Source organism: Desmodus rotundus, chromosome 6, assembly GCF_022682495.2.
Source record: "Desmodus rotundus isolate HL8 chromosome 6, HLdesRot8A.1, whole genome shotgun sequence".
Taxonomy (NCBI): domain Eukaryota; kingdom Metazoa; phylum Chordata; class Mammalia; order Chiroptera; family Phyllostomidae; genus Desmodus; species Desmodus rotundus.
This window is the reverse complement of record NC_071392.1, coordinates 97,746,227-97,885,124: the sequence shown is the minus strand read 5'-3', so window position 1 is coordinate 97,885,124 and position 138,898 is coordinate 97,746,227. Positions and strand designations below refer to the sequence as shown.

The window sequence follows — 138,898 nt, the reverse complement described above, 5'->3', positions numbered from 1 at the left end:
CCCCAGAGCCAGCAGCGGGGGGAAGGGCAGCGGCAGCCAATGGCCTAAGTTGCTGAAGCCAAGAAAACGCACTTCCCATGAAATCCCTGAGTAATTAGCTCATTTCTCTAAATGCTTCAGAGAGCACCGGCGGGCCTTAGAAATAGATACCTGTTCAATCCTAGCGGTGCTTTCTGTTGTTTTCAGCTGTAAGGGGAAAAAATGATACCGTCAGAAATCTCCGTCTTGGCACTAATTTCCTCTCCTTCGGCTCCTTTCTTCAGCAGGTTTTTTCACGTGGGGAACTCAGTAGCATGAGACTTCTACCAGCTCCCCGACTCCAGTGGAAAACCAGCCTCTCGTTCCCAGTAGTCTCCCTGCCCACGTCCACCACCCAAAAAAGAAGGAAGCAAACTTCAGCCAACAAACTGCCAACATACACCAACCTCTGCACCAATCGCTAGGGCCAGCAGGTTCGCTCAGGCCGGGGTAAAATCCTGCCTCGGAGCTGGGGCACCAGCCACACCCAAGCCACGTGGCCCGTGAAAGAGGGCGAGGAGTTCCCGCGCAACAAGATCGGGGCTGCTTCCGACATTAGGCAGCAGAATCAGCCACTCTGCAACCCTGCCCCCAGTCCTTCCAACACGGCCCTGCGACAGGCTCGCCTTTGGGGCTTCTGCTTCCCTTAAAATACGCCTGGTAATTTTTAGGTAAACCCTCATTAACATTCCTTTTAAACTACTGAAATGACCTTAAAGGTTCTGTGCAAGAGCACAAATGTACATGCCAGAAAAGATACTTCGTTTTGAATTCAGTGGCTCTGCAAGTTGGGTGGTCTTTGTCTCCAGCACTCAAGGGCTTGCTTAGGCCAGTTTGCCAAGTGCCTTGGTTCTCCTCCCCGGTCTTGCTGGTCCCTGGCCTCACGATACCAAGGAACAGCCTTGGTTGTTCTGGGCCCCGGTGGTTCTCGGAACTAATCAAATGGCAGTGTGTTACAGACCAGACAAAAATAGAAGTAAATGATATCTCGACTTTTAAAACTCTAGTAACCCCTCATCCTCGCTCAGCCTGCACATTCCCAGCACACGGACCCCCCAGCTCGGCCCCCTCTTCAGCAACCTAAACCCCGGGCACCCTCCACACCCCACTAGGTATTAGGTAGGTTGCCAGGTGAGACAGAGGACGGCCAGTTCAATGTGAACATCAGACAAACAACCTACACTTTTTCAGTATAAGTATATCCCAATTACCGAATGGGATGTATTTATAATAAACAGTCATTCGTCATTTATTTCGTCCTACAACCCTGCATAGGGAACAGGCAAGATGATTTAAATGAGAAGCGTTGTCATTTGTTAAATCTGGAAGCCCTATCCCCGGAGCCATTTCATTGCCTGGGCTTCTTTCTCTCTCCTGCTCCTAGGTCTTTGTGGGAGCCCCAAGCTACACACACAGCAGGTCATCTGAGTTAAATCCCAGGGGAGGCCACTGTGTTAACTAGCTTTTTCCTTCCAGAAGGCTCCATGGCTTCTTGTGCCAGGTGGCCCTCCTTCCCCCAAACTCCACGTTGCAAAGGCTGGGCAGCCTTGCTAAGTCCAACAAAACCCTCCCTGTCTGGTTTCCCCCCCAAGCAAAGGACCCTTCTCACCTCATGTTGGTACCACTCAGAGGAACTTCAAAGAACAAAGAGCCTCTGTAGCGTTTTCCCTACGGAGAGACCCGCTGCCCAGGGCCAACACTCCACTCCGGGAGGGCCTGTGAGTGCTGGGCTGTGAGGTCGGGACCACAGCACCCAGGGATGGTCACGGCAGGGAAGCGAAGTGATGCTGACGGCGTGCGTCCTCTGCCCTGCGCCCAAGTGTTTGAAATGTACTGATTCACTTAATTTCATGCTTACTGCATTCCTGTCACACCCTTGGAAGTAGAACCTGTTCGCTACCCCCCTCTTACCAGTAAGGAAACTGAAGCACCAAGTGGGTAAGGACCATGCCAGAGACAGGGGCCACTCTCTTAATGACCCAAGTTCTGAGAACCAACCACCGAGTGGCTGAACACGGTCCACTGTTCCAGGAAACGTATGTCATCCTCAGTAAGGGGCTTGCGCTCCCGGACCCGGCGACGGGGCGTTCAGGCCTTGAGCCCGCCGCCCGCTGACACGGCGTCATCCGGCATCATCGGAGACATCGCCCCGAATGGCCGGCCGCGCGCCCCAGGAGCGGGCTCTGCCATTCGCTCACGTTGCACGCACCTCTGCATCCACGGCGTCCTTTGCTCCTTTCATTTTACTTCCTCCTCAGAACCACCCAGAAACCATTCTCATTCCACCCACGCTCAGACCGAGGCTCAGAGAGGCCAGTCCCTTAGCCAGGGCCACACAGCCGGATGGTGCAAAGCCGAGAGGAGCCCCCAGCCCAGATGGAGCCAAACGCCGGAGCTGTTTCCCCAGCAACCCAAGATTGCGACTCGGAAGTCAGGCTGAAGGAAAGACCGCTCAGTCATTTCACAGTAAAAAACAAAGTGTTAAAGGGTTTGGAAGTTTAAACCGTTCCCGAAAGAAAAAAAAACAGCATTTCTTGCAAAAAGAACATTACCAGACCTCTTGGTCTAGAATGTGTGCTGAATGCGCAAGAGCGGTTTGGATAAAACGGCATCTTTCATCTTTCAGTGCAGGCACCCCAACTTCGGAGAAGAGAAAGACCGCAGTCTGTCTGGCTTTGCGTTTCTATGACTGGACGACGAGTAGCTGCTCGGTACGCAAATCGAATTAAATGGGACAGGAAGTGACGGCAGCTGCCTGGGAAAAAGACCCGAGGTCGGGCTGTCCTACCCAGTGACATGGTCACACGAACCATTGGCCATTAGAAGAGCCGGCAAAGTCCTGTCTCTAGTGGCTTGATCGGTTCAAAAGCTGCTCTGAGCGGGCCACACCCCTCTTTGCGCCCTGTACCTGGTGTGCGGGAGGCAGTTACACCCCACACGGGCGCAGACCCCGCTGGGGCAGGCGTGTCCTTTAGGAGCGGAGACACTGGACCTGAAACTCACTGTCCCTTTGTCCTTGGGAACCTGCAGCCTCTCCCGCTTGTCAAGGGCCCACAGACGACCACCCAAAGCAACACTTACCGACTGACAGAGATCATGGCACCCTGGGACCCACTTGTAGTCATCTATGGGGCTCTCGGGGTCCCTGGGCTTTCATTTGTCAAGTCCCTTCATGCTTCACTAAAATTCTTTCTTTATTAGAGACTAGGGGTTCCTCTCCTGGGTTTACCCGCAAACCAAACCTGCTGAGTCGAGGGGTACAGGCACGAGGGGAGACAAGAGACGGAACTGGCCCTGGCAGGTGTGGCTCAGTAGTCCTGTAAAGCAAAAGGTCGCCAGCTCCATTCCCAGTTGGGACACATGGCTGGGTTGGGGGCTCAGTCCCCAGTCGGGGAGTGTGCAAGAGGCAACCGATGTTTCTCCCCCTCTCTCTGTCCCTCCCTTCCCCTCTTAAAAAAAAAAAAAGCCGCAAAGTGGGGACAGGAGACTGGGTTTCGGCCCTGCATCAGGCAGGACCAGGCTGCATGACCTCGGGCAGGTGCGTGACTCATGCAGTAACCCCCTCGGTGTCCCTTTACATCCGAAAACAAAACGGACGGACAAAATGCTCTGTGTACCCGGACAGGAAGTGGCAGGCGGGTGGGACCAACAAAGGCTGTGTGTAAAGAGCATTTCTATGTGTAATTATCGGCATGGTGCACAATGGGAGGTGAAAGTCCTCCTGCTTATTAACACATGACTCCTTCTGGAGGGAGGGAGTAAGACACCAAATCCACCTCGAAAACCAAAGGGCACTCTCAAGCCGGCTGAGTTTCCCCGGGGCGCCACGTCTCCCTGAAATCCTGGGGGTGACTTGGGACTGTGAATGACTGACCCCTTCTCGTTCTCAGTTAAGAACAGACTTTTGGCTACAGGGTCCCCTCCTGCAGGAAGCCTGCGGGGACTGCACCAGGCGCTGACATCTGACTCCGCAGGCTGCCTTTAGCATTATGACATGCAGCTCTCTGTCCTTTCATGGAGTAAACAATAGATACAAGCGGTATAGTGTGCAGCCCAGACACGGGCTTTGCAGGCCGACAGACCTGGGTTTTCAGTCACCTGTAGCTGTGTGACCTCAGGTGAAGTGAGTCCAAATGTCCTTTTCTGAGAAATGGCAAAGAAAGGACTACAACCCATAGAAGCATTTCATGATATCAGGTTTTTTTAATGTGTAAATATATACCTTAAAAAGTTGGGAATCTGTCTGTTTAAAAAAAATGCTTCTGTAATATTTTCCATATTGAGTACGTATTACTTTAGGGAAAACACAGCTGTAATCGGCTAAATCACTAAAACGTGTATGTGTTCCTACAGAAAGACCTAGAAGAATGCACACTGAACAGTTCAGGGCGGTCAGGTCTTCAGGGTGGGGAGGGTGGAGAGGGAGGAGGTCAGAGAACGTGCACTTTTTGCTTTTTGTACATCTGAGTAATACTTGCATATTCTGACAAGCATAGATACGTTATTGCTCTTTAATTCCACAAGGATGAAGGGAACTATAAAAGAAACCGTGATTAGCCTCTCTGCGGCCAGGGGCACGGCAACTAAGGGCATTCTCCCTGCAACACTCGGCCTTAGCAGGACTCTGAGTCGGAGCGTGGCCGTGAGTCACAATCACAGGAAGGTTTTGCAAACAGTATGTAAAAAAGGCAGCTCGGTTAAGGCAGCTCGGTTAAGACTTGCAGGAGCAGGAATGATTCACCCAAGACAAGGGCGGGGGGAGGGAGGGAAGAGCAGGGACCCTCGCGGGTCATTTTGTAAACGATTTCCCCACATCGCCCACGTCCGGGAAGTGTGGGCAAATCTTCACTTTCTGACCCGACAAGCTGCCAGGCTCCTGCACTCTGACACAGGGAGGCTGCCCTTGCGAGGACTGGCTTCCCGCTGCGTGCAGGCGTGCGTGGGAAAACTACATGGAGCACAATGTGGTAGGGATAATGGAAGAGCCCAGGAGGGGACGGTCTGGAAGTGTCTGCCCAGAGGGTTAGATTTATATCCATGTCCATCCATCTAAACCTTCTCCGCAGGATTTCCAATAAAATCCCATTACACCAGAGCACACCTGCGGCTTCCAGCCCTTCCTCAGACCTTGAACCTGACGGCGTCACTCTTCTCCCTGCGGGAAACCCACTACTAGCTCAAGCACAGCCCACGGAAGCGAGCCGAAGACGGCCCATGTCTCCCTGAAGCCAGGACTTCTTGGGGCATTTCGGACATCGGACGGGTTAAAGAAATGTTAAGAATCCCCCCTGTTTACGCCCGAGTGTGACCTTTTATTGTAAGAGTGAAATATAGCTGCGCTGTCTCCCGGGGAGAACTGGCCCTTCTCCACGGAACACTAAGCACCACTGATTTTTAACTCAGTACCTGGGCACACCGATCGCTCCCTTGGGGAAGAACTGGCCATTCTCCCAGAGGGAACGGTTGGACAATCGAGTCACAAAGGCCCTGGGCACGTAGCCACTTTTGTCTAAAACACATTTAAGCAGAGCCCCCAAAGTGAGACTTTGGGATCCCACCGGAGGGAAGGACTCCTCGCTCAGAACTGTTCCCAGCGAACCCCCATACAGCTGCCTCCGGGATCCCCCAATGTCTGTGTCCGGGTGTTGGCGGTTTCCCATCTGGTGATGTATGCTCTTGATTCTTGCTTTCTCTTTGCTCTTGCTTAATAAATTGCTTAGCTCTTCACCTTTGACTTGGGGTTTTCATTGTCTGCGAATCCGAACCTCCAGATGAGGTGGCCGCGATCTCGGACGTGCCCCTTAACGGCACAACGTCACGCCTGCCTTTCCTGAATTTCAGGTGTTTCTGTTTCGCCTTCATGGGGAATTACCAGATGGGTCTACAACTTGTCCTAAAGCTGACTCCACATCTCAAAGGCCACACCTTTAGAAAGGTGCATAGTTATTTTAGATGGAAAGTGGAAATCCCTTCCTGAAAGGCAAAAACACAGCCACTTGCTGCATGAGCCACGGTGTGCTGGGTTCTGCGGCAGAAACAACCAACCCCAAATTCTCAGCGGCATCACACCTCAGAAATTCACTCCATCACGGACCAGAGTCCCCCCACGTCCAGGGCAGCGGCCGCCCCCGCAGACCCTGACCTCGGGCTGCCCCACCTGGTGCCGGCCACCCCACTGCGTGACTCTACAACCACTGACCAGTGAGAGCTTCCACCTCTGAGCGACAACCAGGACACCTGCTCACATTTCACTGGCCAAAGCAAGTCATGGGACCGTGCTTAACGTCACCAGGACAGAGGCTTGCTGTCCTCCTGTGGGTGCAGAAGTGGAGGAGAAGCAGACATCGCTGAGTAGTGCCCGTGCCCACCCACATGCATCAGGAGAGGGGAGCCAACCCAAACCCACACACAGTCAGAACGAGCGCTGTTCCTGAACTCCAGCTGCACTCCGGCCCACCCAGGGGGACAACCGCAGAGAGGGCAGTGCCAAAGAACAAGTACCGGCCAAAACAGCAGAGGGCCTTCCCCCACCCTTTCTGACCTCCGTCTCCCACTCTACAGAAGAAAAGCCCACCTCTGCCCATCCCCACCCTGAATTTCCGGTGCAGCGCATGCTCACACCCAGACACTACCAGGGGGTGAGGAAGGGGGGGTGCACACCAAAGGACCGCCTTAAACAGGGGGGCGACTGTTGAGGAAAAGGGCCAACCGTAAAGTCTGGGGACACATCTTTCCCCAAGTCCAGTGGCTTCCATTTCTCTGCTTTCATCGAATATTACAGTCGGGCCTAATTGAGCTGCCGACTCCCAGATCTCTGAAAATCAATCTTCCCACAAATCGCCGTGGGATTTTTGGCGTGTGCCTCGGAGGACTTTAAATAATTGAGTGGCATTGCTGTAGCAGGCCTGTTTCATTTCTATCAATTTGCTCCTGTGTTGTCGCGGTTCCTCAGAACTTACATCTAGAAAAAATTTAAAATGAGAGCAGAATTAACGCTGACCCATGTATCATTATGGTAATAAGTCATTTCCTCCTTTCAAACAGCCTTTTCTAAAAAAGCCTGTTCATCTTATTAAGAGATGCAGTCCAATAAAATGTTACTGCTTATGCGTGATAATTATTTCCTCTTTTTTAGAATCAATTTACATTATGTAGACATATTATATTAACACTAATTAAATTGCAACTTCAGTCTAGAAAAAAAAATGTAAGCCCTAAAAGCCTTAGGATACCAGAAAACCACATTTTTGCATATATGCATATATGCAAAACATATATATGTGTTTGCTTGCAGAGAACATGATAAAAACAATCAATAAAAGCTTCTGCAGCATAACAACATTTTATTAGAATAACAGTCTGCGTGGGAATAAAAAAGAAATTGTAAGTTCAAGGACAAAAAAGGGAACCATGTAAAATTTTATATTACTTTTCCATCCATTTTTAAATAAATAGTGGTAGGTATCAAATCATTATGGTGTTTATATTCCACTGGATACAATCTTTTAAACATGTGACTTTTTTTACTTTAAACATCAATATTTATGATATGCCAGAAGTAATCATCTTTGCAGCTATTAAAACTGACACAGAAAATTTTCAAATATCAACTTCAAAACGTGTGAGGGAATTCATAGGTTTTGAAAATACTTCTAGGGTGGTGTGCAAGCAACCATCTATGGAAACTCCTGGCCGGTACCCTTCCCTTGGCGCCCAGCCCCCACCACCGAGGGGCGGACGTGCCTGGGTTCCAACAGCTCCTCGGCTGCTGCATTGTTCGAGCTCCTCACAGGGGCCCTGTCTCTCCAACACCCTGCTCCTTCCGGGCTGGGCTCCACGTGTGCCCCGCTCCCCACATGCTAGCACGACACTATCATGGGCCTCTGAGACACTGGGTGCCCCAGATCCAGGCTGGAAGTGCATCCCCTTTGGGGCACAGGAGCCCAGCCTCATCTGCAACCCCCACAAGCATGTGGGGCTTCTCGTGGGACTGGACGCAGGCTCCTCTCTACCAGTGCGTTATCTTCTCCTGGTTTTCATCTGCTGCTGCTCCGCAGCTCGCCCTCAAAACCTGCCTTAGACAACAAACGTTTATCGCTGACGCAGTTCTTGAGGGTCAGGAATCTGGCGGGAGATTTAGCCGATGGTTGTGGCTCAGGTCTCCCGAGAGACTGAGGTCGGCCAGGCCTGCACTCTGAGGACCTGGCGTGGGTGGAGAACCTGCCTCCAGGCTCACTCTCACGCCTGCGGGCAGGAGGCTTCAGGCCCTCCCCACATGCACCTCCCCCAAGGCTGCCCACCAGGTGACTTGCTCCCCCAGAGTACGGGAGGGATCCACAGCAAGAGCCAGCGGCATTTATCACCTAATCCTAGAAGTGGCATGCCCTCCCCTGTCATGTTCTGTTGGTCACACAGACCAACTCTAAGATAACAGGGCGGCGGGGGGGGGGGGGGGGGGTCACACAAGCACATGGATGCCAGGAGCGGGTAGGATCGGAGCTGGGCTACCGTACCTGGTTACTTACCTGCACTCTCCACCTCGTGAGCCCCTGGCGGGCAGAGCTGGGCCTGTCCACCCCTGTGCCCCCGTACCTGATACGCAGGCTTATTCTCTGAGTCAACAATACGCATTTAAGATACGAGAGCACATACCATCCTATTAATCTCCATAGTCGCCTGCGTGCCTGTTTATGCCTCCAACAAGGGGGAGAGCGGCAGAGAGTCAAGGAGGCAACAGCCAGAGACAAATAAAAACAGACAAGAGAGAGCAGAACACTTTCTCCAAAGGAGACGTTCTGAGCAGCTGCCTACAGTGCAGGGACCCCCGTCCTTGGGAGGGACACGGGGTTACCGGTGCGGCCAGAAGAGGAGTTCAGCCCTGGGAAGTCTCCACCCTGCTGGGGCCAGGAAGGGTCCTCTCTGAAGGTGAACCCACATGGAGCAGCATCCGCATTATTACCAATAACACCGTGGGCTGGAAAATGGGGGTACTGATGGCCTAACTTCACAAGGCTGCCGTGAGGCCCGGCTGAGATAAGTGTGGTAACTGGCTCAGCACAGAGTCTGGCAGCCGGGACATCAATAAGCAGTGGCTGCTTTCATCGGGTGGCTATGACTTCCTCGTCACAGCCAGCTACAAACCCCCACGGCCGCGGAGCGGGGCAACGTTCTCTTCCCCAAGGAATTCTGCTAATTCCTTCAGATAAATGAAAAAAGGGGAAAAAGTGAAAAAAGCCACTAGAACTGGCTGGCTATGGGGAAAAATGAGATTATTTTCTAATTAAGTGGCTGCAGAGAGAGATTGCCTCTGAAACCTGCTGCTTACTTAGCCAGTGCTAGTCTTCAGCAAAACACAGCTGCCCAGAAAAATAATTAAAACACTGAAGCGTTGCACAAGAAAGTCATCCCATCCACACACGTGCAAGGCTTTGGGGGGAAGGCATTCCCACCAGAACTGAAGAGAACGGTATCATCTCTGTCAGGACCCAGGCACACCCAATGGGGCCATTTGACAAGGCATTAGTACAAGACCCGCATGCGAAGTTTCGGGGAACGGCAAGGGGTAGGGAAGTACCCCAGCTCTAGAGAGGGCACACAGGTACCCTGGTTAGGCCAGAAGGAACGTGGAGAAAGAACAGTTGTCAAAATCGGAAGGAGAGCTGCATGTGGAGACGGTGGCCCAGTGCCTGGTGGGGGCCACACTGTTAGTCAAGGCACGCGGCCATCCCACCTGAACCTGCAGGGAATGAGCCAGAGTAAGAACAGACACCCTGACCCCCACCCCTCGCCCTCACCCCCTCCAGTCTCTCTGCGTGGGACTTTGGACTGAGAAGGTGACTGCGATGCGGAAATGTTGAAACTAGACAGTGCTTTCTCACGCGTGGCCCCTCAGTTGGCACCTTGGCGTGCTGCCTGCAGTCAGGTCTGGGCAACCGTGTCCTGAACAGAAGAACCTTTCGCGAAGGCGGCCCTTAGGCACTCACAGCCACAGCTGATTGGACCACTGGCAAGCATCCTCCACAAGGACAGCCAATCCATAAGCTGGCTGGCGGCCCACACCACAGTCTGACACTAGTGGGCCAGCCAAAGACCCCGCTCAAGAATAGTAATTGGGAAATAGCGGTGAATGCAGCGATTAATAGACACATTAATAAGCCAGGTGCCTGTGTAAAAGAACTCCCTCTCGCATCTCAGTTTCTTCTACATTCTTCAAAGGGCTTCTATTCTCAAGGACCCTTGAGGAGGACTATTCTGCATCGGCTTTGCTCACGTGTATTTCGGGAAACCTGCTCTTTGTCTTTTTCCAGAGATGCCACATGAAAACAATACCAGAGTCTGCGATCAGATACATTTGAGGCAGACATCATATTACACCTTCCCCAGACCTACCCCGCCCAGCATGAGCCACTAGCCACATGTGGCAAGTTAATCAAAATGAAAGTAAACCTACACTTCCGTTGCTTGGTCTCACTGGCCTCACTTGAGGTGATCAGTGGCTATACACGGCTGGTGGCGTCCACACTGGAGCGTGAAGGGAACGTGTCAGTCATCGCTGAACGGAACCTGCCGGGCAGAGCTGCTCTCCCTGACTAACGCACAAGGCACGACGCCACGTGGGAGTCTCTGAAAAGCCCAGACGGAAATACTGCGCTGGGATATTTGAGCGTCCCCCGTGCTCCTTAGGTCCTAGCACCCTGTGACATGATACGAGTTCACACCTCAGCAACCGTATTTTTGCAGGACGTGACTTCTAGAAGGAAACTTGGCCAGCTGTTTCTCCACACCTGGCCCATCTGGTCCCAGTAAAGCCCTTCTTTCTATTTAGCTGACTTCCTATTTGCTTATTTCCTCTGCCTGTCAACTCGGCCATTTGATGAATGGAATTGAAATACCAAGAAATAAGAAATAATGTAAGAGAAAATGCACAAAGATAACATTGGTGAGAGTTGTTATATTTGGGGGGATGAGAGAGGGGACGACTGACCTACCTAAAGTGGAGAAAGGAGTGAGAAAGTCAATTCGCATATATCCACCAAGTGGAATATTACCCTCCCCTTAACCATAATGGTTCTAAAGTATGCCATAAACAGGAAACGTCTAGGACCTCATGTAAGTGAAAAACGAGGACGCCAGACAGCCCATGGGTTACGATTCCGACTGTGTAAAAGTAATCTGTTTGGAAGAGAATATTCCCAAGCGCAATCATATTTGTGTTTCAGTGGTGGGATTGGGGGTATTTTTCTGCTTTCCTTTATTTCTCAAATATCTTGTAAAAGCACCTCGTACTTTCAGAGCAACGACATAAAATACTGATGGAAAAGCAGCCACGGTACGTTGCGGGGGGAGGGTTGCTGATGATTCATTTTGGACCCTGGATCTGCTGACATTGTGCCTTTTCTGATGAAGCAGCTAGGGTAGTGTGAGCACGCTGAGAGAATCCAAGGCGGAGGTCTCCCCTGCCGCCCCCGTGGCACTGAGCAACGCCCTCTCATCCGTGGTTCGGCAGAAAGGCGGCAAGGCACCTTTGGCTCCTGGCCTCCCTGCCCGCTGTCTCCCCCTGTCCTGCCTTTCTCTGTGTGAAAGCGGCTCCCAACGCGACGGACCCTCTCCCTGAGCTGGGACCCAAACCTCAACTGCCGCTCAAATCCCATCCCTGATGCCTCCTCACTGGAGACAGCGTTCCCTCCCAGCCAACTAGAGAAAATCTCACAGCAGGTGCCCAAACACCTAGGCCTATTTCTGGCAAATGGTGAATAATAATTTAATAATAATTTCCTTTCCCCCCATCCCTCCTTTTTTTAATTAACAGATAATTAAACAGAAAATAATTTCTTTGTAAATGCCAACCTGCAAATATAATTTTTTAATGATTTTTTTGTCCAATTCTTTCCTACTTTGCCTCTGGAACGCCAGCAGTTCATTTTCCCTAACCATGCCCCCACCCCCGCCCCCACTCCTCAATTTCTGTGACTGGGTCGCAAAGAGGCCAGCACCAGGCTGCACCGATCCAACAGTCTTTAAGCAAAACGCAAAAGTTAAACCAGAACCCTGCTGGATAACTCAGCTGTTTCTGTAGTTGAATGGAAGCAGCTTTTACTAAATTATGCAGCCAGTGTTCCTTTTATCTCCTCAATGAGAACGTGGTCCATAAATTGCTATGCGGATTAACTCGATCAGTTAATGTCGACAATCTGTAACCTCGAGGAGGCAATTCAGCGCGTCACGGAGAGTAGCCTGAGCACTCGGCTTCGGAGGGGGCAGCGGTTTGCTGTTTGTGGCCTGACATTCCGTGCGTCAGGGAACACTGTGTGGGGGGCGTCTGTACCTGCTCAGCCCTTCAGAGGCTTTGCCTGCCTAGGGCCGCTCCCAGTGTCCCCCTGTGCAGAGCTCCAGGCTTGTCCCCTACCCACCGGAGCGTCCTGTGTCCTGGGGGAAAATAACAATACTTCAAAGAGCTCCCCGGTGACACCCACCAGGGTGACGGCAAAGGCTCGGGGAGGGAGTGTGATGCCCGGGCCTTTTGGTGGCAGGTTGTTTTCCAGAAAGGCTGGACTTTGAACTTCCCATGTGAAGGGCTGGGCCCGGCGATCTGACCTGTGAGGAAAATTTCTCCAAGGCCAGTAGTGAAGAGTCACCACCAGTGCATTTGACAACCCTTTCTTTTGGGCCTACTATGTGCTGAGGGCAGCGCAGATGCAGGAATGGTAAGACCCGGTGCAGCCTGTCCCCAGAGGGCTCACAGTCCCCAAGGCGCAGGGAGTGGCACTAGGGAGGCCCCTGTTGGTGTCTGCGCTTAGAAGCCCCACAATTCAATGAGAGAAAGCCGTGAGGGAACTTAAAGATTCCAGGGGCGACCAGTGGCCAGGCACCTGCACCTACTCGCCCTGTGGCCCCAGGAAAGCCCCACGCCTCTCTGTCTCTCAGTTCCCTCGCCTGGTAAGTGGGGGTAATGGAGTGCCCACCTCGTGAGGAGTAAGTGATTTGAGGTTTTCAACGTGTTTGACCTGGTCTCTGGCTCAGGTTTAATTTCCTCATTCGACTTAGTGACCTGGAGATCCACCGAGCTGGCTGCAGGCTTCCGATTGTATGACAAGTCTGGGAGTTGGAGGGGTGGAGAGCGAACTGCCGACGTTCCTGGAGAAAGGTGCAGAGAAATTGCTTCCCCCAAAAAATGAGTCAGAATATTTGTGCAGACTGGCCTTTGTGAAGAAATCATTTTTCTTTTACTTAATCAATATTTGAGGCACATTATGCTATAGAAATGAAGATGTATCATAGAATTGATAGTTTAATTTAAAAAATAATGCACAGATATTAAATGCAACTATTTCCATAGTATCTAAGAAAAAGATCTTTTCCATTACGGCACCTCCCACTTCTAGGAATTCTCACAGGACAATACCAAATTGTTATATTTATATCAAAATGCAAATAAGGCACTTGGGAGAAGCAGCTGTTGGGGAGAAAGTCCTCTGCTTTGCCTTTCCCGGGTCTCCCACACTTCTCCTTAACAGTTGTCACATCGTTGCACTGCACGGCTATGGGTTGGATTGTCAGCGTTACCATCCTTGGCCCCAATGGGCTGTAAGTTCCATGACAGCAGGGACAGTGTCTGTCTTTTTCACTTTCACATCTCTTTCCTGACACAAGGATTGCCGCACAGTGGGCACTCGGTGGGTGTTTCTTGGATGGATGGATGGATGGATGGATGGATGGATGGATGGAAGGAAGAAAATATGAACAGAGGACTTCCAGTCAAGATGGAGGCATAGGTTGACACGCTTCACCTCCTGCACAACCACAGAAAGAATTATAACTACACCTCAAAACCAGTAACACCCAGAATTGTTAGAAAACTGAACTGTATGGAAGTGTGACAACCAAGGATTTAAAGAAGCCGCATTCATCCAGACAGGCAGGGGGTGCGGAGATGTGGAAACAGGTGGAGGGGCGAGGAGATGCGGTGTGGTGCAGAGAGGAGGTGGCAGCAGTGGAATGGGCAGTCCCACACTCACTGCCCCTGTGGTGGGTAAAAATTGGGAGGGACACCTTGGGAGCAAGTGACCCCAGCCCCAGGCCAGACCACACAGCTCAGGGTTCCAGCACCAAAAAGATAAGTCCCCATAACTCTGGCTGTAAAAACCAATGGGGGTTGGGGAAGCAGAAGAAACGGCCGGGTTTTAAGCAGAGGAAACTCTGCTTAAAGGGCCTGTACAGTCTTAGAGCATCCGCAAACCGACCCACTCGGATTCAGCACCGGGGCAAGAACTAGAAGAGCACCAGTCACATACAGGATGTGGGTGAAGTGACTGGCACTTCAGGGCGAGTGCCAGGCAAACCTCCAGAAGCCACGCAGCGGCACTGTCCCTTCTCCAAGCCCTCCCCCCACACAGAACCCCACCCTAGCGATCACCTAGGACTCCACCCCACAGCATTTACAGGTGCCTTTTCTACACAAGCCACATTACTAAGACAAGGAGTCAAAGCAGCTCTACCTAACATACAGAAACAAACACAGGGAGGCCGCCAAATTGAAGAGACAAAGAAATATGGCCCAAATGAAAGAACAGAACAAAACCCCAGGAAAAGAGCTAAACAAAACAAGATAGCCAACCTATCAGATGCAGAGTTCAAAACACTGGTGATCGGGATGCTCAGAGAACTCACTGAGCATGGCTACAATATAAGGGAAGACCTGGAGTTTGCGCTGAGTGAAATAAAGAAAAATCCACAGGGAACCAACAGTGAAGGGAAGGAAACTGGGGTTCAAATCAACAATTTGGAACATAGGGAAGGAATAAGCATTCAACCAGAACCACAAGAAGAAACAAGAATTCAAAAAAAAATGAGGACAGTATTTAAAAGCTAAGAAATTTCATTGAAATAATAAGGCAGTTTAAAAATAAATTGGTAAAAATAACTATATCATTAAATAGAGAATTATTCAACCGAGAGTCAAGTGAATATTATTTGTTTATTACTTAGTAAGTTTATTTGTAAACCTTATGTTAAAAGATAACTTCCTTTTAGTATGTTCTATATTAATAAAATTGAACAAAATTTTTTTTAAAAGTGGGTAGTATAAGAAGCCTCTGGGACATCTCCAAATGTACCAACATCTGAATCACAGGGGTGCCAGAACGAGAAGAAGAAGAGCAAGAAATTGAAAATTTATTTGAAAAAATAATGAAAGAAAACTTTCCTAATTTGGCAAAGAAAATAGACACACAAGTCCAGAAATTACAGAGAGTCCCAAACAAGTTGGACCCAAAAAGGACCACACCAAAATACATCATAATTAAAATGCCAAAGGTTAAATATAAAGAGAGAATCTTAAAAGCAGCAAGAGAAAAGCAGAGAGCTACCTACAAAGGAGTTCCCATAAGACTGTCAGGTGATTTCTCAAAAGAAACTTTGCAGGCAACAAGGGGCTGGAAAGAAGTATTCAAAGTGATGAAAAGCAAGGACCTACAACCTAGATTACTGTATCCAGCAAAGCTATCATTTAGAATGGAAGGGCAGATAAAGTGCTTCCCAGACAAGGTGAAGTTAAAAGAGTTCATCATCACCAAGCTATTATTACATGAAATGTTAAAGGGACTTATTTAAGAAAAAGAAGAAGATCAAAACTATGAACATTAAAATGGCAACAAATTCACAACTATCAACAACTGAATCTAAAAAAACAAACTAAGCAAACAAGCAGAACAGGAATAGAATCATAGATATGGGGATCATTTGAAGGGTTGTCAGCTGGGAGGGGCAGGGGGAGAAAAGGGGAAATGGTGCAGGGAGTAAGAAGCATAAATGGTAGGTAGAAAATAGATGGGGGGAGGGTAAGAAGAGTATAGGAAATGGAGAAGCCAAAGAACTTACATGTATGACCCATGGACATGAACTAAGTTGGGGGGGGATTGCTGGAGGGAAGGTGAGTACCGGGTGGAGAAGGGGAAAGGGGGGGAAATTGGGACAACTGTAATAGCAAAATCAATAAAATATATTTTAAAAATAAACTACATTTAAAAAAAGAAATGAAAATATGAACACATCTCAGGAGCAGAGTTTGGGTCCCTGAATGTCACGTACCTCAGCAGCTCAAAGGCCTCAGCAGTTGAGGCAGGGCCTGTGTTGATCACCCATGAAGTGGCTCCTGAGAAGTAACTCCAAAGTTTCTGGCTGATTTATAATTTGTCCCACTTACACAAGGTGAAGATTGTCCTTATAAGCACACTGCCACCCTCACTTATCCTCGAAGGTGCTTCCTCAGAAGGGAACAGGAGGAGTGACATCACAGCAAAAGGCCTCAGAACGAAGGGTCCACGCAGGCCCTCCTGTTTCTGTGATGCAGCAGGGACCTGTGGTCCCCACTGAACACCCACGTGCTTCTCCAAGTTTCCCAGTCCCCTGCGGCCGGCTGGGGCCATGGGACTAGTCCTGGCCAGCGGCCTGTGCGCGGAAGTGGCATGTGACACTCCCAAACAACAGCATGGACAGTGGGTGTGCAAGCCTCCAGAGGAAGCAGCCACAGCACGGTGGAGCCTCTCTTGGCCCGAGTCACTCGTGGTCGTGAGAAGCAGAGGCTCCCCTTCAACCTGTTGGACGTGTGCACCCGACAGAACACAACTGTTATGAGATTAAGGCATCGAAATTCTGCAGCTGCTTGCTTCCTTGGCGTAGCCTGGCCCAACCTGACTGGTGTGTGCCCCAGAGTGGGGTCAGCTCCGCGAGGGGTCAGCTCCGCAAGGGGTCATGCCACCGTCGTTCCCACGCTCTAAGACATGAAGAAAGTCGAGAACCATTGACATGCTGGGAATAGCTCTGCTGAGCATCTTAGGATTTAGGAAAGGTTCCTGTTTTGTAATTATGAAATACGTTTTACATGCAGAAACTTGAATAACAGATAATGTACCAACCACACAAATTCGGAAAATTTGGTATTCTGCCATATTAGCTGCAACTTTTTCGTGCATAAAACATTACAGCTGTAGGCAACACCCCACCCCGTTCCCAGCCCACTAGCCATGTGTCCATCACCTGTGAGGAAACTTTGGACTGTTTTTAAACACAGCGACCTGACACCTGAGCTTCCTGTTCTAGTCAAACACGAGAGAACATTTCGCTCTCACGTTTCTCGTTCACAACAGTGGGGTTTGTGGCGTTAACTGCCCTTCCTCTTTCTGCCACTGGTTTTTGTCTTTCCCATGCCTCGCAGAACTCTCAAGATCAGGAGTATGTGACCTCTTTATTTATAAACCTTGACTGATCTCTTAAATCAAAGGTATGTTATTTAATTTCAAAATTCTTTGAGGGGAAAAATAGCAGTTGCTGTATTTGCGTTGGTGATAGGTTTTCAAGACACATCTATCTGACTCATAAATCAACCCGTTCGTGTTCTTGTCCCCACCTGGCCTTCTGCTAGCTGGGCAAATGTGACCAACTGTCCTCATTTTTCCGTGCTTCAGCTCCTTGTATGTCACTCCAGGCCCAGGCACGAAGTTAATGGCACGCTCGAGAGAGACCATCGAAGAGCAGAGCGCGTCGCCTTGCATGGCATGGCAGAGGCACCGACAAGGAGTGGAGGAAAACGCCCCAGAGCTGGGGAAGGGGGCAGAACTGCCAACCCAAAACAGGCCCCTTTGGGATGTTGGTCCACTCCTTATTGAAACATGCGAGAATTTTTTTTTGGTCTTTTGCTTTTTTCAGATTTTTGCTGGAACAGGGAAATAAGCTACCAGGGGGCTCTGCGTGCCTTCTTTCCTGGTGTAAAATTGGTAAACTGTTTCTGGAGAGATAAGGGGAAGGAGCCAGGCAGACTCTGCAGGTCACCGAGAGGCAATTTTGACTCTGGACACCGCTGGGGCTGGTGGGAGGCCCCGGAGGCCAAGTCGGGGCGGATCCTGAAGAGCTTGCCAGTTCAACTTTCCCAGCGTGCAGCTAGGTGCTTCTGGACTCCATCTGAAATGAGGCTTCACTGGAACGGGGTGAGCAACCCACAAAGCACGAAGAAAATTTGGGGAGGAATGCTTCCTCCATCAGAAATGCTGCTGACCTCGAGAAAGGAAAGGCCAAGGAGTTTGTACTCCGTATTATGTGACAGTCTCTAGAAACAGCAGTGCAGAAAACACACCTAAGTCAACGGGTTTTCTAAGTGACGCCGTGAAACCTCTCTACCCTCAGAATCTCATTCCCCAAGAAGGGTTCTCTTTCTGAATTTTAAAACGCACTTGTCTGGCAGGACTGGTGCCCCCTCCCTGACGCACTCTAAGGAACAGCACAGAACTGGGTGGAGATGTTGAGCCCAAAGCAGCCCCCACACCTGCCTCCCCTCACCTCTCCCACACGTGAAGCGGAAGGTACATGTTTCCACATCAAACGTCAGGCCGTCTCGTGGGGGCTGCCTGCTCTGCAGCTCGGCAGAACCTCAGAGGAAAGGCCAAGCACAGGAGAAGCTTCCATTCCATGCAGCGAAGGACAGTTCAGGTTCGAGTGCGGGGAGCATCCTGCTTGGACGTCTTACTGACAGACGGGGGAGTGTGCGGGGTTAGGGTGTCCTACAGAGTGACCTCTACAACAGGCCCATGATGCGTGGCGCATTTTCTTCTGACCCCATCGTAAGGAAAAGCTCAGCAGAAAGCAGAGGCACAAGGAGCCTTTTTCAGAGAGATGAAGGTCTAGAAATCCACCCAGACAACCCTCAACCTGGAAGCTGCCCCTAAACCTCGCCACGTTCCGCCAAGACAACATGGAGCTCTCTGCCCTTGGAAATTAGAGTTTGTCTTTGGCATTTGGTGGCTCCATGGACTTCGAAGTGACGGCACTTGCACCTTGGCCTGGTCATTCCGTCCACCTGTTCCCAGCCCCTTCTCTCCTTCTCCACTCCGCTTGGTGGCCTGGGACTGTCTCATCCAAGCCCCCTTTGGTGTGGCCAATAGGAGGCACCAACCAACAGGAGAGCAAGAGGCAGGGAGGAGGAGAGACTGGGCAGGGCCCATCTGCCCCACACACTCCCAAGAGGAGTCAGCTCAGGCCGGTTTTGAACTGAGGCTGCCTGACCCCAACCAATTTGCTGAGCCTGTTTTCATTCCCAGCAGTCTGGTTTGGACTTGGGACTGAGAAATATGGTCCCTGGTGTACGCACATCAAGTTCAAGCCTTCCCTGAAGAACACTCACATTTTTCTTACCTAGAAATGGAATCTAGTGGGCTGGTTGCCTGAGAGACAAAATGCCCCGCTCTGTACTATTGAAATGTTAAGAGGGTTTGGAGGTTTTTCTGCAAAGAGTGGATCTGTGCTGCACGAGTTCCCCAGGCCTCCCCATTTCACAGGTTAGGAAGTTCCCTCTCATTAGAAAGCTCTTTAGAGCATGAAAAGGATGTATTTTATTTATACGGATTTCTTTCTGTGCTTTCTACCAAATTCCAAATTAGTTCCAGCTCCGGGTTTAATAGATCAGATCAGCAAGGTCACCACGACATCATTTTTTATATTAAACTTGACCAGCTCTGTGCAAGGAACACTCGATTTCTCGTCTCTCACTGCCGCCCCTCCCCTGTGGTAAGTACAGTCATTCTCAGTGAAGAAACGGGGGCTCAGAAAGACGTGACGGCACTTTGGGGAGCTGGAATGTCCGCCGAGTCTTTATGGCCCCGGAGCCTGGACTCTGTCCACTGCAGCACGCAGCCTCCCACCGTGGACCCTGCAGTCGGCTGAGGATTCGGCTTGCCGATGTCCACCATCTAAGGGTGACCTCACTTCCCTGCCCCTAATTGCTCAGATTACAGGGGTCCAGAGCAAGCTTCATGCCTCCCCGCCTGGGTCTGTGGAGAAAAATGCCGTTGTTTTCTGTCTGTTCTTATTTATCTGTTACTCTTAGAAAATCTCGTTTTTGACAGGCATTTTTCTTGTATTTACTTGGTTCAGGTCTTTCTCCCTCTAGCGGGGGTGTCCAACCCTTCGGCATCTCTGGGCCACACTGGAAGAAGAAGAGTTGTCTTGGGCTACACATTAAATACGTTGTGAAATGTAATCACAAAAAAAAAAATCTCATAATGTTTTAAGTAAATTTACATTTTTGTGTTGGGCCGCATCCGTAGCCATCCTGGGCCGTGGGCTGGACACCCCTGCAAATGTCACCTCCCTCAGGGGAGTATTCTGTCTTTCTCGGTCCCAGTGGCGTCCTCAGCACCTACAACAGCGTCCGGTGCATGGAAGACGCCCAGTCAATCTTTGTTGGATGAATGAGTGGATGAATGAATGAATGAACAAATGAATGAATGAACGAATGAAGGAACGAACAACTAGATGAATGATGCAGAAGCTAACTCCCAGCAGGTGTTCCAGGCGAGGGGTGATGCTCTGCACAAATGGTAGGTATTACCACGCGTTGCGTGGTATTCGGATGGGTCCACATTGTTTCCCTGGGGGCCACAGAGACCCGAAGAAGCCACTGTTCTGAAATAAGATTACAGAGGAAATTAGTCACTGACCTCAGAAGTATTCATGCTCTGTGTAGTAATTCCGTGGGGAAAGGAAAGGCATGGAAAGATGTTAGTCTTATCGTCAACACCTCTTTTTTCTTTTAAGTTTTTAAAAATCCTTGCTCCTCTGTGCTCGTCTCGCCATGTTCTCCATCAGGCTGAGAGCTCCCCAAGGGAAGGGGCTAGGGCGGGAGGGGCTTCAGGACAGGGCTGAGGGTCTGGCGAGGAGCGTGTTTCCCTAGGTTCTGTGACCTATTCCAGCAAATTACCAAAGCCCAGTGGGGTGGGAGCCATGGGGACCCTCCTGAGAGGCAGTTGGTCAGACATACAGGGACAACCTGGGACTCGTGATTGGCGTCTGAAGTGGAGTCAGTCCTGTGCGACTGAGCCCTTACCTTGTGGGGTCTGACGCTAACCCCGGGTGTCCGAACTGAATCGATCTGTGGGGCACCCAGCTGGTATTGGAGGATCGGTCAGTGTGGGGGAAAACCCTACACATCGGCCGCAGGAGTGCTCCGCGGGGGAAGCAGAGGAGAAGCACACGAGTCTCTTCTTTCACGCTATCCCAGGACGGCTGAAGCAGGGGCCCTGGGCCAGGGGCCCCACTGTCTGTGTTCTAACAAGCCCAGCGAGCAACTCTGCTCCAAGTTCAAGTTCGAGACCACTGCCTGACTTCCCTGGGGACTCCCTGAAATGCCCGGCCCTCTTCCATCTAGGGGAGTCTCCATGCCTTCCTCTCAGCAGAGCCATCCCATCAGGGTCCGCAGCTCCAATTCCCAACAGACAGCCCCCCGGGCTCACCTGCCGAGCTCTCGGCAGTGTGCTGAGATGATTATTCCTGAACTTAGACAACATACCTGGCCTCACTGGGACACCACGTGGCCCAGCAAGCCCACTCCGGGGTGCACATCTGATGGAACTGGAACCAGTGTCTCAAGGGGAGGGCTGCTCCCCCGTGTTCGTGGCAGCACTAATTCACAGCCACGATATGGAGACACCTGGAATGTCCTTCACCAGATGATTGGGTAATGGAGTACTGCTCCACCATAAGAACCGATGAAATCCTGCCACGTGCGACAACATGGATAAAACTTGAAGGCGTTACACTAAGTGGGATAAGTCAGACAATTATGGTAGGAGCATCACTTATATATGGCATCTGAAAAATGCTGAACTTGTGAAAACAGAGCGTAGCACAGTGGTTACCAGGGGCTGGGTGTGGGGGACAGGGAGATGCCGCTCAAGGGCACAGACCGACAACTGGTCGACGAGTAAGTGCCGGAGTGCTGATGCGCAGCGCAGCGGTCACAGCCCACAACAGTGCTATCAGCTTCAAAGTCGCTAACAGGCAATCTTAACTGTCCTCTACACAAAGAAAGAAATGGTAAGTATGTGACACGATACGGCTGTTAGCTGATGCTACTGTGTAATCATATTACAATACACAAATGCATCCAACCAGCACCTACACACCTAAACTTACACAATGCCACGTGTCCATTATCTCTCTCTTTTTTTTAAAGGAGCTGCCCCCTGCCCCCACCTAGCTAATCCTGACGTACGGAGTCCCCATCCACATTCAGACAAGAGATGTTCTGAAAACTGGTGCCTCCTCTCCCCGCCCCCGTGCATTTGCTGAAATGAGCGCAGCGTGTGGAAGGGAAGAACGTAGCAGGCATTTGTGAGCACAGATGAGCAGGGCCTTCTAGACACCGAAGGCAGCTCCAGCGGCCTACGGGAGGCAACCAATCAATGCTTCGCTCTCGTGCCCAGGTCTTTCTGTCTCCCTTCCTCTGTCTCTAAAGGCAATGAAAAAATGTCCTCGGGCACACACAAAAAAAGAAAGGACTGAGGGCAGAGGACACCCAGCTGAGCTCCACTGTGTAAAACGTGTACAACTACATCCTTTCTGTCTCATAAAACGTCCACCAGTGAGTAACTCAGAGAAAAATTCCCCTGGAAGAATCACTCCTACCACCCTTAGGCTTCTTATTTTCTCTCCCAGCCTCACAAATCTGAGGGAACTACATCTGTTTCATCATGTCAGGCGTTCAGAACCAAGATTGGTTTTAATGGCTCTTTAAAAATCTCGCAAACAGTGCAGGCAACACGACTAGGAGACCTTGAAAATCTGAAGTGTGAAAGATGAGTCTAGCTCCATCGCGCTGCCGCTCACGGAGCCCCTCTCAGGGACACTGATTCCGAACACGCATGTCCTCGGCCCACTCAATGCGCACTGATTGCTCCCCGCTGAAGTTATGAAAACAAGTTGACATGCAGAAGCCAACTTTCTGCTGGTGCCCAGGCTCACTGCAGCGAGGAACAGCATGAGGACTTTGTACACGATTGAAGCTTAAAGATTCTAGTTTAAAACAGGACCAGAGACCACCTTGAACAAAGAAACCCATAGATACACGCTGAAACCCACCCCACACCACAAGAGGGAAGCCCAGGCGAGCGAGTGCCCACTGAGAGCAGTTGCAATGAGCCTTTCTCTACGCTCACAATCAATTGGTATTTATGAATTCAGTCCAACTTGCCTGGGCCGAGATTGCTGCAAGCAGCAAACCAAGATTCGTTCCTATTCCACAGGGTTTACGGCATTCTTTGGGAACCGGTGACCCCGGCAGCCCCATCTGGAACTCACAAACTTTGGTTCAGCTAGTACAGGGGTCGGTTTGTTGTTTTTTTTATTCATTGTCCACCTTTAAAAATCGGGAGAGTTTACATTCTTTAAATACAGAGAGCCAGCTTGGGTCAGTTAGCACTTCTGCGTAAAACCCTCTGTGGTCTCAGGATGCTGGGGTTTGGCAATCTGGGCTGGACTCAGTCAGACGGCTCTGGCGTTCTGGATGGGCTCGGCTGACCTTGGCTGGGTTTGATCATGTGTTCACAATCAGCCGCTGGATTAGGTGGGGGCTGGTGGTCTCAGAGGGCCTTGGCTGGGAGGCCTCCCTCTGCTCCCCAGGCCTCCTCCCCCCGCAGGCTAGTTCTAAGAAAAAGAGCAGAATGTACAAGGCCCCTCGAGGCCTGGGCTCAAAAGACACAGCATCGCTTGCACTGCATGCTGCGGCCAAAGCAAGTCCCAGGCCAGCCCAGACTCAAGGGGTAGAAAACAGACTCCACCTCTGTATGGGAGGGGGAAGCCCTGTGGCCAGGTGGCCACTGTGCACAGAGCTGATCTTAAGAAATCAGTAGACGTGACCCCCTCTGGGACACAATGTGCCAGAGCCTAGGGGCGGCTGCCTGCCCAAGATGGACACGGCACTGCCCTTCTGCACGAGCTCTGCCCTTGCTGGTAACTCACACCACCGGGCACCGGGTTTATCATTCCTGATCCCAGAAAAAGCTGCACCCCACAGATCCCAAAGACCATGAACACAACCGCCGCACAGTGCCCCAGATGCGCAGTGCCCCGGACACGCCTCTCGCTTCACGGGAAACACCGCCATCCTCTGTACCCTGTTTCCTTCCCCCCAATGAAGAGCCCATTGTCTGCTCGAAAAATCAATAGAGGAGCGTGTGAAGAGGGGGAAGGGGGTTTATTATCCAGCACTGGAGCCGGACCCGCCTGGGTTCTCTTCCTGCTCCACCACCCCGTCCACTTCATCTCTCTGCGCCTCGGTTTCTCCTCTGTAAAACTGTACCTGTTGCGTTCGCACACTTCTCTTTGAAGATACTGTTAGTTGGGCCATATGTTTTGCATGAATTTGGACCCATCTTGGTGTAACAAAAAAATTAGGCAAAAATAAAACAAAAGCAACAATAACCACTTCAAAAAGCACTCAGAGGAGTGAATGGTTACAGTTATTTCCCTGTTCCGGCTTCACAAAAAGCAATTCGTGACTCGAATGCAGAAGCGATTTGCTGAAAGGTCCAGAAACTCCATCGCCCAGGAGGCTGTCTCAGGTCGTTGCATTTGCAAATTGTAGCAAGCTTGCCCAAACCTGAGTCCCAGACGCGGCCTCACCTCTAGGTTGTCGGAGCCGTGGGAGAGCCTGCAGCGCCACCTGCTGGGCGAGGGCGCCTAGGACAGGGCTGTTTGCTGAGGGTAAAGCGGGGACTGGCCCTTCCCCGGAAGCTTGTCCCTACAAGCATCACCCGCGGCTACCCCTGTAGCCTGATCCCCTAAAGGCCGCCTCCGAGGCCCAGCTCCCGGGCCCCTGACACCCTAGGGACCCAGATCACCATCGGGCACAGTCCTCAGCCACGTGCCGGGGATGCTGACGGGAGGGGCTTCAATGGGATGGCATCTAACCTCCCACGTGCTGGCGGCCCAGGAGCCCCGGGCCACCCTCGGGTAACCTCCCTAACACCCTCACCTGCGAAATGGAAAAAATGGCAACGCCAGCCCCCTGGGGGTGTTGTCGGGTGCAAAAGTGAGGATCCACGGGGAGCACTCAGGGCCTGTCAGCAAACCCTGCAGTAAGTAGCAGCTGCCGATGTTGGGCCTGAATCTCCTCTAAACGACATAATACGATAAAGAGAATAATAAACGGCGTCCTCCTGCCCACCTAGGACCGTGGCAGCCGGTGGATTTGCATTTGTAATAAGGCTCTATTCTGAGAGCCTTACCGAGTCAAACCTGAAGCATTTCCATAAAGTCAATAACATCATTATATCCACCTTAAAGATAAGGAAATAAACTCAGAAAGATTAAGGACCGTGGCCAAGGTCAGCGAGCAAACACCCCCTGGTCACCCAAGAACCAACATCGCTTTAAAATCTCCCTGCATGGTGGCCGAAGGAGACCTGCCTCGGCGGTGCGCACACAGTGCAATATGCCGATGACGTCACAGACTGCACGCCCGAAACCTACGTGATTTCATTAGGCGATGTCATCCCAATTAATTCAATAAAAGTAAAAAATTAAAAATGTGTTAACCGATGTGTCTGCGTGTGGAAGCCTGAGAACTGGCCGGCGTGGACCTGGACGCTGAGGAGGTGGCTTCGGAGACGCCGGAGCCGAGTCCCCGCCAGGGCGTCCCGCGGGCCCCCGAAAACCCCCTTTCTGAAGGCGGATTCCACCTCCCGGCACGTCGCTCTGCCCTAGGCTCCCCGCTCAGGGCTGCCGTCACCCTGGAGTCCCCAACCCCGGGAGCTTCCCCTCTGCCTGCAGCCTCCTGCCGCTGAAAGCTCCGTGTCTGCCCCTGTGCCTCCTCGAATATGCCCTTCTGCTCACCTGACGGCGGCCCCTGCGCATCTGCCCCCCAACTCTAAGCGCGGAAGCAGGGACCATGCCGGAGATGTCCGCCTGTATAACGCAGTGTAGATGCTCAGTGAAAACTTGAGGGAAGAAAGGAAGGGAAGGAATGGGAAGACAGACACAGACTTTATGGGCGAACAATCACTAACTGTGAATATCATAACAATAATAGCCCGAGACCAGTGACCGTACAGGCCCGTCCTGAGCCAGACGCTATTCTGAGCACTTTACCCGTGTCAATACATTCAATGGGCACAAACCCCTACTGGCAAAGCCACGGCAAGAATACAGGGCAGCCACTGAAAGAGAGGTTAGGCTGCTGTACAACATGGACAGCTGTCCTTGATGGGACAGTGGGTGATAAAAGCAAATGGAGAACACATGTTATAATCCCACTTGGGGGGTTAAAGAAAAAGTCAAATAAAGCACCAACCAGATGTGATTGCTCGTACAGGGACACGTCCCGGGAAGGACACGCCTGGCACAGACGCCGCCTCCTGCTGGCAGCGCTTCCCTGGGCTCTTGCTCCGGGCTCTGGGCACAGGGAACTCTTTCTGGACACCTGTGGGACTGCCCTCTCTAAAATCAAACTGCCAGTTACTTCCAGTCCCTGACTTCGCTTCCAAGCGTCACTTAGGCTGCCCGACATCATAGGTATATGGAACTTGTTTGTTTAATGCCTGTCTCTGTAAACGTAGAGACAAACTGAAAAAGAAATCAATTTTCCCTGGTGCAAAAAGGGAAAAGACTCCCCCCCTTTCCTTTTCTTACTGCATTTCCTTTAGAAAACTTGTAAACCTTCTTAAAGGTGAGATAAGCCTTGTTAGTTTTTACAACAAAGAACTGTGCGTCTTAAGAGACTGAGAGCCACGTCTGTGAAATGTCAACCTGAAGAAAGGTGACACCCTACCCCTTGTCTAGGGGAGGGCTGCACTAGGTGAGTAGCTCTGTGTTACAATCACCTGCTCGTTGTAGAGATACGGGAAGTTTATTGTTCCTTTGGATAAAGAATTAGAAAACAGTGATGGCCGCCCCAGTTCCCAGTGCATTACCACGAACTATGTGTGACAAATGTTGCCTTCACGTCCTGACTTGAGAACTAGTTACTGTTTATCTCGAGAACATGGATGTAACTGATTTCCATCGGCTCAGCTGTATGAAAGGGTGAGATTTTGTTCTGTCCTTGCAATTTCTTTAGTGGGTTGCCTGTGATTTATGCATTGAATTCTGGCTTAATGTTTATTAATAATAAAACTGTTTTCTTTCTCTTCACCTTCTGTGGAAAAGTTTTCTTGGTTGGAAGATTTTGCTTATAATTATATTTCCCCAAACTCTCTTCCCCAGCAGTGCATAAGCTCTGTGGGGACTCTTGGTTTTCCTGGCTCACAGCTGTGTGCCTCTATCTGAGTAGGTGCTGCAAATGTGTTTATTGAATGAATAAATGACCTTACTAGATGTGTTGTTTGAATTTTGTGTTTTTTTAGTATTAATTATTATAATTTTTAAAAATCAACTGAGCTTCTAAAAACTCCATAATTGCCAACAGAACAGGCAGGCACTGGTTTGCTTTATGGATATTGATTTTTTTTCTTATCCACGTGTGAAACATGTGAATCCCCACGTTCCTCAGACGTGAATGAGCAGTCTTTAAATCTTTATTAGTAACTTCTTCAGACTATCATGAGCAACCACTTTACACATCATTAAAAAAAAATCCTTCAGGCATCACAGTCCCAGCTAATCCAGATCCTTCCAATCTAAGTGACCCACGTCCATCTCAAAGGGAGTCAAGAAGACACGGCCACATCAGCACCTTCATCTGCCAACAAGCTACCCCTTTGCTCGGGGGATGCAATGAAGGCCCACACCACTGGCCCTCTTCTCAGAATGAATGGATGAAGTTGTGCCCACCACAACTGGCTTATGGAGGGCACTGCCTGTGCCAAGCCCTGTGACAACTCCCCTAGGTTCCTGATTTCTCTTCATCATTACAGCAACCCCATGGGGTGGGTACCGTTATTGTTTCCACTGTACAAATAAAAAATCTGAGGTTCAGAGATCTTGAATGACTTGCCCAGTCACACGGTTAGTGCACAGTAAAGTGGGAACACGGCCCCAGGCAATCCGACCCCAAGGCCCCAGCTCTTGGCCCCAAGCCATAAAGTGCCATTAGTCCCAAAGCATTGGACCGGACTCCCATCTTATTTGTGGAAATCTGGGGCAGGAGGAATCAGAATTCCTCCTGATAATGTACATTTTCTGAGCTCTTGCCTTGTGCCAGGTAGCAGGCTAAGCACTCTACAGATGTTACCCAATTTAAGCCTCACACCAAAAGAAGATGTTTACCATTACTGTCCCCGTTTCAGAGATGAGGACTGTGTGTGAAGGGTAGAGAGGTGAAGTGACTTGCCAAGGTGCCACAGTTAGTAAGTGGCCAGTCAGCATCAAATTCAGGTCTGTCTGTCTCCATGGCCCTTGTTTTTAGCCATAATTCTTTCCCAAAGCGATGGAGAACACAGAAATAATGAACCAAAATCAGTCCAAGGTCAAACAGGGACAAAGTCCCCACAGGGTGGGCCAGGAGGGAAAAAAGGGTCACTCTAAAGTGAGTGGCAGCAGCTACCACCAGTGACATTGTCCATGCCAGCCTAAAGGGTGGGGGATCCCGTGTCCCGGGGAATCGAGGATCTCAGGCGTCCCTTTTGTGCTTGTCACCAGGGACCCTGACCTGTATTTCTTCTGTCTCTTCACGCCCAGCACAGCGTCAAGCGTGACGCTGGTGCTGGGTGAACAGCTGCCAAACAAATTAGCCAGTGCCCGCATCTTCTTTCCCCAGAGGCTGCAGCTTGTGCCTGTGCACTTTCCAATTCAGCAGCGGCCCGCAGGGGCGTTCACTATGTCCCACAAGGCCGTTTCTGTGGCGGTGTGGGGGAGGGAGATGGGCAGCGAAGCCTTCAGGGCACCGACCCCACACCTGTCCCACACACATGGGACGGCTTTTCATTCCTCCAGGAAGCCACATGGGCACTCACTGTTCTTCCCATGTTACAGAAAAAGAAAGCTGGGGTTCAGGGAGGTCACATGGCTAACTGGCACGAGCTCCAGAACTCCACTTGGACCTGTTCTCCTCCTGAGTCCCTGCCTCACAGAGCGAGGAGAATCAGTAGGCGCTGTGTGATGCCAGCAAACCACACACGTGCAGTTGGCACCCAGTAAGCACGTGTCGAGTGAGCCAGCAAATGAGTGGATGAGACAGCTTCAAGGAGAGGGTTGCCAACAGGATCTGTTGCTGCAAGATGTCACAGATGATGGGAGCTGGAAAAAAGGCTGGTGGATTTGACAGTTAAGTTCAAGTTAAAATAGCAAAACAGGGTGGGAGGGGAGGAAATCACCTACATATCCATTGTAATCTACAGTCGTCCACTCGGGCTACCGTAACAAAGTATCACAGATTGTGTGGCTTAAGCAACAGAAATGTGTTTTCTCACAGCTCTGGAGGCTGGAATTCTGAGGTCAGGGTCCCAGAATGGGGAGGTTCTAATGAGCGCCCTCTTCCTGGCTTGCCGACTACCCTCTCAGTACATCTTCACGTGGAGCCCTCTCTTCCGCTTTTCATAAAGGCGCTAATCCCATCATGAGGGCCCCACTCTGATGACAGAATCTAACCCAATTTCTCTCCCAAAGGTCCCACCTCCAAATACCATCAGATTGAGGGGCAGGGCTTCGACATATGGGTTTGGAAGGGGCACAAACATTCAGTCCATGGCATCCATTGCCAGGAGATTGGATTAAATAATTCACTCAATCCATCCATACAATGCTCTGCAGCTTTTAAATAATGTTCCATAATATGGTTTCAACAGGAAAGTCATTAGTGACATACGAAGTGAAAAATTCATGTTATAATGCATATATACAGCATGACTTCATTTTTATCAATACCAGGGACGTGAGGCACATTGGCAACCTCTCAGTCCCGGCAGAAAGGCTAAAATTTCCCAGACTCCTTCACAGCTAGGTTTCTGGGTATGAATTCATTTCTTCCAAATGGATGCACTGGCACGATATTTTGAAAGCAGAAATGGGGCGGAGGCATCTTCCTGCAGTTTGGGCTGTTCGCTGCTGCTGATCAAGTCTGCAGAGATGTGGGGGTTTTCTGCAGCAGAATGCAGGTGTCCGGGTGTGCCCAATCCATGACTGTGGACAGGCATCTGTGGCAGAGGTCATTCATTCCACCGAGACTCCTGCGCCCACCTTCCCAGTTGTGGCTGAGGGGGCAGCCCTTGGACTGGCCAGGGAATCTTTCCCAGGGGGCTCAGCCTAATAATACGCACTCCTCCGGCTTTCCAAAGATTTTCCAAGAGCCAATTCCCTGTACTAAATTCTCTTCTGCCTAAAATAGCAAAGATCTAGAAACATTCTGGATCCTCTAGTTTCAACAACAACAACAAAATTCTAAACAGGATCAGGTGTGAGAAGCGGATGAGACTTTGGTGAAGGCTCCCTACAGTTCCTCTCCAGCGGAATGGAGACCAAAGATTATTCATAGTTACTGAATACCGAGGCAGCCTGTAGTTCCCAAAGATGAGCATCCCTCGTGCGATCTTGCCACTTTCCATCAGGTCCGCTCAGTCTAGAAGCTAGACTGACCTCTGACTCGCTGGTAACCAACACACTGAGGCAGAATCTAGGCTGCAGAATTAATTCCAAGGCTAAATCCGAAAAGTCGCGCCTCTCCAACCCCGCCCATTCCGCCTGGGTTTTCAGCTCCGGCCCCGCCCACCCCGCGAGAGTTCTGGGCTTCCGCAGGGCCCGGGTATGTGGGCGGGGCCGGGGTCTGTGGGCGGGGCCTCGGAGGGCGGGCGCGGTCCGGCCCCGCCCTCCCTCGCTCTCACTTGCACCAGCTCCTGTGGGCCGAGCCAGCTGCGGCTCCTGGCTGCTCACTATGGCCCGCCTGCTGGTGCTGCTGGGCCCCGCGTGCAGGGTGGGCGCTCGGGTCATGCCTCGCGCCTCCTGGCTCCTGGGCGCCGCCGCCCCCTGCGCCCCGCCAACCCTCTTCCTGCCGCTGCTACGCCCCGGGCCAGACGCCCGGCTGCTGTCGTCCGCGGCCCGCGGGGACTGCGGCGGCCGCCAGGTAAGCCACCCCACCCCCATCCGCGTCCCCCAGTGCCCCGATCCCGGGTGCCAGAGCACCCCGATCCCCGGTCCACTTCTGCCAAAGAAGAGTTTTGCATGCGCAGCTGCCCGAGACTGAGCACCTCCAAGGTCCCCAGACCCCAAATCTCTACGAGCCAAGGAAGCAAACCTCCCATTTGACAGCGGGAGAAACTGAGGCTCTGGGAAGTAGTGATCTGCCCAAGGACACAGACTCCAGCGAGGGAGCCCCAAGTTGCCAAAGCGTCGGCAGTAGCCAGCAAATTTTAGGTGGGGCCTGCACATGGCATAATGTCCCCGCCTGGCCGTCCAGGTTGTTTGTTCCCTTTCGAACTCTCGTTAGAGCCTCCTCACGGGGCCAGGGAGCTCCAGTGCGCGTTGCTAACAGCTCCCAGCGCTCGCTGCCCCTCCCGTTTTATCTAACCAAAGGACAGACCTCTGGCACAACTTGTGCAGGAAACGCAGTGTTCCTTCTTGTCAGTTGCCTTCTCTGTCTAGGAAGCAAAAACTGGCTTCCATTCAGAATGTTAATACAGGCTTAACTTTCTAAAAAGTCTGTTACAGTGGTTTTTCCTTTAAGTGGGTCTCCTTAAAGAAAAAGGGTCTGATGAGAGACAGGACTAAGAAGCTGACTTGGGACACACGGAGCCTGGCCTCCCACCCCACCAGCGCCTCCCGCTTTGGACCCAGCCGTCCCTTTGCCATCAGACCCCAGCTCTCAGTAGTGGTGTGACCTCACCCCCAGTGCTGAAGGCCTCTGAGCCTTCCGAAGGCAAAAATAGCACACCCCCACAAGAGTTTAAGGCACAGTTCTCCGCACCACGCTTAGCTAGCTAGCCCTTCCTGAGCTGATGCTCGGTGGGGATTTGACCCTTGCCCTCACCATGCCTCCCGCACCAATGGAAACTTCCTTCCTTGCCTTCTGCTCCCCTCATCAGGCAGGCAGTAGATCTTGTCTCTAAATCCGGAGCCCAGTTTGGGGATCATCAGGGATCTGGCATCTCCACCCACGCCCAGCTGCTTCCTGGTAATTCCTGGTGGCTCAGCCCTCCTTCCAGAAAGACTTACTTCCCTGCCCACCAGTGCTGCCTGCGGTGGTCCCCGTCAGCCCCATGGCTGTGAATCTTCTCCTCATTCATTATCTGGAATGCTCTCCTGGCTTGTCTGTCCCAGCAGCCACATCAGCCTTGTCCCCAGTCCAGGCCCTGTCACTGGTGTGCACGTGTGCGTGCGTGGGCGAGCATGTGTTGTATGTAAACCATGGTGATGAGTGTGGTCTCAGACTCCCTGTGTTCCTGTCTCTACCTACTAGTTCTGCGGCCTTGATCAAATCCCCTCACTTCTGTGTCTCAGTTTCCTCGGCTGTAAAATGGGATATTAACTCACACATCATAGAATGTCAGTGGAAATCAAGGTACTGTACCTGGCACGTGGTACGCTCTGCCCCTCTGCCTCCCCTCGTTGGTGTTTCTCCACAGCACCTGTCATATCAGCAGCCCTGACAGTTTCCCTTTCTGTTTATTGTACCTCCCCTCCCGCTGGACCCCAGGCTGCCTGAGGGTGAGGATTTTGCTGCTTCAGTAGTTGCTGTACCTCCCACACTCAGAGCAGTGCCTGGTGCGGAGCAGACCCTCGTGAGTGAGTGAGGAACACAGCGCAGGTGTCAAGAGCAAAGGCCTGAGAACCAGACTCGGGGGGCCGGGATCCCAGCTTCCACCGGTGATCCCTGTGGGATCCTCAGAAAGTTATGCAACCTCTCTGAGCTTCCAGGAGCCTCTTCCATTAAGTGGGGATGACCACCCCCCGCAGCGCCTCTTTCGCAGGGCTGTGGCGAGGATTGTATGAATTAATATTTTCAAAGGACTCAGAACTGTTGCAAAGTAAACACAATGTAGTGTGTGTTCGTAATATTATTTATCAAATGAATGAAAACAAGCGTCACTCCTAACAATGTGAGCCACTCGTGGGCAAGATCTTTGGTTCATTCCTCAAACCTTCCTGTCCCTTCTAATACAGCCTTTCGTGCTTTTATAAATGTTGGAGGGGGCCTCTCACGTGTACACACGCACGCGCACGCACGCACAAGTATACGACAGCACTTCATCTGAGAACAGACACTGGGGATGTATAACAGCGATGCAGCCCGGGCAGGGCCTAACATCCAAGGCGGTGCTGCACGAAGAAATGAATGTCTGGAAGGTTTCCATTCCTTGCAAGTCACCCCTTCACAAATTCCCTTATTTTAGTTTCTTCCGTCTCCCCCAGGGTTAGAAAGAAGGCGGTATGGCTCACGATGCTTAAAGAGTTTTCCTTTCACCCAGCCAGATAGAAGGAAGAAAACCGTCCAAGTCAGATTCTAACTCAAGAAAGTTAAAAAGTAACCGTGGTGCTGCTAACAGGAAATTGTGCCTTGGGTCTGAATATTCCGTCCTTCCCACTGCCTTGCAACAGATGCTGGTTATTCCGTAGCTGGCAGCCTGGCTGCCTTTAATGTCTGTGGTTTGGCCAAAGGCCTTTCGCCAAACTCAAGGTTGTAAAGGAAAGGGCTCTCCTCACAGAGAGCCACACTCGGTCCTGGTGAGTGGACAGATGGGTATCGTTAGTCTGGTCGGGCTGAGCGTCCAGGGTTGGGGGTGGAAGGGGCTCCCCGCCGACACGAGCCGTTTGGCACTTGGAACTGCAGATTGTGGGTGGTTGGTCCTATCAGGGCCCACCGTCTGGCAGACCGCCCATCTGCAGTTGTTTACCAGAGGAGCAGCCATTCCGGCTGGTGGACAGTGGAGACAGTCAGGGGCTTTGGGGAAAAGGGAGTCACAGTGCTGGCCAGCCCAAAGGGGCTGTAGCTTTCCTTCTCTCCTCCAGAGTCTGGAGGCTCTGGAAGTGTCTGCCTTCAGGAATGGTTCGCTTACAGGACGTGATGGGGAATCTGATGATGAGCTCAGAGGCCACGTGGCCGAGTGGTGGCCAGCGTGGTGCCTAGCCCAGGTGCTGGGCTCCCCTCTGAGCCTCAGTGTCCTGTCTGTCCAAGAAAGAGTGACAGGGTGGCCACACAACAGGATCACAAGGACTGTTAGGAAATGAAGCCTTTAAACTGCTGAGCCCGGGGTCAGGCTCAGTGGAAGGGGCCCATCCTGAGGATGCTGGTGGTTTTCCTAAAACCTTCCCCCAAAATGCTGTGCTCGCCCTGACTAGTGTGGCTCGGTTGGTTGGAGCGTCCTACGGTTCTATTCCCGGTCAGGGCGCATGCCTAGGTTGTGGGTTCAGTCCCCGGTTGGGGTGCGTGCAAGAGACCTCCCATCGATGTTTCTCTCCCTCTCCCTCTCTCTAAAACCAATAAGCATGTCCTTGGTGTTAGAAATGCCTTGAGAGACAGAGGCGGGAGGGACCAGGTGATCTGATCCAAGTGCCTTTATTTGATGCTGCGCACACAGGCGGGCTGAGTCAGGACCGACAGTGCCCCAAGGGGACGGCAGGAATGGGGTCTTTAAAAGGAAAAACGCAGGGTTTGTGAGGGGAGAGGTTAGTCTCTCGCTCTTCTGGGTGGGTGCCCCAGGGTTCCAGGATGTGAGCCGGGACAGTGGGTGAGGTAAAGGGCCATTCCCAGGTGCAGGAGGGTCAGTCTGCCCACTGGCCATGGTGGCTGGCACCGGATGTCTGTTGTACGTGGTGGGAGAGGGTTTCGATTAGGCCACAGGCTATCAAGTGAGTCGGGAGAGCTGAGTCATGGGCAGTCCAGCAGGTTGGAAACTGGCTTGACCCCTTCACTCGGATGAGGATGAAAACAAAATGCTGTGCTTTACTGCTTGTCACAATTCTGTCTCTGGGGTTCCCTCACCCCATACTGGATTTCCCTAGCCTGCCCTCTTTTACAGTGTTCGTTTTAAGTCTGAGCACGCAGAAATCAAAGCTAGAGGCAGTGATGAAATACAGTTCACCCCCACCCGGCGGCCTTCACATCTAATTCCCAGGGACGGGAATAGCCTTTAATGAAACAAATTTCATTCCAAGGCAAAGCTTCTGGGTGTTTTGGGTTTTGTGGGGGGCAGGGGGGAGGGGTTGGTTTGGGGTTTTTTTTTTTCAGTTCCAACTGCAGTTTTGGAACAAAGGAGATGCTCTTTCAAATGGGAGGTAAAGGAAAGACTCTTTTACCTTATAAATCTGAGTTTTGTACAGACTCTTTCAGGGAGGAGGGGCAAAGGAATAGCTGTTGTGTGTGATTAAAAATTAAGGAAGACTCTAGGCAAACAGACCAGCAGCTTCTGGGCCACCTGGGGCCTTCCCCCGGAGGTCAGCCGCTTGGGGCCAGCTGGGAGGTCCCCTGTGGTCCTGGCTGGCACCCTTGTTGAATTGGGGCGGGTCGGGGGGGGGGGGTCCTCTGCTGTGTGCACTGCTGCCCTGGAGCATTTCGTTTTCATTCCAGCGGGTCCTGCCCCTACCTCGCAGGTATTCTGGGCTGTCTGTCACGCTCCGCCTTCTTGCCTTTCAAGTGTGACTCTAAAAATACAAGGAGGACGGCATCCTGGGCTTCTGCAAAGGCCATACCTAGAGCTGACCCAGATCCGACCTGCCGAGAAGAGCTCTGCGGTCTGTCTTCGGAGTTAAAGAAATCTCCTGACAAAAAAGGCACCCTCCCTATCAGGAAGGAGTGTGGGTCTTTGTCGTTGTCGTTTAATCCGGCGCTGCAGGTTTTTCTGTTTCTCCCACACATTCCAGACCCAACAGTCCTGAATAAATGCCCACACATGCCACGTCCCATGAGCTATTTCTGTACAAGTCCCAGCCAGTGTACGCGTGGCCCGGGAATCGGCCCTTCCTTTATCTGTGCAGACCCCGGGGGTGAATCTTGGTTCTGGAAGTAAATAGACTGTCGTTTCTGCTCCCTTATATTCAGCACCCACGGTGCTGGTTTTGTGGCATCTGGCGTGGTTGTGGTGGGCTCCTGCCATGGACTCGGACCACGTGTTCTCATTTTGTGACTTTGGGCCAGTGCTTCAGCCTTTCCAAGCCCATGTTGCTCCTCCCTGAAGTGGAAAGAGCAACAGTATCGACCTGCAGGCTGCCATGTGGATGCAGGCGGGCAGCGGATGGGCAGACGCCGGTGCATGCTGCCTGGCTTAGAGACAGTGCCCTGTGCAGTGTCAGTGTGGTCCCCAAGCACGTGAGCCCTAAGGTGTTAATTCCTCCTGCTACTGTAACCACTCACCTGGTGGCTTAAACCGACACACGTATTCCTTTCCAGTTCTGGAGGTCAGAAACTAAACCGCGTCTCCCGGGGTCCCAGCCAAGGTGTTGGCTGGGCTAGTTCCTCCTGGAAGCTCTAGGGCAGAATGAATCCATTTCCCATCCCTCCGGCTTCCAGAGGCTCCCGCATCCCTGGGCTCTGCCTCCAGGCCCTTTCCTCCTCCACTTCAGAGCCAACAGCGCAGCCGCCATCCTCACATCTGCTCCTCTGACCCTCCTGCCTCCCTCTCTCCACTTAGAAGGCCCCTGGTGATTCCAGGGGTCCCACTCAAGATCCTTCCACCTAATCACATCTGCAAAATCCTTTTGCCATGAAAGGTGACAGTTACAGGTTGTGCGGACTAGGACCTGGACATGTTTGGGGCCATCCTTCTGCCCACGATACCTGGGACCCAGCCTTTCATTGTACTTAGTGGCTAAGGGGGTACTAGCCTGGGCTCTCTAAGTAAAAAGAGAGGAGCTGAGTTCCCCCTGGGTGGGAAAGAGAGTAGAACACCACGTGAGTCTGAAAGCTGGTGACAACCGCCCTCATCTTGCTCCTGACCTAGAGGGTGTCCCCTTCTTTGGTTTATGCTCAGGACCCCAGCAAAACCACTACTACAACAGGCAGCGATGTGAGCAACGCACAGGAGAAAAAGCAAAGCAAGTCCCAGCAGCTGAAGAAGGTCTTTCGAGAATACGGAGCCGTCGGCGTGTCCCTGCACATTGGGATCTCATTGGTCTCCCTGGGCGTGTTCTACCTGCTGGTCTCAAGGTAAGACTATTCGTTTGGTACTGCCACAGAAGACTCCTGTGGGTAAGAACTTTCTGTCCCAGGACTTTTTCTTCATCGAGCTGCTGCCTGTATATTTTTCATGATGATGTAACTAACCCTCAGAGCCGAATCACTGTCTCTGTTCCCTCCTGGCTGTCACAGTGGTTTCTGGTTTTGTTTCTGCCTCTTTCCCCTCCAGTGGTGTGGACATGTCTGCCATCCTGCTCAAGCTTGGGCTCGAAGAGTCGCTGGTACAGTCGAAAATGGCCACGGGCACGGGCACCTTCGTGGTGGCCTACGCTATCCACAAGCTGTTCGCGCCAGTGAGGATCAGCGCGACCTTGGTGTCCGCGCCCCTGGTCGTCAGGTATTTCCGGAGAGTGGGGTTTTTTAAACCTCCGGCTGCGAAGCCTTGAGGAGCTAGTCCTTCAACGGTGGGCCTGCAAACCTGTTTCTGTTACTTTACACGTTTGGATTGGCTTTAGGGTTGTAGGGTTTTGGTGGTTTTGTTTCTCGGGGGTGGGGGGGGCGGCCAGGGCTACTTTCTGTTTTCTTGGGTGTCTTACTTTTGCCAGCAAAATTCAGGTGTTTGAATAATTGTTGGGGGTTTTTTTGCTTTATAAATTTTGTTATGCTTTAGAAATGTATCCTAGGGCTTGTGTACATGATCTAAAGTGTCAGCAACACATCACAAATGGGCTGTCATCATAAGCTGCTGTCAGCTTCCACAACGTTCCTCTGGAGGATTGTTGGAGAGGGTTCTTCTGCAAAAGCCCAGGGGTTCCTCTTAGTTCAAGTTCTTGAAGAGCAACAAAGGATTCATCAAGCTGAATTTAAAATTCCCCTTCGTGCAGTATTTGTTGTCAGGCTGCCTGCAGTTTAATGTGCAATATTCTGCAAAGCAGCTGCCAACGCTACAATTAATGAAGCAGAAGTGAAGACTGAACACTCTGTAATCAGGACCTACACGAGCATCAACACCTTCACGTTCATTGCCCGTGTCTGAGGGAAAGAACAAGTATGTCTGGTGTGTTTCCTTGGTCCCCAAGCCCCTTTGAATGGGGACATGATGGGGGCCTGCCTCAGGGGAGTTTTCTCAAATTTCTCAAATTTCAGGAAAGTAGCTCAGGGTCATTTTCTCCATTTGGGTAAAACGTGGAAACGTGCCCAATAGTAATGGCATCCCTCGTCCCCCGACACCCATGTCCGCAGAGGAACGTGGACACTGCGCATACGCAAAGCTGAGACAATCTTTGCCTAACCCTCTTCACCTCAAACTCCAGACGTGCCAGAGCTGTCGCAATGTTTACATGGTGTTGCTGCTTGTATTTTTCAGTTGAGTTCAAATTATGTGCAGTTAAAAAAAATTTTTTTGAATCACTCTCTGAAAAGGAAAGTTAGTAGCACTTGCTATAAATGGAAGACAACTGTGAAATAACAGCAGCCAGGAGGGAGGGAAGGACTTGCTTCTCCACTCCCTTCCTGTGGGGCGTGCGCCACTGCTGGGCTGTTCTCACACTGAGCGGGCTCCACGCTCCCAGAACCCTGTTTAACCAGTTCTGCCCTGCCGCTCTGCACAGGGTAGCTCCTTGTGTTCCACTTCCTGGCTCCCTTGTTTTTGTTTAAGTTTAATTACATTCGGGACAAACAAAACTGAAACTATAGACGAACTTCCCGATTTTCTGCTCTAGCGGCTGACAACCCCTAGTCAGCTGCTAGGGACCCGTGCCAGTCACTTAAGTTTCATAAAAATCATTATGGGACAAATTCCCCACTTGCAGTGTCTCCAGAGTGGATCCATGTATTCCCCCCCCCTTTTAAAGCAATTAGCTCATTGCTAAAAGGGGTTACCAACTTAAAGCTGGAACTGTCTTTCTGGGACCTAAGTTTGAGGACATCCACACAGCTGGGCGAGATGCCCGATGCCAGTACGAGGTCCTTCCTCCTGTGGACCAGCCCGGCATTTTCATCTTGGCTGGTCTTCCTTTCAACCATTGGCTTTGGGCCCCTGACCCCCTTCTACACCTGTCTCCCTGCCAAACAGATCCCTAAAATACCTATGCGGAAAAGCTGACAGGGACTCCTGCAGGCTTAAGGGCTTAAATCTTAAACTCTGACTCCGCTTGGAGTAATATGAGTGGATTGGACGGGCAAAAGCAATAAAACAAATCACCCCATCGAATAGCCATAGTATCTCTTCTACGCCGCGACTTCACTCAGCCCCTCTCCTACGGCCAGTGGCCAGGACAGCAGAGCTGGAGAGGGGGAGGAACTCAAGGAATCATTGTCAGTTAACCGGCAAGATGGGCAAACTGCTTGTATTTACACTGTTTTTATGCAACCTGGAATAAAATGGATGATCTATTTTAAAAATGTAAAGCCAGTGTTCACCTCCCATTTTTTTATCTGACAAAATGAGCAGCTTACATTCCATGAAACAAATAAACATCTTTGTGAGGTTTATGAAACTTGTTGCTCTTCGGGAAGGCCGTAACTGTTGACTACAAAGCAGCGCCGTGTGTGACTAGCTTACTGACGTTGTGCCCCTGCAATGAGCTGTGTTCCTTGTTGTGTGGGATTCCATTTGGGGAAGTGACAGAAGCTTCGCTACCATAGCCAGGGAAGTTAGTCAAGTCCTATCACCTGTAGCTGCCATGGATGCACTTGAACTGTCCTTCCTTTGGGAAGGTGGAAGCTGGGGCAGCTTCAAAACTGGGGCACCAAAGAAAGCCCCTGCGCCCCTAGCGGCTAACTGGACATTGCAGCTCCTCCCAGTTAGTTGTTTGCAAGTTGCCGTGACTACTTCAACTCTGCCACAAATGTGTGTTGCCCACTTCCTTATGTTTAGGACATTTCTGATAGTCTCTTGCATTGAATTGTCAGCCATGAAGGTATTTTTCTCTGCTAGTTCTCAGTCAGTCCAACACTTCCACCTTTTCCTTCGTCACTGTCAAGTCCACCATCTTTGGTTGCTGAGCAGATGAGGTTGGCAGCTAGAAACAGGTATGTAACTTTATACACCAGGAGGGATGCAGAACAAGAGCAAAACTGGCATCTCGTGGCATCTGCTCATTCCCAGGCCACAGGGAACAGGTGAAGGGCCACCCACGCACTCCAGACTGATGTCTATTTGTTTCATGTTTACACGCATGCTGTAGCTCTGGAATAATAGGAGTAAGCCCTCCAGGGAGCCAGGTGACCAAGGGGGCCCGGGGAAGAAGCTTCTACCACCTGTGTTGAAGGGGCTTCCACTTTTATAGGCCACAAGGAACACAGGTCATACCCAGATCCCTGGTTCGGGAAGGGATGAGGAATTCTGCCACAAGGTCATACAGCCACCGCTCCCCACTTCTGTGCCAGGTTCCCTGCTGTGCCCCATTAGCAGTAGCAACTTCCCACTGCACCAGCCTCCAACCTGCAAATCCTCCCTTGTCCTCCAAGCCTCAGATGCCACTTCGTCGGGAGACCTGTCCCAGCTCCTCATTACCCCAAGGTCAGTGGCCGTCCTCACAGACTGTATCCCCAGACTCTGCAGCGTGGGCTAGGGAGTGATGTAGGGGTGCCCGCAGGCCAGGCCAGCTCTAGGACCTCAGCCCCACGACCCCCACAGACCATCCTGCCGCCCCCACCAGGCCCAGGCGGAGGCCAGCACTGCTCAGAGGCTGCTGTGTGGACTCCTGGGATGCGCACTGCAACTGTCAAGGTAAAACAGGAAAGCTTCAGCCCTGGCTGGTGTGGCTCAGTGGATTGAGCGCCGGCCTGTGGACCTAAAGGGTTGCTGGTTCGATTCCCAGTCAGGGCACATGCCTGGGTTGTAGACCAGGTCCCCACTAGGGGGGGCCACAAGAGGCAATCACACAATGATGTCTCTCTCCCTTTCTCCTTCCCCTCTAAAAATACGTAGAATTTTTTTAAAAATGAGAGCTTCAAAGAATAACCAGTTTGTATATGTCTTAGTGTATTTACAAAAACAACATGTAAACCATCAACATTTTGTAAAAGCCCTGAACATGTAGAACTGGCTGAGACACACGTCTCATCCACGGCCTGAGCAAGTCCCACGACGGAGGCAGAGCACATGCTCCAGGGTACAGTCTCAGACAAGAGGTGAGTGGTTAAGGAGGGCTAGACAGCAGGTGTAACAGGGGTGACAGAGCTTTCCGGAAGGGACAAGGTCTATGCACATCTCTTTATTTTAATATTTAAAAGTCATATACTCATTCCGACAGCTTTCCCAGGTGTGGCCACCCAATAAATTACATGCACACTCAGGAACTTGGGAGGTTATTGCACAGCTGCTGCACTGACCGGGTCGGGACAAAGGGGCCACTCTGCCACCATCGGCTGCGGGTCGCCTGTGGCAAGGACACCTTCGTCCAAACAGGCTGCGGGGCGGCTGCCCTTGAACCTCGCCTCCTGATGATGAAACCAGTGGAGCTAGTGCAATTCTCGTGGCGACTTTCGCTTCAGTGGCACGTTTACTGAAGTGGAACTTTCTCAGTGGGGAGCATGACGTACTGCCTGCTCAGTAAAAGTAACGTATATTTATTTCCCATAGTGCTGCAGGTGGCGAGCCGGCAGTAGAGGCAGGTCAAGAGTTGTGTTTATGACCAACTACACAGCAGCCCTGGCTCACGGGGTCCTCCACCTGCAAGAGTCTTAAGATTGCTTGCCAGCTGATTCTTTGTTTCTTTGGCTACTCGGCGGTTTTGAGGATTTCGCAGTGATCCAGGGGTGCTCAAGTACTTCCTTCAGGGTCGGCCTTTGGCTGGGGTTATGCATCAACAGTCTTGAAATGAGGTCCCTGGCTCCCTCTGGTACAAAGTCAGGGAATGTGAATTCAACCTGGAGTACAGTAGTGACAGGCAGTCACAAAACGTGGTTTAGAGAGAACAATGTAAATATTCAGACCGTAGCCTAGAGGGAAGGCTGATAGGACAGAAAGGGTTCTAACACAAGTGACAGGCCCCTCCTGGCTGCGTCTTACCCGCGATATTCTTTTGTAGGTCTCCTGGTATGTGCTTGCCTCAAAGGGCGGTTTCCCAACCAAAAATTCATAGCAAAGAACTCCCAGGCTCCAGAGGTCCACCTTCTCATCGTGCATCCGGCCTTCGATCATCTCAGGGGGCAGGTAGTCCAGGGTGCCACACAGGGTGGTTCTCCTGGAAACGAGGGAGACCCGGGTTGACGCGCTTGCTTCTATGGCTGCAGCAGCTGCTAGCAGTCATGAACACCCTCACTGCCCCGGCTGAGTGCTGCTCCTAGGCCGGACCCTGGGCTATGACGTAGGTCCTGTGTAAATCTCCACTTCCCGGCAGGACACGGTCTGAGGGGGCTGTGCAACCAAGCTATACCCCAAATTGTCCAATCACTACCACGTAACAGCAGCCGTGCAAAGCTCTCTGTGAGTACAGTTTAGCGTCATATAGTTTTTACCAGGCAGATATGCTAAAAGGCTTCAGAGCCAGGTAACATTAAGACAAGAAACTGTCCCACTGCAAAAGCACTAGGTTTGGGGCTATAGGTACACGCTGCCTTCTAACATCATCGGTACTAGAGATACTAAAACTTGGGGGTGGCCTGTGAGGTATTCTCGCCAAAAATATCCTTCAAGCCCTTAGGCCCAATTTCCCGTTTTCAGCAAATGCAGAGGATGAAGGACAAAGCTAAGTGACATCACAGTCAGAAAAATCCATCTTAAACTGTGGGGCAACGGGTCTAAATTTAGACCGAAGAGACACAAATAGAATGTGTGGACCTTGGCTGGATTCTGATTTAAAAGAACGGTTATCCAAGTGTGTGGACAACTGGGAACACCTGAACATGGGCTCAGTGTTGGCTATTACCAAGGTTATCGCTTTTCTTGAGAGTGACAGTGGTTGGGGCCAGATGGGACAGTGTCCTTATTTCCAGGAGATGCACACTGAAGCGCTCCAAGGACGGGGAATCATGGTATCTGCAACTTATTTCTGAAGGTTCACCAAAAAGGCAGATGCAGCCCACGGGCAGCACGTCCACTGCTGAACGTGCAGTGGACCGCCCGCCTTTGGTGCCTCTATGAGTTTTTGAGCAAAGGCTGCAGATAAGCCAGGCGTGGCAGGCAAACGTGGGACAGAGACCAGGTAGGCTTCTGCTGCTTTCTACCAGTTCTTCGCCATCCAAGCTTATGCCGGGTCAGGCCCGCAACTGGCAGGCGCACAAGCGCTCACTCAGCCAGATGGCGACTGGGGATTAAGGCGCCAGCTCTGCACATATCCAGCCCTCTCGTCACCTCTGAGATGACGGAGACAGCACCCAGTGACCTGGCAGCTCTTCCGGTTTGCAACGTCTGGGAGACGGGGCGAAGTGACCGTCAACGTTTACATAAATGTCCTTTCCAGAGAAGGGTAGCTGTCTTTCCTACCATAGTGACAGCACTGCACAGTTAAGGTGCGGTTCTAACCCTGTGCTGTCACAAAGCCCACAATTCACTGACTGCCTCAGCAGGCGCAACAGCACCCGCCAGCAGCAGACAACCAGACTTTTTTAAAAGCAGATTCAACTCATTGCTGGAAACAATCCCACGTGGTCAGTGACAAAAACAAAGCTCACCCACCCCCTGGCAACTATTTAGCTATACGATCTTTTTCTCAACTAGCTTTAAGATTAAAAAAAAAAAACCAAACTAACTTTATTTTTTACAGTAATCTGGCTATAATTTAAGTCCTACCCCAAAGTGGACACACTCCTATCAGTAAATGGATGCTTTTAAATGCTCTACCTCACATGTGGTTTCAAAAGCTTATTTAAACACAAATTAAATTTAAAGCAGTGGACAGTATCTTAGCTCTTGGTTGCAAAGCTCACACAAGATTTAAATGTAGCTTTGGTGTTAGGAGGGGACAAGAAAGAACTGTTCTGGTGACAACAGCAGACCAAAGAGAATCTTTACCCACCACCCTGAAAGTTCCATCCAAAGGGCCAGTTTAGTTGCTGAAGTTCTGGCAGAACTGTGCTCTCCGCTCTGGGCCTTCGCAGGTGCTGCCGTGGAACTTGTCCCACCGGGCCTCACGCAGGGCGTCACGCCCCTCTGTAACCCTCCACCTCTCCTCTGCCTACACTAGTCACACCCTACCTGTCCCATTCAGCATGTCTAACACCAGGCCTAGGATGCAATAAACAGCCCAAGTGGTCGCAGAATAAAAACGTCCTTGACAGTATTTTACCACTGGGGCATAACTTACCCCGGAGCGTTCTGTCAGTAAACCTGCCCCGATACTGCACAGCCCTGCACTCGGGCGTTCGCGGTCTAGCTTGTGATCAGCCACTGGGGCTCGCAGAAACCCACCTCTACGGTTACGTACCTGGATGACGGGGCATGTACGGACCACCCAAAATCTGCAATCTTAAGTTCTCCAGTTGATCCAAGGAGCAGATTCTCTGGCTTAATGTCTCTGTGAATTACTCTCTTTGAATGGCAGTAAGACAGGGCATCTGCCAACTCTGTGATATACTATCAAAAAAAAAGTATTAAAAATCTGTGTTTTAGATTTTGTGACAATTTCAGACATCTCTTCTGAAAGAAAACCCAGCATAGATTTTTAACATGTTTTGTAGGTTTTAAAGCAAAAGCTAAAACCAAATTGATGACTCAAAAAAAAAAAAAAAAAATCAGTGGAGCCAAATTAGTGTTCAGCATGAAGTACAAGTTACTCAGTGTGAGGTTATTTATTTGCTGACACAGCAGGTATGATATTGAAAGACAAGAAAAACACTGATGGGCTGCAACTATACCCCACCTGACAATTAATGCGCCAGCAATTAAGACACTACTGAACAATCAGTACAAATTAGGGAGTCAGACATACACAATTTTTTAAAAACACAATTTCAAAAAAGTCTCTCAAGGACAGTCAATTCCCATTTTTAAAACCAAGCTCAACTGACAACAGAAGGAATTGTTTGAAGCTAAACATTTACACTAACAATATCAGAGGGGAAAAATATTCCTGAACAATAAAGAGAAACTGGAAGCAGGTATACCGGCACGTTAAAGTCCAGGTAAACTAATCATTAGCTTGAAAGTACACGAGCCAGCCGGTCCCTCAGTGAGTGTCCTTTCCATCGCGACTGGAGAGAGCCAGGCGAGCCCCGCATTTGCTTTACCACAGAGACGAGAACTGTTCTCCGTACAGTGCAAGAACACACTTAGCTCTGGCTAAAGTTCGAGAAGGCTGTTTCCAAAAGTAATTGCTAGACAGGACCGAACAGTATGCCACGCCAAAAAAGGTTTACTAAACAAATGGGCACAAACCAAATATGATTGCCAGAAAGGACGTTTTTCATTTTCTCAGCCAAAAGCCAGAGACCAAAATTTAGACCATAACAAACTGAAAGTGAAGAAGACAGAACACTCTTCTATGGCAGCAGAACGCCAGGAGGCGGCGAGTTTTCCTGCTCAGTTCAAGACAAGCAGCTCTGAGAAAGCTCTCTGGCACCACGTCCTCCCACCTCCCACAGCACACCGTGGGTCCAGGTAAAGCTCCTTACTATTTCTCTACAGTTAGTTTTATTTGAATTCATCAGAAAAGGAAAACGGGGGCGGGGGGGGGGGGGTGCGCGCACACATTCATGCTAAGTACCACGGAACCTTAAGAAGAACTAGCCTTTGATTTTCCTTCCAATACCTGTCTGCTCCCAGCACAGTGAACTCCATCTGGACTGAAGAAAACTGAGCAGCAGGAGCATTAACTGCCAACTAAATAACGAACTAATTTGGTGAGCTAACACTGTAAGAGCAAGTAAACAGACCTATTTCTACCCATAGAAGTCGTTCGAGATTAAAATGGCACATCCTTAGTGCCAAGACCAGACCAGAGTGCCACTCACCAACAGGGCTGCGATTTCAGGGCGTAACAGGAAAGCCGCCTGAATTTAATGCCACTTAAATCAAGGCCAGAAAGAAAATCAGTGTGCACAGTACCCAGAGATCTCCACCAAGGGATGGAACAAATCTAAGAAACCACCATTCGACACGCCCCTCGTCTGCCAAGTCAATAAAAAACAGCCCAAATTAAGACTCTTCAACTTCTTCAAACAAGTAATTTCATTCAAATAAAACAGAAGCACAACCCATGGGGGGAAGAAAACACGACCCCAAACAGAAACCTAACATCCTGGACTTTAAGATTTAAAACGTCTGCCCTGCCACAGCCCCAGATAAGGGAAGGGAAGGCAAGCCACAGACGGGAACACGCTTGTCACACACACACGTGGTAAAGAAGTTGTATCTAAAATGTACGAACAAGTAAAGCTCAACAATTAAGACGACCGAAGAAACAATTCAAAAATGAGCAAGCGATCTGAACCCACACCCCAGAGATGCTGGGGCGGCCAATAAGCACACGGAGGATTCTCAACATCTCATGTCATTAGAGAATTGCAAATTAAACAACGAGATACCATTATACACCCATTAGAATGGCTACAATCCAAAAAGTGACACCACCAATTGCTGGTGGGGATGAGGAACGACAGGGAGCCTCGTTCACTGGTGCGAGTACAAAGGTGGCGCAGCCACTTTAGAAGCCACCTGACCGGTGTCTTCCAGAGCTGAACGTACGCTGACTACACAAGCCCACAGTTAACCGCACCTCTAGGTATTTACCCAACAGATCTGAACACGTATGTAGCATAAAAACCCACAGGCAAACGTTGTTAGCTCTCTTCACAGTCACCAAACACCGGTCGCAACCAAGATGCCTTTCACAGGTGAAGGGGTCAACCACAGGACGTCCATACAATGAAACATTATTCATCAATAAAAAGAAATGGGCTGTATCAACCCCTGAAAAGACACAGATGAATCTCGAATGCGCGTGTACCAGTTGTTCCCCACAGGTGTGACCGGTTAACCATTCTGATACCACTATCCGTGCACACAAGCACCGAATAACCGTGTAACTGGGTGGCAGGTGGTGGAACCCAGGTTTCCCAATGTTGGAGGAGAGGTTACAGAATAGCAAGGTAATGGGCTCGTGCTTTGCTTAATACAGATACAGGTGGGTAAATGTGGGACTACTGGTAGATACATGCAAACACACAGATCAGTACGCACATGTTTGCTTTCTCTCTGTCAGCTGAGCGCCGAGAAGTAAAAACACCCGGTAGCAATGAGCACATCTAGCAGCCAGATCTTGGTTCCTAGTAATGTTTCCCATAACGGCACCAGGGCTCTCTGGAGGAATGGCGATTTTAGGGAGGGGCAGGACATAGGCAAGACAAGACTGGAGCATCTTGCAGTGTCAGGAAGCTAGAAATAAAAAGCCACCACCACACATCCACTGGGAAGGGGGGTGTCAAACAACACAGGGACCACGTGAGAGTGCTCCCAGTGGGCAAAACTGGAACTCCAGCAACAAAGTAAAACAGTGCTGGGCTGTAGCTCAAAGTGGAGAATATTGAGTCCGTATTGATTAAGTGACTGAGTAAGTACATAAGGAGAAGATCCAAAATGATTTAAGCAGGCACTCTGCCCTACCTGAGGTGGGACGTAACAACCCCGCTCCTTAAGGGCGGCTGTGCAGAATAACTTCCTCTGAAGCAGCACAGTGTGGGAGGGAGAGAGAGCAGCTCTCTACCGGGGGAAGGGTGACAACCACAACCTCGGCCAGGGAATCGAGGCCACTGCCCACCATGGCAAGGCAGTGCGTGCCCTTGACATGGGATGGGAATGCATATTATTACCTCTGTGATCTTCCTCTCAAAAGCCCCTTGACTCTAGTCTGATCATAGAGAAAACTAAAACCAAGGAAATCTGAATACAGAATGAACTCCCGTTAACAGTTATGCATCGACACTTGTTCATTAGTTATGACGAATGTACTAGACTAATGGAAGCTATTCATAGGAGATATTAAGTGTGTATTATCAGTAGAAGAAAACAGGTCTGTACTTCACAATTATTCTGTAAAACATTTTTCTTCAACAGATAATTGTTTTTAAAGGCAACTATTGGTATACATTCCCACAGAAAAACTGCTCTGAAAACAAACCAGCCCCAGCATTCTACCTGGTACCTGATTGTATCTATACATACTGTACAGTGATTGATCTTTCCCCTTCCAGCGTTCGGCCCTATTAAGCCACCACTGCAGAAAGAGCCCCCCAACTGCAGTTCGAGGTGCCCGCGTTCGGAGAAGGTGCGGAGCAGGTGCAGAGGGCTGGGACGGGTCTGGGGAGCAGACGAACACTCACCGTAGCAGTTCTCTGCTCATCGAACCTGGACAGCTTCTGAAGCTCTCTGTAGACAGCTCCCAGGGGCGCGTACTCTAGAATGAGGTAAACTCTGGTGGCATCGTGGAAATACCCATACAGCCGGAGGATATTCGGGTGCCTGCAACAAAGGATGCCCACCCTCACACCTGGCTTCAAAGCAGACCCACGACCACGGAACACGCGCTCAACACCAAACCAACCGTCACGTGAAACCAGTGCTGAAAGTTGGTTCTGCTCACAGGACCCCCACCCCCGGCCCCCAGCCTCAGAACCCGACACTACAGACCCACTCTAAGAAAAATACACATATCCACGTATCAGTTTACGTGCATCTCAAGCTCTTTGGTTTATCTAAGACCATGATTTCCTTCCTACAGGCCGTGTTTATTATGAGGGGGAAAGAGCTCAGCTCAATATTAATTGCCTTCAAATTAAAAGAAAGAGACACGGCATCCCCACAGTAGCTGGATACCAAATGCCATGGGACAGAACTTAAAATCGGTCTTCTAGAATGGCCCTCCGTGTGCGCTGCCGGGGACTCCGGGTGGCGGAGAGCACAGCCTGTCCACACCATCAGCCCGTCTCAACCCCAGCCGGTGGCTGCCAAGCCAGGAAACTGGCATGGCATAGGCCGACTTTCAGCAACTGGTTTGTTTGAAAAAACACTGAAAGAAAAAAAAAAATACCCACTGACCAAAGCCAACCTGCAGGCTCCCCATAACTTCTGCTCACAGCTCAGGCTAAGGCTAAGAGGTATCATTCCCCTCATGATGCACCAAAAGAAGAAAAAAAATCATTCATGTAAATCACTCCATTAACATAAACCTTCAAAATAGTTTTCAGGGCCACAGCAGGTTAAGTCTAGAAAAATCTTTGAAAAGTGACAAATTTCATCACTCTGCAGGACTATGAAGCAGGCCTCCTAAAAAGAAATTTATAATCATTTATCTTAATAACTTTAAGTTCTGCGCCGCACTCTTTGGAAGGTCACCTGAAGTCTCACCTGAGGTGGGACTGTATTTCTACTTCCCTTCTCAGCTGATGCTCGACTCCTGCTTTCTCCAGCTGAGCCTTGAATAAGACTTTCAGAGCCAGGATGAACTTGCTTTGCTTTTCTCTCGCCAAGTAAACATTTCCAAACTTTCCTTTCCCCAGAGGGCGACCGATTTCAAAATCTTCTAAAGCCCATTGCCTTCTAGGAAAAAATGTGATCATTTTAAAGATCAAGAACACAATCTTTTCTAACAATTAATTAGTAGACACACCCTACAAATAATTTTGTATTTATTGTATTCAGAACACACCCTCTGCCAGAACGAGCCAATGTCACCATTGATGAGTCGCCACAGATATTAAACACCCTGCTCCCCACCCGGCCAGCCACTGGCTCCGTGAGTGACGAGGAGAACTCGGGACTTCCAGTGCCGACACACTCAAGGGAGTGTCCGAAGGCACAGACCGACTACCGACACCGAAGACCACAAGGGCTAGGGTGCGTACATTTAAGGGGCGAAGGCCTCAGACTACCCGTGGGCCGCTGGCAAACCAACCACAGCCTCCTCTCCTCCAGCCCTGGAGGTGCCAACCCTCTTGGGGGTGAGACCCCCTCCTGTAGAGCAAGCGGGATGGATCCCACAGGCAGCTGGGGGAAGAACCATTAGAGTCCCAGAAAGTCTCTGCTAGGCAGCTAACGCAGAAAACGTGCAGGCCCATTCCCGGCTCCTCCGGCCACGTTCTATGGTCTAGTACTTCAGAGACTGACGGCAGGCCTTTAGGAAATACCTGGGCACACCCCGCAGCCCGGCTTTCTCACAAAAACACAATAATGCCATTAATACTGTCAAAGTTTTCATAGAATCATATAGTATGTTCACAAGGCTCTGCAACACGACCTCATTTTTAAACAAACTTGTGCTTCTGTATATGAACAGAAAAACATACAGAAACACATACAAACTGTACTGGGGGTAGACACTTCTTTTATTTTACACACTTCTGTAACAGACTCACATGAGCTTTAGTCTAAAGTTGAAGAAAAAAAACAAACTTAAGAGTCCCTAAGTAAACATCCATCGTTAAAATCCCTTCTCTGTTTTTTATACAGGTTAGAAAAAGGTTAGAAATTTATATTTTTAAAATGAAAATATAGAGTTCTTTATCTCTTAAAGAGTCCCCCAAATTAAATTTGTAATTAAATGATGTATTCTGATAGAATGACAGCACAGAACTTCAGAAATAAGAAATGCTTACTTTTTCGATTCTTCGTTTTTCAGTTTTGATGCCAGTTCCTTTTCAGAATTATTTCCTACACAGAATAATTTAAAAACCTGTTTTTAGAATAACTATACAGAGTAAGTTAAAAACCTGTGAGTACAAATGAATCACAGAATGGTCACCAAAGTATTAATGACACGTCCAGAATTATAGATCTGGGCCATTTCTAGTTCACGTTAGAGAAAAAAGACCACCGCGACCTGCCCGGCTGCCGCCCTGTGGCGCCTGCAGACTGTTCTAGAGTAAAGACGCACAGGTCGCACGCTAGGCCTGCCAATGACCTGAAGACTCGAGACTATGCAGATTCTCCTCAGAGCCCGGTTTCCAAATGGCGTTTCTATGGCAGGACTACGTCCTCCTGTCCCTGACAAGCTCCCACCTTGCCACCTCTTCCCCACCAGGTGGGCCAGCCCACTGTCCACATGCCACCTACGAACAGGACCAACAAAGTACAGCTGCACCTCAGCCGGCCACCGTCCCCCTAGCTGCATTCCTCGTGGGGGGAATATGGGGAACAGAAGCCACCAAGTTGGCAAAATGGGCGACAAACCAAGGGCAGACCAGGGCACTCCAGTCGCCGTTTCATCCGCCAGAGTCCACACAGGGCGGCTCCTCTTTTCTGGCGCCTCCGACCCTGACAGCAGCAGAGCAGTCCGCTCGGATATTCGGACGCAGGGCTCGCTGCCTCCCGTGAGACTACACCATCAACAGACCCACCGCGCCCGTGTGCGATTACTGCCCGTTCTCTGCAGCCCTTGCCTCCCCACGCCGGCTGTCTCGGAGTAAGTGAAGGCTTTGCGCCTAGCTCCTCCCTGTGAAAGGGAGTCAGCGACTCTGCCTACCTTCAGAGAGGTTGCAGGGACTGGGAGAGACAAGGCGGGTGAGGAAAGCTCTCCTCTCAGAGCCTACTGTGTGCAGAGGGTAAACGGTGACCACGAACACCCACCCTGCCCACCCAGTGCCGGCCTCGCCCGGCACCACTGCTCCAACTCAGCCCGCACGCCCACAGTGAGCTCTCACAAGGCGCGTCTGTCCTCTGTTCACAAACCTTTGAGCAGCTTCCCAGGGTGCAGGGACGAAGCCCACTGCTCACACAGTGCACCGTGACCTCGGCCTGCCTGACTCAGCCCGTCCTCCTCCCCCGGACTTCCCTCCAGGCTACTGAACCCCGGGACTTCTCGGTTCCTCAAAGGGACCATGAAGCTAGGAGCCGGGCCTGAATTCCTCGCACAGGCCTGCCCACAGGAGATACTGTGACTTCACCCTGACCTCACACTCTGTCCCCAGCCTCATATCGTGTATCATATACCGGAAGCATAAAAGCCAGGGCTCTACACAATGCAAAACAGAAGTCTATACACCTGGTTTCTTTTTCTTAAAGCAACTAGAAAGCTGACTATCCAATGAGTCTCCAAAAGCTGATTTACCGGGGGCAGCTGGCTGGGGCTGCTCAGTCTTCTGCGGATTATGCAGTGGCTTGGAGACGGGGCGAGGGGCACTGGGTGCCTGCGATTGCTTCTGCTTCAGGGTCTGAACCGGTCTGTGGCTGGAGACGAGCTTTTGTGCTTGCGGAGGAACTCGCTGGGAGGAATTTGAAGGACACAGCACCCGCTGCGCCTGGCCACTGTTTGCAGATACAGGGTGCTGCGAAGCGAACTGCTGAGGCACCGGGACACGCTTCGGGCCGTCAGCAGGCGGAACTGTAATCTGGGAGAGGAGAGAGAAGTAAAAGAAGCTTCAAGGTCTTCATAAACCAAAGCTGCATATTCAGAGAATCTGTTTTCTAGCTAACAAAATGAGGAACAGCACTGGTAACAGACGAAAGAGAAAGCTATGTTAATCGGCACTTCCAGAGGACACAGTCAGTATACCGCTGGAGGGACCACTTGAATGATACTTCCTGACCTCTCCCCACGTCCACCCTGAAAACCGTGCTCCCATAAACGAATGGTCATCAACTGAACTTGCATTTAAAGAGAAAAACACCTTCTAAGAATTCAATGACTCAGGAATTATCACTTAGCAAAAAGCTGCAATACAGAAACTTGGTATCAAAATCCCAATGGCACTAAAATTTGACAACACATGTTTAGGGGGAAAAAAAGGAAAAAATATGTCAAAATGTTCAATAGTGATTATCTTCAAGTGAAGAACTTTTAAAAAATAGTCTAAATTTTTTGTATTTGCCAGATTTTCAACAAAAAGCTCATTACTACTGATTATTTCCCAAGTACTACTTACAAAATGGATCTGAGTCAAAACAACTTTGGTAAAAAGAAAACAAACATAGGTTCTTCAAAAAGCTATTACAAAAATAGCCCTGGCTGGTGTGGCTCAGTGGATTGAATGCCGGCCTGTGAACCAAAGGGTCGCTGGTTTGATTCCCAGTCAGGGCACATGCCTGGGTTGCAGGCCAGGTCCCCAGCTGGGGGCGTGCAAGAAGCAAGCACACATTGATGTTTCTCTCCCTCTCTTTTTCTCTCCTTCCCCCTCTCTCTAAAGATAAATAAAATCTTTAAAAAATAAAAGTTTTTACCAAAATATATTATTTATGTGCCTGTAAAGAGAATATCACCAACTTAAAAAATAGTTAATTTGATTCTAAGACCCTGAGTTAATCAAACTAAAATGAGGAGGGGGAACACTTCCTCCAGCTTTATTGGGAGGAAATGTCCTAGTAAATAAGGAGGCGTTGCTGCAAAGGGAGGTCTCAGAGTCCATCACCAGCTCACTGGTCCAAGAGAGGGTTTGCAAGCTTAGAGCCAATCGCTTCTGAAATGAGCAGCGTCCACACAGAGTAGGCACTCAGGCAGTGACAAACATTTTAAATAGAACAACTTTTTAAAAATGATGTTTATCACTAAAATTGAGAATCAAATACAGTGACTCAGGCTGACCTTTTTCTAATTGCTCATTTGATACCTTCAGCCAGTAAAAGAAGGGTCAGTGTCCACTTACTTAAAGATAAAGACTTCTAAAAACAAGTCCTACCCCCGTCCAAAAGCCCAAGCAATGTGTATGCTTATGCTGCCTTCCTGGGGTTGCTGCTATCACTGGGGCTTCACTTGAGAGACGTGGCCAGCCCGCCCGGTGCCCCACAGACACGCACCAAACACTAAGAGCCGGGGTCTTTCCTGGTGAAGTCTCCCTGGACTCCAGCCTGCCAGAGTCAGAAATGAGTGCCCCTCCGTGGAAGTCCTCAGGTCCTACTGATGTACAGTGCAGCATGGAACTGGCTCACACACCTCCCCAGCACCGCTCAAAGTTCCTCACAGTCAAAGGCCATGTGCTCCCAGCCCCTGCATCTGACCCAGGACCTGGTTCCAAGTGGGGTCCCAGGAAACACTCCCTAACATGTGCTTGACGTTCCTCTGAACTTACCACTCCCCGAAGCAAGACCAGAACTAACTGTGGCAAAGATTAATTTCTGGCAAGCAAGGACAGGCCAAGTATTAGGCGTTTATTGTGAACATCATTATCCTGCCTACCATGGAACGACACAGACTTGAACAGCTCGGTGTAAGATGAAGTAGAACAAAAAAGACACAGTGAGAGAATCAACCAAGTGTTCCTGAATGCCCAGAAAAGTGATCTAAAAAGTTACAAATCTAAAGTGAAGGTGACAGCAATTCCAGATAGAAGATGGATCTCCATTTGAATTCAATAAACATGATTGAGATTACACATTATTCAGTTTACCTTAACCATCCCTGAAATGCAGTTCTCTTTAGACTTGTCCATGATGCCTGAAAAGAAAAGAAAGAGCCTTTAATTTCTGCAGCCCCACCTGCTTCACAGCACTGCTCTGCTAGCTCAGGGTCACAGCCCCAGCAGCACACAGAACTTTCCACATCTTCTCTGCCGGAAAGGAGCTATAAGGGAGCACTGTTCTCTCAAGTGACAATGTTCAGGTATGGGCCTTCTCTCCCGAAGACCAACCTCTCCGCTGGGGCATTCACTGCAACCCATGCCCACCCCTGGTGCTCCAACTCCAGTCCTGAACTGATTCCTCCCCCTGCTCCAGCATGTCCTCTCCAATGGATCACTTCCATCACTGTTCCAGCCTGCTTCCATCCCTGCTGCCTTAAAAAAAAAAAAGTCCTCTTTATACCGTAACTGACCTCAAGCCAGACCACATCACTCACCTCCCCTTTCAACGGCAAAGCTCTGGAACAGTGGTCCTCACTGGTCACCTCTACTACCCTCACCCTCCCTTGAGCCCGCACCCAGTAGTCCACCTCCTTGGTGACCCCTGGTGTCCCAATCCACAAGTCATTTCTCTTCCTCCACCCTCCTGGGGTGTTAGGCAGCAGACAAGCTCAATCACTTGCTTTCTACTCCTTTCCTCACTTAGACTCAGGCCTCCAAAATCTCAGAGTGGGGACCCTGACAACCTCTGACCTCATCTCCTCTTGTCTGTTGCACACCAGCCATAGAGGGCTCCATTCTTTCCTCAAGAGCCCCCTGCCACAGGACCTTGGTACTTCCTGTCGCCTCCACCCTGTAAAGCTCTTCCCCCAAACTGTGGCTTGCTCCTTCATTTCATTCAGCCTCTGGCCAGACATTCCAGTTTCAGACCATCTCTCCTTTATTTTTCTTCATAGCCCTTACTTAAATATCTTACATAACGCTACTTGTACTTTTTTACTGTCTGCTTTCCAAGACTCAACTCAAGATAGCCAGTTACCAGCTCAGAATCTTTAAAAAAAAAAAAAAAAAACCAAGTTCCATGAGAACAAGGGCATAGTCCCATTTTGTTCAGGTCTCCTCCAGAACATGCCTGGGCCATACTTTGCACGCCAACATTTGGGGAATAAATTAATCCATTAACAAAGCTATCATAAAAATAGTTTGTAACACTCAGTAAGTCCATTCTGGGAGTCAAGCAAACCTATCAAGTAAGTAGAACACCAACAAGAAAGCAGAGACCCTTCTGTCATTTTCTTCCCCGTGTGCTCTCTGAATTCCAGGCTCCAAAGAGAAAGCACTCTCCACCCCCAAGCTTTCACAGTTATTTCATGAATATGCAAATCACCCCACCTTGAACATAGGGCCACAGCTGAAGGGCCTCAAGTCCTCACATCAAACAGTGAGCTGGTGTAATCAGTAGACAAAAAGAGATGGAAACAAATGCTTCTGTTATGCAAACGTTAATGTCTCACTAGCTCTACCGCTTTCTCCCCTTTCACTACTAACTATAAGCAGCAGACTAACGAGATCACATAGGCCAAATGACAGTCTTCAGAAACTACAGGCATTTGCTCCAACTTCATACACTTTGCTTCCCAGGAATGTTAATAGTAAGCACAATGGAGTAAGATTCTGATCCAGAAATTCTGGAGAAAGGCCCAGGAAGACTGCTTCTCAGGTGATTCTGGTCTACAGCAGGGTTCAGGAGTCACATGACCAGATGACCTTCATAAGACCCCTGAGGTTCAAACCAGGAACCTTGCTACTCTAAACAGGAAAACTGTTAGATCTAACAGCACTGTGAGTTTACACTTTTCCTTCTTTCACGGAACCTACTAATTAATATCTACACAAAAAACGAAGGGTGGAGAGAAAACGAAATGAGTACGTTACTGAAGACAGTTTAATTCAATCAAGGAAAGTTAAGGAGGGGGAGACATTAGAAGTCAAGGGCAGAACAGGGACGGTTAGAAAGAGAGACTTCCAGGCCCAGCCCCAGAGATAACAAGTCAGATGCTGCATTTTAACAACATCCCTACAAGACTAGTATGCGCTGGGCTACATCACTAGCTCTCAATGAAACATCAGAATCACCTGGAGAGCTGTATGAAACTAGACACCTGAGTCCTATGCCCAAGCGCTTCTGATTCATTAAGGTGGGTCTCCGTGTTTAACAAACACCCCCTAGAATCCGATATGGGGCGTCTAAGATTCCAGAAGCAGTAGCCCAGGAAGGCCTCTTCCGAGAAGTAACCATTGACTCATCCACTCATCCATCTAGCGAGGACAACGGCCTTCTCTGGCTGTTCTGTCCCCCGGTAAACCACACGCATCACTGCTTTATTACTTTTGTAACGCTCATCACCACTGGAAGTTATCTTGCTAGTTCGTCGTCCGCCTCCCCACCCCCACTAGACTGTAAACGCCAGGATAGCAAACACCTTCTGTACGTTTTCTCACCCAGGTGCTCACTGAATAGGACATACCAGCCCATCCACTCCAGGGGGTTAATAAACACCAGGAGGCAGGGCGCCTCGGTACACAGGAGTAGCTGAGAAGAAGAGTGCTTGGAAAGCTAGGGCGGGGGGAGAGGGGGCAGAGAAGGGAGGGGAGACACAGAAAGAAGAGAGGACAGATAAAGGAGGGGGCACAGGCAGAGGACGGAGGGGGATGCGGGGCCAACGAAGGCCTTCTCAATCCAACTCTTCCCTCGCAAGCCCGGCGGCCCCACCGCCCGCTTTCCTCCCACCTGTCTCGCCGGCCGCCCTCGCCCTCTCGCCCCACGGAGCTGCCCCAAGGCCTAGGAACCTGCTACCTCCAGCCTCGGACCCAAGACCGCCGCGTCCTTCGGAAAGCCGAGCCGTTAGGATTCAAAGAATTAATTTAAATAGGAGTTACTCTTTCTAACCGTCAAGCTGATTGGCCTGGGCTAGAGAGGTGCTGCCTTCTCATTGGTTCACAGCCAAAGCGACGGATTAAGTCACGTCCAAGGAAAGAAGACAGGGCGCGCAGGCGCCCTTGCTCCGTAAAGACCCGGAAGTGGGGGAGCCAAGGACCCGCCAGTCACGTGGAGGTTCTAGCGCCAGCGCTGCTGTCGGGGACGTGCTATCTCTCTGTGAGATAGGAGCTCCTTGGTGTCAGGGTCGTCTCGTAGGAGATAAAGTCGGAGGAAGTGAAGGAACCTTTCAAAGGCGCCAGTAAGTAACATGGCGAGACGAGCGAGTGAGAGTGGGTCGATCGATAGCGCAGCGCTCGGCTTGGTGTCCTTTGCGCGTGCGCAGTGGCTGTGCGCCCAGAGTGATCGATCGGGCAGGATTCTCGCCTCCATTTTTCTAGAAGAGCGGGAGACCGAGAGAGCTGGACCAGCGGGTACTGGGGGTCTGGGATACGTGGAGAGCGCCTGGTGCGGTCCGGCCAGGCCTTTGGGGGACCACGGGAAGGACTGGGGTGGGGCGGGAAGGGGTGATGGTGAGCGGGAAGGCGTGCGACCTGAGTTGCCAGGCTGGGCCGGAGCCCTCGTTCCCTCACTGCATCCTTAGTTCACGTCTGTGCCGGGGTGGTAGCGGAGCGCCCGGGAAGGGGCTATCTGTGTTCTCGCTCGGTTCCTTCTTCCAGCTCCGAAGATAACCAGTTCTGGGTTGGGGTTCTTCTGTCCTCGGGCCTCGGCGTCCTCGCCTGCAATTGGGGGTGGTAATTAGGCGTTTAGTAGCCGGACGAGCTCAGCGTTTTGTGGGAGTTGAGAGGCGGGGCTCGTCCTCTCTCTCCTTTTTTGTAATCTGTCATTACACCCCCACGATGCTTCTGGCATGAGTGAAGAGACCGCATAGAATAACGGTTAAGTTCTGGGCGCTCATAGGGACGATCCTGGCGGCCACTCTCACCTTGCAAGAGTTACTCAGCTACATTTCATTGTCAGTGGATTTCTTAACGTCTTTGATCCAGTTTCGTTATCTCTGTTGAGTCCTAGTGTTGTGTACACAAGCATAGATTTTTTTGCATTTGCTTCTACGTGTACTTTGATTTTATGCAGTGAGCTAACGCTTCCTTCTAAAGAGCTTATTAGCATGGTGTCTGGCAAGTGCTTAATAAATGTTAGCTGTTATTATTAACACACATCAGTAAAGTGCAGTAAGGATTCGGGCTCTGGGGTCAGATAGCCTGAGTTAGGATCTAGGCTCTGCCATTTACAAGCTGTTTGATCCTGGGTGAGTTAACCTCTCTGGGCCTCAGATTGCCCGACTCCTAAATGGGATTAAACGAGTATTGAATGAGGTAATTCGTATCAGTTGCCTACACAGTGTGTGTCTTCTACTGTGCTGAGTGTCCAGTAATGCACGGCTAGTGTATTAAGTTAAGGAGCACTATAGGGAGTGGTTGGGAGCAGCAGTCTTTAGAGTCTGACCACCTGCTGTCTAGCCCTGGTTCATCCAGGCACTAATGGTGAGCTCTTGGGCAAGTTCTTTCCCCTCCTCATCTGTGCGCAAGGTTACGGGATCTTTATAGGTGGTGTTGAGGACTGAGATAAAACATAAACACTCAGTAATTGTTAGTCGTTCTTACCATCAGTAGCCTCAGTAATTCTCCAGAGGAAGCTGTGTAGTTGAAAGCACGGTTTTCCAAACCCTTTCCTCTAACACCCCCCCTTCCAGAATCACCCCTGTAAAGTACAGCGATACTAGTAGGTGCTGGTGTTACTGCTCACTCAGTCCTCTGCTTTCCACGTTCATCTCACCCGCACTCTCAGTCAGTTTCTTCTCTGCCACACCACCTGTCTGCGTGTGACTTATTTACTGCTGTCTCCAGGCACCTCCAGGCTTCTGACATCTACCCCTGTGTACGCATACATGCAGACACTGACTTGATCATCAAATTATCTAATGTTCTCCATTTAGAGTCCTTTTTCTTCCATAAACCAAACACTTACCATCTGCCATTTTTTGTTTCACTTTCTAAGACAGGGAGAACTTGGACCCCTGTAAATAAATGAAAGTGCTTTCCTTCAGATTTTTACTTTTTTTCACTTTTGTTACTGTTTTGGCCATATTTATTTGCCAATATTGTATTAAACAGTTTACTCTTTCCAAAGCATTTAAGTTTTCATAGCATAATAGGTTTTTTGCCCTCACATTTTGATTTACCACCTGCATATATAACTTAACAACCTCAGTTGCTTTAAAATAAGACTAAAGGGAACTGACATTAGGAAACGTCCAGCTCGGCTGGCAGAAACAGTAATGTCTAGGCATCCGACAACAGTCACTGCCTTACCTGTTGCAAACACCAGCTGATATTTATGAACAGAAGAAGTGGAAGGTTCTGCAATAGCAGGAAAGAATAAAAAACGCACGTGGGTAGTTTGATCAAATCGGCTGATGTGACCTGAGTAACTCCTGTGCGCCACCGCGCCCGGTGCTCTGTGAGCACCGTCCTGCTTCCCATAACTGACAGCTCCGGAACCCAGTCTCAGACCAGCCGCTGGGCAAAGGTAGTAGAGCTGGGGTTTGAGCCCCACGAGCCTGGCCCCATTTCTGTGTGGCTTCTGTGATTTATTCATGCCTCTCCCTTTCACTACCCACCTGTTTTCTCTTTTTGCAGCTGGCAGAGAAGCTGTTTCCCTCTTCTCCAAGATGTACAGAACCAAAGTGGGCTTGAAGGACCGGCAGCAGCTCTACAAGCTGATCATCAGCCAGCTGCTCTACGACGGCTACATCAGCATTGCTAACGGGCTCATCAATGAGATCAAGCCTCAGTCCGTGTGTGCGCCCTCGGAGCAGCTCCTGCACCTCATCAAACTAGGTAGCCTGTGGGTGTGGGCTCAGTGACCCCATGAGAGGGGTCAGATGTTCTCACATCAGAGTTTTTCCAGATTATTTCCATGTAGTTGGAGTCCCTACTGTGTGTCGAGTACAGTGTTAGGTGCTGAAGGAGTAAACACAATCCAGGTCATAAAGGCTTCGAGCTGCTTCCAGCCTCGGGATCTTAACTCGAATCGTTGGAGCATTCTGTCATTGGATCATTGACTCCCTCCACGCCTCCCGCTTACTCCAACACGCAGTCTCGTTTCTTTCATAACAGAACGCTCTGAAATTGTCTCACCTGTTCTGGATTGTTGCCCATGCAGTCCGTACCTTCCCCCAACACAACGGCACGCTCCATAAAGACCAGGACCTTTTCTTGTTCGACAGTATATCGTGGTGCTTGCCTGGCTCACAGAAAACACTCACGGAAACACACAGTGACCAGACACGCTCGTGCTCTTTGACCTGGCAGTGCCATTTGTGAGAATCTGTCATACAATGTGGTTCTGTTTTTGTTTTAAGAAGTGAAACAACTTTGTGCATGGAGAGAGGTCCAGGAGAATTTATACCACCATAATAGTCATTATCTCTGGGTGATGTAAAGTCATTTTTATTTTTTTTGTTCATCTGCCTTTCTAATTTTCCTGTGCTAATAAACACTGTTTATATGATGGGTGGAGCTGTTTTAAATTTAAAACATTTTTTAAAATTTGTGGATTTTAGAGGGAGGGAAACATCACTTTGTTGCTCCATTCATCCATGCGTTCATTGGTTGATTCCTGCACGTGCCCTGACCAAACTGCAGCCTTGGCGTATGGAGACATCGCTCCAGCCAGCCGAGCTACCTGGCCAGGGCTTAAACACATAGTGAGAAATGCAGTTTACTTAACAATATACCTGGCTTAATGAGCGTCAGAGCTGCTAGTAACAGATCTCAGCACTAAAAATAGTAAAACCTGGAATGGGAAAAAGTGGACAATTTATAGAACTGCTTTTTGGGGGTTTCTGTAGTTGTATTTTGGAGGCAGAAGTCAGCTGAGGTGACTACTTACAGAAGCCTAACCTTGTGCAACCCACACTGCTTTACAGTGTGGTCGCTGTGCCGGCACCCTGGCCAGTGTACCTGGTTTGGTAAGGTATCAGGTGTCATCTTCCTGGTTTAGATCCCAAACTTTGTCTTGGGCTTTTAAAATAACATTTTTCATGCCCTCAATTTTTATTCCTTTCAGGAATGGAAAACGATGATACAGCAGTTCAGTATGCGATTGGTCGTTCAGACACCGTCGCCCCGGGCACGGGAATTGACCTGGAGTTTGACGCAGATGTGCAGACCATGTCCCCAGAGGCTTCAGAGTATGAAACCTGCTACGTCACATCCCATAAAGGACCATGCCGAGTAGCCACCTACAGCAGAGATGGGCAGCTCATAGCTACTGGGTCTGCTGACGCCTCCATAAAGATACTCGACACAGAGAGAATGCTGGCCAAAAGTGCCATGCCAATAGAGGTAGAAGTCCCCGTTCCATACTTGCCGTGCCTTCTGTCCCTGTGGGGGAGAATGGGGGGGGGTGCAAACCAGCTCTGGCTAAGCAGGGTTGCGGAGCATGTCCTCCGAGTTGGATTTCACACTCGCGCCTCCTCTCTCGGCTGCCCAGGTTATGATGAACGAGACCGCACAGCAGAACATGGAGAACCACCCAGTGATCCGGACTCTGTACGACCACGTGGACGAAGTCACGTGTCTCGCCTTCCACCCAACAGAACAGATCCTGGCCTCTGGTTCCAGGGACTATACTCTGAAATTATTTGATTATTCCAAACCATCTGCAAAAAGAGCCTTCAAGTACATTCAGGTTAGGAACGTTTTGAAAGAAGCTTTACGTTTTTTTCTTGAAATGATCTGTTGTATGAGTATTCTCTTTCTAAAAGTAGTCTCCATAATCATCCTATAAATCGGGTCCCCAGCCCCCAGGACGAGGGCCAGTACCAGTCAGTGGCCTGTTAGGAAGCTGTGGCCTGTTAGGGACCAGGCCTCCAGGGAAGCTTACCTGAGCTCCACCTCATGTCCCCTCCTCCTGCCCCGCCCAGTTGTGGGAAACCTGTCCCTGGTACCAAAAAGGTTGGGGGTCGCTGCTGTAAAACTAGAGTGCAGCGACAAGGACGCGTGCCACAGGTGGCGTGTGCATGCGTCCGCAGGCACACGGTTCACATGCTGTCCTGCGCCCACGTCCCTGGCCAGTCGGGACTGCTGCTGGTTCAGCTCATGCAGCAGGGGGCCAGGATCTGTCTCACTCAGGGTCGCAGATCCCTGTTTAAAACGACACACAGCCAGCTTCACTAGAGTGCAACTTAGGGGAATAAAAAACTTCACTTAACACTCTCAGGTGTTTGCTGGACGTGACATCCGGCACTTTAAAGTACTTTGTTCCTTCTCATACCTGTGTCATACCTGGTCATTGTCTTACGGAGTCTGCATCAGCCAAGGTTTCCACATTCCCTCTGGAGGTAATTGGTGTGCAGTTGGTCGTTTAACAGTCGTGTGTCTGTCCTACAGGAGGCGGAGATGTTGCGCTCCATCTCTTTCCACCCTTCCGGAGACTTCATACTCGTTGGGACCCAGCATCCCACTCTTCGGCTTTACGACATCAACACGTTTCAGTGTTTCGTCTCCTGCAACCCTCAAGACCAGCACACGGACGCCATATGTTCCGTTAATTACAACCCTAGCGCCAACATGTACGTGACTGGCAGCAAGGACGGCTGCATCAAGTTGTGGGACGGCGTCTCCAATCGATGCATCACGACTTTTGAGAAAGCACACGATGGTGCTGAAGTTTGTTCTGCCATTTTTTCCAAAAACTCTAAATACATTCTTTCAAGTGGAAAAGACTCTGTAGCTAAACTTTGGGAGATATCAACAGGACGAACGCTGGTCAGATACACGGGTAGGTGAGAAATTGATATTATTCAACATTATGTAGCATTTTACATTCTCAAAAACTCATTTTAGATAAGGGAAACCAAGGCTTAAACTAGGGTTAAATAGCTCAGCCGAGGCCACAGTTAGTAAGAGGCAGAGCTGGAAATAAAGCCACAGTTTCTTCCTTTGGCTCTTTTCGATACATTATAGCTTAAGCTAGATCTGCTTCCATGCAGGTAACATTTGAAAACCTGGTCTGTCTGCAGACAGTGGCCGGCCCTTTTGTCTGCAGTCTGGGGAAAAGCCTCAGTGAGCGTGCACACCAGGGAGAGAAGGGCTGAGAGGGAAGGTCTTGGCCTGTTCCTCCGGGAGCAGAGGGAGGCCCAGAGTGTTCTGGCCCTGGATGTAAAGTGGGCCCTTCAGACAGAAAAACACGATTAGGTTCATCTGATTCTCATTAGTTCATGGAGGTCTCTGATAGGCAACAGTTTTGCCTGTGAGCACTGTATGACAAGATTTAAATTGATCCTTTCACTAGTAATCTGTTCAAGTCTAGTTTTTTTATAGAGAATGTTGTTAAAATAGTGTTTTTCGTTCCTCTATTCCTTGTAGAAGCAAAGGCTGTTGTTTGGTAGGAAACTCCAGCTAGTTTCCTCGTGTGAGAGGTTTGTGTCAGGAGATGAAGTTGCCTGGACTGTGACCCAAAAGCTCCCGAGAAAACGCTGCTGACGGGCTCTGCCTGGGTGTTAAGTGAGCGTTTTAGAGAAAAGATGGAAGCGAGCTGACAGCTGGGCCACTAGGGTGCAGCACAGCCTCCTGTGGCTTTAGCTCACTGAAACCCAGGCTGGCTTCTGCTGCCCCGCCGGCTCCCGGGGTAGATGGTGCAACTAGCCACTCCTGGGCTGAGTCATTTCTGTCATAGTTGTTGGTGGCTTTATTGAAAGCTGTATGAAGCCAGTTTAAAAAATAATTTATTATTGCTATGAAAAGGCTGTGCATGTTGCAAAAACAAGACGTAAAAGTGACCGAAGTGAAAATGGGGAAACCTCCCTGGAAGTAAAGTGCTGGGCTGAGGGGAAGGTTTACATAGCACGTACAGGAGACACAGGTCAGACATCTGGCAGCGAACAAGGAAGGTAAATGAAAGCGCAAGCACTGCGTTGTGCTCATCACACTTCGGGAATTTAGAAGGTTGGCCTTACGTAGTATTGCTAAACATTTAGGAGATCACGTTCAGAGTGTCAGTAAAATACTCATGAAAGGCAGTTTGGGGTCATATATGAAAATTTTAAATACACAGGGTGAGGCAAAAGTCGGTTTGCGGTCCATATGGAAAATAACACAGTAATTACTAAATAATACAGAAGTAAACCTTGTTTCACAGACAGCAGTAAACCTGCTTCTGTCCTCTTTTTTTTTTTTTTTTTTTTTTTTTTGGCCTGCACTCCCCACTCTTAGAAATTCAGCGTAAAAACTTGGGCGAGAGGCACACGCGCACGCACATTTAAAGATGTCCCTCCACCAGTGTCTGCGGTAGTGGGAAGTGAGAGCAATGTGAATGGCTCCAGACGCACGGAGTAGATTGCTCAGTAACAGTTGTCGAGCGTGCTCTCCCTCCTCTGATCCCCACAGCGGCCCTGGGGCTGGGTGCGGTGACGGTCCCGTGAGACAGGAGAGAAGTAAGGCCTAGGATGTAAAGTAGTCCGTTCAAGGTCACATCACTAATAAGGGGTGAATCCAGGTCAGGGGCCGAAGTTTGTATTTCTATCCATTAGGCTGTGTTGCCTCTATAGGTCCCCACTGCATGCTATTGAGTAAGAACAGCACGTGATGTATGCCCTGAGTTACATAATTTTCAAATGAATGTACAACCCAGAGATCACTGAAACTGTAGTCATCAAAGTATTGGCTATGGGTGTAAAATAATCGGGCAGTTTTTATTTATATTTTGTATAGCACTTTAAACAAGATTTTTTTTATGGCCATACAAAAGCATAAAGTTTTCTTTTGGAGAGTAGATGTTCATACACCCCAGTAATTCTATTCCTAGGAATTTAATTCTATGGAAGTAATGTGTTCTGTACAAAGAATGTTTATCACACCATTACTTACAATTGGATACAAACTAAATGCCTAGCAGGAAAAGATCTAAATAGGTAATGATGTTTCCAAACAGTGGGGTATTTGCAGCCAGTAAAAATGATGGGAAATGTACCCAACAGGAAGTTGGTTTAAGCCAGGTGTCCTCAACCTCCCGGACTGTGGACTGCTACCTGTCCAGGCCTGTTAGGAACCGGGCTGCACAGCAGGAGGTGAACTTGAATCATCTGTAAAACATCCCCCAACTCCACCCTGTCCATGGAAACATTGTTTTCCACGAAACTGGTCCCTGGTGCCAAAAGGTTCTGGACCGCTGGTTTAAAGTACGATAAAAAAGACATACATAATGAAGCACCAGCTTTGTATTGTTTTTACAAAGGTTTTTATGCCTCAAAGTGCATCCAAGTTAACGAAGTTGCCTTACGGGCGGGCCCCAGGTGATTCTGTTCTTCGTACTCCTCTAGCACTCCCCAAATCGCACAATAAGTGCGTACTGGTCAGCAGTTCTAAAACGCTGTGTCAGTGGGATCAGCGACCCAGCAAGGCAGTCTGAGTGAGGGTCTAGGTGTGGGCTTGGAAAGCCACTCTGGCTCCACGGCCCTTAACCTGTCGGTCTGTGTGCAGGCGCTGGCTTGAGCGGGCGGCAGGTGCACCGGACGCAGGCCGTCTTCAACCACACGGAGGACTACGTGCTGCTCCCTGACGAGAGGACCATCAGCCTGTGCTGCTGGGACTCGCGCACAGCCGAGCGCCGGAACCTGCTGTCCCTGGGCCACAACAACATCGTGCGCTGCATCGTGCACTCGCCCACCAACCCCGGCTTCATGACCTGCAGCGACGACTTCCGAGCCAGGTTCTGGTACCGGAGGTCCACCACGGACTAGAGCCCGGCCTCCCACGGCTCTTCCCTCCAGGACTCTGCCCCCCTCCCCTGGGTCCTGTCACCAGCCTCAGTAGCAAGTCATTGTGCCATCTGTGGCCGTCGGGCTGCCCCTCCGCAGCCTGCTTGGATTTGTACAAAAAGACCCTTTTTTACCTTGATGCGGAATCGCGGTGGAAAAAGTGGGAACCACAGATGTGTGCGGTTCTGCATTCCCTGGTTGTCACATGTGATTGTCATCGGCTGTGTAAATACAGGACTTGCCATTTCGCTGCCTCTCTTGGTCACTCGAAGAAGCATAGAGTGAGTATTAAAGTGCTCTCCAGGCCTCAGGTGGATGTCCCGAGCACTGCGCGTCGGTTCCTTGTCTGTTCCGTGCCACGCCCTCTGTGTTTCATTTCAAAGCGCCTGAGAACCAAGAGTTTTGTGCCCCATTAAAACCACTTTAGAGAATCAGTTCTGCTCTGAAATGACATCCTGATAATAAAGCTCAGCTCTGCAGCTTTACTGTTAACACGTTTCTCACGTCAGTAAAAGTAATGGCCGTTTTTCTGAAGATTCACAGGAGACATCTCTCATCACACCTCCCACATTATCTATTCACTGCGTTCAGTAAACGTATTTCTGGTAAGATTATCACCATTTGATTGGGAAACAGATTTGAAAAATCTGTCCCATCTTAACAAAATTGGGGGAGCCCACCACTGCCCTCAGGTGTTGCTTATCTTCATGAATGATCAATATTGATTGACTTTGTTCTTATGTAATTTTAAATCTTATTTTTCAGCATGAACCTTAACTCCTGGTCGTGGACGCACACCGCAACTTGTGTTTGCAGAAGATTTTGGCAATTAACCAAATTACATGAGTTTCTTTTTTCTTGAAACTTTTTAGAAGGTGCCAGTACTTCTCTGGATTCAGCTCTAGCTGGGTCAGAGAACCCTACACTCCCCTCACAAAATTAACTTCGGTTTATATTTATCCCCAAATACAAATAACTCATGAGCTGGGTAGGAATACCTAGAAATGTAATCTGGGAATATTGGATTAAAAAATATTAGATTAAAGTAATTGCTTTATGTTATGGGAATTTTAAAGTTTTCTGAAGTTTATTGCATAAAAATTCTTCCTTAGTCATCCTTAAGGATGATTTTAATTTTTTAGTCTATGAAACAATTTTAAGCATTCTTAGCATGTTAAATCCCAGCATTTTTGGTTCAGATTGACAAAGATCTTTGTCTTTTGCTGTATAGTATGTAAGTTTTATTTTGTGTCCTGATTCCCTGGTATTTGAACTAGGCCTTCTATGGGTGCTGCTTTTGTAAGAGTGGAGGAAACCACCCTGGCCAGTGTGGCTCGGTTGGTTGGAATGTAGTCCTGTAAACTGAAGGGCTGTGGGTTCGATTCCCAGTCAAGGCACATGCCTAGGCTGCGGTTCAGTCCCCGGTCAGAGAGTGTACAAGAGGCAGCTCCTCGATGTGTCTCTCACATGGATGTTCCTCTCCCCACTTCTCCCTCCCTTCCCCTCTCTCATTTAAAATCAATACGCATGTCCTCAAATGAGGATTAAAAAATAAAAGATTAAAAGAAAGCAATTGACTAGGAACAAGGGTAACCAGCTCTACCAAAAAAATTACCAAACACAGCTTACCGCTTACGCTGGCTTTTCTTCTGCTTCCAACCCCTGAAGCTGAAGGAGAGGTTTAGCTTGTCCGTGGTGTTCTGCCCGGGCACACGCACTGGCCGGCCGCCCTGCACTCATGCGAGTCCACTCGACCTCCTAACTCCTCGTGAGTTAGAATACTAACGCCTACTTTTCCGGTTGTGGAACAGTCTCGGCGATGGATGTACAGTTCCGGGACTTCTATTTATAAGATTGAAATACTTTTGTGTGTCTTCAAAATGAGCTTTTTTAACAACTTTTAAATTACATTAATGTTCAAAAACCGGGAGAAATGCCAGAAGTATTGCCCGCGCATAATTCATTGTACTGTGTAAAACGCTGACACTCGAATGGTGAATAATACCCGGTCAGGATGAGAACTCAGAACTGCTGTGTTATTTTTTAAAGCTATGTGATTTCTAAAATAAACTTTTCATACCTAATGACAATTGAAAGCTAGTTGGTTTTTTTGGAGCTTGCTTTGAGTGCTTCCATATTTGAACATAAGGTCTCCTGTGCCAGTTATGGCGGTTACTTGTCAGTGTTCTCTTTAATGCTTGGTTCTAGAAGTCAGATTTTCAGGCAGTGGTTTAATTACCTTTAGCAGTGTGTTTTTGCCCTTCTGATCGCTCCAAATTTGAACGTGTGGGTGTAATTCCATTTCTTTAGGTCACTTAGAGAAACCTTTTGCTTTAAGCTTTGCTTTCCCTTGGGGGGTGGGGGAGGGCGTGGTAAGTAGGAAGGCAGGCCTCACTTCCTCAGGGCTACAGCTTCCTTTTCTGTGATGAAAGCTTCATCAAAATCATCCCCAGAATTCACTGGAATCAGTGAAATCACTGAAGCATCTTTTTTTATAAACACACTACATAAACAGGTTGGGGAGAAGGAAGGCCTGTTTACTTCCCTCTCCCCAACCTGTTTATGTAGTGTGTTTATGAGGGAGACTTGTTTCTGAAAACAGGGCAGGCCAGGTGCTCTGAGAGCCTTCCTGCTACAAACCTGGATAGAATGTATTTTTAAGCTATAAATTACCAAGCATGCTTGTTAATCCTCCTAGCCTCATTTCCGAGCTCTGAGTCTTCATGGGGTGGGGACTTTGATCTAGGCCCAGAAGGAAAGTCCAGACCCCAGAAAGTGCCCTGTTGGGCAAAAGGGAGAGCTTGGCCCGAACCCTGCCTCGAGAAAGGGCAGCTGCCTGGCCATGCATGTGTGCCCAGCTCTGCTGGCCAGCACGGGTCTTCTCAGAGCGTCCAGCCCACAAGCAGTCTGCCGCTCTGGCAAGATGGGCAGTTCATGGCCTACGCGGCAGGAGAAACAAGCTGAGAACTGTGGGCCACTCCAGGCAGCAGGGCCCCAAACACCTGACAAGCAGCCCAGACTCCGTGGAGAGCACATCTGGACCCAGGCCACAGTCCTCCCTTAGTGGCTCCGAGGAGCACGAGTCCGTACCCCAGGACCATGCGGGCAGTGGCCACCAGGACGAGGATCGGGAGAGACCGGAAGAGCCTTAGACTCAGAAAGACACTGGGAATATCGGGTGCACAATTACAAGTATGTTTGAAGAGCGACAGGGCAGCCAAAGTGGACCTGCGGATCGAGAGACTTCGGAAGTGACCGAGGAGGTTGGAACCGCCCAAAGAGGACTTCTAGAGAACACTCAGCATTTCTAAAGCTTTCATACTCCGCGCTTTCACCCTTTCTCTGGCGTTTTTATCCTCTGCCTCCAGCTCCCTTAGCGGGTGTTTCATCTCTGCAGCCTCTTTCTGTCACCTTTTGGAGAATTTGCCCTTCACCTTCCACGCAGCCCGCAGTGACCACTTGCCTGCGACAGCACTTTCTGCCAATTGTCCTTGTTCTCCCGGCAACGTGCAGCCTTTTCCTCCAGCTCCACAACCCCTGACACCCACAGCAATGCCTTCGCTTTTTCCCAAGTCTTGCTGATTCCTTTTCCCTCTCAACCTTGGGATCGAAATTCAGGCCATTAAACTGAGTTATGACCAGTTACAGTAGCTGTAGGACCCTAGCCCCTCCCTGCTTCATCCCTGCATTAGGGGATGTAGATGAATTTGTTGGCCGTTTGTGAGATGCTACTTTTACCAAAATAACTATGGTTGAGTTATCTTCCTGAAGTTAAAATCTGCCAGATGATCAGTGGTTTCAAAGTGGCAGGGTCCGGAGTCTCCTGCCAAGCCCCATGCTTTGGACATCCTCACGCATGTTCAGCGGTGCTTGAGTCCTCACCGGTTCGAATACTACTCCTCGGGGGTTTGAGAGCTGAAGTCCTGGCGGAAACAGTGGGGAAGCGTACAAAAGCCAGTTCTGCAAACAACCTCTTCCTGCACATTGATGAGCTACCGAAGCCATCAGACTCAGCAGGTTCAGGAAAGAAAATGAATCCCACATGCCATTCTCCACGTTTGTCAAGAGGGGAAATAATTACGGCATTAGAGTGTCCGTGATGCTCTTGGTTCTCTTGAACTCAAGCCATTTCGATCTTGGGTTAGCAGGATATTACGAAAGCCAGCCCGTTTCCTAGAATAATTAACTTTTGCAATGTTTGTGCACATGAGAGACTCGTTTGCCTTGAGAAGTAAATACAAACGGATGCCAGCAAAATGTCTAAGGCCTTTCATTCAGAAAAAGCATAGCGGGACCAAGGCAGCAGACTGAGAAGCGGAGCTCCTCATTCACGAAACACTGCACCAGTTTCTCCCTCTTAGAAATAGACTAATAGGGGTTAGTCTATTTCATTTCAGGGCCAAATCCTGTTCTTTGGTGTCTTGGTTTTGGTTTTTTGGTCCGGGGAGGGGAGGGTGTTTCCTAAAGAAAGGCATGCACAGTAGGGTCTCCTAATCAATACTTTGAATTGGGGGCCGCCCTGCGGTGGGACAGTGTCACCGCCAGCCCTTTGCCCACGGGAGCTGGGCAGACTTGAATTGGTTGAAGTCTGTCTTGTTTTATTTCTGGGAGACAGGTTCAGATTCTGTCTCTGTCACTTTACTGTGTGACCCTCAAGCACGTTTATCCACCCTTTTTTCCTCTTTTCCAAATATATACGAAAGTGAATAATAAAAGAGAAACAATGGTTGGCAGGGGCTTGCGGAGAGGGGACTGAGGAATGACTGCTACGGGGTTTCTTGGGGGGCAGTGATGTTCTGAAGTTGCACAACTCCGAATATACTAAAAAAACACTTAACGGGTAAATTGTGTGGTGTGTGAATTACTAAAGCTGTTATACTTTTAACTGACTGTCAATAGCACAAAACAGCAGACTCCCCAAGGCTCAGCTCGTTGCCAATCTTGTTTTAACTACACCTCTGTTCACTTCCCCTTTCTTGAATTATTTTGAAGCGAATTTCAGAAATACTTTATCCATAAATATTTCAGTATATATCTCAGAGATAAGGACTTCAAAGAAAAACACTATTCATAGCATCATCACACCTTAAAACAGTAACATCAATCACTCAACATCAGCACATACCTAGTCAGTGTTCAAATTTCCTTGGAAACGATTTGAATTAGACTCCAAATAAGGCCCATACATTGTGCTTTGCTGTGTCTTTTAAGTCTCTTAATCTTCAGATTCCACCTCTGCCTTCCCCCACCCCCACCCTTCACAGTCTATTTATTGAAGAAACTAACTTGGTTTTTTGGCCAAATTAATAACTCCCTCCCTCTCTCTCTCTCTCTCTCTCTTTCTCTGGCCTCCTTCCCTCCTCCGTCAATCCCTCCACAGGTGTTAGGGATATGTGACTTTTGTTTTAGACAAGAATGGGTCATAGAGTGGGGACACTTGGGCTGAGCTCCTCCACTCTGTTTTAGAGTTTTCTCCCACGGGTATATGTAGGAAAGCATCGGATTTAGGTTTCGTGGAGTCTCCCCCAGAACCATGAGCCTTAGGCTCAGCTCCAGGGCTCAGCGGCATCTTCCCCTCTGGTGCTTCGCGACCCGTGCCGCCCAGCAGAGCCAGAAGAAGCGCACCAACATTTAACACAAGCCTTCGGCTGCTCTGTGGCGCCCTTCACCCTACAAATGTCAGAGCGATAGGCGTTGCAGGGTTCCATGTTAGCGCCTCGTCTCATCAGTAAAGACTAATAGGGTCAAAAAACTTCTGCAAGTCCCGCTGTCTTGTATAACCTCAGCCTTTGTGACTCACTGCTCTTTCAGATGAGTCTGCTAGTTTTCCTTACATGGAGCTTGCTAATTCCATCTCTTTTTTTAAATTATTTTTTGCACATTCATGGTGTCTCAGCCAGGCACGAGTCTGTCCCTAAACTGAGCTGCCCCAGCTTCTCATACCCTGCCTTCCTCCTCGTGAAGCCTTCCAGAAATGAGTCCCCTTCACCCCTCTGTGCCCTCCTCTCTGCAGATGTCCACTTCGACGTGGTTGAGAAATCAGTCTCCGTGCATTCTGTGGGGTCGTTGTCCCCGCCTCGTTGTGGGCTCCCATCAGCAACCCATCAGTTCATTGGTCCGGGAAGTTCACTTCCAATGATGATACCAATTTAAAACATGGATGGTCTCATCCACAAGTCACTCAGCTGTTTTCATCGGTAGCTCCTTCCCAGCGCTCAGACCCTTGGGGACTGCACACAGGACAAAGAGCAGACCAGCCAGTAAGTGCTATCGTCGCAGGAAGGGAGTGATGGGAGAGAGAACTTGTAGCAGGTGGAACCTGAGCCAGGCTCAGAAGGATGGGCACCAGTTTGTCCAAAGGAAATGAAAAGGCAAACAGGCCTGGCAAGGAGTCTGTTCCCCTGCAGCTCCTCTCTGATGTTGAGTCTGAATTTAGGGAAAGTAAAACAACTCAGCAACAATGCTGAATAGCGCTGTGGTTTTGAGTACAGATGGTGGGTGGGTGAGATTGAAGAGATAACACGAAGCTATAATAACAGGCGCTCAGCCTCGCCCTGTGCAGTCAGCCGGCGCTCATGACAGCAAAGTCCAGGAGGTGGCGTGGGGGTCTGAGCAGGGGGCAGTGTGGCTCTGAGTGAGGGACGTGCAGTGCGACAAGGTCCTTCAAGGCGGTCCCTTGGACTTGTTTTCTCCTGGCTGTCACAGGACATTTTGGGGGTCAGGAAGGAAGAAATGCTGACGGCTATCACAAAGTTGGGCTTCTGGCCTCTAATCGGGGAAGAGAGCTTGGTCTGTTTGCCGTGAGCTGTTCCAAGTTCAAGGGATGAGAGTGCTGTGCACTCATACACTGAGCTTTTTGAAGTAGGAACTTCAGCTTATAAAGCAGAAGAGTGGGTGTTTTGGGGTTTTTTTTTTTGGTGGTGGTGGTTTCACATAACAAATGTGTGACAATCTGTACTTATAAACGACATGAGACATTCAGGCACCGAGGATCGGCCGTGCGTGCCGGGATTTCTGGTCTCCCTCCCTTCCTTCACCCCTTTCTTCTGACTCTTCACCTGCTTTCCCGAAAGTGTGCCGGCTGGGAGAATCTCTCCAACACTCTCCCATGCTGGCAGCCAGCTGCACAGAAGTCCGTTTCTGAGAACCAGCCCGAAGCATGCCGTGGCATTGCACAACCCGCCTCTGGAGCCGGAGATATTAGCCGCGGAGCGCCAAGGGTCCGCTTCACAGCGACATGAAAGGAGCAAGCACCATGGACGGCGTGCCCAGGGTGAGTGACACGGGCAGTCTGAACGCAGGGGGTCGAACCGCCTGTCACGTATAAGGGCAGTGACGGGCTATTGTTCTGAGTTTCTAATGAGGTTATGGGATGGATGCTAGCAATATGGAATATTGAGATGGGAAGGTTTCATGTTGGTTTACGTGCAGAAACTGTATGTGCTTAAAGCTCCTTGCCAGGTGGAATCAGAGATGGATGAAAATTACTCCAGCAGAAACCAGCTTCTGGGTAGACAACTCAGTCTCTCCCTTGTGTCCACTCAGCTCCTGACAGACCTCTTCAGCTCCCCCTGACCACTCCATTCCATGGACCCTAAAGACACTGAGTGTCACTCCCAAACGTCCTGATGGACGTGGGGCTGCTTCCCTGGAGCGGAGCCCAAACTTGGGCTCCAGCCTCCCCTCCTGAGCCCACATTGGGCAGCGCCCCCTCTGTCTCCACGTTAACTTTTGTGTCGATCCGTGTGAGTGGAGCTCAGGTCTGGGATAGGAATCAAAAAAGATTCACTATTTAGGAAGTCAAAATGGCTACCAAAAAATAAACTTGCCCAGAAATAAAAACTTAACCAGGAAAGTTCACTGGTTACTGGGAAAGCTCAAGGGTTACTTCGCTGCACCTTTTGAAAATATAAGTAAACAGGAAAAAAGAAATAAAACAATTACTAAATGGGGAGGCTGCTTTTACGAATTACACCTGTGTTCCTTTTTTTGATACTTTTTAAAATTTTTAAATGTTTTTTTAAAAGATTTTGTTTATTCATTTTTAGAGAGAGGAGAAGGGAGGGAGAAGGAGAGGGAGAGAAACATCAATGTGTGGCTGCCTCTTGCCTACCCCGTACTGGGGACCTGGTTCTCAGCCCGTGCTCAATCCACTGAGCCGCACCAGCCAGGGTACATGTGTCCTCTATTATTACAACAATAATTATAGGTGTCGTTAGTGGAATTTATAGCTGAGTAACACATGCCATCTCTCTCATATAGGTCATGTGTGAGTGTCTTAGCTAGAATATTGTACCCAACTGTTTTCTTTGAAAAGTTTTTAACCATTGGGAAAACAGGGGGGAAACAATTTAGTGAACTCAGGCACATCCTTTACTGGGGCTCACCGACTCCTGGCAGTTTGTTATATTGTCTGCATTTGTTTTATATGTTTAGGTCCAAGTGCACACTTTGTCACGGCCATCCACTGGAAAACAAACTGCAGACATAATGACCCTTTTCCCTTAAATACATCAGCACACCTGCTGAAAACGAGGACATTCTCCTCCACAGCTCCAGGGTTGTGGTCACACCCAAGAAAATTTACCATTGAAGGAATAATGCCCATCTAATAGTCCACATTCACATTTTCCAAAAGTGCCCTTTCTCGCTCTTTTGGCTGCTGTTGGTCTGTGTGTGTGTTTTTCCAACCCAGGATTTGTTCCGGGATCACACGCTGCCTTGTGCGTCTTGACACTGACTATTGCTCAAGGCTTTACCCAGATAGGAGCGGTTGCGGAGAGCGGTAGAGCCTCTTGCCTTTCACAGTGGAAAGAACAAGTCAGAGTTCCATTCGTTTTCTGACTGTTGATCCACTGGGTCTGTTCTAATGCCTACATGCTGTTTGACTGCTGTTGACATGGTAACGCCACGCTCTGAGGGGTCCCCCCACCGAAGTGGTTCTCCGTACTTTACAGCAACCCTCACGTGCATCCTGGGGCGGCCAGATCGCCTTTCCTACCCTGACCTTGGCCTGTGGGCCCTGCGCGGTGGCTACGGCCACCGTCCACGGCTGTGCTGGCCAACAGTTCCAGGTCAGTAGGGCTCCCACCTCTGTGTGTTGCAGATTTTGTGGAATCGACTTTTAATATCTTTCCCCCTCATTGGCCTATAAAACAAGGAGAAAATTGAAAATTAAACACGATGATACGAGTGATAGGAAATGCTGGCCTCAGACGGTGCGATTGCAACCAGGTAGTGCACGGCAAGAGGGGTAGATGTCACGTCGCGTTCATGGGCTTGCTGGACTGTCGCTGATTGGTTCCATGTCCAACGTCATTGCAGAAATGCTACAAAATTAGCTCTAAAAGACAAGGTGAATGCGTGCTTTTATTATATGGGAGTCCTTGTTTTAGAGTTTTGGTCATTTCAAAGGGCCTTATTTTCAAAAATCAAGTTTGCATATACTGTAGTGATTGAGTTCCGTTTGTGGCAGATGAGGTTTACTCCTGAGTGTGTGTGTGTGTGTGTGTGTGTCCATGCACACACACCATAGAAGTGATCTTGAAATCAGCATCACTGTGCACAGGCATCCTGCTTCCCCAGGGCAAATGTCTAGGAATTGAAGGAGGATTGCTGAGTTGCTTCATTTGTGAGTGGGGAGCAATTTGAGGCTCTCTTTGACCTTCTGCAGCTCTGTAAGCAAGACATTTTAAAGTCAGTGTTTGTCAACAGAGGGTAAGGGGGACCGTGTGCGGAGAACTCGCTGCAGCCCTCGAGGCCCCGCCTTGGAGCGCTCCTCTCTGCTCTCCCCCTGCCTTGTCTCCACTGATCAAGAGCAGAAATTGTCTCGCCTGTGTCTCCCCCTCTGGAAAGTCAGCTCCTCCAGGGACGGACCTGGACTTTCCTGTTCAGTGCCAACTCTGTCTGCCCAGAGCAGTGTCTGCACACAGTAGGTGTACAGATGCTTTGCATTGGTATGTGTTGGGAGGTGCAGGGAGTGCAGAGGGAGCCTTCACAACACAGCCCTGCCCAGAGGACAAGAACTTCCTCGTTGTCCCATATCTGGGAGCAGAGTCTCAGCTCACTCTCTCCACCTGGCCCCAGCCTAACCTTCGACTCAGCTAGATTTCTGAGAAAAGGCCCAGTGCTCTCAGGGGGTGAAAAATGTCATGCGGAAAATAAAACAAGGTGGTCTGACAGAGGTGATGGACAGAAAGGGCCTCTCTGGAGGCCTGAGTGGTGGGAAAAGCATTGCGGGCAGAGGGAACAGCAAATGCAAAGACCCTGAGGTAGGGATGAATTCAGCCGAGCAGAGCTCCATAAGGAGGCCAGCGTTGGCGGAGCAGAGTAAACAAGCGGAGGGAGTGGTCGGAAAGGAGGTCTCGGGGTGAGCAGGGTTGGCCCCATAAGCATGAAGAAGTGCATTCTAATTGCAAAGGAAGTCACTGGTCTATTTAAAGCAGGCGATGACAAGATGTGATTTGTGTTTTTAAGAGCTCACTCGGGCTGCAAGACACCAAGGGGATTGTGGGTGGGTAAGAACAGCAGCAGGACCCAAGTTCGTAGACGGTGCTGCTGGCGGCTTCGCTTCCCTGTCGGATGGCTCCGTGCTACTTTCGGTGGACATGGAAAAGAACCATTTGCTCTTTTGAAAAAAATAAAACTTTGGGTATTTGAGACTGTTGGGGGGATATGGGCAGAAACAACAGTAAATGAAGGTGTAAATAGCTTGTATTTAACTACATGTGCTATCTACATTTTGGTGTGCTTTTTTTGGGGGGGAAACTTTTTTCCCCACCAACCTTATTTCCATTTGCTGTTGAGGCAACATGCCTTTCATTCTTTCAGCAAATAGTGAGGGCCTAGCCTGTGCCAGGCACGGTTCTAAACACCCCAGAGGACAAGTGTCTAGTCCCCTTTCCCTGCTCAGTCACCTTTATGGTCTTCACATTGTATTATGTCCTCTAGAGCTCACTCTTAAAAAAAAAAAAGAGCCAAACAGAACACCACCGGCCCAAGAGTTAAAAAAAAAAAAAAAAATCTGCTGCAAAATTATTCAAAGGAAAGCAGCCTACACTCACGGAAACGGGGAAGTGACCATAGAAACGTAAGGTGGTCATTCTGGAACTGCGATGACTAAGGGAGGAAATGACAGCTGCCCAGAGAGGAAACAACTTCAGAGGAGGAAGGGGGGAGGCTGGTGACAGAGCTGCCGCTCTGGGTGATGCTCAAATACTCCAACACGTGGGGCCTTCCAAAGGGGAAGCGAACAGTGTAGGAACCATTTCCGAACGTCTGCCTCAAGCCCCTTGTCTGTGGGAATGGAAGGGGCCTGCTGGGTACACGGCACAAGGACAGAGCGGGCGCTGAGAATGCGGCGTGCCCTGCCGCGCCTGGGCCGCACCCCCTGGCCTTCGGCCTGGAGGCTCTGCAGGGTCCTGAACCCCGACCCCATCCCCGAAACAGACACAGACCGTGGAAGAGTTACTCACCAGCAAGGCCAGGCTCCCAGCCAGCCGCTCCCTCCATGAGTTTGTAAGTTAGTGCATGTCCAGCATGTTCTTTTCCTTTAAACTGTTGCTTCTCCTTCGAGTTAAAAGCAGGTTTTGTTTAAGTACTGACCGGGAAGACCATCACTTGGAGAGGAAGAAAAGGGAAAAACAGGAAAAGAAAACAGTAGGGTCCCTCTCCCTTGGACAAACTAGCCACCTAGTTAGCAAAAAGTTTAACATGGGCTCTGTGAGATGTTCTCCTCGGGCTCAGCATGGAAACTCGCCCTGGGGATGAAGTTGGTTACTAGTAGCAAGTATTTCAAGTATTTGCTTCCCACACGGACAGACATTCCCCAAAGTGAGGGGACTGACAACTGGCGACAGCAGAGGCCACTCGCACACGCGGCTTCTCGCTAACCCTCCCTGCGGCACCCAGATAAGGCTGTCAGTGGGCTGGTCTGTCGCCCACTGTTCACAACGTAAACCCAGTGAACTGGAAGACGTTCACGCCGACAGAAAGGGAGAAGAGCTTAAATACCAGGCCGGCCCCTTGCGGGCCCACCACCCCCAAAAATGAGCCTGGGAGGGAGAAAGTTGATGGACGACCTTCCCTCCTTTCTCTGTAGTTCATTGAGTGGCTTTGAATTCTTCCTAACCAATCCCATGGAAAAATCACACCCTGAGGGGACCTTGACCCTGCATGGGATGACTTTAGGTGTGGTACACAGAGAGAGAGAACATGTCTTCAGGTTAGGTGTATATTTTAATGAGCATTAGAAAAAAGTGAACTCGTGAGACTTGGCGTTCATACGTAATGCTGCTTGGGGGGAGTGTGTTGGTTTTTAATTGGCTTAATTTAACATTTGAAGTAAAACAAAGTACAGATGGCACGTGGAGGTGACAGGAAGCATGTAGTTAATTGGCACACTAAGCTGGAGAAACAGTTTTAGACAAAGCTTTCTCCCAACTAGAGTTGGTATCGTTGCTTACAGTCCAAGCGCATACAACACCTTCTGTTGTCTCCGCACCTTTTCTCTCCCCTCCCTTCCAAAACAGAAAGAAGGAAGGAAGGAAAGGAGAAAGGGGGAGAACCTACCTGTTGCTTTCCTTTCTTTTTATCCTCACCCGAGGACGTGTATATGTTGATTTTAAAGAGGGAGGAGGAGAGCGAGACAGAAACATCGATGTGAGAGAAAAACATCGATCAGTTGGCTCCTGTATGTGCCTCGGCCAGGTACTGCACCAGCACCCTAGGTATGTGCCCTGGCTGGGGATCGAACCCGCAACCTTTTGGTGTGCTGGACGATGCTCCGACCAATCGAGCCACCAGTCAGGAGCTGTTATTTCCTTTCGTCCCTCTGGTGCCTTTCATGAACTGAGAGACGAGAGTAAGGAAGGAAGCCCTGCGAGCGTCAGCTGCTGCAGCCAGAGGCAGCCCTGGGAGCTGCCTCACTTTCAGATGAGGAAACTGAGGCCTGAGACGTCTCACTTACTTGCCCTCCTCCCTCCAGGAGTTTCTCCCGAGCGCAGGCCGAATCCTCAACCACGTGCCTCGTGCAACATTGCTGGCAACTCCTCTTTCCAAGCCAAATAACACAACGCAGGGACTCGGCAGGCAAGGAGTGGGCTTGGAGGGAGGTGGCGGCGGGGAGACAGGCGTGGACCCCCAGGACACTACAGGCTACAGGAGACAGTGCGGTAGAACGTGGGCCCGTCGTGGGTCACGTCCAAAAACAGCAACGAAGAGAAGGCCCGGGAGATCTTTCCTGTTGCCTCATCTTTCGGTGGGAGCTTAGATCAAGGGCACCTGGTTCCCCTAGTCCCCCACCCCCCGCACACACTGTCGGACCTGCAGTAGGTGTTTAGTAAGTAATTGTTGAATCATGGAAGAACCAAAAGTTCATTTCCCCAAGATCCCCGAGATCCCCAAGAATAGGAGAAGTGTATTCCAGCAAGCTGATCTGGTCAGGACCCACACCTATTGGACACCCACGGTGCTCAGGCCTCAGGGAAGAACATGTCTCATCACCAACTGAGCGGCTTGGGAATTTTTTCTGGCCACAGCCTCTTCCTCAAAGTCTCATCAGCAGGCAGCGCTTCCTGCGGCTGTGGACGTCCCTGCAACGAGCGGCCTTTCCATCTGAACCCTCAGGAGGACTTCGAAGCTGGAACGGACAGAGTTCAAGGTGATGGAGGAGAAATCAGTTAAGGTCTGTGCCTGTTCACAGAACACACCGTCCTCCAGGGTCGTTTTCAGAGGTGTTGACGTTTTTCTTTTCCTCTCACGTCGCTTCTCATTTCCAAGTTCCCTGGGTTTATTCACGTCTCCTTCCCCAGGGCCCAGAGATAAATTCGCCACCATGGCTCTTTGCACTTCTGGGTGGGAGGGAAGCATGGGCAACGTCCAGGGAATGTGTGACGTAACTGACCCCGTCCCTTCCCGTGGCCACTGCTGTCAGCCCAGGCCGCCTGCTGAGGACAGCTGCAGAGAGGCCAGGCCATTCGGGCACAAGTGTGTTCACCCCCAGGCCTCACGGCACCCCAGCACAGCCGGCTGCCACAGGGCCCCCTTCCGAAGTGGCTGTGCCGGTGCTTTCCAGGACATGGGATAATCAGCTTTACAAATAAGTTCCTTAAAGGATGAAGATGAAGGTGAATGTGAGTATCTGCGTTTGTCTCCTCTGGCATCCATTTGCAGCAGCTGGTTGCGGGCTTGGGACTCGGAGTCCCGTGGGAAGGGGCCTGTGACTTGGTGCTTCCTCCCCTGAGTTAAGGAAGTAGGCTTAGTTGTTTGCCAAATAACCACCACACCAGTGGGAATAATTGAAAGTTGTTTCATGTGCCAGGTTTTGAAACAAAAAAAAGAGAGAGAGAGAATTCATATTTTTTTAAAGGTTAGAGTCTACTCCATTAAGTTTTTTTTTTTTTAAGCTTAAGTGTTACTTTAAATGTAAAAGTAATTGGGAAAAGGGAGTTTCAATGAAATGACTTCAGATCATTTTCTACACACTCTGGAGCCTCTCCTTCAAAAGCGTCCAGCTTTTCCAAACAGAGACAGGAAGCAGAAATCTGCCATCTGACTACTTTGCTCAGTTCTTTAAAAACAGTTCCAAGAGAAGCAAATCTTCCTTATGTTGGAAGATGATGCAAGAACCTCCTTAGCTGTCACCTCGTTTTTTAAAATTCGAACTATGTCTGAGAACGAAATGCAGGCCGTTGAGGCAGAGCTGTGCCAAGTCCTCACCACCGCCAACTGCTTCCCTCCGCGCATGAGCCGTGACACACGAAACAGAGATCGGTGAACACAGTATGCGAGTCTCGGGGCCAGTTCCGACTGTGCAATCTACCATTCTGCTGTTTCGAGCGACTCTCAGTTCCCTGTCCCCTGTGGAATTTTGCTTCTAAACATTACTATGGAAGCTACTGCCAGTCACAAGGGAACATAGAAGTCAAGGTCACGGCTCCCGCCTTGGACGACTCTGTCAGAGGGAGGTGATTAACGAAGAGGGAGGGAGGAGGAAGGCACAGAGGGACCAGGGGGAAGTGAGGGAGGGAAGAGAGAACATGAGTGACAGACAAGGAGAGGACAAAGAGGAGGTGGCCTGTTGTGTGGTGTTCCCATGTCAACTGTAGACCTCCACGTGCAAAGAAAGGAGGAAGGGGTCACACCCACTGCCTTCTACACACACAACCCATAGCTGTGGTGGCCTGTGCCTCACTGGGAGCGTGTCCCCTTCTGGGAGGCCCCCTGTCTGGCTCGGTGTTTGTGCGCAGGAGGCCCAAATCATTCTGCCACTGGCCAAGGTGGGGCAGTGTGGTGATGGGAAGGGCAGCGAGCCTCCCCCATTCTCCTGGACACTCCCTCGGTGCCAGAAATACCCTAAAAGCTCCCTGCAAACTAAACTCCTGTGACTCTTAGTGCGCCCGCTGTTAGACCCTGCTGGGTTTACCAGGCAGGCCCGCATGGTCTTCTCTGTGCATCTCAGGCTGTCAAGGGGCTGGGCGAGAAACACAGAATCAGTGGCTTCTCCAAAGCCGCTCAAGCACTCCTCAGCGTCTGGCGAGCCCTGAATGGCACGGGCCCTCTGATGGTGGGGCGGGGGGCTGGTTTGCGTCCATGGTGTGAGCTACCCAGAAGCCCAAGAAGGGCTTCCCAGACGTGAGATGCCTTTGTGTGCAAACTGCTCCCGGCCAAGCTTCAGGATGGCTGGGACTCAAGCCTGGGAGTAGACTGGGCTTCAGGGACAGTCAGTCCCCAGCTCATTTACGCGGAAGCTGTTTACTTCTGCCAGAAAGGAAGCCTGATTTAAAACGAGGTTTTTAGATTGCGAAAGCAAAACATGTACACGTGAGTTACAAATTCCACTGCACCAGTGAGCACAGACAGAAAATATGTTCTCCTTCAATCCCAGATCTCTGTAGTTTCCTGGACTCTACCTCCCCATCCGGAGGGGGAGCCCTGGTAATTGATGTGAAACTTCCGGAAAGATGCTTCGCTCACAAAAGCACAAATGAAGGCATCCTATAGGCAGTTTCTCACCGTGCTTTTTAAAAAAATTTAACATTATATTTTTAGATTTTTCTTTGTCAGCTCATCTAAACCCCCCTGTCTTTTTAATGGCTGTATAGTATTCCGTTATACAACTAGATCATTTATCAGTAATTATATTTAGTGATTTCCTGGATTCTTAGTCCAGAATCTAATTCTGGTAAGTAACCACACAACTTAACCAACTGAGCTAAAATGTTTTTATCAGCTTACCGTCCCTCTCTCCAGAGACACCCTTGTCACTCACTCTACAGTGATGGAGTCTTTGCTAAACGCTCTGATTTGTTGGCTAAAAGAGCAGATTCTGGAGTCAAAACTGCCTGTGCTCTCACCTTTGTTCTGTTCCTTCCTCCCTAGAGACCTTAGGGTGCTTGCTCACCCTCTCTGTGCCCAGCTTTCTCATGTCTGAAAGAGGACATTCATAACAATCCCTGCTTCGTGGGATAGCGAATCTCAAGTGAGGTGCTCGAAGCTCAGTAGCACAGTCCCTGGCTGAATTTAAACAGTGAGCTCTCCTTATTAACAAGGCATTGGCTAAATCGTCACCAGCAAAACTAACACAGCGCCTGACTCAATATGTATCCGAGGGACTAGAGAAGACATTGTTTTTCTCGGATTAACTTATAGGGAAATAATGCTAAGAATCACGATGTTTCGTCTGCAGGGAGTTTCTAGGGCATTCCTGGCATCGAATGAGCGTCCAGGCGAACGGGGGAGGCTCGCTGACCTTCCCGTCACCGCGCTGCCTGCCCTTGGCCATCGGCAGAATGATCCTGGCCCCGCACACAAACACCAGACGGGAGTTGTGTAGGGTTTGCCAAGAGGGATCTTTCCCGGGCCTTTGCCGAGCCTCCTTACCATGTTCCTACTGCCCTCTCCACCTTCCCGCGGTTTCCGCATGGAGCACTGCCCCCATCAAAACCTCTCACAACGGAAGTGTCGCGTAGCTGCTCCATTTCTTCCCCGGGGTGGCCCTTCTTCCCCCGTCTCTCTTCCTCTTTTTGGAGAATGTGGGTGGGAAAAGGAGGTGGTAAGGGGATTTTTCTTATGCTCTTGGAAATTTTTTTCCTTTTAAATATAATGAGCTTTAAAAAAAAAAAAACTATGGAAAATAAACATTCACAAGCCAACAGCTCGCACCATCCTCTCTGCTTTGATCTTCCCAAATCTATCTATGTAGTTATATGACATCACAGGCATCCGAGGACATTGCTGAGGAGAAGACTGTCTTTAAGGATAGTGGGGTCTCCCTTCAGCCGTGGCTCCTGCTGCGCGGAGCCCAGGCTCAGCCACCCTGTGAAGGAAGATTCGTAAGAGACCATTTCACTGATCTCAGAGCAAAAGCTCCTACATCCAGGGGAAGCCTTCGTGACCTTGAGTGGTTCACAGTTCCCAGAGAGCTAAGGACTTGAAATATCTAGAGTGTGCGCTTTTAAGAAATCTGTGGTCCATCCATAGCTATTCTCGCGTGGCCCTCATTGGGAATGTGTACACAGTTCTGCCACCTTCCCCTAAAACTAACCAGAAATTCTCAAAAGTCGCAGACTCGGTGAGAAGGCAGCTAAAATGCTGAACACAGGCATTTTTCAAAGAAAGATTTTAATAGAAGAAAAATGTCCATCTTGTTAACATTGGGGGCCAATGATATAGAGGGCAGGGGCCCACGATCCCTTGTGGCTCAGAGCTGTCTCCACTTTACCCTCTCTGTCTCCTGTTTGGGGGATGCATCATTTACTGCTTCCAGCTGGGAGCTGGCCACCTCGAGATGTGATGGGTCTTCCCGAGGAAATGCGGACTTCTGGCCACTGTGATGGGAACCATCTCAGGATCTCTGCGCCCCTGACCCCACTCGCTCTTTAATTTTAGGAGGACGAGTAGGAAGGGGAGCAGGCCTTAGAGGAGGAAGCAGCAGGACCGAGCCCCTAGGGCTGACCTGACCCCTGCGAAGGGACAGAGGGAAGGAGCAAGAGAGGATAGACAGACCCCAAACCATGAGCAGCTTGCACAGACTTGGACATGATGTGACATCAGTGGCCGCTGGCCTCCCTGCCACTGTGGGAGGTAGCACAAGACCTTCTTTCTCTGCTTTCTGGTCCATAGTGTTTCTCCTCCTGCCCCAGCAATTAGAGTCCTGCCCGTCTCCTGTCTCTTGAGACTCACCTCCAAGGTCACGTGTGATTTTCGCCACTTCCTCCCAACAGCTCCATGCCCCGCCCCCCACCCCAATCCAACCTCCACCCTCAGCTGAGCCATAGGCGCCCACCTTTTCTGGGACTCTGGCTCCTGGGCTTCACACTGACTCCCTCTGGTCCCTGCCCGACCCGGCAACCAGATATACACAGAAATCAAGCCCCCGATCCCTTGTGAACGTCTCTCCAACCAGCCTGGTCATCTTTCAGTTCCTATAACTCCCCACACACTTCTCACACACACACATACACACACACTGCATCCTTCCTGCCCGCACACATTTCTCTTCCTCTGCCTGGATCATCTCTCCCCCACTCTTAATCACCTCCGGGTCGCACCTCCCCCGCCCCATTACCATTGCCCTTTCCGGGGGGACTCTCCCTAAGCCCTCACCCAGCACCACCTCCCAGCTGCACTCACAGTGTCTCACAGCTTCCCATCTTTTCCTTCGTGGCTCTTAAGAGAGGTAAAAACCCTTCACAGTCAACCCTTGAACAACACAGGTTTGCGCAATGGACATCCGCTGACATGCCGGGGGTTTTTTTCCAATACATAATGAAAATGGATTTTTCTCTTCTTTATGATTTTCTCAAAAACAGTTTCTTTTCTCCAGCTTCCTTGATTATCAGAGCACGATCAACAATACATACGCTATAAAAAAGTGTGCGAGTCGACTGTCTATGTTTTCAGGAAGGCTTCTTCTCCCCAGAGAGCAGGCTCTTCGTAGTTAAGTGTGGGGACAGTCAAAAGCTACACGGGGGGTTTTGACTGTGTGGGGGTCAGCACCCTGACCGCTCCATTGTTCGGGGTGAACTGGACCGATGTCTGATTTGTCAACTGTATTTATTGTTGAGCAGCATTTCTGTCCTCCTCTAGAACACGCACGGGCCTGAGGTCAGGAGCTCTTTCGTCGTTCACCACTTTATAGAGCGGGTGTTCAGTGCAGTCCTGATGGATGGACGGATGAATGAATCAGTGAATGGCATCCCAGAATTCTCTGGTTATTGCTTATGATTCCCAGAGCGTATTGCTGACTGAACGTGGATTAGCACACTGCATCCCACAGACAGACAGTCACCACCGAGAGCACGGGGAATGCCTTCGTTTCCCTAAGCTCCTTGCCCTTTGTCCTTCCAAACACCCATGCATTTTCCTTTCCCCTCTCCCAGCTGCTGTGGGAAGGTGGGCATTCAGGGGCAGATGCCCTTTTTTGGAAACTGGATAGGAAGGCTTCTTCCAGGGTACCCAGACCCTAACTACCTGTGCGTCCCCAGGGAAGAAGAATATAAATGTATGTCCTTTGTCACCTCTTAACTACTCACACAAGCGTTTTCAAATTAACACCCTCCTAAAAAATGCCTTGCGAGTGGCCGCAGTGACAACTGCAACTGTTCTTAGGTTCCTTTGTCGAGATGTGTCAGTGGCGCCCCTGCATTATCTACACAGAGGTTTGCACGGTGCCAGGGACGCAGGTGCCCCATGAACATTTGCGAGCACCTCTCAGATGGTGGGCTTTGGCCTCGGCTTCATGGGAGTTGTGATGGTCGGTCAGAATCTGTGTTTTCACTTTCCCTTTTCTTCCCGGCGTGGACAATGTCACTTTTCCAGAGGGTAGAATGATGATTCTTGTGCAAATAGAAAATGAACTCACGTCAAAGGCTGTGTTAAACTGATGGATTAATGAGGGACCAGACCGGTGTGGCACCGGGTCAGAGAGCATGTGAGGGCCTCCGTGCCTGTGGGCCGTTTAATAAGGGAATGTTGGGGTAGGGTTGCAGGGCTGGATACAAATCCAGTTCAAGTCTGACCAGGTAATAAACTGTAGTCTTCCAGGTTATCTTTTCCTACTGAACACACATTATTTGCCTCTCTAACCAGAAAAAAGTATGAAGTAGGATGTAACTTTAGTAAGTCTTGACATTTGATCAATACTCCTGATGAGATTCTCAAATTCCACTCCCTCCACCAGGGGTGTCCAACCTTTGGGCGCCTCTGGACCACAATGGACGAAGAAGAGCTGTCTTGAGCCACATGTCAAATACATTTGTGACGCGCAGTCACACAAAAATCTCATAATGTTTTGAGTAAATTTACAACTTTGTGTTGGGCCGCATCCACGGCCGTCCTGGGCTGCACGCGGCCTGCGGGGTGCGGGTTGGACACCTCTGTAGGAAGTACTTTATGTTGTCGGATTCTCCAGGCTGAGCACCCACGTTCCCCTGAAACCTGCTCACAGCACCTTCAAGGGATGTGCCTGAGTGCGCAGACGAGCCAGGCCTTGCGGCCCGTGTGTTCTGGACACCTCTGTGGTCGTTCTCCCTGAAGGCCACCGAAAAGGGTGGGCGAAGGCTCAAAGACAGCTTCCTGTCTACCCTTCCCTAGAAAGCAGTAAGAGCTGTCATCCGGGTGTCATGTGTCACTTTACCTCCCAAAGACTTTGACTGCGGTAGCATCACACCCATCCTTATCCAGCTATCAACTCACCAGGCAGCTAGTGAGCACCTGGTATGTGCTGGGACCTGTATTTCCTAACTCTTCTGCAATAAACTGCATTGATGCAATGGGGGCGGGGGGGAGGGCAATTATGTTAAACCTGCAGAAACAAACTGCCTTCACTTAACTATGGAGGGAAGTTCCAATGAGAAGGGAGCTCAGGCATCAATCACCACCAGTGACTTTTTGGAGGAGCATGTGGTTCACAAAAAGAGCAAATGTCTGAGAATTAGGGAACCAGGCTGGGCTTTGATCCTGGCTGTGTCACCACAGACAAGTCACTCACCCCTGTGTCTTTGTTTCATCATTCATGAGTTAATGAGCATATTTTTAGCATCTCCTGTGCACTTGGATCCACACTTGGCTCTGGAGATAAGGCAGCACGTTAGTGGGATATGTCCCAGCAGACGTGGAACTTCCAATCCAGTTCAGGGGAACAATAACAAGAACCAGACAAAGAGCAATACAGTAATTATGATGCTAACAGCCAAGCTTGGCTGAGCCATTACCAAGTGCCAGTAACTGGATGCTTGCTGTCCAATGAGATTTATATACGTATGAACCCATTTAATCCTCACAATAAGAAAAGCTATTGCTATGACTCCCATTTCACGGACCAGGAAACTGAGGCCCAAAGAGAGTAGCCAGTTTGCTCAAGGACACACAGCTGGGAAGTCAGAGAACCAGGGTTTTAACCCAACTATGGGCAATGCTGCACTCAGCTATGTGACTACAAGGGTTATCGTCGCCCCAAATCAAGTCAGGGCCGTGAGAGCATATTAGGGAGATCAGACCTGGTCTCAGGGTGCAGGTAAGACTTCCCCAAGGTTGTGACATGTCAACTGAGACCCCAAAGATGGATAGGAACGGATCAGGCAAAGAACAGGGACAAGATAAAGGGGATGAAGACAGAGAAAAAATAGAGTTGTGTCACGCTCTCAGGAATGTCGGAGGGTGTGGTACTGGTCTGTGGTCGCTGGCAATGGGAATAACAGTGAACTCTTTCCCCCTCCGGTCCCCAGACTCTGCTGGCCCGGGCACTCTACGACAACCGCCCTGACTGCTCTGATGAGCTGGCCTTCTGCCGAGGAGACATCCTGACCATTCTGGAGCAGAATGTGCCGGAAAGCGAGGGCTGGTGGAGGTGTTCGCTCCACGGGAGGCAAGGCCTGGCCCCAGCCAACCGCCTGCAAGTCCTCACGGAGGCCCCCACAGACAGGCCCTGGCCCCCTTCCCTGACAGGCCTGGAGGAGACTCTCGCCAGCCCCACGGAGACCTACCAGGTGCCCACCCTGCTCAGGCCCCCGCCCGCAAGCCCCGTATACGAGCACATGAAGAGCTGGGTGGAAGGACCTTCATCACCCAAGGTCCAAGTGTACGAATTGCCTGACCCACCTGCCAGCGCCAAGATCGTCTGTGAGACGATGCTAAGCGTTCCGAAACAGGTAAGCGTATTTCCAAAGGAAAGACACAGGTCTAGTGATGGGAGCGTGGCCACCCCTTCCAGCACTGCTGTCCATCAGAGCAAATGCCCCACGTGCGAACCAGACCGCCGGCAGGACGGGGTGGGCTTGGGTCTGGCTCCCACTTCAGTTGGCATTGATGGTCTCATCAGCCCTGCGATGCCCCTGCTGTGCAGGCACCCCCACTCTGTGCCGGGAAGCGTCGTGGACATTCACGGGGACCTTTTTTGACCCCTGATAGGGACACTAGGACTGCAAGTGATAAATGGAAAGGTTGAATTTCCGTGGGGTCAAAGGCATGGAATTACTCATCAGATTTCAAGTACGTGTGCCCTTCAACCCAGATACATCACACAAGAAGGCAGAGCTGTATCTGGATGTGGAGGCCATGGCCACCGTAGCGTTATTTGTCATAAGGAAAGATTGAAGATGCTTCCAATGCTTGTGAACAAAGGGATGGTTACAAAAACGTTGGCATGGCCCTACAACAAACTATTATGCCATTGTGAAAAAAGATGGAGTAGTTCTCTGAGGTATTTTTACGGGGGAATTAAGAGCCATTAAAATAAAAACCAAGCAAACACACAAAAACTAAAAATAACATTCTGTGTGTGTACCTGCTCACACTTTGAAAAGAACGCACGCCAGCAGTGGTTAGCCATAGGAAGTGAAATTGGTCAAGGAGAAAGTGACAGAAGGCATTAAGCAAGGACCTTTATTTCATCCACTGTTATGCCCCCAGCACCCAAGACTGTGGCTGGCATGGGGTGGGTACCAATAAAAATTTAATCAACTGAGAGATTAGGAAGTTGATTCTGTGAGAGCATAAAGCGTGTGTTACATCGCAATTTAAAAAATAGAAATTTTTAAAAGAATAAAGAGGAAAAGAAGCATTCTGTAAATGCAGAATGAAAAAAATTTTAAAGAAAGAAAGGAATGAAAACAAAACAGGAAAAGGATAATCGCCATTTTCTCCCGAGCCCTGGCTTCTACGAAGTGTTAAGAATGCAGAACAGATTTGCAGGGTCTCCAGTCACTATGGGCATTTCCTGCCGTCATGCACTTTGCTCTCAGCTCAGATGACACCTTTTCCCTGGCGACAGCTCGGGGCAAAGGTCCTGACAAGGCCTGTGTCCAGGAACCCAGTTGCCCTGCTGGGTATTCTGTGGCCCCAGGAATGGCATGCTTACAACGCAGGCCTCCTCCACACCAGCTCCCAGTGCCACCTTCAAACAGGAAGTTGTTGACTCCTTGGAAGGTTCCAAATACTCCAGATTTTCTAACTCCCTGGGTTGCCAGGCAGAGAACCAGACAGTTGTCACATGGAACAGCTGCCCCTCAGGTACCAGCTGCAAACACCAGAGGGAAGCTGGCTGTGCCTCCTGCAGCTGGTCCCTGGAGTGGACCCTGAGTCGCTTTTCTAGAACAGCTGGCCCAAGCCCCAGCCTGGCACGTTCAGCTGCCGTCCGAGCAGCTGACTCGGAGCAGGGCCTCACTGGTGGTTCCCCCAGGAACAGCAAGTGGCCTGTGTGAAGTTAATCGGAGTTTCTTTTCAAAGCAACGAAAGAAAACAAACAAGCAAAAAGCCATTTTCACCCTTCCTAAAGGACAGTGGAGACGGTCTACAGTTCACCAGGTATCCCTAACAGCCAACATCTGTTGGATGGATGGAGTGACCAGGTGCAACAGAATGCCTCGTAACCATGGACTTCAGCTTGTGGACTGACAGCTGGTGTGAAAGGGAAGATGTGTTTTGTCTCCACAGAAAAGGGTCAGGGCATTAGCTGTAAGATTTGTCCTTCACCACCAGAGCCCTGGCTCGTGCAAGCCGTGGCAATCAGTCAGAAACCACAGCCACCGATGGGGAATTCAGACACCAGGGGCCTTGCGCCACTCCAGTGGGACTCCTGTGGTGGACTCCGTAAAACCCCCTGGGGAAATTTTCTCTTTTATTCCTGCTGAACTTTCCTCTGCGGCTGCCCTCTCTACATTTTTGCTCTCCCCACCCTCTGACCCACCCCTTTTTAAATTCCTTCTCTGTGCTTGAGGGTCTTAGAGAGCCCACCTGTGGCTCAGGAACCAGGAGTCCGATGCACTTGGCTTCTGGGGTAGCCACGACCACTCAGGGTGATCAGAAACATCACAGCACCCTCTGTACTTCTCCTTCTTCCTCTGCATCATGAGAGCGGAGGGACCGACCATTTCCCAGGTCACCTCCAGTTGCACTGTCCAGTGATGCTAAGTAATTTTGCTGCTGTTTCTAGTGCCAGAAGGAAGGAACACAAGAAATGGAGCAGATGATCCATTGGGAGTCTTCTGATCCACAGAGTAGGCTGACACATGCTCCCCGCTTGGGTTAGCCTGGTGGTTAGCCCTGCACCTGAGGCTGCCCAGGAAACACACCCTGAGCACAAGGGATCGTTGCTAGAACGAGGCGAGCCCGCTAGCTTGGTGCTGTTCTCCGACAGGTGGTTCCCGGGCTTGCAACACAGCCGGAGAGACCCTGGGTCGATTCTCTCTAGATGAAAGTCGGCCAAGAATTAAAAACCAAGATGGTGGAGACACGTCCCTGTTCTCTTGTTGCCCTAACAGAGGAGCCTATGTGTCCGCATCAGACGTCTCCGTGGCTGACAGGGATCTCTGGGGTCCATCGGATGAGAACAACCCTTGATTTTACAAGTGAGGACACCGATTCTTAGGGAGGTGAAAGGGGCCGTGCAGGGTCCCACAGCTGATGACCAGAGATTCGAGCGTCCTCGTTGGGTCTGCCTGCTCACCTGCGCCCCTTGGCTGCCAGCGCCGAGGGGAGGGCCCTCAGCCGGCCTTTGACCTTCGTTTACATGACTCTGTGGTGACACTGTCTTCTCTTTGCGTTAACTTTTTCATTGAAGTTTAACCTACAAATCCTACAGGTACAGCTCAGTTAGTAGGATTCAGATCAAGAAACAGAGCAAAGCTTAAACAAAAAAAAGAAAAAAAAAAAGGAAAAAGAAACAGAACAAAGCTAATGCCCCAGAAGCTAATGCCTCATGCCTGCTCCTGGTCACTTCCCCCCTGGGTAACCACTGTTCTGGGCTTGTTTTACTTTTTGTTCCAACTTCCTTAATGCAATGCATTGGTCTTTTTTTTTTTTTTTTTTTGTAATCACCAAATAAAGAACACATTTGGTTTTGGTTTAAATTCAGAGAAGAGAATTGTTCATGTTTCAAGGAGAATGAAGGACGTGCTCTCGGACCCTGAACCAGAGTTTCCTCCCGGTCCCCTGAGCCTTTTGAAACCAGGCTTCGCAGATAGGTTCCTGAATTGACCGCCATCTTGAACCTACGTCTTCCAAGAAACACTGGGCGTCTGGGGGTGGGAAATCCACACACAGGAAAGCCCCTCTGCTCCCCATTGGTGTTGCGAGTGTGACCCACAGAGTCAGCCACATAAACATGGGGGTCGGCTTCAGAGGGGAGTAGGAGCCAACAGCACAGCCTTTGGGGTGGCCCTGAGGCAGGACAGAGCTTGGTGTGCTGGAATGCATGGGTGACACGTCCTCTCCCTCGTTCTTTGTCTCCCCAAGGCCGTCTTCTCGATTCCCAGACCCGCTCAGGCCTCGTCGCCCGCCCTGTACGATGTGCCTGTCCAGAGCCGCTGCCCCCCAACCCCAAAGGTAAGCCTTGACCCTGGCCCTGCTCCCCCAGGGGAGGCCCACTCAGAGCATGGGGGTCCCAGTGGCATGCTGACTGCCCACCTATCCGCTCCTGGCTCCAAAGGACACACCCCCACCCAGAAGCCAGCTTCGTGCCCAGGGAGCCCAGGCCTGCGCAGGAGAACATCAGGACTATTTGAAAGCTGAATGTTTTTAAAATTTTTACTTTTCCTATGGAATACATACTTTATATCTACGCGTGCACGCACACACACACATATGCAGGTACATATGTGCATTTTTAAGAATACTTTGAAGGATGTACAGGCTGAGACAAAAGTAGGTTTACAGTTGTGAGTACTCAAAACAGAGTTAATTCTTGTATCATTGTTTGTTAATTACCTCATCATTTTCCATACGAACAACCGTATACCTCCTTCTGCCCGCCCTGTACATCACAGTCTTCCCGTCATCGATGGTTATCTTAACATTGATTACCCCTGGGGATGAAATTGTAGGTGTTTTATTTTAACTAATTTGTATGTAACTGGTACATCCGATTTGTAAGACACACTTCATTCGACCTGCCCTGTGGCTGCGTCCTCTCCCACTCCCTCAGTGCGTGCAGAACCAGCGGGAGCTTGAACCCCACTGCCCGGGCCAGTCCCCATAGACGGTCATTAGAGGTCTGAGCGGCAGGCCTCCATGCTCCAGCTGCTTCTCTCCTTCGCAAAACCTGTCTCCGTGCACCCTCCCCTCGCTTGGGAAGAAAGAAACTATTTTCCACATCCTAATATAAGTGTTTTCTAATTGCCGCACACACAAAAATGCACAGTATCAGCGCGTTGCTTGTGGCTGGGGGTAGACATGCCATCTGGCTCGGTGTCTATAGCCAGTGGGCACTCAGCGAATATGTGCGGAATGAACATGTGAGTACCAAGCCCAGGACCATTTCTGCTGAGAAAGACAGCGAAGGAAGTCAGAGGACAGGAAGCCCCAGTCTCAGTATTCTCCTGTGGTTCAGGCGCGAGGCTCACTTACAGAGGGCTTTGAACACAGTTTTGAACTCAGGCAACTGCGGTTCATTCTCTCTATCCTTTGTCCCAGCTTCGGTTGAGAAGCATCTGTTAACGCACAAAGTCTGAAGTCCAAACAGTACCCACGCCCACACGTAAGCCTCCACCACAGAGCACCACGACTGGGAGCCCCGCCCCCCAAACACACATGTTTGCATTTGGAAACAACCCCAGCATGGGAGAGTTGGTGACGGGTAGCCTTCAGGAAGGAAACATCCACATTGCCCTGCTTTGCGGTCTTTCCCCAGGGGCTAGAGAAGCAGCAGTTATATGACATACCCGCCAGCCCCCGGAAGGCAGGACGTGGCCCCCCGGCCAGCTCACCCAGCGTAAGTATGACCAGGAGCTGAGGTCCAACATGTGAACCCCTGGACCTCCTCTGGGGCCTTTGTTGGCTTGGTCCAAGAGCGCAGTGCAAATGCCACGTGGCAGACCCTACTTCACGGAGGCCCCTCGCTGTGGCCGGGTCCAGGTGTGGCTGGGATCAGTCCTCAAACTGCTCCAGCCTCCGTTTCTATGGCAGACCCAGGGCAACCGTGAGAGAGTCCCTGAGAGGGACCGCCCGCCGTGCGGGAACAGAGCAAGAGCCCCGCAGACCTCAGATGGATGCTCCTCGTCACCGCCAACCTCAGACACAAGCCGTGTTAACGTACCCTTTCACGTGTGTCTGGGGGAAATGCCCTCGCTTGAAATCTGCGGCATCTCTGCCTGTCCTGGGGTTGTGTTGCGTGTGTGCAATCGACACAGGCCCGCATTATCAGGGAAGGCCTTGTTACAGAAGAGTTGGCACTCGGCGGTGTCCCGAGGGATGCAGAGGCATCTGTGAGATAGAAAGGAAGGGCGGGGGGTGTCTGGAGCAGGGGGACCAGTCTGGGTGAAATTAAATATCCTGATAAGAAGTAACCATTCCGATGGGTTCAGGGACAGGTAAACAGCCTGGGCAGCTGGCCTTTCAGGTGACAGAGTGGGAAGGAGGGAGGCTCCTAAGGAGACTGGAGCCAGACTCTGAAGGGCCTTGGCTGACGATGGCAATGGTGAGCCACCGAAGGAGCTGGAGCAGGCCCTCAGTGTAGTACTCGTTTAACACATGAGTTGCGCACACTTCTTCCTATTGCTGCTAAGCTGGGTGGCTTTGTGTGGTTCTCCGCAGAGACAGAGCGTTCCCGTGACATCAACAGTTGCCCTAAGGAGAGCCTGCTACAAGACATTGCCGAACCCTCAGAAATCAGAATGGATTTATGACACCCCAGTGTCTCCTGAAAAAGCTGAAGTAAGAAATGCATCTCTAATGGGCTTTGTGGACGAAGCAGGGCCCCATGTTCTCCCCAGACAAATGTCCAGTTTCCACTGTCCTCTGAAGAGCAGAGCAAGATCCCTCACACCACACCTGAGTGAAAATGTGCCCACGCAGAAGCAGCTCAGCCTTCCAGAAAGTCCTGCTTACTGCATTCCAGCACCCAGGGACACCACCCCCTTGGAGCAAGGAGTCGGGTACAGGGTTCCCTCGAGCTTTCTGATTCCCCGAGTGGAACAGCAGAACACCAAGCCAAACATTTATGACATCCCTAAAGCTAGGCCAAGTGCCCCTCTGGCTGCAAAAGAGCTGGAAAAAGGCAACGGGGCCTCCGAGAATGCCGGGGACTGTAGCCGCTCCTGGCTCCCCCGGCAGACCACGTGGCTCTCCGCTGAGCTGGACAGGTTATCCGCTAACAGTGCTGACAGCAGAGTCAGCGTCGTTTCTTCATGCTCCTCCACATCCACTGATTCTTCGTCTAGCTCCTTCTCCGACGAGTCGGTGAAAGAGCTGTCCTTGGACTTGGACTTGGCCAAAGGGATGGTGACGGCTCTCCAGCACAAGGTGGCCAGCTCTGTCTCAGGCCTGTTGCTCTTTGTAAGCAGGACGTGGAGGTTCAGAGACTACCTGGAGGCCAACATCAACGCGATCCGCAGGGCCGCCGACCACATCGAAGAATCTTTGAGAGAATTTCTGGATTTCGCCCACGGCATCTGTGGGGTCACCTGTCACCTCACCAACTGTAACCTTCAGGCCAAAATCAGGAATCAGCTGCAGACGATATCCAGCTCCTACCAGACCCTGCTAGAAGCCAAGGAAAGCCTGGATGGCTGCAACTGGTCCCTGGAGGTCCTCGTGACAGACAAAGCCCAAAACAGCCTGGATGACCTGGAGAGATTTGTCATGGTGGCGCGGATGGTTCCAGAAGACATCAAGAGGTTTGCCTCCATGGTCATTGCCAATGGGAGGCTCCTTTTCAAGCAGAATGGTGAAAAGGAAGACACCGTGCCGTTGGCCCTCAGCGCAGAACCCAAGCTTGCGAAATGTGTCCAGCTTCCCCAGAGGGAAGTGGAATCATATCAAAGGGGTGCTCCCGTCAGTAAACAAAGGGAAAGTGACCTCTCCCCTGAACTGCTGAAGACAAACTGGACAAACACCTGTGAAAAGGTGAGTGCGGTGTCCCGAGTGTACCATCTGCAGGGGCTTCCGTCTTTATCTGGAGTAGTCACCGATGAGGTAGATGCTGAGAATCTTTCGGTAGCTGTACAGGCTTTGGGAGGCACCAATTCCACCTTCCAAAAACTAAAATTCATGAAAGTAAAATTCCAGATGACATCTTATTAAGAAGTAAGATGAATATTTTAATATTGAGGCAGGTCGATGTCTTCTGGAAATCTGGGGGTTGGGAGTTTACATCTCAGATGCTAAGATTAAAAAGGACTTTTAAAAGCCTTTTGAAATCCGTTCTTTGAGCCAAGGTCTTAATTGTGCCATCAAGTTTTCTTGCATTTTTTTAAAGTTACAAATTTAGTCATCATCCGTGTGTTTCTTAGAAACGGAAGAGGAAGTGTAAACACTGTCCCAAGTGGTGTGTGGTTACAGCAGCCTCCAGACTCCAGTTACCCTTAGAACGACTTTGCTGCGGGAGCTCGGGCGCGCTGCAGGACGGGAACCATTAGTTCGAGAACGGCAAGGCTCCGAGGCATAGCAGGTCACGGGCTCTGACACGTAGATAATTGGCACTTTCGGGCCCGTTGGCACTTTCGGGCCCAGAGAACTGGCGGCCAGTTCTCCATGGTGGCGGTGGCCGTTTGGCACCTCCAGCCCCTGCCTTGGAGTGCTCCCTGGTTGCCACAAATATCCCCGGTGTTCTGCAGCCAGTGTCAGCAGCTGGTATTCTGCTAAAGAGCCTTGTCGTGTAAGAGCTTTAACACTCTCTAGATGAGATAGCAATTTCGATATTTTTAATTTCCCAATTAAGTAAATAAACATATATAAAAATCTAAAAAAAAAACCCCAAAACCCTGTGTGTCATTATACTAGGCCTTATTGATAGACACAATTCAGCCCTTGGATGGCCAAAATGTCCTGTTGTTGAAAAAAGCACCAGTATGCAGACCAGAACTATAAAGAGGAGGGCTCCAATGTTGAAGTGGGTTGAAATAGCTATCTGGTGGTAAAAATAAAAAATAAAAAGCCATTCATGGGGGTGATTCAAAGGGATTTTCTTTTTCAGAAGTTGCCTAATCTAGAAAAGGAAGTAAAACCCATCTTGGAGCAAAGGTCAGATGAAAACAAAGGCTTAGACACACAGGTAAGCGCTATGGCTCACCCCCCAAAACTTCCGGTGCAGGCGCTTTATCCTTAGAGATGCTTCCTGCGAGGACTCACTCAACGGCACAGCCATGGCCTGCTGGGGAGGAGATGGGGCATTTCCCTTTTATGGTAGAAGGGACCCTGGAGATGAACCAGCCCAGTGAGCCCCAGGACCGGGAACACAGTCCTTTGGCCACTCGGGACACAACGCCCGGTGTTCTGCAGCCTGTCACGGGAGATGCTGACATGGCCGTGAACCCCAGGGGCTCCCATCCCCTTCAACATCCTCTTCGAAGGCTTCTCACTTCAAAGCCATTTTGGTTTGGGGCTTGTGCATCTTCAACACCTTTTGACACCAGACGCTCTTCTTTTTATTTTTTTTAATCAAAGATGTTATCATTATGCTTATTTTTATGGATTGCCTTTTCTTGCAGGCAACAGCTTTCCATTTACCAATTCAAAATGACAGTAGTTTTTTTCATCTACCAAGTCAGAAAGTTTCCTTTAGGTTAATATACGTGGATCTGTTTAAAGACACAGGTGAAGCAAGTTAAGAGGAAGTCAGGAAGGGCCTGACATGGGAAGGGCTTCTCCGAAGGACTGAGGCCGGGGAGGCGGTGAGCCAGTTCAACCCTCCGCCCCCACCCCTCACCTCAGGCTCCACCCCTGCTTCATGCCTTAGGTCGGGGCGGGATGTGGAGCTACGGAGAAGTCCAGTCACGTGGATAAGATCACTAGCCTTCTCCCAGGCAAACTAGAAGGAGAACCGAGGCCCCCTGCTACTCAGCACTCAGAACTCACTGTTTGTGCCTGCCAGATGCTAAAAGTCGCACCTCGTTGTTCAAGCTGAGGCGGGCCTCAGACCAGCACCCCTCAAACTTGGGAGTTGGTCACAGTCTCCTGTGGGCCTCTTAACACCCAGGGCCCCCCCTCCCCAGAGTTTCTGGTGAGGCTGAGAATTTCTCTTCTGACAAGTTCCCAGGGAAGCTGGAGCAGCTGGTGCAGCGACCACACTTGGGAAACCACTGCTGTAGACGGACAGGGCTTCTCAGTGGGGTGGGGCACCACGGACCACTGGCGGCCAGTTCTCCATGGTGGCGGTGGCCGTTTGGCACCCCCAGCCCCTGCCTGCCTGGAGTGCTCTCTGGTTGCCACAAATATCCCCCCACATTCCCAGCCCCCGCAGGATGAGAATCAGGCACATTTTTTACTTACCTGCAGTTAACACTTTAAAGCTCCGAGGCTGACATTCCAATTTAGATGGTTGCTTCTCCTTCCAGCCTCTGCTCCATCCTCCTCATGCTCCCTGAGCCCAGAGACCCCTCACGACCAACACGCCCATCTTTTCTTCATGTTCCCTGCCTATCTTAGGCCATTTGCGCTGCTGTAACAAAGTCCTGTAGACGGCGTGGCTTGTAAACAACAGAAAGTTATTTCTCACCCTTCTGAAAGCTGGAAGCTTGAGATCAGGAGAGCAGCATGGCTGTGGTGGTGGCTCCCTTCCAGGCTGCAGACTGGCTTATCCCTGTGTCCTCACAGGGCAGGGAGCAGGGCCGGGAAGCAAGCTCTCCACGATTCCTATAAGGGCACTCACCCCATCCACGGGGGCCCCATCCACATGACCTCATCTGACCCTATTCACATCCCGAAGGCCTCCTGTCTTCCAATTGGAGGGTGGAGTTTCAACACAAGAATTTGGGGAGGACACAGTCAGACCATAACACTGTCCAAGTGCTTCTGGACCGTGCACTTTGAGATTATAGGCTGGTGAGGAAGTACGCGTTTAATGGAAAGGTTGAGTTGCAGACCTCCCCGGCTTGTCGTGGACCCCCGGATCTTTACTTTGCTCAGTGAATGGCTCTAGGCAGCCTCTTTCCTTTAGGGAGCGTCAGTCTCCTCACCTGTAACCTAACAACGGGGCTTTCGATTGTCACCTGGCACAACCACCACTAAGTTAGATGCTGAGCATCTTTCCAGAGTGGGTAGTAGGCTTGGGAGGGGCGGGGGACACGGGTTCCGTATTCCAGAAAATAAAGTTCGCGGCAGGGAAAGTCTAGAGGAAACCTTATTAGCAAGCAAGAGAAATATTTTAATATTAAGACAGTAAGTCGGCATATTTAGGTTTCTTCTGAAAAATTATGAGGTTCAGGTTTTACCTCTGATATTGGAGTTAAAAAGGATTTTTTTAATTCTTTAAAATCTGTGTTTTGACCAAACATTTTAATCTGATCAACAAGTGTTCCCGCGTGTTTGAAAGTTATAAATTGTCATTGTCAGCGTGTTTCTTAGAAAGGGTTTGTTGAGAGAATTGAATAAGAGTTTGTATATTTGTATAAAATAAGTAAGATTGCATATAATGCAATATATTAGATTATACATATTATAGTTTTTATATAATAGTGCTTGAAAACATTAACATTAATTTGTGAGGTAAATGTTACACTATGGGCTTCCCCAATAAAATTGCCCCTTTTCTTTTAAGAAGTCTACCAAATGGAGCAAAAACAGGAAAAGGGAGCCAAGCACAGCCTGCTGATGGAATCCCCCTCTTACCTACTGTTTTCTTCCGCTTCTCTAGAATAAAAGTTACCCTGTGCCCCGGCCCCTGGGTCAGCAGGACCCCGAGAAGAAGGTCCACCTTTCAGAGCACTGCCGCCTGTATTTCGGGGCGCTCTTCAAAGCCATCAGTGTCTTCCACAGCAGCCTCAGCCACAGACAGTCTCCGGAGATCTTCATCGCGCAGAGCAAGCTGGTCATCATGATAGGACAGAAGCTGGTAGACACGCTGTGCAGAGAGACCCAGGACAGGGACGTGCGCAACGAGATCCTCTGTGGCAGCAGCCATCTCTGCAGCCTGCTCAAGAACGTGGCCCTGGCCACCAAGCACGCCGTGCTCAATTTCCCGAGCCCTGAGGCCCTGGCACACCTCCAGGCCGAGGCTGAGAAGCTGGAGCAACACACACGGCAATTCAGAGGGACGTTGGAATGAGCCTTCCTCCCTCCCTCCCTCCAGTGCGATCTGTCCTATGGGAAAGGCCAGCCGGGAGATACAGCAAAGGGCAGAAACAGCCACGTGTCCCGAGCTGGTATTCCCAAGTGCCCAGGGGGCCCTCCCGGACACTGACTTATCCACAGAGAGTCAGGGAAGGGTGACAGGTGTTAAGGGCCTTGCTGCATATGTGTCACGTCAGGTCAGTGTATCGAGTGACACTGAAGAAAGCAATTTTCATATTGGTTAAATGTGTGCCTGTTTTAAATCCATTTATTCAATATTTATTTATTAGGCACCTACAGTAGTCAAATTCTAGGTGCTGCACACGTAGCCATAAATGAAACAGAAACCTTCTCCTCAGGGAGCTTATAATCCATGGGGAGACAGTTGGTGACAGAAAAATGTATATACAATCTATCAGGTGCCAGGGAGGAAAAGTAAGGGGTGGGGGAGACTTATTTCAAATGAGTAACTTCTGTTGCATCTGTTCGGTAAGGCAATGAGTATTTCATGTTTGGATGAATTAATTCTGTGAGGCTGGTACAAGGTATGTCTGTCTTACACCAAATATATATTTATATTTTCTATTTTGTCTCCACCATGTTAAAGATGCATATTATATTTGCAACATAGCCTGTTCTGTTGGGTTCCCTATTAATTTATTTTGTACATTCTAGAGTCTGTGTTGATAAATTCAGGACGCTCAATCAGCAAAGGTTTATACCTCAACATTTATAATATTATGTAAATATAATCATGAAACATCCTTGAAAAAGTCGTTCATCTGTGTTACCTGGGTTGTGGTACCAAAGTAAAGCCTCCACCGTTTACTTTTCTGTTATTCACATGCCCCTCCCCAAAGTGTGCAGAGGGGTGCAGTAGAGGCCAGGCTGGCGCAGGAAAAGCAAAGCTGTGGTCCAGGAAGTGCGGTGGGGACAGGATGCCCAGCTCTGGGCACAGATCTAAAAGTGGCTCAGAGCTCCCTCCTGTCACACCACCTCTTCTTCTCCTAGCAGCTGGCTCTTTACCTCATGTTGCTGTGGTTACATCATCCCACCTTCACTTCAGGTGAAGGTCCACTCTCCTATGTGCATCTCTGCCACAAAACACCTTTGCCTGGAAACAGCATCTCCAGGCTGGAAGTCACCTGAAATGGAACAAGGTTCAGTTCCTACCTGCTTCTCTGTGCTTAGTAGGTGCTTTTAAATTGCTGGGAGGTTAGTTATGGTCACTTTTAGTCTCAGGGTTCCTGAAGAAGGGGCCTGCTTGGTGAGGCTTGGTTCTCTACCCCACAACAGGGAGACCCGCCTTCTCTGAACAGCTGTTGTCTGTAGCAGCCAGGACTCCTTCTGTTACAAGGGATCAAAAACCACATCCAATCCCTCTTAAGCAAATAAAGGAAATTGATCAACTCAACGATCTTAAAATCATCCAGGGGCCAGATGGCTTCCAGACCAGCTGGTTTTGGGTACTCCAACAGCATCCACGAGGCCCAGTTTCTGAGCCTCACTTTCTCTACTAAACTAATGCTCATGATTGAGAAGCAGCTGCCCCATGCCATACCCTTCTTGGCTTGTGGTCAGAGGAGCAGCAAGAGACTTGATTCTGCTGGGACTGTCTTAGATCGGGTCCCTGCCCCTCAAAGCCTCCTGGTGAGTGGGGTATGTAAAGCCCAAGTGGACGGAGACCTGGAATTCACAGCTGCACACACACACATAGACTCACACACCACATACCAGACATGCACTGGGTCCTGAGAAAGGCCAAGGGATGTTTCTGCCAAGAATGGCGAAATGTCTGAGCTTTCCCCTCCTTCAAATTAAGGTTAGCCTGCCACGGTGTCATGAATTCAGAGAGAAGACTTGAGATTCTGGGGTCAGAGACTACGTCGGGGGTCCCCGAGGCCACTCCCAGGTCCTGTGATTCAGTAGGAGGATGCACAGGACTCGGCATATAGTCAGACTCACGGCCAGGGCCTGTCACAGTGAAGGGCAGGGGCAGTGAGTGAGTGCAGAGGAAACCAGGTTCTCACTGCCAAGAGCCCTCTCCCCATGGCCACACGGGACCCCCTTGCTTTCCCCAGTAATGAGTTGTAACAACACATGTGGAATGTCGCCAGCCAGGAAGCTCAGCAGAGCCTCAGCACCCAGGGTTTTTATGGGCACTGATCACCTGCGTCCGCAGCCCCTGCGTGGCACGTACAAAAATCTCAGACTCTCAGGAGGAAAGCAGGTATTCTACTTGAGTCACACGGTTTGTAGAGTTTAGTCACACTGAGCCGTTCTTATCAGCTCTGGGGGTGGGGGGGTAGGGGGGAACCCTCCCCAGACTCCAGATCCCATACGACTACCAAAGGCCAACCTGGCAAGGACATCCTAGTTCCCTGAGACCCCTCTAAGGATATTAGGCAGGCCTGCTATGCGCAGAGGCAAAGGGCTTCTCTTACAGCATCGGAAGAACTGCTGCTGCATATTTGCATTTCCCTGTGGACCCCGAGGTCCCGTGGGTGCATATGATGCTGTGCACACACGGGGTGTGTGTCAAAACCAAAGCAGCCTGAGCACAGGAAACCCCACTCTTCCACAGTGGGCTCGAACCCGAGCGAGCTCTGCCGTGGAGGGAGATGGTATCTTCAGTATTTGATGCAGCAAACAAACCTGCCCTTCTGTTCCAGAAAGAGACATGATTTCGGTCTTCCAAGGCTGTTTGCTACAAAAATCCTTGAGACGAAAGACCAGAACCAAATGCCATCGATGCTTCTGCTCCAAGCACATGCAGAAATGCCAGAGACCCCCGGAGAACTGTGTCCCGACCGGAGTCCCTGGCCAAGTCGGGAAGGTTGTTGGGAGGAGGCATTGCTGCGGCGATGCACCGGCTGCTGTTCACTCCAGTGGGCAGAATGGCCTTCACACGATAGTAACATCAACAGCACGTGCGTATCAAGGGACTCCTATTCCCAGACGCTGTGTTAACGCTTTAGATGTTTCATCTCACTTAGTCCCTCATAAAGGATATAATCTCTGTTAGTTAGTGAGCAGGTCCCTATTGGTTTCAGAATACCGTATGTTTGTATGTACATAGATATAAATACATAATAGATGGAGATTTATCTACATCCATATATATATATATATATATATATATATATATTGAAATGAGTCCAAACTGAAGACCTTTGTTAACAAAGTACAAAACTATTGGGTTTAAAATCGAGAGGACTGCTGCTCTTACTTAGCTAAATGTGTTTCCTTCCTTTTTTTTTTAAAGATGGCAGTTATGGGATGAGTTGCCACTGATTAATTCAACAGGATAATTACCGTGTTTTTCAGGCCATAAGACACACCTAGGTTTTAGAGAAGGAAAATAGGAAAAAAATGTTTGAAGTAAAAAAATGTGGTAAAATATTTAATAATAAAAATAACCACCCCCGCCTCCCTCCCCACCCCCCGCCCAGTGAGCCAGGTAAGCTACATTTAGACTATAAGATGCACCCCCATTTTCCTCCCAAATTTGGGGGGGAGTTCATCTCATAGTCCGAAAAATACAGTACTTCTGAAAAAATGTAAAAGTAGAAGATCACATTTCTGAGGGTTTAGCATCATTTTGCTGAGTATTTTTCCTTACGGCCCAGAATGCTGTACGGTTTCCTCTCGGGGGAGGAAGAGGAAATGGTGGGTGTCAGTGGTGGTGGTGGTCTTGGTGGTAGCAACTTGACCTCAATTAAGTTAACTTGTATCAGGAGGATGGAAGTGGTGAGGAGCCTCTTTAAGAGATCTTCCAGTGTGACAAGCACTGGAGAGCCCTGTTTCTGGTTTGGTGGTAACTTCTTTTTTTTTTTTTTTTTTAAATAAAACATCTTTTTAAAATGTATATCCTCCCCAGGTCTCCAAAAGCTGCCTGTTTGCAAAGGTTCCCTATTTGTGTAAGTATTTGCTATTGCCTTTTTTTTTCTTTTCTTTTCTTTTTTACATCCAGGGAAGAGTGCTTCTGGAACGGGAACAGCAAGGCAAGGGCCCAGGAGCAGAGAAGGCGAGGAAAAGGAGGACCGTCAATGTGGCGGGAATGAGTCAGGGAGAGAAAAGTTGCCAATGTGAGCTAGGAGGGGTGGCCAGGGCCGGCTCAAGTAAGCCCTGTGCATTCCTGGAATATTTTTAATATTTCTCTAAAATTGCAATGTAAAAGTGAATTTTGTCTTGAATTATCTCACTAATAACCTTCATTGGGACATCCTAAGAGTAGCCTTCAATGATGGTTGGGAAATTCTTAAAGAATCCTAACCCATAGTTGGTTCTTTCTTTCACGCTAACTCTTAAAATGAGCTACTCTGCATGACAGCTTTTCCCGGACACAGTTTTAAATGGCAGCTATGGAAGAGTTCGTGAGCAGAGCTAACAGGAAATCAACCCGGCCCCAGGTTAGAAATCTGAAATAGTTGGGAAACTATTGTAACAGGCTGTGGAAGCAGTTCAGGCACTGGTTCTTAGTCTGGGCCCCAGGAGCCTGCGAATGAGACACATACGTGTATAAACTGGACCGAAGTTTCCTACGTACTAATGGATGTTTTTCTGGGAATAAGCCCAAGTTTCATCAAAGTCTCCAAAAGGTCCAAGGACCCCAAAAATGTTAAGAAATACTGGTTTTGCTCAAGGGTGATGGCTTTCTCTTCCATGGTTCTTTCCTCTTCCCGCCCTTCATACCCACAGCTTGACTAAGGCAACTCTGTCAATGATGGTTTCTTGGGAAGGAATGGCCATCAGTAGTTCGCTCAACTAAGGCAGCAGGGAGAAGCCGCAGGGGACAGCACCTGCTTCCCAGTGTGTCTGGGAGAACAAGACGGCTCCAATCAAGTAAAGCGCAAAATACAACCAGCAACCACCTCTCGACACAAATTAGTTGCTATTGATGATGATAATAAACCTCACAAACATGTTAGCTGTGTACCGTCTGTGGCACAGAGTAGCCTAGAGACCAATATTCTAAAAGAGGAAACCAAGGAGGAAGAGAAAAAACACTGAGTTGCTGAGCTTCAACGCCTGAACAGGCGGCACCGATCTGTGTCTTCAGCAGCTTCTGGGGGAGAGGTCAAGGAACATGGCGTTTGTACCTGGATGGGACTCAGTTGAGAAAGGCCCTCATCTGCCCACCACTTCTCCTACTCACTGCTGTGGGCCCCTGGCCCCAAGACACCTTGCACATTTCAGTCTCAATTTTGTCATTTGGAGAAAAGAGGGCATTACAGCCCCTACCACCTAAGGTTGTTGAGAGGACAGAAGGAAGAATGTCTCCAAATCGCCCACGGTATGGTCATAGAATGAGCAGCTTTTAAAATTTTTTCTTCCCCAAATGAACTCGACAAGGGGCAGAGTTAGTTGCCCCCAAAAGAGCACTGGTTTGAGAGTCTGTCTAAACATCCAAGGGCTTATGCTCTAATGTAGCTGCTTTTCTGTCCTGTTAGGGAAGACAGAAAATCTAGGAACCCATTGCCGGCTCTCATTTCCTGCCTGTGTGACCTTGAGCAAGTCATTCATCTTTCCAGGCCTCTGTTCCCTCAGCTGCAAATGGGATTTTAATAGTACTCATCACTTTCAGGGTGTTTCACAACTGGGTGTGTTGCTCCTCTTTGAGAGTCTGTACTTTGTTGTGGTTTACAGAGGAGATGACTATTGAGTCTGCCTAAGGCTCTTCTAGACACTGGGGATACAACGGGGAACAAAATGAAGTCCCCACTCTCATGGACTTTACAATTCTTGTAATTGGCACGAAAATAAACCACAAGCCAATGACAGACTAATTAAAGGGTTTATTTTCTTTCAATTCCCATTAGTTCCAATCTTATGGCCCTTGACGTTTTCAGATCCACATGCTTTCTGTTGCCAAGTGGGGAATATTTTCAGCTTTTTTATGTTTCACCGTGGTCAACAGGGTAACACCCAATCATAAAGGTCCACCTTCCTTGCTGTGAGTAGGCTTTCTCCTAATAGTCATAATAATTAATGGACCAAATACTGGGGTGGTCCAGAGCTTGAGAGCAGACAACCATGGATATTAGCAGAGGTTTTGCAAGGAATTTGAGTTCTCCTTAGACATAATACAGCCTGTCTCTTAGAAAGGGCGCTTACACATCGGTGTACCTATAAGTTTATGTGGCTGGGTGGCTCAGTTGGTTGGAACGTCATCTGGTACACCAAAGTGTTGCCGGTTCAATTCGGCACTCACTTGTATGGAAGGCAATCAATTGATGTTTCTCTCCCCGCCCCCCCGCCTCTCTCTCTCTCTCTCTAAAATCCATAAACATATCCTTGGGTGAGGATTAAAAAACAAATAAATATAATAAAAATTCTGTTCAGACTTCAGGAGGCTATGAATGAAAACCATCTGTATGCAAAATGTCATAAATATACAATTTACATGGCGGTGTCAGAAAGTTTCAGGCTTCAGATAAAGGATCTTACTCCCCCAGAATCACCTATAATATCCTCCCCAGGATTTGCTGTGAGGTCACAGTTGGTGCTCAACACAAATGCGTCCTTTCTTTTTGTAAAGATAAATATTAACTAAATAATAGATTCCATTCATATGCATCTCTAAACACATTAATAAAAAGCGGTCCTTCGCGCAAGACGCTCACAGTCTAGGGATGTGCCAGATGCACACAGGCTGGCGTGGGACGGGGCCCAGGAGCTGCGGGTGGTCCTGCGTGTACCCCGCCCCCGGAGCGTGGGCGAGCGAGGACGCTGGTGCAGCAGAAATCCAGCGCCCGCCGGAAAGAGAAAGGCATGAGCCTCAGCCGGGGCAGTGGGGGAAACACCCAAAACCCTACTTAGCGCGCGGGGACCCGCCAGCGTTTGCACAGCCCGCGCAGCAGGGCTGCGCTCGGCGCCTAGCGACGCTCTCCATAGCAACCGAGACTTAGCAACGACCCCGCCCCGCTGCGTCGAGACAGGCGTGAGGTGTCACGGCGGCGCGCCGGAAGTGACTTCAGCAGTCGCTTGAGGTCCCGGAAGTTGATTCTGCGGGGGACTGTTGCTGCCTCTGACCCCCGGCTTGCGATGGGTTGCGACGGAGGAACAATCCCCAAGAGGCACGAACTGGTGAAGGGGCCCAAGAAGGTTGAGAAGGTCGGCGACTTGGGCCCGGTGGGGACTGAGAGTGGTGGGGCCCCCAGGGAGCGAGGAGAGGTGGGGGGTGGGGCCAGCGGGTTTCCAGGCGCAGCCGCGCTCTTTTATCCCATTTGGAGAACTCAAACTTAACAACAGTATTAATAACCGATCTTTATTGTGTGCTTGCTGTTGCCGTTCACCCGGCAGTACCCTTAATATTGGGGTGTCTCCTGCGATTCTCACATCGGTACAAACCGTCCCCATCTTCGCCGTGCAGACGCGGAAATTGAGGGTGAAAGAGAAGGAGAAAATTGCGACGCTGGTGACAGCGCCAGGATTCGGAGCCTATGTGCCGTTGTAACAATGATGTAAATGGCCGCTGTTTATCGAGCTTTGTATGCCCTGACATGATTTTCTCCGGGAAGACTTCCCAAAGCGTTTCCTTGCCCCCATGAGATCAGGCCCTTCTCTTAAAAACAATGTAAGCCCCTGTACACTACGTTCGTGGTTGATGAGTGACGGTCTCAGAGGACAGGGAGCTCCTGGGGCAGAGTCTGTGCCTTTTTCCCCCTCTACAAGTAGCGCAGTCCCTAGCGCGCTAAGTACAGTATCATGCATTAATGAATGAGTAATTCCTAATTCTCACGGGTAATTTGTCAAATTATACGTAATTTCCATGCTCCTGACAGGAAAATAGAGTCAATAACATGACCAAGACCTCACAACCCATAGATAGTGAAACCTAGATTCCCTTTCAGTTACTCAGGATTTCAGAGTTAGGACTAGTAATTGCTTACTAGTAGAAGGCAGGCGAAGCATCTCAGTGTTCCACTGGTGGCAGGTCTCTCCGTGCTCCCCTGCAGTGTGAATTTTGGTGAGAGCTATTGAAATTGCCGAAGCCTGGCTCTGGGTCTGGGGAATGGGTGGCATGACAGTTGCAGTGGTGTGGGTTTGCTTTGCTTTGCTTTGAAATAATAGAGCGTAGTGATTAATAGTGTGGTCTCCAGAGCCAGCCTGCTCGTGTTCTACCTCCTTCGTCTGCTTGCGGGGCAACCTCTTGGTGCTTCACTTTCCTCAAAAACAAAAGGAAAATTCTGAGCCGTGGGTGCTCACGAGGGTTAAAAGATGAAGTTGCAGAAACTGTTTAGCACGGTGCCGGGAACACGGCAGACACTTGAGCAGTTCTTGCTGCAAAAATCAAATTTAAGGGAAGTTTTTTCCTTTTTCTGTTTTTACTTTCTACCAAGTGACCCATCTTGTTACATTATCCAGGTTTGGCATTTTAGGAGGCGGAAAGAGTGGGACACGGAATATTATGTAGATAAAACCATCATGTGGAGGTTACGGAGCTTATTGACATCTGGATTTTCATACTGCGGATAAGGGTTTGCTATGCCCATAGTGAACGTTTTCCAAAAGCACTTCTGTTAAGTTGGTGATTTTATAAAGAATTAAATAGTCTTTGTGCTGAACTTTTAAATATGAATGCCTGTATTATCAGGTTTTAGTCCTTAAATCCTGCTACAACTTTGGAGCCCTTCCCACTGCTATAAATTAACCTGCAGTGCTTGCTTTCTCTGTGTGGCTTCCAAACTTACTGTTGACATACGGATATTAATGTTTATACGTAGCTTGCATGAGCAGCCTAACAGCGTGACGTAAACTGTTTCATCGCCGGTGTCATGTCTAGAGCGGACTTCATTTGACATAGTGTTGTTTACTTTGTTTAAATCCCAGCTTCTTGTGTCACTATCTTTGTAAAAACCAAAGTCGTCAGTGTGATATTACGGAGTAAGCCTTTATATGTAGAACTGTGGACTGTGTTCAGAGGTAAAAGTTAACTTAAAACATTTTTTTCTTTTCTTAGATTGACAAAGATGCTGAGTTGGTGGCCCAGTGGAACTATTGTGCTCTAAGTCAAGAAATACTAAGGCGACCAATAGTTGCCTGTGAACTTGGCAGGTATGGATCCTTAATTGAAATGAGTTTTTATTAAATGATTTTGAAAAGAATTCTAATGTGTCAATGCAGCTCTTGATTCATCAAATGTGAATTACTGCAAGCAGATTTGTGAAGCCTAGGTTGTCATTCCCTGTGGGCATACTGGTGCACCACCTGTTCGGTTTGGCTTGTGTAATCCATGGGCTGAAAACTCACGGGTGGGTGGGCTTTGAGTTGCAAACACAAATGCATGCAGGAGCCGTGTGGGGTCCCCAGGAAATCGTGGGGACTGAGGGAAGCCGGAGAGTTCCTGTCCTGTCTAAAGGGCAGCTGCTATTCGGCCCCTCCCCACTGTGGCGGTTCAAGAATATGGGCCCCGTGCCTCTCTAACTACTGGCTTTATTTTTCTATTCAGGAAAAGTTTAACGTGTACTTTTTACTACATTTCCCGATTTTGAAAATCCTGGTGAAGGTCCAGCCAGCCCTCAGACGGCCAGTGTGCAACCCTTGATTTTAGACTAGTTTGTTTCTTTGTATGCCCTGGACACAGCTGAGAGAGGATTAAATGTCCTTTTCCAGTAAGGCCGAGCATTTCCATTATCGAATGTAGAATGACTTTGGATTATCTGCAAGTTAGTCCTCGTCCTTTGAGCAAAGGTTGTCTGTTGCCAGAATGTTTTGACTAATCTTTACTGTTGTAGACTTTACAACAAAGATGCCGTCATTGAGTTTCTACTGGACAAATCTTCTGAAAAGGCTCTTGGGAAGGCAGCCTCCCACATTAAGAGCATTAAGGTGAGACACGTGACTCCGAAGGGCTCCCGGGGTCTCAGTGGGTAAGGTTTGTCTTAGGGAATTCGTGTATGTTATAGACTGACCTCGGGTACTCGGGATTGCAGTCCCACCCAGCCAGCTGATTAAGGTGTGATTTGGGGGGGGCCACTTGAAGTCAAGCCAGAAGGTCCCACATGTGTATTTTTGGCATTATAAATGTGTTATGATTTAATATGTGGGAAAGAGCTTTGAAAACTCTTCCTGTGCTGTATAAATGTTGGGACACCTCATTTTTGTAGTTAAAACTTAGCTACTTGAATTTTTGATTTGGAAGATTTTTATAGGTAGACCACTGTTAAACCACGTGGTTCTCTCCTGCTGACTAGAAGTTCTGATTGGAAAAACAAGTGTTTAGTAAAGGAAATTTGTTGAGAGCACAGCATTTTCAAATGTGGTCAGTGAGACAAGGAAAAGTAGTGCAGAATTTGAGGGCCTCTCAGGCTTGTCAAAACAGCATCTCACCCGCACTGTGAAGGCCGGGTGGCCGGTTAGGGTTAGACCCAAACCAGAACCCCTGACTCCTGCTCGAAGGGTTTGCGTTTTTTCTTTTTTTCCTTCTCTCTCTTTTTAAACGTTTTTTTTTATTATATTAGGCTTTTTGTTTGAATTCTTGGAGTGATTACAGAATACAGGATACATTCATTCCAGGCAAATTAGTAATTCTGAAATGTAGCTAATCATGGTACTGTAGAAATAACTATGCTGATTTTTGTCATCTTTTGCCTTGGGAAGAGAATTCCCTCCTAAAAAACCCCTGATAACATAATTATCTTACCTCAAAAATGTGGTTATTGTTAAAATTTATTTATATAAGTTTATACTTAAACCACAGTATTCAATATGTGGTTGAACTTTTTAGTTTTTAATTTTTCCATCTTTATTTTCTTCATTGCCTTTTAGATCCCTTTACACCCCCTGAACTTTTCATTTTAATGCCCCCAAAAACCTCTTCTTCCAAGAGTATGAACTGTAAAGACAAAAGGATTCAAATAAAGCAATGCAAATGATAAAAAAGAGAGAAATATATAAAACACAAGTATAAAAAAATAAAGCAATATGATCGCACAAGATTTTCATTAGTGTCAGTTAATCGTCCACAAATGCTCCGAGCAGAGAACTGAGACGCAGCGCGGCTCCATCCCGGGAGGCCGACCCTGTGCGTGGTGGTGGCTTTCCTTTGGAGGTACTCAGCTGCTCTTCAGAACGGTTTCTTTGTTTCTGTTTTTTGGTTTTTGTTTTTGTTTTTGTTTTTTTTTTTAAATGTTTCTGTCTCCAGAGTGTTGACATCAGAGGGGTGTGGTTAAATATGAAGAACCCCCCAAATGCTGACATGGGGCCAAGTCACCCTCTGTCCAGTGGAATGGTTTGATACCTGAAGGGCTGGCTCTTGGAATGTGGTCGCGGCCGCTGGCTGCCTCTAGGCCTTGGGCTCAGTAGACCATGGCCTCAGATGGCACTGTATCTTCGACGGTTAGATAAACATGGTTGGCTGGGAGTACGGAATAGCCTCGGTGAGGATTCCTGAGCAGGGAAAGCAAGGCTCCTCTCTGGGTGAAATCATTATGAAGCTTTCTTTTAGCGGACTGATTTTTTCATGTTAGAAGTTACTTTTCCTTAAATAGCAGAATATTTGTGGGATAGAAATTAACTAACTTATTTACTAGTTCATGAATTCTAAAAATTGTGTTTTCTCTTCCAATTTATGGTTTAATTTTATATCCATGTTAATTGACGGCCAAAGGAAAATAGCTAGGAAGAAGCGGTTTGAATGGAAGGCACTAGAATAACAGTTTCTTTGTTGATTTGGGTGATTATTAAGGCTACGGGTGATCCACTTATCAAACAAATTAAAATATTGATGGCTTTTCACAGAATGTGACAGAACTGAGGCTTTCTGACAATCCTGCCTGGGAAGGGGACAGAGGAAACACGAAAGGTGATAAACACGATGACCTCCAGCGGGCACGGTTCATCTGCCCGGTTGTGGGCCTGGAGATGAATGGCCGACACAGGTGGGTCTCAGTAAAGGACGTTGGTACTGAGAGGGTTGTGCTGGAGCCTGGTAATCACACAGGCTCTCGAGGGCGTCCTCCGGTTCGGGGACTTCACACCCTTCCAGCCATTTGTACCGTGGGGTCCAAGTCCACCCTCATCTTCGTCGTCTGTGGCCTTCTGTTCTCGAGAGCAGGAGAGCCTGAGGCAAAGAGGGATTTTACAGATTTCTCACATGTTGCTTCTGAGGTGGGTTGGTTACCTGATCTCTTCCTACAGGAAAGAAACAAAGAGCAAATGTTTCCTATCAAACAGCCCATTTCCTTATCATTGCTAGAAACCACACAATGGAAACAGTGTTACAGAACGTGTGGATAGGCGGTCAGCTAAAGGCCCAGCTGATAATAACTGGGTTTGAATTTGTAGCTAAAAGTCCTCTGGCTAGAGTACCAGAAGTCTTTGGGTTGAGACCTATATAGAACATGTAAGTGACCTCTATATGTTAAACAATATGAATGTTGAATGGGTTAGTAGGTGTCTTTGTATAGGATGTCTTCTAAGCCAAAGCTCTAAACTCTTTTGCCCCCATTTAGAAAGATCTTTAATAGCAGGTGGTCTAGACAGAATCTTCCATTTAACACATCACATGTTGAAGGGTAGTCATTTTTACTATTTTCAGGAAAGAGGGGAAAGCATCTCCTGTCAGAAAACTTCCTGAGCTGTAGACATTTCACCTGGAGCTTTCTGGCACGTTGGTAACATTCACGTAACAGACGCACTTGTGCTGCCTTTGGCCGACTTCCGGCAGAGAGCGTAACCACTGTGCTCTGAAAGGAAGAACAGGGAGATTTTATTCTTCTTCAGATGAGCTGAATTTAAGTCACTCAGGCCTGGCTCCCAGACCTCGCCATTCAGCAGTGACCGGCCGGTGATGGACGTGTCACTTAGCTGGACTGTGCCGACCATACTCAGTGCAGACACGTCAGGTCATGCCCCTTCAATAAACCCAGTTCCTGGTCACCAGTTTTACCTACAGAATCGGAAAATGACAACATAAAATGCTACAGTTCACTCAGCGTTTGGGTCGAGCAGGAAATCCTTGAGCGCCAGGCTCAGACACCTGACCCCCACCCACCCTCCAGCCCCCTGGCAACCATTGATCTGCTTTCTGGCCCAGTGGCTGTACATACTCTGGGCATTTCGTGTAAATAGCAGCAGACAGTATCTGACCTTCTGTGTCTGTTCCCCACTTCTTTTTAAGAAGTGCTCGCCCTGGCTTGCCATAAAAGAGGAACTTAGCAGAAACAGCTGCAACTCCAGGTCCTGAGCAGGGATTACCTGGAGCCTGTTGCTCTGATTGTGGCTTCCTCCAGTCTTTCCCTCTCATTTGTGCTTCCTCCTTTTCTCTTCCCAGTTAACTGGCCTTCACCTGTTTTGGCTCTGCCCTCCTATTGATGGGGCCTTCGCACTGGAAAATCAGTTTGTTTTATATTTCATAAAGTTTGTATAATAAAGAGTTAAATACATAGAAAAATAGTAATGAATTAGTAGTATAATAAAAACATCGAGCCTTTCTTCAAAGAAAAACAACGAATTTCTTAAATTATTAATAATTAGTAAGCATCCATAAAAAAGGATTTTGGGGGGGTCCTAAACAACATTGAATGAATTTAGTACAACGTTGGGAATCGGGCTTTATTAGGGCGGTTTGTGGCTGCTGCTATTATCAGGAAATTGGAGAATCTTTCCATTGTGGCATTTTTAGAGGAATATGTAAAGTAAAAAGTGAAAGTGCTTTTTGCCCATTTCCCCCATTCTAGCCTCCAGAGGCGGCATCGTTAGTTGTTGGGTGTTTCATGGCCCCCACAGGCCCTCTCAGCACCAGCACACCACGCTGCCCCGCAGTCAGAGTATAAACGTGAGCTCCCCCCACAGTCATGGAGTCATACGATACATACTCTAACTTTCCTCCCTACTTCTGTCATTTGAACACGTTTTCATGGCCTCATGTAGAGGTTTACCTTTTTTTTTTTTTTTTTATCTTTACCCAAGGACATGCTCACTGACTTTAGAGAGTGGGAAAGGGAGGGAGAAAGATAGGGAGAGAAGCATAGATGCCAGAGAGAAACCTCATTCCGTTGCCTCCCATAAGTGCCCCGACTGGAGACTGAACCCACGATCTAGGAATGTACCCTGGCCAGGAATCGAACCTGCAGCCTTCTGGCTTACAGGACAACGCTCCAACCAACTGAGCCACGCTGGCCAGGGCTACCTTATTCTTTTCAGCAACTGTATGAGTGTTCATAACTTATTCAGCCTCCTCGGCGGGCCCTGCCTGCTCCCCTCTTCTGCTCCCAGGCTCCATCCCTTACTGAGGGGCGTGTTGGTGGTTTCCTCTTTTCCGCTGTCCCAAGCGGTGCTCTCTGCACTGCACTACTTCATGACCACCTGCAGAAGTTCTGGAAAGTGGCGCCTTGCCCGACACTGTCCGATTGCCCCCCAACAGGCTGCATCGCGCTGTGCTCCCAGCCCCACCAGCAACGTGCTGTTGCCTCAGACACTCGTCCACCGGGCTCCTTGAGCCACTTTCGTTATTGCCTCAGAGGGAAAGCAGTATGTCATTGTTCTGAAAGCAGTTCTTTAGCAGCTGAGTTTAAGCATTTATTACATGTGTTGGCCATTTATATTTATAGGAGAGATTGTATTCCAAAGGCTTTACTGCACTGGTGGGGAATGGTACTGTGGTCTATGTTTGTGGTTTTAATTTATATATGTAAATGTAACGAAATGTGGCCATTTTTCACTGTGGTTCTTGGCCTTTGTGTAAGCTGATCAAATGTTAGTTGATAATGTGGCGATAGTTTTTTAGTTATCCTTAAGTCATTCTCCACATTGGGCTATTTCTCCAGGTTTTGTTTCCTGCGGTGCTGTGGTTGCGTGTTTTCCGAGCGAGCCTTGAAAGAGATAAAAGCAGAAGTTTGTCACACAGTGAGTTGTTGACATCCGTTCGTGGCCCCATCTCAGTAGCCCTCCCGTCTGGAGCCCTCCCTTGCACGCGTCACTTCAGCCTCCTTGGGTTCTTTGGGAAGCATGGGTCTCGTCCGTGGTGTCTCTGCTCACCACCCTCACGCAGCCTGTCGCTGCTAGGAGGGCAGACCCAGACCACCTCTCGGGGCGTGGCCCTGCCTGCACATCCGGCTCAGACCAGCCCTGAGAGCCACTCTTGTCCCGTGCCATTGTCCACTCCACCTGCCCTGCCCTGCCGGCCCGGAGGGGTCCTTCCAGGAACCTCAGCTCTAGAGCAATGGCCTCCTGGGCAGGCCCTGCCTGCTCCCCTCTTTCCGCTCCCAGGCTCCTTGCTAGCCCACTGACCTCAGCCGAGTGCCATCCGTAGCTCTGAGGCCATTTCCTCACGGGACCATAAGGGTGTTCCTTTTCTTTTCTTTTACTAAATAAGACTTTATTGCTTTTAGAGTAATTTTAGGTTTACAGTAAAATTAAGAGGAAGGTAAGTGATTTCCTGTATTCCCTCTGCGCTCCCCCAAGCACAGCCTTCCCCGTCCTCGCATCCCTGCCAGGGTGGTACGTTCATTGCTCGTTATCATCACCCAGGGGCCGTGGTTTCCTCTGGGGTTCACCCCTGGTGCTGTGTGTTCCGTGGGTTGGGCAGACGTGTAACGACGCGCACCTCCGTCACCATAGTGTCTGTCATACAGAGTGTTCTCACGGCCCCAGAGATGCGCTGCTCCCCCAGTGGGGGTTTGAGGGCTGACTCTCTCCTGGGCGTGTCGCGTGTCCTCAGTGAATGCTCAGACGGGCGAGCAGACGCTGGTGTGGGGGCCACAGGAAGGAAACGGCTTTGCGGGCCCACGGCGCTGCTGCAGCTGGAACGTTTGCATCAGGGGTGTCCTGCCGGCCCAGGGGAGCCCAGCGTTTGGTGTAACGTCATGGCTGCTGACGACTCTGGGCTGTGTTTTCATTCATGTGGACCCCGCTTGGACTCGTGAGACCTCCCGCAGTGTCTCACCCTCTTGTGAGAGAGCCCTTCCTTCATCAGCGTTCACTGAACAGCCTAGGGGGCCCGTCCTGTCCTCCGCACTGTTCGGTGGGCAAGGGCGGTGGCCCTGCCTGCGTGGGAGCCGCTGTCCGGCTGGGAGAGACGCTCGATGCCTGAGTGAGGCAGTATCAGATTGGTGGTAGCAGGGGCTGCAGAGGAAGCACAGAGGGAGCTGTCCCCCAGGGAGAGACGCCTCCTTAGTGGCGGCCGGCAGAGGTACCTCTGGAGGTTTGAGCCAAGGCTGGAAGGGTGCAGCAGAGGCAGCCAAGCAGAGTTTGAGCAAAAGCTCAGATGTGACAGAGGGCTGTGCTGGGTCAAGGAACAGAAAGTGGGGTGGAGAAGTAGATGAGGTCGGAGGGTCAGGCAGGGGTCACGTCATGCAGGGCACACTGGCGCTGCTGGATTTCACTCCAAGAGCAGTGGGAAGCCAGAGGTGACGATAAGCTAGACCAGGTGGCCATTAGTTTTAAAATGATGCCTCTACAAAAGAGGCGGGCATGGGGAAGGACGTACTGGGTGGTTCCGTGTGTTAGGGACGCAGAGAGAAGCCAAAGGTAACTGGTAGGGAGGAAGTCAGTTTGGGGTGATTATGAATAAAGCCATGGTAGAATTTGGAATCTGTCCGTTCACAGAAAATGTAAAGAACGCACTCAGGAGTTGATTCACGCCATTCATGCACCTGGACTGACTGCGTCTCCTGTACCAAAGACAGGTGCAGGTGCCCCGGGGCCAAGAGAACGCCGGGCACAGGCACTGCGCTCAGCAGACTGCCAGCCTGCAGGGACGCACGTTACCTGAAAAACCATGTTCTTCCGTGTTGTTTGGGGCCAGGTACCAAGTGGCTGGTAAAGATGTCATTGGCGTTCATGGGCCAGAGAACTTCCTTTGACCGCGGGGGTGAGAAATGGCTTTGTGAAGGAGCAGGTGTTTGTTCTAGGCCTTGAAGGCAGGCCTGTTTCTCATCATCAGACTTTCCCAGAGGTGGGGACGGGATGCACCAGCAGATGGAAGGAGGGCCATGCGGGGTGGCCCTCAGACAGGAGAGCACACAGCGCTATGCGACAGCACATCGGGACGTAGCGACTCCCAGGTGGGCGCTCCTCCATAGCGTCTGCTTGCCTCGGGGACAACGACCCATTTGTCCCGGTGGTCTGAACACCTGTCTAACTCCCGAGCTCCTGTGAGAGTGGGCCTTACGCTCAGAGCTTGGCAGAACCTGGTGAGGCTGTTTTGTGTTGTCTGTGTGTTTATGCTCATTTTATATTTACTGCAAGGGGTCCTGGTTTTTAAATTTATGGTAGGAATACAAAGTTGACTTTCAAAGTAAATTTAAGGAGAGCCCTGACTGGTGTGGCTCAGTGGGTTGAGTGTCGTTTCACAAACAGAAGGGTGGCCCGTTCGATTCCCTGTCAGGGCACATGCCTGGGTTGCGGGTTTCGACCCCGGTTGGGGGCATGTGAGAGGCAACTGATTGATGTTTCTCTTGCACATCGCACATCGATGTTTCTCTTCCTCTCTTTTTTCCTCGTTACCTTATTTCTAAAAATAAGTAAAATCTTAGAAATAAATAAAGTAAATTTAAGTAGAAACAATGGGTAGATCGAAAGAAAAATGTTCCCATATGACAGTACTTTCGGCAGGGTTTGCCTGCCATAAGGTGAGATGCTGTTGTGAATGATGGTAGGTATGCAGTGGGGCAAGGGAATGGGGGGAAGAGATGTGGGGGTGTGGAGAGGAGGAGGAGGAGGAGCAGCTGAACTTGGGGGAGGAAGAGGTCCAGGCAGCCCAAGCAGATGGGGGCACAGGCTCAGGACTATAGGCAGGGAGCAGGGGAGCTGGGAGACATGCCAGAGGCGTGAGTCAGGGTGGGTGGTGGGAACTCCCAGTGCCAGACTGAGGAGCAGGTCCGGGTGGGAATGCAGAGGGAGCGAGGCTTCGAGGCAAGAATGTGACGGCAGGTGTGGAAAAGGAGCCCGTGTGGGGAGCGCTGTGGGGGAGCGGGAGCTCAGCTGGCGGCTGGTGTGGGGTTCGGTTCGCAGGAAAGACGCTGAGCTTCCGCTCTGGGTTCGGCTGTGTGTGTGCTAGCTGGGTGTGTGTACGGGGCTGTTTCAGTTACACGCTTGACGGAAGGTAAATGGGAGAGGTGGGCCACGAAGCGGAAGTGATTACAGAAGCCAGATGTCCTAAATCATTGGCTCCCAAACCAGAGTTTCCCGTTAGAATCGCCCCAGTGGTTTGTTAAGCTCCCATTCCCTGTCTCAGACCCTAAATCAAAATCGTTAGGGTGGGTGTAGACGCCCCCCACACCCCGACAGATTTCTCCTTTTATGTAAAAGTTCCCAGATTAATTCTAACGGGCTGCCTGTTTGAGGGGGCTCTGATCTAAACCAATCAAACGGTTTTCGCTCCACCTGTAATGGTGACCATCTCTTAGATCAATAGGCAGCGTTCCTTTTTTTTTTCTTCTTGATGGAAGCAAAGTTTTTTTAATTTTATTTATTTATATTTTATTGCTGACACTAGTGGTGAGGTTCCTTTGCATTGGCTGACCTCACACATCATGTCAGTGAGCACATTGCATAACATGCATAACAGCTTTACAGAGAAGTCGACTTCAGTTTATGAAAATGCAATATTACAAGGGAACTCTGAAATCGTTTTGCAGGTGCCTGGGAAATTTAACTGAACTCGAGCCGACCTGAAAGTTTGTGCCTTGAGCACTTCAGGGGAAGGGAAGGAAGCAGAGGAAAGGGGAAGCGCCTGCGTCAGGGGTGCGTAAGGTGAGGCAAGAGGCCAGGCAGGCAAGGAGGGGTGCTGGCTGCAGTTCAGGAGGGCATCAGGGAGGAAGTGTTTTTACAAATACATCTTGTTACCTTGGCTGATGTAGCTCAGTGGATTGAGCGCTGTCCTGTGAACCAAAGGGCTGCCAGTTTGACTCCCAGTCGGGGCACAAGCCTGGGTTGCTGGCCGGGACCCCAGTAGGGGGCGCACGAGAGGCAACCACACACTGATGTTTCTCTCCCTCCCTTCCCCTCTCTCTAAAAATAAATAAAATCTTAAAAAACAGTAATACCTGTTGCCAGAAGAGCAAGGTAATAAGTACTTTTCCCTTATTTAATCTACATAAATATTGCCTTCGCTTGGTGACATCAAGTATTAGCTTCTCAGAGCATCCCCAACTGGGTGGCTTAACAGAAATGCACTGCCTCCACGCTGTCTCCTAGTCCTGGAGGCCAAAGGCTGAGGTCCCCAGCAGGGCTGGCTCCTTCCCAGGGCTGGGAGGGTTCAAGCCGTCCAGACCCATCTGCTGGCTTACAGATGGCCTTCTGGTCCCGGGTCTCCTCACGTGGCCTTTCTTCTATGGAATCCGCCTCTGTATCCACATTTCCCCTGCTTGAGTCATATTGTATTGGGCCCACCCTAGGGACTGCATCCATCTCATTTAATGACATCTACAGCGAGGTCACATTCTGACGTACTGGTGGCTAGGACTTCAGCATTTGGGGGGGACACAATGCAGCCAGAAACACGATAGGATCTGATCATAGAGCACGGGGCACTCACTGACCCCCGAGGATGGGGTCTCACCCATTCGTTCACGAAACCAGTATGGAGAGCCTGGTACGTGTTGGCTGTGGCTCACGCACCAGGGCTGGCTCGGGACTGTGTCACCTCACCTTGCTGGGCTTTAGATTCAAATACATAAAATTAAGAAATTAAATTCCTGTACACTTTCTTTTGAGACCCAAACTCCAAATAATAACATTTTTAAATGAAGAAATCAAGTGACAAATTTGTGTGCTGTTACCAGGAGTCAAACTCACACTTCTAATTCAGACTCTGGAGTTCCTTCACACTAAGCACCGCCCTCAGGGCTGGAGCACTGCGGCGGAAGCTTCTAGCTGGCCAGCTTTCTTCTAAGGGAAACTCAAGGACTCAGGCTCCTGCTGTCGTGTGGCTCGGACCTCCTCTGGTGTTCGGAGTCTTCTCCATTCTGTCCACTGATGGGGACACAGAAGGGAGCATTTATCTTAGGGGGTTTTAATGGGCCGGGCCTGCCTGTGGTGCTCATCGCTTGTCCTCATGTGCCATTGGCCAGAACTCAGTCATGTGGCCATACCTAACTGCAAGGGAGCCTGGGAAATGTAGTCTGACTGACGCACACGAAGAAGAGGTGAAGACCAGTTGTTGCTGCCAAAAGGGAGAACGAGGGTGCTGTCTCAGGAGCTGCAGTGCACTGGGAAGATGTCACAGTGAGGTAACACCGGCGTCAGAGTCTGAAACAGGCATTTCCACTTTTTAGGGAGGGGCTGAAGTTCAGAGAAGCCGTCAGCAACCTCAGTGGCATTTAGGGTGTGCATTTTTTCTACGTTTCACTCTGCAGTCCCGCCTACATTTGCTTTCCAGTTCACTAGAAGAGACTCGCGACTTTGAAGCAGCCCGGTTGTGTTCTCTGCAGCCCACGGTGTGCACGCTGACGTCAGTGAACAGGGTCCGAAGAGATGCAGTTGCTAGGCGGTTTTGTTTTCACTGTAAACAAATCACTAGCCAAAAAGTTAATTGTATTCCCCACTGTGTTCCTTCCTTCTCGTAATAAGAAGGAACACACTGGAGTAATTACAGGTTGCCCAGCAAATGATGTGCTTGTTACCCAAAGCGTGATCCATGGTCCCGTAGTATTGGGTCAGCTGGGAGGTTTTGTTTTCTCTTTTGAAGAAATGCAGACTCCCAGGCCCCTTGCCAGACCTGCAGAATCAGAATCTGTTTTAATAAGACACCAGGGATCTGTGTGCACAGTAAATTTTGAGGCACGCTGGTCCAGGTTGTAGGGACGAGCGTGGTCGCATTTGACTTGCTAGCTCTCTGGCTTTGTTTATTGAGCATTTGTGATAGTTAAGTGGGGTGTACGGGTGTTTTAAAGTCAGAGGTAAAATAAAAATGTACACCCTTACTGGGCTTTTTTTGTTGTTTTGTTTTTTTGAGTTCTTTTTGTGGGGGTTGGAGGATAGATTGAAAAAGCAAGAAAATGAAGGGGGTTTATCCTCAACAGTGGTCAGCAGATTCGCTTCTCAGGCTCTGGCCTCTGCATATTTTAGCTGTCTGCCGCCTTTGTGGTCTTTGTGAATGGTAAGCCTCAGCGGATTGCGTAGCATCCAGCACAAGCAGCCTTAAACTTGTACAGGTAAGGAGAATCCAGGAGAAAAACTGAACAGGAGACTGTACCTGCTAGTGAGAAGCTTCTGTTCCTAGTAAGCTACAGCGATTATCTCAAGATCCCCATTGACACGTCAGCTTTAAGATGCAGTCTCGTGATCTCTTTCTCAAAGCCATGAAGGTGGCCTGTAGTCAATAGCAGTCTTGTCCAGAGCTAACTTGTCTCAAAGAATCATTTTCCCAACTTCCTTCTTTGGTTGAACGTTCTCTTATTTCAAGTCAAGGGAACAGAGTGATACGAGGAAGAAAGTGCACACTCCTCCTAACTCCCAGCCCGGTGGCTCAGTTCACATGGAAATGGCTCTGCCGTGGGAAACGCCAGTGTGGTTCCACGGGAACCTCCGCCTGCTGCAGGACTCGCTGCCTCTGCCACCTCTCCAGGCACGCCACCACAAGAGGCTCTGTCGAGGACTCGAATTTGCTGGCAAACAAGGAAGGCGACCGCTTGAGCTGCGGCAGGTCTGCTGGCCCGTAGACACAGCTGTCCTGGTCGGAGCGGCCTGCAAGGGGAGACCCAGAAACTTAGCTGCCTTTGCTCACGCGTCAGTTCACTTTTTATGTTTCATTTTAAAGATCTTATTTATTTAGAGAGAAGGGAAGGGAGGGAGAGAAAATCGATTGGTTGCCTCTCACACGCTCCCAACTGAGGACCAAACCCACAACCCAGGCGTGTGCCCTGACCAGGAATCAAACCTGCGACCTTTTGGTCTGAAGGACGACACCCAGGCCACTGAGCCACACCAGTCAGGGACTGTCAATTTACGTTCACACACAAAAGTGACCTTCTAGGGTCACCTGTGAGCCTCTCTGCTTCACAGGAGTTCAAACTAAATAGGACGTCCATGATGGCTTTGAGAGGGCTGCTTTGTTGAATTTTGAATTCACAATGGAAGGGGATTTTTCATTCTTTTTGCTAGTGATGGCTGAAATGTTCTGTGGCTCCTCTGAGCGGATACTCTGGGACTTCATCTAGAAGTCACTTGCCGTGACTGTCTCCCTCACTGGGGCACGTCTGCCTCTTTAAAAATCCTAGGGATTCTGGCAGCCCTTCAGACGCGGCGGTGAGGGCGACCTTTGCCCGTCAGAGAGCATGACGGGCGAGTTGAATGAGCCACACGAATCTGTGGCTGTGAGATATTGCTGAAAAGCTAGTCAAAACACAGAAACAACTTACAGTAGGTTGGAAAATACACCTTTCCAACAACTAAACCTATAAGAAAAAAAGTCTCCAGTTTCTTTTAAGGAGCAAGCATTCAGATCAGGGGTGCAGCCCCTAGTGTAGCAGACTTCCTGTGAAGACTCGGGTACCTGGCCGATGCCGCTCTGCGTTGTCCTGACTGGTGCAGTGAGGGAGTGGGCCTGGCTGCGTGTGGAACACATCATTCACACAAAGGGGCGCGGGGAGCTCGGAGGTGGTGGTTGGCTCTGGTCTGGAGCAGGTGCCTACGTTAGTTTCCTGTTTCACTAGAAAGACCCAGGGAGGCACAGAGCGCATCGCTAACTGATGTTTGAGTCTGAGATCTAGGAGCAGGAGGGAAAGCCGGCAGCTCGTGTATTTCCGCCTTGAGACTTTGGAAAGTTGCAGCCCTGTTGCGTGTTCACTTTGGGAACTTTTATCAACCCCAAATACTTAGGATTTCTGCACTTTCCTGTATGAATCTTACACTTACAGAAGTTTTAAAATCTGACTCCAGGCCAGTTGGATCACCGCTGGTCCACGCTCTCTTTCAGTGTGAGTGTAGGTCTCCACCCCCAGTAACCGAGGTGGCGGTTGTCTCGTTTTTGTACAACTAGAAGGCTCTTTCTGGATTATCTCCGTGTTTACCTTTACATCCATCGCGAGCGTTTCCCTCCTCACTCCTCCGTTTCGTGGCTCGAATGTTGCCCTCCCAGCCAGCATTTGGCGTGGCGCCTGGGGCGTCTGCAGGGAAGAGAAAGAAACTTAAGATACTGCAGTGTGGGCCTGCCCCTCTGTCCTGCTGGACAGGTTCTCCAGCCCTGCCAGCTCCACTTCCTCTGGACGGGGTCACCAACACACCACGGCTGCAAAGTCCAGCCTTGCTTGCAGTGTGTAGTTGTCATCGGGTAACAGGCCCGCTCTTGGGGGCTAGTGGCAGGCAGTACCCTGGCGGTGGCCTTGGGGTGACCACGGCCTCACATCTCCATCTTCCTACCTGGATTTCGTTTTCATCCCTTTCTGCGTCCCCGGTAACTGACTCGTTCACAGTGTGGCCTTCATGGTCATGTTGGGTTTCCTGGGTTCTGTTTTTTCTGTGAGCCCTCTGCAGTGGCTGGAAAATGGGGTTCCAATGGGCAGGAGAGATTGTAAAACGTCCCTAGCCGATTTCCGCTCGGGTCATTGTTCTGTCATCTGGACTGATGAGCTTAGCTGTTCCAGCTCAAAGCCCCATTCCCCAGGAGCCCGTCAGCTGTCCACAAAGACGAAGTAAGGCCGCTTGAGGGGGCATCAGCCTCCCCCTGCCTCTCAGAACCTACCTCATGGATCACATTTGCCTCCAAAAGTTAATCATTGTCATAGTTTTCATTCTTAAGGAGCCCCTAGCACAGGGCCCAGCACTCGCAGGGCGTCAGCGGGGTTTATGGCATGAATGAGGACATGAACAGCTTTCCCGGTATTTGCACAGAGAGTGTTCAGAGGTGCTGTGTGAAACCCTTCTTTCTGGGCGGGGAGCAAAGCAGCCAGGTTGGTTTAGGGGCAGGGTGCTCCGTCAGCCAACCTCAGACCCCTGCAATCAGAGACTCCTGTGCTCCCCAAGTGGAAGGTCTTGCAGAATACGGAGCTGCTGACCAAGCCACGTAAGATAGCTGAAATGGAAAGACTCTCCAGTTAAGAACAAGGTCCCCCCACCCCCCTGAGCCAAGCACACGGCGTGTTGCTGGGTGGTGCTTACCTTCCAGGCGGTTCAGAGTCACCCAGTAATGGCGCTCTGGGCTCTGGAGGGCTCTGGACCACTGGAGCATGTCTCTTGCACGGGTGTCAGTCAGTACAAACTGGACAAAGTCCCTCGTTAGTACATAGTGAGCACTTCCAAAGTAGATGGTTAAGTTGTGGGGCGGTTCCTCTTTGAACCCTTTGTGTGGAGATACGTAGACACTTCCTTCAGGGGTGGATTCGGGCTGACTTTGGCTTGTGGATTTAGCCTTGGCTGGTTGGATTACTCCAGGAGTGATGTTTTTACCATTCCATTTACTTCTGATGTAGTGCATGACTTCTTTGTTGGTTTTGATGGGGAAATCCTGTCCACAAAGATTCATGACGTAGTTCCATTGAAATCTGGAACGGACTAGATCTTCCATGCAGTTCAGATCTGCCTGTAGTCTTATGAAGCCGGGAGGAGCCCCCTTTTCTCTCTTTGATGGAATGAAAACATTTTCAAAACAGTTAACCAGGGTCTGCACGGCAGCCTTATACTTCTTTGGGGCCCGTTCATCAATATGAATACAGTACACATTTTGAGGAACATAAATAGCTCTGAGAAGCTGTACAAACAGGGCCAGCTCCTTGTGAACAGTTACAATGTACGCCAAAGAGAAATTGCCCTCTGCTGCAGACAGGGGTCTGGATATGAAACGCAACCCCCGGGAAATCTGCGAGCAGTTTCCTGGTGCGTGTAAGTGAGCAAGTATTTCCGATCCATCAGAGTTTTTACAAAATTTTGCGACTTGCGAGGCTGCCCCTTTGCCTTCAAATAAAGCCGAACACAACTCATCTGGATAAAAGCCACACTCTGCCACTGCTGGGGAGGTGGGCTCCTCTCCTGGCTCCTCCTGAGCTGGATTCCTGAAGTAAACGAAAGCAGAGACGCAGATGGCCACGCACACAAGCAGCCCCGGCTTGGTGGCTCGCAGCTGACTCATGTCGTGAGCTCCAGGTGCCTTCTTGTTACCATGGTGTGACGTTTTTCTCTTTAAGCTTCCTAAAACAACAACAGGTGGAGTTTAGGGTGTTGTAAACCCCCGACCTTATTGAAGCACACACACTTAAAGTGTGTGATTCAGCCCCTTTTCTGCATGTGTCCGCCTGGGCATGTGTAGAGTCACGGAAACAGGCCTGCCCTCAGCCCTCCCGCCACCCTCCCCTCTGGGCAGCCACGGACTCACTGTCAGTCACTGTGGGTCTGTGGGCACGTCTGTCATTTCATGCAAACACACTTGTACACTCTACTTTTTGCCTGGCTTTTTTCACTTAGGATAATGAGTTCGAAATGCACCCACGTCGTTGCATCCATCACCACTTTCTTCCTTGTCTTTGCTGAGCAGGGTCCCGTCACGGGGACACGCCACCTGTCCACCCGGCACCTACTGGTGCGCACCGGCGGCGCTTCCAGTTGCAGGGTGTGATGAGGTGCTGCGAACACCCACACCTTTGTTTCTTGGGGTGAAGACTGGAGAGTGGGAAGGCTGGCCCAGCTCCCGGCGTCCCTTCAACTCGTGACAGACTGCGTCCCTTCAACTCGTGACAGACTGCCGGCCATGGCGCTCCCAAGTGGCTGCCCCCACTTTGCGTTGCCGCCAGCAGCGTGCGGGGCTCTGCTTGGCTCTGCTTGGCTCAGCACGGGTGTGTTGAGTGCCCCCAAAACGTGAAACTTCATGGCACAATTTTAGAGATATTTTTATGAGTGAAATACTACGTTTTATCATTTTGCCAACACAAAATCATCATTTAATTAACACATTTCACATCCGGTCTCTAAAGTAAACAAGTCCTTTTTTATATCATAAAAATTGTTATAAAAATGGGAATTGAGTAGGAAGGAAACAGCTTGTTGACATGGAATGGGAGTGAGAACTTTGGTGAAAGGTGAGCCCTGCACTGCCATCTGGTGCATTTCTCCTGTACCGAAGCTTTAGTGCAGGGAGCGGGTTTGGGAGGGTTTGGGGTTTGTTGTCTTGGGTTTTGGGGGGGTTTTCCAAGCTTAGGGTCAAAGTAAAACATTCCAGTCCCATCACAGAAATGTTCTTCCCGCCTTCCTGACAGATTCCACCCATGTAATCCCCAGAGCCCAGAGTTTTAGATATTTTCACTAGTTTTTAATTATTAAATGAGGATAGGTCTTGTGTATAACCCGCGTCCTTCAGAGTAAACCCCGGGCTACGTGTTCTGCCTCCCTGATGCCAAGACTGGCTCGCGGGCTGGGCGAACCCTAACCCCACCCCTGGTTGTGTCAGTGCTGTGCGCACAGCTGCCCCCGTGACCCCTCCTTCCGGGCCAGCTTCACCTTGACTTTTAGAAACGGGGGCGCCAGCCTTGTAAATGGAACCTTGGGGACCCCACTGCTGTGGAACGCGAATGTGTGGCTCTGCGGTTGCCGTCACAGAGCACCTGGCGGGTAACAGGAGACCCCCTGGAACCCACTCTGTGGGCCTGGCGGGTTTTCCTTTCTAAGTGGTGACGAGTGCCATTTTCAGTTCTCAGACATTCCCCAGCCGCGATTCTTGCTGATACTGTTGTTGTCTATTTCTTTCTGAGTTGTGAAGTCAGCCTTGTAGCTGTAGTGAAGCTGTGAGATGTGACTTTCTGCCATTCAATTCATTTCCAAGAAATCTGTGTTGTTTTCCAAGTGTGGGGGAAATAGGCAGCTCATAGAAAAGCCCAAGCCTACTGGTTTTTGAACATTTTTCCTCCACAAAAAGCTGCATAATATGTATTTATGTTGGAGACTTTGGAGAGAGTGGTGGCCAGCCTCGTGTCCCCTGAGCAGACATGCAGTCTCTCCCTGGACCAGACCCGCGCTCAGCATCCCAGTGTGAAGTTCTGGTGTGGGACCGCAGTCACAGATGGGTTCTGAGTCACTGTGTGTGTGTGAGAGAGAGGGAGAGAGAGAGAGAGCGCGTTTCAAGGCTTTCCCCCAGTACTGTCAGTCCTTAAATTAAATTTCCCGGGCTTTAGTGTGCTCCAGTCCCCACCTCAGCAGCTTAGTAAAGGGAGCATCATAAAACCTACGTAGTGTACAGCACAGGTAATGGCTTCCAGGCAGTGAATGATGCTTCGAAGATGATGCATTCATTTCACTGGAGACACACAGGTCCACGAGCTACCTGAGAGTACCTTCTGGTAGAAGTAATCGCCGGACTCCCAGCTAAGGGTGCTGTTTACATTCTGTTCCTTTTTATCACACTACAATTTCTGCAGTAACAGAATTGATGTCCAATTATAGTTCTCAGAATGGAATTCTTTTACATTTTATGTTTTTGTCCAACCATAAAATACTTTAAAGGAGTTATTTCAAAACATGTCACTGTCCTGATTAACTAGAGCCCGGGAGTGTGTTTTTCTTGTTATCTTTGTCCTTCTGTGGCCTCCCCCTGCCCCGCAGCAAGCCCCAAGGGCCACAGGGAAGCAGCAGTCTGGGCAGGGTGTCGTGTGTCACCACCAGCCACTTCATCCAAGGGCAGCCGTTGGAGTTGTGCTGTGATAGGGTTTAGTTTGCTGTGAAGACTTTTCACAGGGGGTCGACAACATCCCATACAAACTCCTCTTGCTGAATCTTTTACACGTTTTTTTAAAAGGCAGTAATCCCCCTGGGTAAATAGATGATGGGCATCTTTAAAGACAGACGTAGAAGTATTCTGCCATGTTCTGGGGTATTACTGTTTGGACCATTCATCTTAGCTAAACTGGATTAAACAGTTGGGTCTCCATTTCCTGGTCTCCAGGCGGGGTGCAGGGCAGGGCTGCCTTCCAGGGACACCAGGGTGGGGGTAGGAGCAGAGGGGGTGAGCCTCCCACTGGGCCTGGCCCAGGGGCTGCCCCGTGCCCGTGTGGGGTTGGGGTGCGTGGCGCCCCAGAGCAGTGCGGCCCCCAGGCCAGGAATGCCAGCTGCCCTCTCCATGTACTGTGTGTTTGTCCTTTAAAAAAAAGCCGCTGTAGCCACAGCAGTGAGAAGTTTGTGTCTGTTGTTTCTGTTGGGCACTGGGCTCAGAATGATGTCCGACAGCACCTGCAGGTTGACACCGTGTTTTCTTGAGCCGTGTGGGCTTGTACTGTGAGACTGGTTTTGTCTTCAGGGCTGTCCTGTCCCCGGAAAGAGCTGTCTTAGCCGCAGCTTGCTTGTTCCTAAAACGCTGTGCGTTCTCTCAGCCACTTTGATATGTGGGGGGAACTTTAGGCTCTCCGCTCAGAACAGCTAGGACAAAAACAGCACCGTTATTGTTGGCATAAGTGCACACTGGGGATTTGGACGTGGCTTCAGGCTGACTTAGCTGTTACCTCCTACATGCGGAGTGAACAAACAGTGGCATTTAAAATTGTGAATTCTAACTGATTTCATACTTGAATATATTCCACTTTTGTTTTCTTTGGCTGAAATGAAAAAAGAGGACTGTCTTTGAGAGAAAAAGATGCCTGCTACACCTGCACCTTTACAGTATTACTGACATTCCAGTATTTCTAGTTTAGGGTCATAAAGGAGGCGGAGAAAAACATGCCTTATTTTACTACTGACACCGGTGCAGGCCCTGCCCTTCCTGCTCTCTGCAGGGGTAGCAAGCACTTACCCAACGGCGGCCTTCACGTCCCACGTGTGGAATCGGCCGGAGGCCCCAGCTTTCTTCTCCCATCAGTTGCTGCTCTTGCCGTTGCTGCAGCCTCAGCCACATGAACAGAGTCTTTTGGCAGGTTTCGTTCCCGCTTGTCCCTGGAGGACTTCGTTATGCTTCGTTCCAGCGTGGAGATTGGAAAATAGTTGCTGCTCTGGCTTCTCCGAGGGTTTCTCCAGGGCTGGGTGCCTCCTGGCAACAAAACCGGACAACAACAGAGGGCGCCAGGCCCAGAGGAAGGGCCGCCGGGTAGTTCTTGTACTCTGTGGGCCGGGGGAAATCCCGCCACCCTGGGCCAGCGTCTTCAGATGCTTCTGAAAATAGGAAGCCAGATTTGGTGATCTGACCCTTTTCCATGAAAGGGGTAATTAAAAGTTATTTAAGATCTGGCTTGCTTCCTGAATAGCATTTGGCACAATCCGAGTGTGTCAGTGTGTGTCCAGAGGGCCTGCCTCTGTCCTCCAGCTCCACCGAGGTGCACCTTGCAGGGGTGGGGTCTGCTCACTGTTAACAGACCCTTGCCTGCTGGGGTCAGTCAGCACTGCTGGGTGCTCTTAACATCCTTCCCTTTTCAGGCTGAAAGGTTCTCTCACCTGCTGGCGTTCTCTTTGGGCTTCCCACAGACACACCTGCTAGCAGGGAGGCTGAGGGGCCTGAGCCCCACACCCTAGGGACTTGCCATCCTGTGTCTCGACACCTGAGCTTGACGCTGAGTCACATGAGTACAGATTTGCTTCACCTGCTTGAGGGTGACTCGGGACACATGTTGCAGAACAGATGTTGCTGTTGCCACAGAAAGATTTCTTCAAAGGCAGAAAGAATCCAGGCTCTCCAAGCTTAAGGGGTTGCAGCTTTGCTGAGGGGTGATGTGTGTGCTTTTGATATAAAAACAGCTTCACGCAGCCTTTCAGCGGGGAGCTCCTGGGGGAGTTTGTGTGGAGAGGTGCGCATTCCGTGAATAGAGGGCCTCGTTTTGCCTGGCAGCCTCCAGGGAAGGACAGGTCCTTTCATGTTGGAAAGGCTGCCCTGCTGGCTTGTGAAGCTGTCGCAGCGGGTGCTGCGGGCGCTGCGGGCCTGGCCCTAGGGGGTGAGGCTGGGTGCTGATCTCACCTGTTAGCTCACATCCTGAACCCGGAAGGAGGAAGATGCTCTGAGCCAAACAGCTGAGAGAAGGGGAAGCGGAGAAAACAAGGCGCGGCCTGCCTACCGCCATCCACTCGCAGAGCTCCGAGGGGGCTGCAGAGTCAGCCCAACAACTGTAGGAACAAAAGGCTTGCTGGGCTTCATGCATTGACCTGATCAACCTAAAAAATTTACGTGAAAATCTTAGCAAACAGGACGGACATATGGCATATACATGTAATTTTCAAAAGAGGCAGTGAGTGGGGGAGTGTGCTGCTTAAAGACAAAAAGCGCTAACTTTTGCCTTCAGATCACCATAGGTTTTTTCCTTTAAATCATATGGTGTGATGGGCCTTCTCCCATGTTGCAAGGGCTGTAAAGTTCACGTGACCTTTTAGGGAACTCTGTGGCTTTACATTTCCATTCCCTTCCATCCTGGTTTGAAATAGTATCTCTTTCGGCCTGTTCCCATTCACTGATGGAGGAACTGTTCACTGCGCGTCCACAGAGTGCAGGGCCCTGGGCTCCACACGGGGCAGCCTCGAGGAAGATGAAGACGGTCCCTCCCCCTGTGTGAAAAGTCAGCGCCCCTCCCTGGTTCATTTGAGCCGGGGAGCCCTCCTCTGGAAGCTGATGGGGCGCTGGGACAGGGACGCTGGGGTTGGGCACACGCAGCCGTCCAGAGTACTCAGGAGAGTATTGTCTGTGAGAACGCGGGCAGGGGGACCACCACCCCGTTTGTGTGTGGCGTTCGGTAGCCTGTCGTTCCCTCCGCACTTCCCTCCTGGCCTTTTTTCTCCGCTTTCCTTTAAAAAATTAACGTCCAGAGGACATGAATATGCAGTGTGTAGGCTGCTTTTTTAGAAATGCATGATAAGCATGTTCTGCATTGTAAAAAGCTCCAAAGCCACTGTATAGTCCTCTGTCACAGGAATGGGTTGCGATCTGTCTGCCCGCCCCCCACGGGGGGCGCTGAAGTTACAAGTGGTGAGGAGGCAGGGTCTCACATGAGTGCGGCCCTGCAGGGACGGCACACCCAGGAAGGTGCGTTTTCAGGAAGACGCACTGTTCCTCACTGAGCGTGTGCGTCGCTTTGATAAGCTGAGAGGGAGGCCAGCCGCCCCCCTTTCCCCGTGACCTCTGCCCTTTGGCCTCATGCTGGCACAGTGCCAACCTTGCTTCCTGCCCTGGTTTCACTGCCCTCCAGGTTGGGCCATCCCACCCCGGCTCGGGGGCTTCGGCACCGAGCACACAGGAGAGGCCCATCGCCATCAGAGGGCCACGTGCCCTGTGTCCAGGGGCAGCTCTGCGCAGGTCCAGGCTGCCGGGGCCTTGAGGTGTGGGGCCGGTATTCATGGATCTTCAGAATGTGGGGGAGAGAGAGCAAGGTATCTCAAGTTTGAAAGTGAGGGGCTTTTGCTTTCTGTTGTTAGTGGCTGACTCAACTTTAAAAACCCCGCTCCGGGCCCAGCAGGGTCTGTGGTCACATCTGGACACTGGACAGCCACCCTGAGAGGAAGGGGGCTGCTGACCACTGGCCCAAAGGACAGAGGCAGCGAGGAGGGCTGGAAGGAGGCCATGGGAAGCCTGGAGCAGCCAAGGAGGGACAGGGCCAGGCTGACAGAGCCGGTGGGCACGGTGTGACCCCTTTCCTGCTGTGGGCTCAAGAGGCTGGCCGAGGCCGCCACCCCGCCTGGGCCAGATTTGCCACCTGACTGTGCCTACAGGTGTCTCTCCTGCCCTCTCCACAGAGAGTGCCCCCCGCAGCAGGCTCTGCCCTGTCTCCCACAGCGGGGCCTTCCCAGGGGACCTCCCCTCGCAGAACAGGCTATGCCCCCTCCATTCGGGCCCCTGCATGACGGCTGACTACAGCTCCTTTTCTCCTGAGGAGTCCTGCAGGGGTGCTCTGTGGGCCCCCACACACTGTTCGCACGCCTTCTCTGGGGCCCTGACCTCAGGATGTGAGGGCCAAGGAAGGGCTCTGCTGTCGAGAGCATGTGGCCCACCCAGCTAGAAAAGGAGCTGGCCCAAAGGAGGGGTTTGTAGACAGAATAAGTAACCCCGCTGAGGCAGCAGCCCCGAAGCCAGCTCAGCCCCGCGGCGGGCAGGGCAGCAGTGGGCGTCCCAGGCACTCAAGGGGCTGCGGCTGGGCTGGGCGCACGGGTCTGGGGGCAGCAGTCCAGCCTGGTGACCGCCTCTCTCTCCCCTGCTCTCTGCAGTGTGGGGCCGCCTTCCAGGAGGACGACGTCATCGTGCTCAATGGCACCAAGGAGGACGTGCAAGCGCTGAAGGGCCGGATGGAGGAGAGGAGGCTGAGGGCCAGGCTGGAAAAGGTAACCCGCGCCCCACGGGCATGCCTCCCTGCGTCTTCAGGTCCCCCCCTGGCCTGCTCCTCTGCGCCAGAGCCGGCCTGCCCTGCATGGTCAGGAGGTGGCAAAGACCGTGCCCCTGGCATTGGACAGAACGCAGCCAGGGTTGTGGGGAGGGGCGGGGGCGTGTTTAAAAAAGTAAGTCTGTACATGTACATTCATTCCAGGTTGATTTTCTGAATGGCTATGATTTCATTATCATCAAGCAAAAAAAAAGGAAACAAACAAGCTTGAAATATTTTTGACAAAAAACAGTTACCGAAAAGGATGTGCTTGTCCTTCATTGGTCAAGCTCCGTTTTTAAAAAGGGGGGAATGGTGTTTTAGTGGTGACTGGTGTACTCTCCACCTCAGGCTTCCTGCCAAGGTGTGCAGAGCCCCTGGGGGTGACGTGTCCCCTCTGCACAGCCCTCAGCGGAGCCCCTGGGCCTGCGCTTAGATACTGCTAGCAGGACGCAAAGTATCTCCCGCCCGCGCGTAGCTGGAGACAGGATAGGGCCTGTCTCCCCACTCCGTACTGTGCGTGCCCTTCGGGTAGCCTCCGCTGTGACCCGAGGAAAGGGGTTCGGGGTGGGGCTCGGAGCGCCTCAGACGGCTGGGTTTTCAGGACTGGGTGTTACCCTCAGATTTGAACGTGTGGCTTGTGTGTGCGAGGTGAACAGAGGTTTTGGTGTCTGATACACGCGTTACAAATCACACTGCACCTGAGTATCATGAGTTCAAGGCTGCTCCCAGAGAAAGATCTTTTCCCTGCCTTGTCTAGTGACAGGGACCCGCTGAAATATTTGGCCTGTATGTCTGTAGTGCCATCTTCTGGCTGCGTAGAAGAATGGCACTTCTAAAGTAAGTTCTCGGAGTGAGCGGGCCCTGTTTGTCCTTTCTGGTCGAGGCAGCTCGGACACAGCTGTGTGGTGTTGGAGTGGCTGGCTTCCTTTTGTGAGTCTCGCTGCCCAGTGTAGCCATGAGGCGCGCCAGACCCCCACTGCCTGCAGGTCTAACCAGAGTTTAGGAGAAGGGCTGAAGTGCCCTTCAGCGGGAGCCTCAGACCCTCGTGGGTAGACAGACAGGCAGTTCCACAGCTTTGAAAAGCCCCACTGGCGTGGGCAAGGGTCCACCCCCTCTGGCTGGCAGGGCTTTCTGAGCCCGTGTGAGCCTGTGTCATGTCCCTTTAACTGTTCCTTTGCGTGTGGCGGTCACCACAACATTGACGTGACCACTGAACTCTGTTCTCTTCGCTGAGCATTTTTGAGGATGTGATTTCTGGAATGCCAAACTTCCGCAGGTCTCTGCAAATGCATTCCCATGTGGGGCGAGTATGTAACCAGAAATGCGCGGGGGGCCCAGGCTGGGGGTTGATGCTGACGCCAGCACCCACCCCCCAACCTCCCTTTCTTCCCGCAGAAAGCAAAGAAACCCAGGGCAGCAGAGTCTGTGTCGAAGCCGGATGCCGGGGAAGGTAAGAGGGGGTCACTGCAGTGAAGCCGGCTGCAGGGCCGGGTGCCAGGTCCGCGCGTTCCTTCCCCCCCGGGGTGCTGACTCTGTCCCTTTCATGGGGTCTGCAGGGCCCTCCAGAGTGAAGGCGGGGAAGCCTGAAGAGCCCAGCCTTGACTCACAGGACAAGAAGGCCACCCAGGCTCCCGGAAGCACAGGTGGGTCCCCCAGGGCCCACAGAGATCTGCGTTCCTAGACAGCTGGCCACCCTGCCCACTGTGCCAGCTTTGTAGACGTGAGCTGGGGAACCGAGGCTCCTTAGAAACTCGGAATTCTTGAGTCCTGTCTCCATAGGGTGTTGAGCTCCCTGGGGACTGAAAACCAGTCACTCTTCCCTGAAGCAGAGCCTGTCAGGGCCTGTTCAGTTGCCTCATCAAGCGCACACTTGCGGCCGAGCCAACGAGGTGCACGGAACTGGCCCAGACATTGCACGGTGACCAGAGGGTCAGAGGGTCTAGGCGCCGGCTGTGGCAGGGATGTTGCTGAGCCCCCCAAGGCCGGGGTTCTGCGTCCGCAGCACCTGGCCCGCAGAGCCTCCTGCCCCCCCACCTGCCTCTTGGCCAAGTTCTCAGAGAGCCATTCAGCATGTAGCTCAGAATTCAGTGCATCTCTCCTGAAACTCACTGCCTTTAACTCCAGAATTGCATGCATTTCACAGAGAGAAAGCTGGGTAAAGGGTGTGTGGTCTTGTGTTCTAAGCAGCATCCACAGTGATTACGGGTTCCAGTCCCTACTCTGCATGCAGCAGCCGCCCGGCCGAGGGCAGTCACTCAGCCCCCCTTGGAAAATGGGCTGGCCACACCCCTGGCAAGGGGGCTCCAGTGCCCGCCAGCCACAGATCCGGGCCAGTGCGCGCTCATCCCTGCAGTTAGGGAGTCGGTGTGATTGGAAGTGGTAGACTTAAATGTCATAGCCTCGTCTGCTTCTGGGAGTCCGTGACAGAGATGAGGAATCTCAGCCTTCCTCCCACGAGAGGAGGAAAATTCTCAGGAGGCACAGACTGGCTTTTCCCCCTTAGAGAATCTGATATTTGGAGGGATCTTTAGTCTCAACCATAAAGTGTTTGCTTTCACTTCCCAACAGCTAATGGGGCCTCTTCTGGAAAATTTGGGAAGCCTCCCTGTGCCGCCACAAAGAGGTCCATTGCTGACAGCGAGGAATCCGAAGCTTACAAGTCCATTTTCACGACCCACAGCTCCGCCAAGCGCTCCAAGGAGGAGTCGGCCCACTGGGTCACCCACACGTCCTACTGCTTCTGAAGCCCAGGCCTCGCCCCCACGCAGGCTCCTTTGGGCTCGTGGAGGCAGGTGCTGTGGGCGCCAGCTGGGCCACGGTCTCTGCACGGGGTCATCAGGTTGTTGCCCAAACCCTGGTGCCAGCGTGGTCACTTCCCTCTGAGGAGCATGGTGGCTTCCGGGAGAGAGCATGGTGGGTGGGTGACAGAGTGACCTTGCTGGGCCACCATGCTGGCCTCTCCACCCTCCACCCTCTTCCCCTGCTTAGTGCTTCGACAGCATCCCAGAAGGCCGTGCTGGCTGCACGTCTGTGCTCACAATCATTAAAGGTCCCAGATGCCTCGTGGCTGTGTGGTTGGCTCATTTTGACTACCATGCGGACGGTTTTGCTGCCAGCAGTTAATTAAATAGGCCGAGCAAGGCTGAACTTGAGATGCACTCTGCCCGCAGGTCTGTTTGCAGGAGCGTCTGAGAGGCCAGGACTCAGGGTCAAGTACTTGGCAGGAGTCAGAAGGGAGGGTTCATAGTTTATCGTTTTAAAGATAGGAGAGATTGAGTTGGGCACCTGGCCTTTTCTCTCATCTGTCTACATTTTTGTCCGTCTGTCTTCCACTTGTGTTTTGTAAGAAAATTGAGTGACAGAAGTAACTCCGTGATGTCACATCCTTTCCACTTTTCCTCTCAGTGGAAGACAGGAAAGGGGATTGTACCTAAAACTGGTGTGTTTTATCCGTAACATGTGCTGATGTCAGTGGTCATTCAGACTTCCCGCCAGACTGCTGATGAAGAGCCAGGAGTCCAGGTTTCTCCACCGCAGCGCTAGGTCCCTACCCGGTGGGGGGTCAGGGAAGGGGAGGGCTCCCATGGGCCATATCCAAGGCCCTGGAGGATCCTGGGGTCGGGGTCAGAGAGGATCCTGGCCTGCTCTGTGTCCCTGTTGTCTGCCTCACATGATGGGGAGTCTGGCCCTGAGGACGTTTTGACATGAATATAGAAGCATTTTAATTAAAATTATATTAATAGCAATGTGTTTTTGTTGTGGACTTTTCCAGAACAAGCTTGATTAGCCATTTTCTTTCCTGGGTAAAGTTTTTATGTGGCCCAGTTAAACTGTCAACTAGCTGTGGCTTTTTCCCTTTTTCACTTTGTTACGTTATCACGGGAAGGAGCCGCTCAGCGCCCCAGGAACAACTTCCCGACGAGAGCCATGGGAGGAGAGACTGGGCTGGAGTGGCGGTTCCAGGGCTGAACCCCTGAAGGTCATGGGCATGCCCTCCAGCCCGCAGCCAGATACCAGGCTAGCTGCTGCCCAGACAGCAGTTGTGGCCCCTCGGGACTGGTGGGCTGACTTCAGTGCCCAGGTGTCTCCTTCAAGAAGGCCCCTCACCTCTGCAGACAGCTTGCTGCCCCCTGGCAGGCGACATTGTGAGGCCCAGGTCAACGCCCCACCTTCCCCCGCCATTTCGAAGAGTCTCACAGGACCTTGTGGCTGCCCAGGGCTGCACACAGTGAGGGGGTCGTGTGGTCCCTTCATTATACTCAGCGGAAGTCTTAATCCTGGGGACTAGGTCTGTGTCACGTGACCCGGGGGATGAGGACAAGCCTTGTGTTCCGTGAACTGGGACTTCTTGTTTCATGGCCTTTGGGGAAGCTGATGGTTTCAAACACCCTGGCCAGTGAGCCCCAGTTACGCTCCTGGCTTCAGCCTCGAGGTGGGTCTTCCCTTGGGGTCCCCCCACGTGCCTAGGTGTTGAGTCCCGCCCGATCGTCTCTCCAACTCAACCACCACGCCTTCTTCAGGGGAGCCTTCCTGCATAACCTAGCCCCTGCTCCTAAAGCCCGCTGCTCTAATCCCAACTTTAATTAAGTCCATCCTTAATTAACACAGGGCTTGCACACTCAGGTAAGATCAGTGAGTGGGAGGCGATAGGGAGTGGCGGGGACTGTGGAGAACACATGCCACCTAGATGGTCAGTTCCTGTTGGGACCAGTGTTTTCAGATCTTCCATATTTTCAAAAGGAGCCAGAAATCTAGGTTTTTAAGTTAAAATATCCCAACATTTAAATATTGTAAGTAAATAATTTTAGAAACAATGTAGGCCAAACAATACACACCCGTGGCTCCCAATGTGTAGCCTCTGGTTTGATATCTTTCTCACTGGGCTGTCTGCTCCACAGTGCGGCACATGCCACACATTCAACACCATGTCTGTATTCAGCAAACTGGAGACCAGCACAGACCTCGGCCCACAGCCCCAGGGTCAGACAGCCTGGAGGAGACAGCGCCCAGGTTGTCCTAGCCTCTCTTTTTATTGCCTGCTGCAAATGTCCCTTCCTCCCTCTAAGTCCTCCTCCTGGGCCCCCATGGGCCTGCCCCCTCTGCTGCACCCCCCCCACCCCCCCCACCCCCCCACCCCCCGCCATCACAATGGCCAGAGCGGCCCCTGCCTGGGGCCTCTGTGACATCACGCCGGGCCCAGCCCCAGGCACCCGGTCTCCCGGTGCGAGGGCAAACAGACCCACCATGAGCAGCTTCCTCCCCCACCTCTGCTCGCCATGCGGATGCTGACATGGTTCTTGTTCTTGCCCCTGTGCCTGTCCTGTGGCTACGCCTTCGTGTTTTCTTCCGTGAGGGGGAACGTCAAAGAACCCCAGGGCCAGGCGCCCTGCGGGGGGCACTTCCGGATCAGGCAGAATCTACCAGAGCAGGCCCAAGGCTGGCTCGCCAGCAAGTGGCTCTGGCTCCTGTTTGTGGTCGCACTGTACGCGATTCTAAAGTTTCGAGGAGGACAGAGTGAGAAGAGTAAGGTGAGTGTGGCTTCGTTCTTCTTATTTTTATGTGTTTTTAGAGAGGGGACGGGAGGGAGGAAGAGGAAGAAACATCCATGTGTAAGACAAACATCAATCGGTTGCCTCTCCAGCACCCCCAGACTGAACCTGCAACCCAGGCATGTGCCCTGACCAACCAGGAATCGAACCAGCGGCTTTTCGGGTTGCGGAACAATACCCAACCCGCCGAGCCACACCCCACACCAGCCAGGGCAGGACGGTTTCATTCTTTACACCACGTTGATTCCATCTCAGAAATCTCAGACTCGGAGAAACGGACATTCTACTTGTTATGGACAACACCGTTAAATAGGACAAATTGGGACGCCAGGTCCTGCCCGGTGGTCCTGGGAAAGGCCAGCACACTCCTCTCCTGACATAGCCTTCGGGAGACAGGTGTCCCCAGACCCACCGGGGCTGGGACTACCAGTGGAAGGGCCACCCTCTGTTGATTGGCTGTAGGAGACCTGGGCTTGGTGTTTCAGCCTGGTAGGTGAGTTTTTGCAAATGGAGGATAGAGGCAAGAACTTGGCGTCTTTGGGTCCAAGGTATTCTCAGAGCCAGATTCATGGCCTGACTTTTAATTTCCCTAGCGTTTGACTTACCACCCGTCACTGAACTGAGTGGAGATGATATCATTATCCCAAGGGAAGGTCGAGACCTGTCGGAAGGGGATGGGGGGCGAAAAGGTAACTGCTCCTCCCCCTGCTAACTCTAGAAGGGGAGAGACAGGAACCTGGCAGCTCACTCTCCACTACACAGATCCCGGAGTCTGTCCAGACTGGCTGGGGCAGGGTTGGCCCAGGTAGAGGATATTTTCAGCTTTGCAATGACTCACCTCCGCCATTTCAGTCTGAAAGCAGCCCTAGACAGTGTGCAAGTGAGTGAGCGTGGCTGTGGGCTGGGTTCCAATAAAACTTTATTGACAAAAGCAGACAGTGGGCCAGCTTTGGCCACAGTTGGCCAATCCCTGGACGAGAGCCATGCTAGAACCGCCTTCTCTCAGGTGAGCCCACCTGTGCTGGAACTGGGTCAGAACCCACAAAGCCAGCGGTGTTGTTCACCCTGCGTGTCTTTCTCGACAGGAGAAGAATCCTCCTGGCCTTCGAGGCTGTTCGCTGCGCGCTCCACTAAAGAAAAACCAGAATGCTTCCCCCAGCAAAGACTTCGCATTTAATACCTTACACCAGCTCGAAATGGAACTTGTGAAATTCCTATCCAGGGTGCGGCATCTGAAGGATGCTGCGGCCAACGGCAATAACCTCAAGCTTCCGATCTTCGAGGTGCCTTCAGACCCACAAAATAACGTTACGATATATGAAATATGGGGCGAAGAGGAATGCGAATGAATGGATTTGTGTATCAAAGTAGGACAGAAAAAGTTGAGTGTTGACAAATGATATGCAAACCAATAAAACTATTCTGAAGGAAAATCTCAAATTTGAGATTTTTTTTCTCCTCTGTTAAACTTGAAAAAATAAATGTGAAACCGGTCGGTCACCGTAGCCATTAATGTGTTTGTGGCCTTTCTCACTTCCTCGGGAGTTGTGGGTGACAGGAAATGCACCAACAGAGACACCGCTGCCTGGGTGGCCGCCTCAGTCCAGACACCAGGGCCCTGTGGGACCAGGTGCAGGAAATTTTGAATAAGACGTTAACATCATTTTCACACTCGCTATCTTTATATTAGCTGATTGTGCAAAAGATGGCATCGATTATTGTTATGGTTTATTACCTTATAAAGGATAAGTTTAATTATAGGTTTAAAAATGGTAAAATGATTGCATTAGGAGGGCTGTGTATATATACGGGGGGGGGGGGCAGGGATGGTAGATTCTAGAGTCACTTGATTTTCTTACCAGCAGAAAAAAATCACTCATTTCA

The 138,898-nt window shown here is 50.3% G+C and overlaps 7 protein-coding genes across 17 annotated transcripts; 5 read left to right on the top strand and 2 right to left on the bottom strand.

Moving 5' to 3' along the window:
* The first annotated feature begins 30,583 nt into the window (after positions 1-30,583).
* On the top strand, positions 30,584-39,229 carry FAM210B (family with sequence similarity 210 member B). The gene is made up of 3 exons (XM_024559304.3): positions 30,584-30,835; positions 36,675-36,850; positions 37,050-39,229. Exons 1-3 carry the CDS (start codon positions 30,647-30,649, stop codon positions 37,264-37,266), a joined length of 582 nt encoding a protein of 193 aa, XP_024415072.3. The 5' UTR covers positions 30,584-30,646; the 3' UTR covers positions 37,267-39,229.
* A 1,796-nt stretch (positions 39,230-41,025) lies between these two features.
* Positions 41,026-57,000, bottom strand: AURKA (aurora kinase A). 7 transcript variants are annotated; one of them, XM_045194774.3, is made up of 10 exons: positions 56,886-56,921; positions 55,421-55,474; positions 54,080-54,126; positions 51,808-52,087; positions 50,357-50,411; positions 49,110-49,301; positions 48,086-48,224; positions 44,194-44,342; positions 41,838-42,012; positions 41,026-41,695 (listed from the first exon to the last, which is right to left on the bottom strand). In XM_045194774.3, the coding sequence occupies exons 3-10, from the start codon at positions 54,119-54,121 to the stop codon at positions 41,510-41,512; spliced, it is 1,218 nt and encodes a 405-aa protein (XP_045050709.2). In that variant the 5' UTR covers positions 54,122-54,126; positions 55,421-55,474; positions 56,886-56,921; the 3' UTR covers positions 41,026-41,509. The 7 variants fall into 7 exon arrangements, with proteins under 7 accessions (XP_045050709.2, XP_024415551.2, XP_071077833.1 ...); XM_024559783.3 differs by lacking the exon at positions 55,421-55,474 and having other exon boundaries at positions 56,886-57,000; XM_071221732.1 differs by lacking the exons at positions 55,421-55,474; positions 56,886-56,921 and adding an exon at positions 56,979-57,000.
* Positions 57,001-57,109: 109 nt separating this feature from the next.
* Positions 57,110-68,090, top strand: CSTF1 (cleavage stimulation factor subunit 1). Of its 4 annotated transcripts, none has more exons than XR_011651357.1 (7): positions 57,363-57,439; positions 59,666-59,866; positions 61,098-61,375; positions 61,524-61,721; positions 62,423-62,813; positions 65,513-66,071; positions 66,556-68,089. XR_011651357.1 is itself a non-coding variant. In XM_045194870.3 (6 exons), the coding sequence occupies exons 2-6, from the start codon at positions 59,698-59,700 to the stop codon at positions 65,770-65,772; spliced, it is 1,296 nt and encodes a 431-aa protein (XP_045050805.1). In that variant the 5' UTR covers positions 57,110-57,267; positions 59,666-59,697; the 3' UTR covers positions 65,773-68,089. The 4 variants fall into 4 exon arrangements, 2 of the variants coding, with proteins under 2 accessions (XP_045050805.1, XP_024415599.1); XR_011651356.1 differs by having other exon boundaries at positions 65,513-66,395; positions 66,556-68,088; XM_045194870.3 differs by lacking the exon at positions 57,363-57,439 and adding an exon at positions 57,110-57,267 and having other exon boundaries at positions 65,513-68,089.
* A 4,381-nt stretch (positions 68,091-72,471) lies between these two features.
* On the top strand, positions 72,472-99,268 carry CASS4 (Cas scaffold protein family member 4). The gene is made up of 7 exons (XM_024559305.3): positions 72,472-73,063; positions 87,519-87,941; positions 91,525-91,614; positions 92,918-92,998; positions 93,820-95,130; positions 96,200-96,277; positions 98,858-99,268. The coding sequence occupies exons 1-7, from the start codon at positions 73,028-73,030 to the stop codon at positions 99,266-99,268; spliced, it is 2,430 nt and encodes an 809-aa protein (XP_024415073.3). The 5' UTR covers positions 72,472-73,027.
* Positions 99,269-106,249: 6,981 nt separating this feature from the next.
* Positions 106,250-134,531, top strand: RTF2 (replication termination factor 2). The gene is made up of 9 exons (XM_024559477.3): positions 106,250-106,389; positions 108,239-108,333; positions 109,014-109,107; positions 111,019-111,158; positions 114,048-114,126; positions 131,311-131,424; positions 132,861-132,915; positions 133,022-133,108; positions 134,034-134,531. Exons 1-9 carry the CDS (start codon positions 106,321-106,323, stop codon positions 134,207-134,209), a joined length of 909 nt encoding a protein of 302 aa, XP_024415245.2. The 5' UTR covers positions 106,250-106,320; the 3' UTR covers positions 134,210-134,531.
* LOC112303910 (beta-1,3-galactosyl-O-glycosyl-glycoprotein beta-1,6-N-acetylglucosaminyltransferase 7) lies at positions 120,013-128,529 on the bottom strand. 2 transcript variants are annotated; one of them, XM_053926309.2, is made up of 5 exons: positions 127,928-128,529; positions 124,532-127,557; positions 123,322-124,347; positions 122,235-122,330; positions 120,013-120,909 (listed from the first exon to the last, which is right to left on the bottom strand). In XM_053926309.2, exons 3-5 carry the CDS (start codon positions 124,286-124,288, stop codon positions 120,692-120,694), a joined length of 1,281 nt encoding a protein of 426 aa, XP_053782284.1. In that variant the 5' UTR covers positions 124,289-124,347; positions 124,532-127,557; positions 127,928-128,529; the 3' UTR covers positions 120,013-120,691. The 2 variants fall into 2 exon arrangements, with proteins under 2 accessions (XP_053782284.1, XP_024415244.2); XM_024559476.4 differs by lacking the exon at positions 124,532-127,557.
* Positions 134,532-136,658: 2,127 nt separating the features above from the next.
* LOC112303781 (protein FAM209) lies at positions 136,659-138,501 on the top strand. The gene is made up of 2 exons (XM_024559306.2): positions 136,659-136,993; positions 138,100-138,501. Exons 1-2 carry the CDS (start codon positions 136,742-136,744, stop codon positions 138,361-138,363), a joined length of 516 nt encoding a protein of 171 aa, XP_024415074.1. The 5' UTR covers positions 136,659-136,741; the 3' UTR covers positions 138,364-138,501.
* Positions 138,502-138,898: the final 397 nt, after the last annotated feature.

Excerpts from the sequence above, each read along its gene's own strand:
- FAM210B (XM_024559304.3), top strand. The coding sequence starts at position 30,647 with ATGGCCCGCCTGCTGGTGCTGCTGGGCCCCGCGTGCAGGGTGGGCGCT. Across the intron at positions 30,836-36,674 it reads GGGACTGCGGCGGCCGCCAG|GACCCCAGCAAAACCACTAC; the intron begins GTAAGCCACCCC and ends GTTTATGCTCAG. Across the intron at positions 36,851-37,049 it reads TTCTACCTGCTGGTCTCAAG|TGGTGTGGACATGTCTGCCA; the intron begins GTAAGACTATTC and ends TTTCCCCTCCAG.
- AURKA (XM_024559783.3), bottom strand. The coding sequence starts at position 54,121 with ATGGACAAGTCTAAAGAGAACTGCATTTCAGGGATGGTTAAG. Across the intron at positions 49,302-50,356 it reads AAAAACGAAGAATCGAAAAA|AAGGCAATGGGCTTTAGAAG; the intron begins GTAAGCATTTCT and ends ATTTTTTCCTAG. Across the intron at positions 42,013-44,193 it reads GTACATGCCCCGTCATCCAG|GAGAACCACCCTGTGTGGCA; the intron begins GTACGTAACCGT and ends CCTCGTTTCCAG.
- CSTF1 (XM_024559831.4), top strand. The coding sequence starts at position 59,698 with ATGTACAGAACCAAAGTGGGCTTGAAGGACCGGCAGCAGCTCTACAAG. Across the intron at positions 59,867-61,097 it reads CCTGCACCTCATCAAACTAG|GAATGGAAAACGATGATACA; the intron begins GTAGCCTGTGGG and ends TATTCCTTTCAG. Across the intron at positions 61,722-62,422 it reads GAGCCTTCAAGTACATTCAG|GAGGCGGAGATGTTGCGCTC; the intron begins GTTAGGAACGTT and ends TCTGTCCTACAG.
- CASS4 (XM_024559305.3), top strand. The coding sequence starts at position 73,028 with ATGAAAGGAGCAAGCACCATGGACGGCGTGCCCAGG. Across the intron at positions 73,064-87,518 it reads CCATGGACGGCGTGCCCAGG|ACTCTGCTGGCCCGGGCACT; the intron begins GTGAGTGACACG and ends TCCGGTCCCCAG. Across the intron at positions 91,615-92,917 it reads GCTGCCCCCCAACCCCAAAG|GGGCTAGAGAAGCAGCAGTT; the intron begins GTAAGCCTTGAC and ends GTCTTTCCCCAG.
- RTF2 (XM_024559477.3), top strand. The coding sequence starts at position 106,321 with ATGGGTTGCGACGGAGGAACAATCCCCAAGAGGCACGAACTGGTGAAG. Across the intron at positions 106,390-108,238 it reads GGCCCAAGAAGGTTGAGAAG|ATTGACAAAGATGCTGAGTT; the intron begins GTCGGCGACTTG and ends TTCTTTTCTTAG. Across the intron at positions 132,916-133,021 it reads GAAGCCGGATGCCGGGGAAG|GGCCCTCCAGAGTGAAGGCG; the intron begins GTAAGAGGGGGT and ends TGGGGTCTGCAG.
- LOC112303910 (XM_053926309.2), bottom strand. The coding sequence starts at position 124,288 with ATGAGTCAGCTGCGAGCCACCAAGCCGGGGCTGCTTGTGTGCGTGGCC. Across the intron at positions 122,331-123,321 it reads GACTCTGAACCGCCTGGAAG|ACGCCCCAGGCGCCACGCCA; the intron begins GTAAGCACCACC and ends TCTTCCCTGCAG. Across the intron at positions 120,910-122,234 it reads CGCTCGCGATGGATGTAAAG|GCCGCTCCGACCAGGACAGC; the intron begins GTAAACACGGAG and ends CTCCCCTTGCAG.
- LOC112303781 (XM_024559306.2), top strand. The coding sequence starts at position 136,742 with ATGCGGATGCTGACATGGTTCTTGTTCTTGCCCCTGTGCCTGTCCTGT. Across the intron at positions 136,994-138,099 it reads GACAGAGTGAGAAGAGTAAG|GAGAAGAATCCTCCTGGCCT; the intron begins GTGAGTGTGGCT and ends CTTTCTCGACAG.